General features: G+C 42.2%; 1 protein-coding gene across 4 annotated transcripts; it reads left to right on the top strand.

Moving 5' to 3' along the window:
• The first annotated feature begins 2,594 nt into the window (after positions 1-2,594).
• TET2 (tet methylcytosine dioxygenase 2) lies at positions 2,595-74,284 on the top strand. 4 transcript variants are annotated; one of them, XM_039550537.1, is made up of 10 exons: positions 2,595-2,722; positions 50,130-53,517; positions 55,690-55,780; positions 59,264-59,357; positions 60,481-60,689; positions 61,506-61,656; positions 63,822-63,911; positions 66,457-66,594; positions 67,929-68,105; positions 69,527-69,815. In XM_039550537.1, exons 1-10 carry the CDS (start codon positions 2,693-2,695, stop codon positions 69,716-69,718), a joined length of 4,560 nt encoding a protein of 1,519 aa, XP_039406471.1. In that variant the 5' UTR covers positions 2,595-2,692; the 3' UTR covers positions 69,719-69,815. The 4 variants fall into 4 exon arrangements, with proteins under 4 accessions (XP_039406471.1, XP_039406470.1, XP_039406469.1 ...); XM_039550536.1 differs by having other exon boundaries at positions 69,509-69,815; XM_039550535.1 differs by having other exon boundaries at positions 2,596-2,722; positions 67,929-68,286; positions 69,527-74,284.
• Positions 74,285-103,141: the final 28,857 nt, after the last annotated feature.

The following is a 103,141-nucleotide window of genomic DNA, read 5'->3' as shown; positions in this document are numbered from 1 at the left end:
CTGTGCTCCGGGAGGCAAGACAGTACTGCTGGTTCAGCAGGACTGCTCCTGGGTTTATTGAGCCTGGTGATTACAACAGCCTGTCATTAGGGCAGTAAAGTTTAAAGAGGGAGAGAGTGAGAGAGAGAAAAGAATAGGGAATGTACCACACCTTTGTCAAGAAGCATTTAAAAAATGCACACGTTTCTCACATTCATACGTGCAGGTAACACATGCATGAGTGGTCCCTTATCTTCAGCACAGGAATACAGTCAGAAAACAAAAAGAATCCCAGCTCAGTTTCAAACTCCTGCTTGTGGTTTTTGGGTTGGTGCTTGTTGAGTTTTTTTCTTTCTCTTTTTTTTTTTTTTCTATTTTACCCATCCCATCAGTTACCCACGTTTGCAGCTGCTTGCTCATGCAAAGGGAAGATAGGTCTTTGCTCCGATGCAACAGTCTCCTGCCAAAACCAGCCACCTGCCTTTTGCAGCCACAGAGGGCTCACGGGCACGGGAAGGATCTGAGCCATGCAAAGGATGGTCATCTCTCCCAGCGCAATGCAAATTGCTGGAGAAAAGCACAGAGAGAGAGGCCCTGCCAAACCCTGTCAATGCCGAGTCCTGGTTAGGCAGAACAAGACGGTGCAGAGGATGGAGGTGTCTACAGTGCCGTAAGAGCAGCTCAGGGACCAGACAGCACTTTGAACCCACTGAGAGGCTGAGCATGTTCCTTCCTTGTAATGTCAGCTGGATGTGCCACACCAGGGGAAAAGACAGTCCCAGGCTTTAATAAAACAGGCAAACTTCAAAGAGTTTTAAACACTGATTAAAGGCTGCTGGAAATCAAGCAAGTGTTGTGAAAGCACAAAAAAAAAAAAAAATTAGAAAGGCAAAATTGAGGCAGGCCTTGACCATTTTTTGCTTCATTTACTTTTCCAAAAAGAGAGAGACCTAGGTCTATTTGCATAGCTTTAGGCTGCACGAAATGCTGCAGAAGTCGGCTCTGCAGAAGTAAACACAAACATCTTTGTCAGAAACGCCATGCATTTTCCTACAGAATAGGGCTAGCCAGCCCAGCACCTTTCCAAGGGCTGGGGAGAACGAGCTGCCTTGCAAAGGTACAGATCTGACACTCTGCCACCATCACAGAGCTGTTTTAACAAGTTGTAAGGGCAAACTTATCTCTAGTGTGCTTCTGAAATGTTTCACAGAAATTAAAGTAAAACCAAAACTCAGAGAACAAACTATAATATGAAAAACAAATTATTCAGTGATGACCTGAACTTCCTAGAAATCACTCTGATCTGCATCAAATGCACCGGATTTGTCATCTTGCTGAAGCCCGTTTTCACCAGCTTGCCTTTGCCAGGCAGGGGACAGACGGGGATTCAGCATCTCTTGGGCACCACTGATGAACGCAGCGCTTGTAGACCTTCTCCTGACACCCCCCGGGGTGAAGGACACACCGGAGAGGGGGAGAGGGTCTGGCCGTGAAACTAATGCTCTCCTAAAATCCTCCCTGGCCCCGCACGCGTCCCGGGCAGGCCGGAGGAAAGCAGCCTGAAGGCTGCTCTATTTGGCGCAGCGGGAAGTAGAGGGACCCGCTGGAGGGGAGGCCCTCGGCTTCGTCCGGCGCTCGGGACTCCGCGCGGTGTTTCGGCGGTGTGAAAGCCCACCGCCGGTTCCCAGAGAGGCGATTTTGCATACTTTTACTTCTGCTCCCCGCAGCTGCCCAGCTGGAAGAGCTCCAGCTCCCCGGTGAAAGGTGGCGAGCGGCGCACGGAGGGCATGGCAGCGGGAACCTGTCCGCCGCCGGCGGGGGCTGGCAGGCTCGGGGGGCACCAACCTCCGCTCTCGGGGCTGCGGGGCTGGGAACGGCAGCCGGACCTCCTTCTGCGGCTCCAGCTGTCGCGGGCACAACACGGTTTCTCCTGGGGCAAGCCACGAGCCCATAGTTTGGGAATGGTGCCGCTAGTCCCTCTCGTCACGCACCGAGCCGCGGGGCTGCAGGCGCTCCCGAGCTGGGTGTCCAGCTCATCCCGCGCTGAGCAATCCCTCCCTGGCAGCCCAGTGTCTGCGGGGACAGGGCTTCATTTTGGGGAAGCCTGGAAGCCTGAGGAGATTTTGTCGATCCCCCCCGCCCCCCCCTTTTCTTTCTTGGCTTTTCTTTTACGCTGTCAGCCGGCTACCGAGCACTACCAAGCTGCACCCCCGGGAGAGAACAGCCCGGGGATAGCAGACGGGCTCTCGGGGCCGTGGGAAAGCGCCGCCGGCCCCCGCGGACGGGAGGGATGCGGGACGGGGGGCGTCCCCACGGGGGGTGGCGGGGCTGGCGCTGGAGGGCGATACCCTGCGCCCCGCCGTGTCCCGCGAACCCCCCGGCGAAAGCAGAAGAGGCGGGTGGGGGGACAAGAGGGCGGGGGGGAATCCCCAAAAGGCCGAAAGAGCGTCAGCAGCCGGGAAAAAAGCCCCGCGCGGTCGGGAACAGGGACGGCGCCGGTGACGGTGCTGGGGGCGCCCCCGCGCCGCGCGCTGGGGCGGGCCGGGGGGAGCCGTGCCGCGCGCGCGGGGCGGTGCGCGGGGCGGGCGCCGACGTCAGGGCGCCGCGCGCATATTTGATGCGGGGGCCCGGCCGCGCTCGCCAAGGAGCAGAAGGAAGCAAGATGGCGGCGCTGTAGGAGCGGGGAGCGCGGCGCCCGGGCTGTGCGTGCTGGATGTCGGCGAGGCTGAGGGACACGGCAGAGGTCAGAGCGGGATTCCCGCGCCGGCCGCCTTCTCCGCCCGGCACCACCGGGAGGTGTCGCGGGGCAGCGCAGCGCAGCGCCGCGCCGCCGGGGGTCGGCGAGGAGGGGGCGCCGCCGTGGGTACCCCAACATGGCTGACTGACAGGGCGGCGGGGGCGCCGCAGCCCCCTCCCCGCGGGGCCGGACCCGGGCTTCGCCTCGCCGCCCCTCCCCGCGCCTTTGTCTGCGGACGGGGGACGGCGGCCGGAGGCGCCCCGGCTTTGTGCCGCTCCCCGGCCCGGGCGGACACAAAGGCGGGCGCAGCCCGGGGAGAGGGCAGAGAGGCGGGGGGCTTGCGGGGCTTGGGGAGGGCGAGGGGGGTGGCGAGCGGACCGCGGTGCCGGGGGGCTCGGGAGGGAGAAGTGTGTGCGGGCGAGGCGGGGGCTCGGAGCGAGGCCTCCCTTTTTCTGTGCAATGAGCCACACGCGTGTTTTGCCCGCGTTGCTAAACCTTGCCGTCGGGGCACAATGTGGCCACGGGATGAAAAGGAGAATCACTTTCCCGAGCGTGTTCCCCTAAAATAACGCTTTCGGCGAGGTCAGGCTCGTTCCCCGCCAGATGACAGGCAAGAGCAACAACCTCACCACGCCTGAGTCGGACGCGCGGCAGTGTGCGCTCGCTCGCTCGCATCGCGGCGTGTATCGGCGTTAAATCACCCCCTTAGACACCAGCACTCATTCTCGTGCCCAGAGTTAAAAGGAGGCTTTTCGGCTCGCGGTCTGAGTGTTGGAAATTCAGCAGACTCTTTTCTGCTAAGTAATTTTCCTTTTCGGAGTGAGGTGAAGGGAAAAGTGATGTGGTCTAGCGTGCTTTCATCGAAACGCTGCAACCAAAGATCTCATCACAAGATTTGTTTTCCATGATGAGCGGCATGCGAACGTGCAGGCTTTGAGCAGTGATCGGCAGCTCTGAATATATGTTCAGCATAATTTTATTTTCTTCTCCTTTTCAATGTGAAGTTTAAGAGTTTCAGAGATGATGCGATATACTGTCCCTAGTGAAAGCAGGTCAGTGGGTGTTGTTTGTCGGCTAATGAGGCCGTTCTATTGGCGTGTTAATGGCAGGTTGACTTACTGCAGCAGGGGGTGAGTGCAGTCACACATTCCCTTGTGTATCCGCATGTGTATTCCACTATGGCACTTTCTCTGGAGGCTGTAAAGTGCAAAACAGGACGTGGTTGCCGAAGATACTCAACAGGAAGATGTCAGTGGTCAGTAGTCATGTATAAGGTAGAGTTGCAAGGGGATCTGACTGCTGCTGTAAACTCTCTGAAAAAACGTACCCATCTTGGATTCCACCCCGCAGAAAATGACCATTTGGAACCAATGAAAATAAATCACTGTTGAGCAGTATTTTGTCTCTCTCATGGAAAGTGTAGTATGAACCCTGCCAGTGAAGTCAGAAAACATTTAAATCTAGAAGCCAGGGTGTAGGGAGGAGGGAAAAAAAGGAAGGCAAATATGTGGAAAATAACATTGTTTTGGTCGTGGGACTAAAGTGCTGTTTATGTGAGATGAAGAACTCAAAAGTCATCTTTCAGTGGAAATAGTTGTTTCACTTTGGGAAGTGACATTGAAACAAGACCTTTGTGAATGCATCCAGGGAACCTCAGAAAGTTGTTTTGTGTTGCCCATTCCCAACAAATCTTCAAAAGAAGACAAGGTTGAATGGGAGACACTGAGGCACCTGAATCTACCGAATTATCACTGTTGGTAGTAAGGTTTTTAACGAGAACTTTGGCATTGTGGTGATTCATTGTGGTGATTCATTGTGGTGGCTTTTAGCCAGGAAAACTGGTATTGTTTTGATACAGTGCACATGGTCCTAGACTTTGGCATGTCAGCATTGTTTAAAGAACAAGAAACGTGTGCTTGTTGCAGAGTTATTGAGGAGTTCTTACGATGGACAGATTTCCAAGGTCTCTTGTTGGTACCAGTGCTGCACTGGGTAGCAGAAATAGGAGGTTGTAAATGTTTTGACTTCTGCATGCAGAATTGGGAGAACCTGTAGTTGCTGCTGGAATGGACGTTTCAGCTGCCAAAGTTGGATGGGACTGTTCCTTCTTGCCCCAAGCACTTCAGATGCTGGGCCTGTGTCTTCCACATGATTCCGTTAAATATTAGCAACAGTTAGACAGCCCAAAAGAAAAGGGAAAAAAAAACCCCTCACCATATTTTGGAACAAACCTGCTGCTTGGATGTTAAAAAACATAAAGGTCAGGTTGCATTAATGTTACTGACCCTGGTCAGGGTTACAGGGAGTGCCTCACGCCTAAGTTACTTGCATGGACAGTAGTGTTTTTATCAGAGTGTGCCTAAGCAGTGACTTTAAATCCCTTGTTCCATTTTGTTCCAAGTGGAAGATGTATTTTTTGTTTCTACAGGAGCCAAGTAAGGTCCTTTTTAAAAAGCTGACAATTTGTCAAGGTGGAATTCCTGAAGAGCTGTCAAATTTGGCTTGTCACAGCGAGTGACCCCTCTGCCTCTCTCCCTGGGCTGCCGCACAGTAGCTCTAGGCATGGTAGCAGCATCTGTAAGCCAGCTTCACAACTGGAGCTTGAAAGTGGTAGAACAAAGTTGCCAAGTTTCAAGTAGAGTCAGTGGTTATCTTGGAAACTGCGCTGGAGAACACAACCACAAATTATTTTGGCAAATAATATACAGTATTTATTTAGTCCAGCTCTCTGATTGCTGTTAAGGCAGTCAGCCAGCAGCACTAAGTGTTGTGACATCATTTTGAAAGGCAATGTGCTGGTTCTGAAATGGAGTGGGATGTACTATGATTCATTATTTAAAAAAAAAGCTGTAGTCTGAACAGAGATAAAGCATATGACTGCATCATGGCTGAAAGCCAAAAAGAGAATTGTATGAATCAATCACACTTGCAGCATTATTCCCATCTCTTACTTCATAAGGCAGTGAATACCATCTTACTCATTTAGTGATATTCTGCAGCAGAAATACGCTTTTGAACACTGAACAAATAACTACTAACAAGTTGCCATAGTTCCGGTTGTTACTTTATCATCACTGCTTGCTTACATGTTCAATTTGTATACCTTGTCCCAATAATCCTAGATAATAAAACCTTACAAATGGAAAGTACCGTGAGTAATCATCCTCTCAGTCACCTATTGAAAAGAAATCACTTCTGCCTTACCTTAGGGTAGATAAGTCTGCTTTAAAGAATTATCTATATGTGAGTGTGTGTATATATATGTATATGGAAAATCACCCATTTTGCCAAGGAATTGCTCAGTGGGTGGATGCAGAGATGGTGGGGTTAAGGAATAAAATTCTGAACCTCCAGCATCAGCTGGACTAATCCCAAGGACAGCTGATGACTGACCCAAAAAGGTTGTTTGGATTAAAATACTGGGAATGTGCCCTGCATTACATAGCAGGGAGTAACAGGAGGAAGGTAGAGAAAAACAAGGTTTGAGAAATAGAAAGAACAGCTAACTAATTTCACCCACATATCTCACACTGTTCTTGAAATGAAGAAAAAAAAAAAGTCCTAACTTATAGGTGGATCTACTAGTTTTTCATAGTAAAGGATTTTAAATCTGGGGTCACTTTAAAGACAATTGCCATGCTTTGAAAAACACTTTAACAAATAAAATCATAAAGATTTAGATTCGTGTCTATCTTTTCAAGCAGGCTTGCTCATCTGTGTCAAACACCTTCCAGAACTCTGAATCATCTTAGTAACCTGAACAAAATTCAGGCTGTCTTTAAAAAGCAAAGTTTTCTGTGGAGGTGGGGATTCCAAGTTGGAGTATTATTGCCTTGTAGTATACATATGGCAAGAAATCCCAGAAGGATTATTCTTTCAGATAAATAAAGGCTTGCAGTATCTGACCTAATTTCTTGTGTGTGTGTTTTTCCTCTTACCAAAACAAAAATAATAAATGAAATACAGGAGGCATTTCTGTTGCAGTGTGGAAAGGAATAGGCTTGTTCTATGCTCAAGTTCAGCAAGAAAGGATAACGCAGCATTTTAAGCCTAATCAAGTACAAGTTTTGTTAAACCACAACAGACAGAGTGAGCAAATGAGTGTTTAGATAGCTAAGATAACCAGGAATAGCTCAATAACCAAATACCCCTTGGAAGTGTCTTCCCCAGGTACAGGGCAGTACCATCGGCACTCTGATTAAATACTATGATGCAATTTAGACAATGAAATAATCTTCACATGTTCTACAGCATTACCTCTAACCTCAAATATATTCCACGCATTTTCCCAGCATACGAATATTGGTTTTACCAGGTGTATGCATGGCAGAGGAGAAGTTTCCAGGTTTAAGTTGAATTTTTGCAGCTGTATAAAAGAACATCTTCTGCATTCTTTACTCTACATGAGCTACTCTGTCCCTAAATGTACATTTCAATGACTAACGTTTAAACAACTCTTCTGCCTAATCTCCTTTCCAATAATGCATAAGCAGTCCAAGTTTGTGTTCCAGTGTCCTGGCGTGAGCTACCCTAAGTCACACTGTGTTGGGAAAGGATTTGGCTCCATTGCAGTGAAACCCCAGCTTACCAAGTGGGTAGGTTTAGGTCAGGAGGATGACTCTCCATGTGGTTGCGTGCACGTGGTTTGAGTGTTTACAAACAGTGTCCCAGCATCCTCGGCAGCTGCCTTGACGCAGCCAGTGAGAACAGAGTTCTAGGAATGTCCCTGGTCCTCATGGACAGCGGAGGAGGGGGAAAGGAATAAAAAACTGCACAGTTTTAAGAACACATATCATAGTTTGGGTTTTGGCTGAGCTTTCTGCATCTGTGTTGCATTCTAGACCACTGTGTCCTTTGTCAAATGCCGTTGTTTTTATCCTCTGCGCTTCAGCGCAGTCTGGGCTGTGTTGACGGGTTTGTCTGGAACAGACTGACCCAAAGTATGAGATGGGGGCTAAGGGAATTGTCACAAAGGTTTCAAGTTATTTTTGTGCCCCTCCTCCCCTTTTAAAAATGTATAATTAATTCAAGTCCCAAAAGCTTTTGTGACAAAACAGCTCAGCTCTTTACAATACAAGAATCCTACTGTAAATGGTTATATATTTTTTCCTTAATTAAGCATGATTCACTGCCTGTTAGGATACTAGAACAATTCCCTTTTTAAAGAACAAGAAAGAAATCATGAATCCTACTAACTTTATGAGTAAAATCAAATAGCTGAAAGTCTTTATTACTTAATGAGACATGTTGACACAAAGAGGCGTTGCTGTTACGAAAGCTAATACCACTGCAAGGCAAGTTTTAGACCTGCATTAAATGTAAGAAGCTTGGTGGAAATTTCTGCATTTACCCAACCAAGTGAATAATGGCACCAATCTGTTGCTCAAAAAAAAAAAAAAAGTGTGGGGAGAAGTGGTGGTAATCATTGGGGATGCCTTGCAGCGATGAAAATTTTGTGATTCTGTGAAAATGCACCGTAGCTGGTCAGAAGCACCCAACTGACAACATGTTCCATGTTCTACCCTCTGGACCTAAACCAAACCTGTCAGGCCAGTTCTGGTCTTCAGAAACATTTGAAGCCTATGCCCTGCATGTACTGTAGGACCTTATTATCAGAGGTTCTAATGCTCCTTATCCAGTCCCATGCACATTTTTTCAGACTTTCTTAGCAGTTTTGTAGGAAGCACTCAGAACATTGTGCAAAGCACATCACTTGCTTTACAAAATGAATCCTAAAATCTGTTTTCTCCTCATAGGGAGGAAGCACTTGGTACAAATGCCTCTTCCATATTCTGAATTTGTCTGGATGAGTCATGGTATTCACTGTCATGCAACAGAGTAGGAAGGCTGATCCCAGATCTTGTTATACACATGGCTGCTGCTAGCAGTTGTACGTTCACATTGGTTGCTCCCATTTTATGTTGATGTCTATTACAACACTGTAATTTTGTAATTACACTGGAGTGGTTTCTTGCTCACCTGTCCTGTCATTTTCAGGACAAAATGATTTGTGTCATATCCAGAATCTGGTCCTGTTTCAGTAAGCTCTTTACCACCTTTCATTTTCTTTTCTGGCTTCTTTTTGACCTACAGTTCCCATTACTCTTGCACCAGCTGGGTAGCAGAAGGTAGCAAGCAAGAGTAAGGCATGTGAGAGAATATGTGACAAAGGCATTCCTGAGTTTGCCCTGACTATTTGTTCCTTCTCTTGCCACTTCTACGGTTGTTAGAGAGATCAAAGGGTAAACATTAACCCTGGGCCTGATTCTGGTGGGAGAGTCTTGCCCTCAACTTCAGTGTCCTTTAGTATCTTTCCAGATTTGTCCCTTGGAATAAAAGACAACAACTGTTCATGCAACACTCACCCCCATTTCATGCCCCTGATGCTTTTTTTCATCTTTGTTTAATCTGTTTGTTCTTTCAGTGCTACTTCACTTGTGTTTGAAGTCACATTCTTTGAAGTTATAAAATTTTTATACTTGCCAAAGGACACAAAACTCTTTCAGCTCTTATGTAAGCAAAAAGGAGAAAAGAATGATTGCGTATTTTCTCTTGTGTGCAAGTAGCATTACTCTCCTCACGGTAAAATGAGGAAAAGGAATTGCTGCAGTCAAACAGGAAGGAGTTTCTACCATTTTCCCAAAGTTAAAGACCACAGAAGTAAGGCATTTCCATGAAGCTTCACGTGCATGTACAGCTTAATAAAAGGAATGCCATTTATCCCTTAAAGAGAACATATGAAAGCTGGGAAATACATGGGACTCATCTCTTCCTGGGATATGGAGCAGTGGTGGTATGTGTGTGTACATATTACAGATTTTAACATACTTTCTTTTCAGGTTACCAAATTTTTGTTCCCTCTGCACTCCTTTGCATGCTTTTATATTTCATTTCAAGTTTGTCTGCCCAAAAAGCTCTGAAGTATTACTTAAATGGCAACACTAAAAATCAAAAACATGAAAGCTGAACAACTGGCAAGGGTCAGATTTAGCACTTACTTAATTTTGTATATCTAGTAGACATTTTGGGGGAAGGAAAATGTATGCTAGTGTGTTTCCCATTCCATGCACAGGTAGTTGCAAATGTACACATCACATACCTAGGAGCAAGTGAAAATACAGACCAAATAGGGAAAAACACATTTATAAAGATGAAAAGCGCACAAACCAAAAAAATACAGCCTTTCACTCCTCTGTTGTTTTTATGGTGCTTTCCATACTCTACATGGAACATTTATTTTCCTTAAGTAAGTTTAGAATTGTACTTTTCTGCTTCCCTGTAATCCTTAATGCAGAACAGCTTCTGTAGGTGTGAGAAAGCAGTAAGAAAACCAAGAATTGTGCTGATCTGTTTTCTTTCTTTCTATTATTGTGTGTAGTGCCTGACAAGTGAGAAACCAGACAGGAAAATACAGATTTCTATCTATTTTTCCACTGTGTCTTTGTTGTGAAATTGACAATACATTAAGTATAGGTGGCTTTTTTTTTCCCCCATGTCAGCTGACTTGTGATCCTGCAAACTGCCATTTTCACAAAGCCCTATTCATTTTCCTTGGGCTCAGGAAGCTATACCAGAGACACTTGGAGCAGTGAGGCACCTAGTCAGTCATATACTTTGTAGTACTGGAAAAAAGAAAAAGTTGTTTTGGGGCTATTTTTTTCTTTTTTGAGGGGACAGGAAGAAGAAATGGATGGAAAGACTACAGGTATAGAAGCTAAAATCTAATTTTTACTTAAAAACCTCCAACTTTTCAAAGCAGTTGCAAGTTAACATGTATTTTGCTATAAAACATAAACTCTAGCAGATGAATTAAAAGTTATGCTTCTGGAAGAGTGAGTCTAACTACTCAGAATAGCTGCTTTTTCTTGAAACAACAAGCTGGTTGGAGATACTTCGTTGGACAAGTTGGAGCATGAGTCTAATTCAGGATGGCAACTCTGATGCTTCTAAATATAAGGAGAATGGATAGAGTGAAATTAATTATTGCACATTAGGAGGCACCTCATATCCCAGCCACGAAACAGAATCCCACTGTGCTTTGGGCTATACAAACATAAGCCATTTTTGTTCTGTCTTACCATTTAATTCAGTAAAAGAGGCAGAGAAAAGGGGTCTGGCAGCACACAAGGGGCCAGAATGTTAGTAACTCTTGTTTATAGCAGAGGCAGGCAGCTCCCTTTCAAAAAACTAAATATTTGCAGTAAATAAAGCAAAGCTGCTATTAGTGCCCGCTCTGTGCATGTGTGTGTGTGTGTCAGAGGAGTTCCTAAGCAGCACTGCTGCAGCCTTTTCCCCAGGGTGCTAATGTTAATGAGCAGGCAAAACACGCAAAGAAGGAGAGAAAGGGTATAAAATTAATAAGCAACAACTGAGAACCAAAGCACACAGAGATCATGCAATGTGGTACAAACCCTGCTGGAATCATTCATTTCTGTGCCTTTTTTTTCTTAACCCTAGAAGACCTACAGGAAAGCTGTGGTATAGCTGGGAACTGAACCCATATCTCCTAAACCCCAGTGCTTTACCCATGATACCCTCCTTCCTGCTCATTCAGAAGTTTACTGATCGTTTTCTCTGCTTACTAAGATAACAGAAGTATCAATTTTAAGAAACAGAAACTAGACGCTTTTCACTTTTTTTCAGAATTTGGTTTTCAGTAGCATTTTCTGTTGACTGACAACCTGTTCTGGTTTTGCTGCACAAACTTACGGACCTCTAAATCAGCAGTGCTTACCGAAACAACTCACCAAATTAAAATTAAACAAATCTCAGGGAAAAGGATGGCTTTTTGTTCACTGCTTTGCAGCACTGTTTAAACCCTCCACTCCAAGTGAGAAAGGATGCAGGGAAGAATGTTATCTCGCTTTTACTGGCACTGTAGGTGTCTACATGTACCTCCAAACAAATAATTAAAATAACAATAGTTAAAAGTAGTATGTTTTGTCAGTTAATCACTGTGTGTGAAACAGTTATGACATTTCTATAAGTAGGTACTCTAGTTAACTCCCTTTAATACCCTCAATCCTCCTATTCATTCAGGCAAGATTTCCCACAGTCTGCAAACTGTTCATGTACATCAGCTCCAACCTACCACACAACTCCCATTTGATCTGTTTTATCAATTAAAGGTTTGTCAGGGTCCATGAACCCTCATGTTGACATCATACTTGGTAGCAGAGCTCAACGGAGGGAAAAATACCAAAACAAAACCAATTTTAATTTGTTGTAAGAAATCTCTACTGGAGATGGGATGCACAAACCTGCAGGTAACATTAACTATAGCAGCATTCAAAGCTTTCTGTTCAAGAGTCCCCCTTTATCTCATCACAGGGATTGGAGAGGGTAAGCTTTAATGTCTCTGGCCTTTATGAATTCCTTTGCTGTGGGTCATAGTCACAGCTCAGCCTGCCTGGTTACATAGCGCATTTAACCAAGAGCCTACCCTATTTAACTTCAGAACATTCATGGACTTGTGATACAATCCATGATGAAATGCATTTGGTAATAAAATCCAATAGGTAATTTAGCTTGTGCAGCATCTCTGGATGCTGGCAGACGCAGTTGACTGTGAAGAACAGATGGATTTTTCTCTGCCATGTTTAGAGATACAATAGCACTGCAAACTACTTTGGAAAAAGATGGAGCAGAGCATTTGGACTTGCCTCCCGCAGTTGCTCGTCTCCCCACAGCAGTTTGGAGGTTCAGCCAGCCAAGCCCCACGTGGCTCACATGCACGTGGCCTTGCTGTTTACAAACACCCTCCCAGGTGTCCCCAGGCACCACTGGGTGCCACACTGCAGCTTGTGAGAGCTCCTGTTTTTCACCTACGTTCTTGGCTGCTTGTAGCAGTTGTAGCTAAAGGCAGGTCTGTGATGGCCTGTGGAGCCTGCTAGATTGTTCAGGTTTGCTCATTTTAACATTTAAGCAATATTCAGGCCAGGGGTTTAGAGCAAGGTCGTCCACAGTGAGTCAAAAATAGAAACTTCATTGCTCGATAGCATAGTAGCACTGGAGAGCGCTAGCTAGATATACACACAACAGTGAGGAAGGTACTTTTCTGCTTTCCAGAAACACTACTAGGGAATTGGGTAACATTTACAGTAGGGCAGGATTTCAAAAAGCCTGTGGAAATGAATGGATGCTTTTTTTTTTTTCATTTCCCACTAACAAACCAGGGACCATTTCTTCTCCAGGTTTAAGAGATGGGGCTCAACAAAACACAAGTAGTTCGGAGCAGCTACTCTGTAAAATCAGAGTTGCATTATCACTCAGAGAAGACTGCCTTAGTTCTGCTTTGTTTTAGCAAGCCATTGGTGTACAGTAAGAAAGAGGTTTGAACAGCTGTGTGTTGCAGCATTAAATGGCCTCCCATAGCTAAGGCACAAAAAGACAAAGCCTGTTCCTTTCCAGCTGCTCAGCTAAAATTGTATTGACTTGCTTTTGCTATTGTCCTCACCAGTTCAGAGTTCAAGGACTCATATATCTACCGTACCTTGAGTTCAGATAACAAGATATAACTGCATGGAGGGAAACAAACAGAAAAGTTCCTGTTCTTCAAAGACGAACTCTTTTTCTGTACTTGTTCCCCTGTTTTGTTTCGGGGTGTGCACAGTTTATTTTTCTCCTTTTGTTTTACTCTCCCTCCCTGCACCCCCTCCCGCTCACCCTCTGCTGTGTGCACACCCTCTTCCAGCCCAGCCGCCTCTCTGGCTTGCCTGGCCGAGAAGTGCAGACTCAGCAGGGACTGGTAACACTTTAACTCTTTGTCCTATTCTCAGCTCTCCCAGGAAAGGTCAAAGCAAATGAGACTTACAGCTGCACTTGAAACGGAGGAGAGAGATATTGACCACGGACTGTTCCCCCTCTCGCATGTTTTTTCTTTTTTCTTGAAGCATATAGGGTGTGTGGCAAGGGTGAGATGAAACTTTGCATAGGTTTGGGTGGTTGGATCTGCTTATTTCTCATCAAGAGGAAATGAAAGACTCGTGACTTTTGTTTGTACTGGCCATATCGTGCAATTTCTACTGATAAACAGAAATAATTTAGGAACTACTTCCTCAAATGCCTGAAACGTGGTCTTAATTTCATCAGTGCAAAGCCAGCAAAAAGCTATTACAGACACGAAGTCTCTGTTATGTGTCTTTGAAGTAATTTTGGAAACTTTGGCAATGTGCCCTTATACAGTTTTTTTCCCTAAGAGCCACAGTTTTGCATTGTGTTCTGGGACCATATGGGCTCCAATTTTAGTGACTTAGGGCAGAAAGGAGTTCCATTTTTCTTAAGAACAATTCAGCACTGCCATTTGCTTACACTGATAGACGAACCTGTGGGGCCACCATCAACATTAGCACACGTCCACGTGTGCCATGTACAGGAAAAAGGTTCCCACTTGCCCTTCAAACACCCCGCCGCGGTGTCTCACAGGGCTGCAAGGGGTGTGCGCCAGCCGGGGTGCTGGCGCTGGTTGGCTCAGCGACATCACGCTGGCGCCAAGCTTTACCTCTCGGCTTTGGCACTCCAGGTCATGCTGGTGTCTCGCCACGTGCTTACGCGCACATGGCAGCAGTGTTTACAAACATGACCCCAGAACTCTTACGGGCAGTTATGAAAGAGGCAGCGAGTGCCACATCTCGCGCACCAGACTGACCTAGATCGCCAGCACTGGGAATGAATAGCGAGGCATTCGTACCAATACAGGCTCTGAGAGACGTTCAAAGCTGATGATTTTGCTCCCAAACTGTTTTGAAGTATCATTGCCACCATGAGAGTGTTTTCCACCATAAACTAAAAATAGCTACTATTAACTAGCAGGAGCAGCGGGTAAGTGATTCAGCAACTCAGGGATAGAAGTGACTGTATTCTTCAGCACTCTAAGTCTGTTTCGGCGTTGAACTAACTCAGCACATAAAATTTTCACAACAGGAAGGAAATGCAAAGCTGGCTTACTTCGGCTAAAAGAAAAGAACACTGCATGATCGTGTAGTTCCTGATTGACAGTTCCTTTTTTATTCCTTTATTAACACTTGCACTCAGGCACTAATGAGTGCTTTGTAGTCAGGCTGTGACCATCCATTTAGGAAAAAAATACCTTAGTAGTTTCAAATGAAACACCTCCATCTACAAAATATAAGTATCGCTGTATGACTGATTTGGTTTTTTTGACATGGGCCTTAAGAAAAAAAAGCATAGCCGAAACTCTGTTTCAGCAAACCAAGCACTGAATGCTCAACTGTCAAATGTCCATGTTCTATCTTCACACGTATATTTTTTACAGTATGGGTCTACTGAAAAAAAGAAAGCATCCCTTCCTCACCCTTGAAGCTTTTCAAAGAAGTTTGTATTGTATGCCAAAGTACTCCAAAGCAGTTTGCTTTCTAGAAGTTAGCAGTTTATAGTAAAGAGGAGTACGCAGTCCAAGAATTAGTTTTGGACATATTCTAGCATTCTTGAAGTTGTCTCAGAAATACAAGTATGTGGAGGAAGACAGGTACTATAACTGTGAGTGATTGCTTAAGATAATTAAAGTTTTCTTGAAAAAGCTGCTAAATGAGCAAAAATAACCCATACTTAAAAATTACTTCCAGTTTTCACTTTTGGAATTGAAGAATTTAATCTCAGCTTTGCAAAAGCCTCCTAAATGATGAAAAATTCTTTTTCCCCTCCCAAATAGAAAGTTTGACTGTTCAGAAGTAGATGAGATGGTAGAAAGATGTTAGTTCCATTTTGTATTAGTTATTGTAATACATTTCAGTGTTTGTAAATATCATAATGATAAAGCCTGTAGGAAAGACACACTATGGGCCTCTCTACACCTCTTCTGCAATACAGTTCAATCCCTCTACTGAATAAAATTTTTGTGAGTCATCATCTTTTCCAACCATAGCCATGGCAGCTCTGCATTGGAGTTGTCAAAATTCCTGCAAAGGTTTTTCACTATGTAAACGAAATAAAACAAGAGAGGCTGACACGTGTTCACTCTGGCTTGGTTACTGACTAATTTCATGTGGTCTCAGGTAGCTCTGACCTGAGCTGGGGAAGTGCTCTGGAGGTCAGCTCCTGACCCGTTGCCAGTTTTGTTCAGTCTCCTAACTACTTTTAATCTTGTATTTAGAATGTGAGCAAATGTACTTGGTCAGTTATTGATGTCTTTTCACTGCTCAGTGTTCATTACACTGTGTATAAAAGACCTAGAAATAAGAATGGAAGTACTTAAAATAGGTCACTGCTGTGTTTTAAGAGCTCTTTGTAGCATTTCTCCTGCCTGAGGAAAGCAAATCCACCTTACTGTGAAACTGTACAAGTATGGGCAGAATGAGAGAAAGGAGAATTAGAGCCTTAGTATAAAATCATCCCTTAATGTATATAGCTTTCCTCTTGGGTACATCACCATACATCCTCTGGAGTCTTTCTTCAGAAACCCTGAAGCACTCTTTAAATTGTTCTGAATCAGAAAGTACTGAGGTTTACAAGGACTGGATTATTAGTATTTATAGTGTCTGTGGGCTTTACCAGTACATTTAACTTAACCAGTGTAAGGTCTATACAGATACACAAATTCTGTTTGGTCCGTCTTTGACTCAGAGAATCTTCCTATTGTTAGCATTTATAATATTTTCTTACTTTCTATGAAGAGCTTCTTTTAGTCACCCAGTGAAGGGAATATAAGCAAAGAAGTGCTGCTTATGATGAAGATTATTTTATTCAATGCTTTTAGTTGGGGCAGGAGGGAAGGGAACAGTGTAATATTACCATTGTATGCTACAGAGTGAATACTGCCATTGTGTCAGTTTAGATGAGTATCTGAAAATAAATACAGACTCTGTCATGGGTTTGTCCTCTACGTAAAAAAAAGCAGTGGAAATCTTGTTTAACAAGTTCAGCAAAAGGCACACCTAAAGTTTAATTATGTCTTCAGATGCATGGGTGCAAGTCTTACTAAAGAGTTTTATTCAACTCCTAGAGAACAGACTTAGGACTTTTTATTTTTCTTAGATGGATTGATCTACAGTCATGACAGTGCACAGTTTGGGGAAGAAAATCCCTTGGCATAATAAACAACTATTCTCAGCCATAGTCTCTCTGCCACCTAGATGTGTGGGAGAGAGCAAGAGATTATTCACCAGTTTATATTTTTCAGTCAATACTCCTCTTCCCTCACCCCTCTGAAAAACCTATCTACCAAAAAAGCAGGGGAAGATGGAAAAGAGGTGAAACAGCACTTCTGGTATTTACCTGAGGGTTTTGCATTAATGTCTCTTGGACCCGGGAATCTTGGATACTATCTGAACTGCACATCAATTCTGCTCCAAAAGTTGCAGCACTGAATGAGGCAGTGAGAGGACTTCCTGACCTAGAAGGTAGACAGACAGGGGTCAAATTGTTCTTCTGTCTCTCTTACTCATTGTTGTCTCAGCAGAAGAGGGTTCCTTAACAGACCAACTGCTTATTGTTTTTATGAGAATAAAATGTACAGAACACCTGCTAGAAAATACATTGAGTTACACTAACAACTGCCCACAGCACTCAAAGGCAAGGTGGGAACATGCAACAGGCCTCCAAAATATATGTTCAGTATAAACCACTGGCAGAAAATGTTTCCCATCACCATAATTAAAAACATAACAATTCCTTAAAATTCAAGAGTCACAAGAACTATAATATGTGAAAAAGAGAACAAAAGCAATGAAAGGAACAAGGAGCATTTCAGATTTTTTACAGCACTAGGGAATGTGTGGGGTAAAATGCCTAGAGATGTACTTAGGAAAGCAGGAAAATCCCACCTAAAAGAGTGAGTTTAAAAAAACAAAAGATGGCTGAGCCATACCAGCAATGGCTCTCCTTCATATTCACAGGATTAAACCAGTGAGGTGCTGAGGTTTCTTCCCATATCTCTCAGTCCTACAAGAAACTACTGTGCTTTGCCCTCCAGCCTGACTTTGGCCATGGCCAACCTCCAAAGCTTCAAAATATGATGAAAGCCCTATTTCTAGTAGTCAAGTTATGTATCAACGAAAGTAAGCAGCTGCATATATTTAACAGCCAAGCTGCAGAAACCCTGATGTATGAATTCAACAGAGATACACCAGAAGCAGCAAAATCAGACCTTCTCTTCTACTCATGTTTCACTATCCCAGCAGCCTTTTTTTTCTTTTTCCTAATTTTTTATCCTTGCTGTAGGTCCACAAACGTGGAGTATGGTTGTCTCAAGAAAGACAATTTTCACGAAACTCCATACAAACAATGTCATGCTTCAGTGTAAAGTTTTGATGTGGAGAAATTCGGTTAGTTTAATTTTAAGGGGAAGAGTATCTTTCCTTTGTGAGCCCCTTTTTGGCCTGTTCAAACTTGCTTGCACCCTTATCCAGGAAAAATCTCTGCAGGATATACTAAACAGCCTTCCCCTGTACCAGTGCACAGCAGTGAGAAAGATGCACAAGCTATTCCTAAAAGTTGTATGAAATAGCCATGGAAGAGACCATTTATTCCATCTTCTTCTCCCAAATCAGCCAAATCATAACTGGCACTTTTGATAAATAGGTGGATAATCTGCTTTAGAAGACCTCTGCTAGTAGAGATTTTATACTCTTCCAAGTCTTCTCATTTTGATGAACATTTTTTCCTTTTGGACAGATAAAGTATTCCAGTTGAAGCCCTGCCAAGGCTTAAGAAGAAAAGTAACTTAATATCTGACAAAGTCACACAAAAGAGCCTGTGCAAAAATTGCCTTTTTTTCTTAAAAAGGTTGACATAACTTCTCAGCTTGATGTTCACTCTAACTCCAGGAACTCCTGTTCCTCATTCAGTGTTTTTGCTCATGATTGTTCCTGCCTTGAGACACGGCCCTCAGGTTACCAAGGCAAGAAACCCCAGAAGAACTTCAGAAAAAAAGCTAGTGTGTGAAACAAAGAAGTTGGTGTCATCAAGGAGGAGGAACTGCATAGTGAGGGGATCTTAAGTAATTACACATTTTTGTGAGGGTCTGGTGATCCATTAGAATGTGAATTTCTTGGCCAAAGGACCATGCCCGTGTTACCTGGGCACACACTGCTGCTATTCTGTGCATAATGCAAAGAGTTCTCTGCCAGGGAAGATGATCTGGACAATACAATGAACAGCTGAAGTGTAGGCACTTGCTAAATGTGGCAGTAAAGAGAAGTGGGAAAAACAGATGCAACACAGTACTTAATCTTAATAGTATGTATGGCTTTGTTAAGCTGTAGTGAATGAAGACAGAAACATGTTTCAGAGAATGCAAAACACTAGAAAATATTTCTCCTGATCTGTAGTGACAGAGGTGTATGGTTTGTCCATGGGAAGATCTGAATTCTCTTCCTCTTTGTTGTTCCTGTGGCATTTTCAGATGAAACTTGCAAATTATGAATGTTCCCATGTATTCTGACTCCAAATACAATAGCTTGTGCTGGATCGGCGCCTCAAAACGGGCAGCACAGAGTGAGGGAGCAGGAAGTAAAGCACAGTGAAAATAACTCCGGAGTGTGAGCTAGCTAACATACACTAAAGGCACAGAAGGGCTCTCAGGAGCTACCTTTGGCTCTCTAGCACAATTTGAAGAAAGCTAGTATTTGAAGAAGGCAGCAGCCAACATATTTCAAATTGCTGAAAGGAAACAAAGACAGCAGGTGTGCTTAATCTAAAGACCCTGCCGTCCCAGCCTGTCGCTTAAGCAGGTTCCTTTGTAAGTACCAGACATTTTTGTGAATTAGGACCACGTCTAGGCTCCTGCTCCTTAAGGATACGATCTATAGGGAGTTTAAGGCTCATGGTTTTGGCTATAAGCTGTAGGTTGGCTGAATGTATTACTGAGTGATTATACATTTCTCTGAGGCATTTGCCCTTTAGCAGACTATGGTAACAACAGACAGTTGTTTGCTTCAGTGTGGCACTTCTCAGCTGCTGCTGGCTGTTTCTCTGTGTGTTCCTCCCTCTGAAGACTTCACCACAGTATGCCTGAGAGTACTGCTGCAAAAACAGGGTTCAGAAAATCTCTTATCAGGAACATATACTGACTGACCACCTACCCAAGCAGCTATTTCCTTCATTTGTTTGTTTTTGCAACGTCCCAGAAAGTTGTAGTTTATGCCACCAGCAGCAAGTGTGGCCACTTCCACAGTTCTTTGTAAAGCAGTGGCACAAATGGTTAAATTATCTAAAAAGAGCAAACAAGTGTTGCATTTTTTTCAAAGATTAGATTGAAGGAAAAAGCTCTCTCCTGTAGTTCTCTCCTTTTGTTTCTAGTTTTAATATTTAATGAACATGTGATATTGTTTTAAGTTAGTCCTGATGGTCTTGTGAAGTTAGTATTTAAAGCAGATGGCTGCAGTGCTTTAATAAGATGGTTACTATAGAAACACAGTACTGTGAAAGCAAGAGTTTCTGTAATGCATGGTTCCCTCACTAAACACTTTAAAGACTCCTGTTCTACATGTAGCAGGCCCAAAGAGGAATAACCAAGAAATGGAAAAGAAAAATAATATGCTTGGAGTATTTACTTCAACTGGGGTCCACTTAAACCTAGCTGGATAGCTAGCATTTTTGTGGCTTGCTAAAAAGCTGCTTGAAACAACATGAAACACGAGAAGAGAGATAAGAAAAAATATTGATGGAGGAGATGACTGCGGGCAGAAGACAGATCATTTCAGTTATCTTTTTTTTGGAAGGTGAGTTGGACTCAAACATTAACACAAACCAATTTAAAAACACAAAACACCCCCAAACAGTTAGCTAATACACCCAAATATTTACTTTATAATCCTTGGGCTTTTTGGTTACTTCATCCTTGCATATCTACTGTTGCCTATCAACACACTTGTTGCAGCCTAATGAATGGGGAAGGACACATCATGTACTTTTAAGGATTTGGGCTTTTTATTACTGCTTCTGGTTTGCTTTATTTCACCAAAACTGTTTTAACCTGAAAGTACCTAAATTCCTCTGCATGTGCCAAAGCATTTTATAGGCTATGACACAGACTTTAGAAATCCTTTTTAAATGTTAATTATATTTATGAATATGATTTGAACTAAATTGGGACATTCAGGGGGGTAAATGGCAGTCTTTTTGGACAGGTTATGGGTTCTGTGTGCAGAACTGGGAGTGAAAGTGCTACCTCATCTGATAGTGTCTTTCCCTCCAGAGAATTTAGAAGTAGTTTTCAGCAGTCGCAGAGGGTGAATACATGGAGATATTGGTTGTAGGACTGTAGAAACTATGAATCAAAGAAGGTTATCTGGGCATCCCGCAGAAACTCCTGTCTTGCACTATAGTCAGCAACAGTGCTGACCTGGACTAGGTTCAGAGGGAACTGGAAACAACCTGGGCCTTTTCTTTGTTTTATCCTTTCTTTTGTTTCTTTCTGTTCTCCTAAACTCAGCAGGTGTTTGTCCTTGCATGTTTTTGCTTCCCTTTGCACTTTAGAACACCTAAACTGGGCAGGTTCAGTTGCAGGGTTTGCCTCTGTCAGGAAGCTGAACACATCATCATTTCAAAAGCAAGAAGGGAAAAAAAAAACCTGTGAGAAACACTCAGCAAATAGGGTTTTCCTCTACCCTGAGATTTAAATTTTTTCCTCAGTTCCTTTTTCTTCATGGTCATGTCTGACTCCATTATGGGCTTTTTCCATGACTTAAAACTTTCAGAGAAGGAAAACCACATGTGATCTAAAATGCCTCCCACTTTTCTGCCTTCTCACTGTGACCCTCACCACTGTCACCCTCTACACACCAGTCAAGGTACATCTTACCTACTTTGCTCTGTCTTTTAGTTTCTTTCCTTCCAAACATTCCCATTTTATACCCCATCTCACTTACTTAGTAAGCTTACCCTGCCTCATTGCTCATTGTATTTCTCTCATGCCTGTGAACTATTAGTGTGAGCAGCACTGCCCACAGCTTTGCAAGTTTAGCAAGTCTAGAAGTCAGTGGTATTCCCTGCTCTGTTTCACATACTGTCTGCTTTGGTTTAGATATATTCACAGTGCAGCAATAGATCTATAGACAGATACTCAGAAACAGGTATCAAGCCCTTATTCATGATGTTTACTGTTTTAAATAATTCTTCAGTACAGCATTCACTCTCTGAGGATGAGGAAGCTTACCCCCAGACTATCTCCACATGCACTTACATGTACATTAAACACAGGCACAGCACACAAAAACAGACATCTCTGTCTCTATTTTCATAACAGGAATATTTTTAGTTATGACGGATACTATGAAGGAACTCTGCCTGGCTGCACTCAGGATAGATGGGGCAGGCTATTTTAGGTTATTACATAGCAGTTCTTAAAAAAAGAAAGCTTTGTGACTTGCAGGCAAAAGCTGAGGGTAATCTGTCCCACAGACACCAACAAAAGGAGCCCTAGGGGAATGGGTAGCCCTGTGGTCTGTATGTAGATTTAGCCCCGGACTCTTCTGGTGGCCTCAGGAGGGCTTGCGTGATCCATGAGCACCTGTTTCCAGTCCTGGCCTTTGACTGCTGCTCCATGTAGGACTGTAGTCCCTGTACTGAAAAGCTTTTTTCCCCCCTTTTCCTTTCATGAAAAATAACATGAACATGAGTGCCTTTCCACAGTGGTGATTAATTAATCTCACAAATAATGTCACTGACTGCAGAGAGATCACATGTGAGAACGTACATGCATCCATGGAAGAACTCACTCTATAGCCCTTTGGGAAGAAACAGGTAATGGTGAGGGGAATCAAAAGGACATTATATATCTTTCCAGAGTCTAACAGGAGGCCCCCTAGTTCAGCAGATGCCTGAAGACATTCCTGTGGTACATAAATAGCACATAAATATTTTTTCTGTATAATCTGTTAATTATTTTTAAGTGCAAATACTGGGTAGAAGTGCAAAGCTTGGAAGTGGATCAAGTGATACAGTGTAAAGTTGGGAAAATCCTTGCATCCTAGACCTTAAAATTATTGCTTTTATGGTAGAATGTAAGAGTCAGAAGAGGCAGAAAGCTCTTTTTAGGAAGATAACAATAGAAAAAAAAAAAAAAAACAAACCATGCTTAGCATAGCTTGCAATAGGAACATTTTGTCACTTGTCTGTGGTGGCAGTGGCTTATCCTTCACACAAGCAGAAGTAGAAAAAAAGTCTGGTGATTCACAGCCTCTGGGAGATTATCTCATAGCACTATCTGAGTTAGTCCTAAAGGACTGGAAACCTTTTACATTGATGCAGTCATAATTAAATGTGATCCCATTGCATTTGTGGAATTAACTAATCACCGGTATGAGTAAGGGGCTCACAAGTCAGCCAGAAGTTACTGTGGGAAAACCTCTGTGGGTTAAACTGAAAGCTGTTGAGAAATGTTGATATTTAAATGGCACACACAGTAGCTCAAGAACACGGGGAATAAGCAACTCTGCTTCTAACATTTCCTGGCATATGACAGTTTTGATAAGGGGATTACTCTAAACAAAATTCTCAGTCTCACGTATGTTTATAGCTTTAATTAGACCAAGCGTAGATGGAAATTCACAGTCTGCTTAACCTATTTAAATCTCTCTGATATGTCCCCTTTGCACACCTGTTTGAAATAAAGTGTGAGTGGAAAGAATAACCTCATGGTGCTCTTTCCATCTTTTATTTATTGTACAAGATAGGTGGCTTTGTCTGCCTGAGTTGCCTAGTTGCTTAGCATTTAAAGTATTTTTTAGTAGACAACTGAGTTGCCTAGTTCCTTAGCATTTAAAGTATTTTTTAGTAGACAACTGGGATCTGTGTGTGGAGAATGCTTGTTAGTGGGTGCAGCAGAAAACTGCAAGGAGCAGGCTACAAGAGGATACTGTAACCTAAGTAGCGTAAAGACTCTACTACCTAAATCTCATAAATGGCCATGATCATGTGCAACTAATACATAATCCTGTCCCAGTTCTGTCTGCAAATTGTATTTTCTTCAGTAAAACCATACTGTTCACTCTTTCAAAACCACAAATTTGAATGTTACAGGCTAAGGGAGAGAGTTACTGCTGGTCAGCAGGACCTACCCTCATAGGTGAAAGTGTGAATATCAAGTCTCTATCTGTGATTTTACATTAGCTTTTCAAAATAGTCTGTGTTTGCTAAAGGGAGTCTTAAGTCTGTTTAATTTTGAAAAAACTATATGCAAGGGGGCTGAAGATCCTTACTACAAAATAAGAAATCACTATTGTGTGGTAACATTAATATGGCAGCTGCCAGATTCCAGCATCACAAGGATTACACAGCTGTACCCACCACACCTATCAGGCTGACTGAGACCACAACCCACAAGCTATGTTCTAAATTACAGGGGTTGCATATGTGTTGACACTCTTTTTATACCCAAATCCTAAAAAGATCTTCTCACAAGAAGATGTAACCACATGAGAAGACTCTTGATTTATAAAAAAAAAGAAAGAAGTATGCTCTGTGAACGTCCCTGCCACACCCCCATTAAAACGGTGCTTTTTTGAACTTCATTCTAAACTCACTGAAGTGAGTGAAACAAATCTGATTTCAGTGATCGTGGGATCATATCTTTAAGTCTGATTAAGCAAATGCTGACAAAGTGCCCAGGTGTAAGGATATGAAGAACTACATCGACTTTTTATTAGAAAGCTCTCATTAAATTCCCACCTGAATTGTATTTCTAATAAGCCCACCAACCTTCGGTATCAAAGTTTGATGATTTATATTTTAGCAGCCAGCTTGCCTGAACACTTGAGTATTCTGGGGTTTTTGCCTGCCGACTTCTCTTCTCCCCTTCTCCCTCCCCTTTATTTACTCTGTTCTTTTCCTATCAGTACGTGCCACTGTACTGTACACGGTGCAGTTACATTAGCATTTATCTGATGGAGCTGAAAGCCTAGATCTTTCTCTGTAACTTTTGTGAGCCAAACTTTAAAAGCTTCTCCTTCTCCTCCCCCTCCCTGATCCCTTCAGGGAAGAAGCAATATGAACAAGAACACGCACAGATCTCTCAAGAATACAAATTATGTTCTGAACAGAAAGTTGGCTCATGCATGTCAATTACTTGTTATAAAGAATAAAACATTCACCTATAGTTAACCTTTAGAGGGAATGGAAAACATAAAGTTATTGCTTGCTATATGCTTTTTACTGAAGTGGCAACTGGCAGGATGAACTGTGAAGGGGAAAAAATAGTTGCTCTAGAGGATTCTGGGAGAGTAATTTTGAGCCAGCAGAGTCTTGCAGCAAAAGACAAAATTGATTTGTTGCCAGGGTGTGCAACATGGGAAGAAGAGACTGCTCAGCAATGGTGCTTAATTGTCCTTTTTATACTCGCTGCACTGTCTGTAGTCGGAAAAAAAAAAAAAAAAGCCCAATCCTGAGTCAAATAATGCAAACACAGAGGAGTTTGGCCTGCCTGATCCAATGGCCCTGCTTAAGCTCATTTCTTATGTGTGTTACTAAAACACCTGTGGTTTTGGTCACTAGGAGATGTGCCATGAGTTATTTACCATGCTTGTTTCTGGTATATCTATTAGTGGGTGCCTTTTCAAAATGCTTTTGCTTTTTCATTTTTGCCCTCAACTGCATGCTCTCAAAGCAGTAGTGTCTTCAGGAGAAGACAGCATTGGCCTGTAGTGGCACAGCTGTAAGCCTGTCACTCTCATTTGACAGGATCAGCATATTCCATGACTTACTAATGTAAATACATGGAAAAGTATAATTAGGAGGGCATGAGGAATAGAAATTGCTTGGCCAGAGTGAAAACATCAGAGCTGATGGACAAGGTAGTGAAACAAGCTGCAGAAATCAGATAAACATTTTTTAAGAAGATGCAAAAATACCGTTAGAGTACCTAAGCTTGACTCTTTTTTTGTCCTCCAATATTAATAATAAACTGGACCTCACTCACTTCTACCCTTGCTAGAAGTATTTCCTTGGGATCTCTCTGGTGTCTGTGTATGGGTATAAAGTCCAGTCTAATAACAGAAGCCAAAGGCTTCTCTGTTCACAGTTCAGACCCAAGTGGGAAGTTGACATGTGAGGCACTTTAGTAGTCTAGATCCTGACCTGATGATGTGTACCTCAAAAGCCACGAGGAATAGTTCCTCTCCACACTTGCTCCAGACACTCACATTCCTGACAGAGACAGGCTGGTGCTTAACTGTAATACTATCCATGGTGACAGTCAGGTGACGGGGTTGTGGCTGGGATTGCTCAGGTCTTTATATTACTCTTGACTTATGGTCACCTTCTGGAGGTGAAAGCAGAGCACTTGAGCCAGGCATCCAACTAGATCCAACACTGGCATGTCAAGGGGTATGGGAACTACATTAAGTCATTCCTGGTTTCTTTGGGGTGGAAGGTGTTAAACAAGGGCATTTCCTTCTTTGGGAAATGGGTACTTGCAATAGAAAGTTATTTTTAGTCACTCTGTGCTCCAGGAGTTGATACATAGAGCCGTGACCTGTCTGCTGATAACACATTACCTCATTTGCAGCTCCACTGTTGACGTGTGCTCCACCATGTCCTTGCTTGAACCTGGCAGGCACCGTGTGGTACAGTTGTCACAGCATTGTCTGAAGGATTAAACTGCAGCAACGAGGTTGCTACTTTTTAAACCGATGCAGAAACCCCAAATAAAGTCTCAGTAGCAACATATCTTAACAGGAACGCTCAAGGCACAGGCTGACATCTGTGTTATACCAGGAATATCTGGAACGGTACCATTTTACAGGAGTGCAGAACAGCCTCACTGTGCTAATGCTATTGCTCAGACCTTGAGCCAAAACTCAACCAGTATGACTCTGCTGAAATCAGGGGAGCTACCCTGATCCACAGCAGTGCAACACTTGCCCTTGTCTCCCCTATTTCTTGCAAAATTCCCAGATATTTTTGGCCAAAGCTAACAGGGCATCCTCGGCAAGTGTTCAGTCTCGTTTATAAAGCTTGTCACAAACAGCCAGTGGCTCCCCAACAGACTCCCCTCCTCCTCTCTGCCAGGTTTCACTGCTGCCAGCACAGTGCCACATCCATCTGGACAGGCAGACAAGTCACTCCTTTTGGAGGCAGCCCGGCTGCCTTTCCACAAACTGGCACGGGGAAGGCATGGCGGCGTGCCGATGGACTGGAAGCCTTCCGCCGGGAGTACGCGCCTCACCTCTGTGACACGCTTGACATCCCTTGGCCTGAGGCCCATGGCCTGCAATCCTGAGTCAATGCTCAAACTAGGTTTGTCACCCAGCTAACAGTGTAGTGACCTTACTCCAGCACACAGATTTGGTTCCACGTGCCACAGAAAAGATATCGTATAAACCATTTGATCATTTTGAATGGGGCGTTCACAGCACACATTATGAACTAACTAGATGGGTAAATTCATCCTCCTGTATTTTTGCCTCACCAGAGACCTTTTTCGTGTGCTCATAACTGTTACCATTTGGTCGCAACCCCCCTAGCTCTTAGAAGGAAGGAAGAACAATGACTGTCATTTACAGAAAGCTGAACTTTACAATTTTGTTAGATTAGTTTTAAAAGAAAATAGAAAATCTTATTTATTATCTCATTTCTTGCCTCTATAAACTCTTCTTCACCTCTCACTTGCTCTGTTCACTTTCTGCAACTTGAAAAATATCACTGCTTTTTTTCAAAACATGCTTTTGTAAGCTTTTTGTTCCACTATCCAGAACCTCTTTTTCCATATCTAGCCTTCTCCATTTCACATTCTCACTCATTGCTTCTTGCCCTCCTTTAGAATCCTTCCTTTGATCTCACTGCTTTTTTTCCCAAAGAAGGCCAGACAGCTGAATAAGCTAACCAAGGTCTGCATCTGTATCTGGATATATACAGCGCTCTCCTTACTCAATTCTTGGCAGCTGCTTGCTCCCAAAGCACCTACACATTTTTTGCCTGTGTGACTACCCTGCTTCCTTTCACATCCTTCAAACTTCTCTCTTCAGTTCCTGCGACCAAACCTTGCAACTATCTTTAACTGTTTCCAAAACAGCTCCCTTCCAAAATTAAAAATTAGGAAGGGACTTCTTCTAGCAAATTCCCAGCTTTCTGTCCCTTTTAGTTCTGAGGCTCTCCAGCCTTTCACGTATGTGTCACTTTAGTGTGTGTGAAGTGTTCTCTGGGAAAACTTGTTGACTGGCACAAAATTCCTACCCTGCAGTTGCATGACTTAGCATGCATTAAGACAACACAGAATTTTTCTACACTGCACCACCTGTCTGCCCTTCCTCCTTCTGAAGCATTGCTCTGGGCTTTACTTCTGATTTACTTTCCCCAAAACATTACTTATCAAGCTTCTCTCCATAGAAGTCAACAAAGCTGTCAATCCAAAGTCCTGTCCTCTAGCCGGTCAAATTACAATAAGTCTGTTGCTTCAAAAAGGCTTGCTCAGTTTCACTTCTTACCTTCTCACCTCTCTCTGTGAACCCAAACAGGGTGTGTCTTCCATGAACCTGTTCCACTTGCCTCCAGAGGAGCTCCTCACATAATCCCCGCTGAGGATTGCGAGGTTCAGGACTTGTTTAAAATTACCAGTCTCTGTTGTCTCCTCTCTACTTTCAGTTCTTACAGATAGTGTTGCCTAGTGTCCTCTGACTTGTGGTTAAGGTGCTGTGTCTGACAGCTTTGTGCTGTTTGGTTTGAACATATTTCCCTTATCCATGAATACCAGCGACCGTTCTTCTCACTACCACAAGCTATTGCAGTCATACATCCCTCTTGTGACTAGAAAAATATATATTAAGCTAGTTCCCCAGCACAGGGAATAATATGGGATGATACTGTGCATATGCACATGTCCATCCCCCACAAAGGAAGTCTGATTCAACTGTCTGCTTTCAGCCATATATGACAGATTTAGTGCTTCAACTGTTGTGAAGATCAGAAGCTGAGAAAAGGAAAAAGACTCTGTAAACATCCCAGTGAGGGAGCAACAAATGCATAACTTCACGTGTTATTAAACACCAAAGAACAGCCATGGGAGAGAGCCCTTAAACATGTTCCAGCCACAGGAAAAGCTTCCTGTGAAGCAGGAGAGTTTCACTGCTGAAACTCTCAGTCACCCAAGAAAAGCAAACCCAGGGTAATCTTAGTCTTCCTGAGGCTTGGTGCTCCTGAAACTACCTGCTTGGAAAGCATGCCATGGGTCCCAAATCAGGAATAGTTCCCACTCCAGTCAGAATCATTTAGCATTTGCATTTCAGCTCAGGAGTACCAAATACTAGTTCACAGCATGTGTTCTTCATGCTCAGAATACAAGTAACAGGAACAGTACCGAATGCCCTGGAAAAGACCTTACCTCTCAGGTTCACATTCGGCTCTAAAAAGCTCTGTAAGTAACTCAGGATAATGATAGGTATGTACTGATTCTGGAGGAATCATCAGCCTGTTGGGGTTATTGATGTACTGATCCCCATGTCAGAGCACACCTACTTCTCCAGCAATGAGGTTTCTGTATAACCTGCTCACTGCAGAATAATCTACTTCAATGGGATAGAGATACAGCTTTACAGGACCCTAATAAAAGTTTATTATGGGGAAACTTCAAGACAAACTGGGAGGTTTTGAGGAAGTCTCAGACTACATAGTATTCATACTGAAATAATGACTATAAAAGGCAAGAAAAAAATCTTTTACATAGTGCGAAAGTGATTTAGAATAATCTACTCAAGGCTATACGGAAGAAGGAAAGCATATGGCTTAAAACACTCAGGAGTATTCTGGCTTGCACACAGTGTCATGCTCACTAATAGATTAATTCACATTTCTATATATAGCTCTGTGTATCCCCAAGATTGTCGAGGTGTTCTGGATAGTTTACATAAATAAAAACCCAACATATAGAGATCACTCTTTTCAGTTCCTGCCCTTTCCTTACTCTGAACAAAAATGTAGTTAACTATTTCAGAAGAAGACAGATTTTTGTGCCTGTAAACCAGGCGACTTAATCTTTCTGTGTTGAGGGTTTGGAGCTAACATAAAGGGAAGGTGGATTTACGTGTGGAAATATGAATCTTACTTCCTGTAGCATTTGGCTTTTCCTTATGACTAAGTTTATTTACCTGCTTAGCAAGGGAGGTCCAGTATCAAGATGAAATTGCTACTGCACTTTTTCTTTTTTTTTTTTGCATAACGCTTTGACCTCAGCTTCATAAGGCTGATTCTGGCAACTGTCCACATATTGGCAGGATCTTGTGGAGGTCACCAGCAGTCCCACAAACTACATATGGGACTGCTAACTGAATGGCACAGGCTGGTGTTATGGAGAGTGGGCTACCAAAACACCAGCAGTCCACAGCAGAGCTCAGGTATCCTGCAGGACAGTTGCTTTCACAAGCATCTGAGCTGTGCATTTTATGGTCACCAAACCTGCGTACCTGACTTCTGGTCAAACAGGCCCTAAGGACCATCTCTCCAGAGGCATTCAGATGTTTAGAGAGTCAGACTAGTACTTCTGTAATTCCACAGAGTTTCTATTTATGTTTGTAAATCCCCATGATGTGTCCATCTGCACGTCTATGTGCTTAAACACCACTGCACATTTTGGCCCATCTTTCGCTCATTTCTTCCGTCTCACACTGAAGTTTTGCTGAGTGCCACACTGCTGTCCCTTCATAGCCTCAGCAGGAATAACCACGGCTTCCCCTCCGTGTCCCTGTGCACTGCGGGCACTCACCCAGCAGTCTGGCCGTGCGTGGAGAGCTGCTTCCTCAGCAGCTGGCTCACACCCAGCGAGGAGGCTGCCTCCAAAGCACGTGGATGCGCATGCAGCTTTTTCCAGCACAGCAAAGCTGTTCCTCTCCAAGTCTAGAGATCAAGGTCCTCAGAAGGAGCCAACTTGTTTCTCCCTTCGGAGTTTGTCCATTCTGCCTACAGGAAAACTCTTATGCGCTTGAAAGTTTCACAGCAATTATTCCCAAGTTTAGACAACAATGAACACACATGCAGTGGAGTAGCAGTGAAATCAGTTCCTCAGCATTTCATGTACACACAGAGCTGATGTTAGTCACGCACAGCAGCCAGATAAAAATCCAGCCTGTTGCTTCACAATCTCTGATCACTGTGGAAATCATTCTGTTGCCTGCTTTGCAGCAGTCACCTCACCACTGTGGTTCTTCTTCTGCATTTGCTGGTTTTCCCCATTACACAACCCACTTAGCCATTTTTCCTGAATTAAAGTTACTCCCATTCCTTGCATGTTTCCATGATTACACTATGATTATCTATGATGTAATTAAGAGCTCTGCCCATCTGGCATGGTGTATACTTTCTGGAGTAACGCAGTACTCTGCACTCCTACTTGGTGCCTTCTGGCTTCCAAGCAAGGCCATGGGAGGACAGACATTCAGCTGAGCAGCAGAACGCAAAGGGTTTTCTCACTGAGAGCTAACCTTCCAGGCTTCATGGAAAATCTGTTTATTCTCCTTGCAAATACCCAAAATACTTTTGGAACAACAGAAACAGAATTCTTCTGCTTAAGCATATTTCCTCCTTTTTCACTATAATTAAGAATTGCCTGGAGTGACTCACCTTTCCCCTACACCCCCCTCTTGATGACTTCCTCCTGGACTGCACCCACCCAGCAATGCTGGCAGCCATCAGGGCGTGGAAGAAGAAAGGGACAACCACCCTTGGTATTTTCTTCAGACAAAACTGTTCCTGAAGTGTTCTTTCTTTGGTGTGTTCATTATTGTTGTCCATAAAATAATGAAAGGAAAAACGTGCCTATGTTAGCCTGTCAAGGGAAGGAAGCAGGGCAAGAGGCCTGTTTTTAATTAGTAATTTTGTGAACATTTGTGCAAGGACAGAGTCTGCTGCCAAACAGCATCTCAATTAGCATGTCCCTGTGGGCAGACCTTGCTTGGATTGATCTGTGGCTTACAAAGGTGACAGAGAAAAGACGCAGAAAGGATTCATTTGCTTTTTTGTTACCCCCCTCTTTTTTTTGTTGCTAGGAGAGGAGACTGGTACAGTGGGTGGTGTCTAACTGGGGGCAGTGACCCAGTTCAATAAACCTGGCTTGGCTCCCGTGGGACTGGAGGGAGACTGTGCAGAAGAGCAGGCTGGGACCACATCAGGGACAGAGCAAGAAGCTGTTTCTAGTGCTTTGTTTGGGAAGAGAGGTGAAACATGAAGCACTAAGGCAAGGATGATGAAGGATTTGAGAAAGTAAAAGTACACTGAGCAAAGACGCGCAAACCCAGAAAGAGCAGGTTTTGTCACTGGTTGCTAATTATTTGCAAAGTATTTATCAAGTTCTCCAAACATGGAGAGGATTTTAGGGAGGGCTGTGGGAGAGCTGAAGGAAAGGAATACTTTTTTCTTCAGAAAAAGTTAATGAAGAGTATTTTTTCCTAGTGAAAATAAGGTGTGCATCCAGGCTTTAGAAACCCATGGTATTTTACCAGAGAGATATTTTAAATGTTTTGGTGTTTTTGTCACACAGCAGAACAGTGTTTTGCATCACTGAAACTCCCTGAGGAGTGCAGTAGCATTTCTCAGCATGTTAATTGTCACATAGTGCAGCGGGTAGCTTCTGCTCAGGAGAGGGGAATAGCAGTGAAGAGATTAAAATGATGATTCAATCAGGAGACTCTCAGAAATCTGCCTAGTGACAATTTTTTTTTAAAGACTCAGGCTCTGTGGCATAGTTACAAAGGAGGAGTCTTAATTAAAATTAGCAGGCAGACGAAGCATTTGAATGGGCATCTTTCAATTCTTTTTCCCTTTCAGCTCACAGTAAACGCTCTTCTCCTTTTCTGTCTTTTCTCACAACAGCTTAAGTTTGCTTGAACAGTTTTGCTTGTCCATTTTCTTTCCATCACAAAAAAAAACCCTTTAAATTGTACTCTCTCTAGAATGCCATGCAAATAACTTGCATTTCTATGATTCCTTTCAACCAGGAACAATTTAGCGGCAGTTCTGCTTATCAGCCTGTGAGTTAGTCTGTGTATCACTCACTATCCTGTTTACAGTTTGTGAAACAGGCACAGAAATTAACTTAAGGTCTGCATCACGATTAGCTCTTGCTGGGTGTCCCTAACAGAAGTTATACATGGTTTATTTGCAAGTTTATCAGATCAGAACAGAAATGGTGCTCAACTCTGGCTCCAGCTGCTTCTGTTTCTAACACCTGTTGACAGTTAGGGATAAAATTTTATGCACTAGGACAGACAAGCAGAAACACAAATTGTGAAGATCCTAAAGCTAAAATAAGCGCTTCAGCTTTCATGCGCACACACACACACACACACACACATATATAAACCATGCAAGATTTCACTGCTACTAGCAAAAGTCATGTCATACTACGTGAATTCAGATATAGGTGTTATAAATTACGGTAATCAACAATTTAATTTGCACCTCCTGTTTCACTACCTTTTCATCATGCAGGAAAAGCAGGAAAAGTTCCATTGCCTGCTTTCACCAGAGAAATGAAAACCCAAACCCATTTCATATCCTTAAACCACATTTTCCTGACAGAGCAGATAGCAAAGAAAGCACATACTCTTGAGTAAGTGACAACATTTAAAGGACAGACAAATGAAATCTATTTTTTGATTACCATCATCATATGGTTAGACAGAGCATGAGGCCAGGTAACTTGGCTTTTAAGGTTGTTACATTCCTAGATTTTGGAACAGCTTTCAGCTCAGCAACTTGCTATGTGTGTACTTTGCCAGATGGAACAAGCCAGCTTGCTGTATTTCTTGCAAGGGTTTGGAATTAAAATGTAGATTCAAAGCAGATGGGGATGTTTCTGCAGCAGCTGAATAGAAGTACACAGAAAATGAGAAAACTCGTCCCTCCCCTCCCCCTCCCAAACAAAGTCAGCTATCATCTCCTTCTGACAAAGGCCTATTCTTCTGCAGACCACATAAAATTATCTATCTGGTGAAGATCTGAATTTATGTACTATCAGGGCCCTTTGTGAAGTGCTGGCAAGCCCTTGGGCCAGCAGAGCCACATTGCTCACAAGGCCGCTCTTCGAGAGGAGCAGATCAACCTCTATTCAGGAACTCCTTCAACACTTGTTTTACATACAAAGGGAAGGGAAAACAAAACAACGAGAACCAAAATCAGTGAAACAGAAAATGATTTCCTAGATGGCTGGTACCTCATCTGCATTCAGTCTAACCTGTTCTGTATTGGAGCAGCACAACAAAGCCATCCTCCTGGATTAGAGGTTAGTAAGTACAGACAGCTGGTCTCCCCCTGGATCTCTCCCCTACACTGACCTTGCACAGGGAATCCCTCCCTCCTTTATCCTTAGATAAACTCCCATCATCCCTGAAACTGAAATAACCGTGCCATCTCACACTCACATTGCTTCTGCATCTGTCATGTATCATTGTGAACCACCTTTTCAGCAGGGAGTTTCAAGTCATTACCTGCTTAAAACAGGGTTCAATCAATGTTTTAGTGACTCCGAGAGTTTTCTTTACCGAGACACGGGAAGATTTCTTGTATTTGGATTTTTCTTTTCTTGACTATTAACTAAGCATTTTATCAGATGATGACTTAAAAAGCCCAAACAAAAACAAACCCAAAAACCTCATCCCCCCATTTCTTTCTGTAGAAAGCCAGCAGATCAATTCAGTTTCAAATCAGAATGCTAATCTCTGCCGTTCTACCCTTGGTGGGTGCATTTTACTTCTACAGGTTTTGGATTCCTGTCTTCACTGTTGTTCTTTCTTTTTCTTAGTCCTTTCAGTGTAATTAGTCTCAGCTGTGATACTACATATTTCCTTCTTCCCCTGGGCAAAAATCCCCCCCAGACAGTTTCTGTCTGTTCTTTCTCTCCCTCTTTAAACAGTAATTTACCTTTTGAGAAAACACAACTGCCTCCCTCTGTGATACTGTCCTTATCTTCTCCATGCACAGCAAGAACAAGAATTTCTACTTCTTGAGAAAACACCCATAAGCTCCAGGAGAGAAAAGGTCAACTCCTATCTAGAAAGATTCCTATTTTATGTCTGAACTACAGAACTAGTGTTTACCCTTACAAAACCAAAAATCTTGCTATACCACTTGTATCACATGCTACAAGGTGATGATACTGTTCTTCATTATGACAAAGGCTTGTTTTTCTGAATAGCTAAAATTCCATTTAAAGCTAGGAAATAATCCCTTTCCTTCACCCCTAAAGATAGCCAAGAAAATTCTTAGCTCTGTTTTAAAATTGGGAGGAAAAAAGAAAAAGGGATACAGAACATTTTCTGTGAGACACAAGTGTAAGCATGAGATTGGCCTCGATTTTCTTTCTTCCTCACCAGCTCTCAAACACAACTAAAGTTGAAATGAAAACAATAAAAGCAACCAGCTGTGAGGACTGTAGAACTGAGGAAAGAAAGATTTCTGCCCATCCGACAGTGATTCCGTTTTCCGCTGTAAAGCATTTTCCAATTAGGCTTGTGAGACAGACGCTGAACATGGAGCAAAGTCAGATGGGGTATGAATTTACACACCTTTCTGGGTATGGGGAACCTTTCAGGAATATCCCTCTTATCTAAGACCTTGTGCTGTCATTTGGACTTTCCTGAGCTCTGCCTCAAAAGCTCAGATGCTAAATACGCATTCAGGATCGCCGTCGTACAGGGCAGGAAACTAACAGATCTACCTTGTGCATTTTAAAATCACCAAAGATTTTAAGTGAAGAAGCACAGTTTCTCATTTTTCATCTGGGGTGACTTGACTTTAGCTAAGCTTTGTGTCATGAGTAGAGATAACAAGTGAGAGAATTGTGTAAATCTTCCCAGTAGATGATCTATTTGACAGCCTAACTTTGTCAAATGCACTGTCTAACTATAACATTGAAAGAGAAAGCTGATGATCTTTGCTCTTTTGAGGTATCAGGTACTTAATATTATCTGTCTTCTTCATTCAGATACTATAAATCTATTTTTTTCCCTTTGAGAAAAGAGAAGATTAGAATGAGATGAGAAGATGAGAAATACAGAAACTAGACTTAAAAAATAAAGGGATTTTTTCTGTTATTTTTTAAAAAGGCTTACAGAAGAACTTCCCTTCAAGCAAAAAATACAAAGAATGCAAAAAAACATTGTCAAGCCATGAAAGACTCAGTATTACAACAGAAGAGCACTGTGGAGTTACTGGGGCATGACCAATATACAAAATACCACCACCACTACTTTTCCTGTAGCCGATGGTAACACCTGTAAGTTACTAGAATCTGTAATGGTTCTGTGTAAAAATCTGATTTCTGGCCTAGTCAACGTCAGTTTTTCCATCCATTGCACTGGATGCAAAAGTTTATGGTCCTCTTTTCCATGTACAGTCCATGGAAATGAAAGTATTAATAAAGTAACAAATAATTTTGCACTTAGGTAAATTGTTGTACCTAAAACTAAATCTAAATTATGATAAGGCCACAAACGAGAACAAGTTAATAACAGATGTTACAGCTGCTCCTCTTTTCAGTCAGCTTATTGAAAACCCACTAAGTCTCAAGTCAAGTAAGTTCATTTAAAACTTAAAAGCTTAGCTGTTTGTTTTACAATGCCTATGAATAGTTCATCCCTGAGCTTCCGGTTGGAAAAAAACACCCTATATCCTGTCCTATGTGCTCAACATTTTGCCACGCCACGCTGTACGCAGCTCATGCCTGCGGCCACTGTTTTACAGTGTCTGGCCACCCTGAATCCCTCAGGAAGAGTTACTCAGTTATGCTTAGCATTACATGCACTAGTCACTGTTCATGTCTTCATGTGTGAATTGCAAAGCTACTCCTAAAAGATCATGTCGGCAGTTCTTGCCTTAATTAACCTGGTTCTGTGTATTATAAATGCATATCTATAGCTTTAACAGAAAGAGGCAACAATGACACTCAAAGTGCGTACAAAAAGCATTTCCTGCATTTTGTGCATTGTTATGTATTGGTTACTGCAGTTCCCCGCGAATCTCTATCTGTGCTTGTGACCTATATGAGCAAAATAACTGGCAAAGGCTGCCGCCCTGTTGCACTGGAGCGTGAAGGAAGGCTAAGCGGTGTCACAGGCAACCCCAGTATCATTCAGTAACTCGCTGTGGGGAGCCGGAGGGCAGAGACAGCCTCAAAGCAGTGGCTTCACAAACCCCACAGGTGGGATCTCAGGTCAAATGAGTGTGTGCTGGTGCCAGGCTAGATGGGAGGAGAGTACTCCAGTGCAAGTAAGCAGAACTGGGAAGGCATGCGGAGCTGCTCTGGACTGGGAGGGGTCAAAGGGTCGTATGGGCCAGTTTCTATAAAGACTGATTTGAATCAAAGTTATTGCAGTTACTTGGAGATGAGTGCCATAGCTGCAAAGCATGAGCTTAAACTTTCAAATAAGTCAGTGCAAACTCTGCAGTAGGTTCCTAGTGGGCTAGGTCCCAGGGGAAGCCTCTGTAATTAACACCCGACAAAAGGTCACTGCCTGTCAATTCCAGGGTTCAGAGGCCAATCCCCACAGGTGCTGCAGGAGCATCCCAACAACAGAGACTTGAAGACTCTGTTGGTTGTTAGTCCTTGGTAACTTCATCTCTAAAAACTACTGTCAGTGTTTGTAGCCATCAAAACTTTTAGCCACAGTCTCTAGATGCTGCACTGCCTTCCTCCAACTTCAGCTTCCTGCAGTTCTGTGGAGCACATTCCCTCATCCCCATCCACTTCCTCTTGTTAACCTTGTAATGGAAAATCTCTCTCAAAATCTCTCTCTCTCTTTTCCTTGTTGCTATCTGAACTACACCAATCTTTCCTCCAACACAAATACAATCTGACACAACAAACAGAGGGAGAGTTATTACTGCTGACCACATATTTAATCTTTTATAGCAATTTCCTTTGGAATCCTGATTGAGCTTTTCAGTATTTGGTAGACACAGGCTGTTCCCAATGTGTCTCTTGTAAAAGGGACTGCAAATCCTTGAGCTTTGTATTTCCCTCCTTTAATTTAAAGCAATAGCAGTGCTTACCAGCATCTAGTTATTTCCATGATAGCCTGTTTGACCAAGTCAGGATTTAAAACTGAACATCAAAGAAGCATCTTCTATATCATGGAGGTTTGATTCATTTACAAGGCTGTGCACACTTTTAGAAAGCAGTTCCTCAGTCATTAGCCCACAATACCAGACTGGTTTTAGCATAATCTTAGGATCTTTTCTCTAACTCATTGGCAGCAGCACCACTAGAGTTAAAATGTTTTGGTGTCCTGTTTTAGCTCGAACATCTTTTTGCTGATTTCTGAGTATCTTGTTTTACAATAGCCTCCTTCAGGCAATAGAGTCCAGAGCAAAATTTAATCTTCAGAGAGCATAACAAAAGGAATCAGCCTTCGTTACCAAAAGATCATTAAGTAGTACCAGCTGTTTTCAAGACATTGAATTTTTTCAATGAAGACAGAAAAACTGAAGCACAGACTGAGACTTTTGTGCTGCCTGGTTATATTGCAGTGTATGAGAAAACAACTAACAACTCTGAAGACATCTCTACCTCCACAGCTCCAGGAACAAGGGCTGGGGCAGGGAGCACAGGCAGGGGAAGGTTGGGAGCCGGTGGGATCCCCATCAGTTTCCAGGATGGGACTGGAGGCCTGCTGCACAGTGCTGACACATGCCCTATATCCACTGCATGTTCAGCTGGCCTCTCTGCTTGAAGAGAGGAGCACAGTTTTGTTGGGACCTCTCAGTGAAAGGACTTTAAAAGTACCAGAGGGAAACGGTAGGAAATAGGATGGGCTCGGAGCCATCAGCACCCTGAATCATAGAGTCCAAAAGCTTCATGACGTAATTTCTCTCTGTCATGCTGCACAGTTGATGCACAGCAGTATGAGGACATACTCTGTCTCTAGCACTCACCTGGTTTGCTTTAGTCTTCCACATGTTTTTTTAAAGGTTAACTGCAGGTACGCCAGAATATTTTTTTGCCCATCTTGTTCTCAGTTCTAATTTTAGGTGCAACTAACTTTTCAGAACATTTGCTTAATCACCAATACCTATCATAGACTCTTAAGACAATTTTGGTTGGGAAGCTGAGGCACACATCTGATTTATTAAACACCATTTCCACAGACAACTTTTGTGAGCTAGATGAGGCTGTTAGGAAGGTTTGTTTACTGGGGAGTAAAATAAGCAGATGAACTTTGCCATTCATCCTTGTCCCCCACCCTTCCCACAATAAAATTACCTCATTTTCTCATAATCGACCTGGCTGACCCTCAAAGGTTAACAAACCAAAGATAAAGTGCCCTTATATCATTTGACAGTGGTATGCATGTTAGCTTAACTGACTGCATTAGACATTAAGTATCCTGATAGATGTCTCCTCTCTTCTCCCAACTCCCCCTGGTTTGTTTTTTTATAAGAAAAAGCAGCTGTTCATTGCCCCCAGAGGCTGTATAGAAGTAACACTACCAATCACAGACTGCGCTGTATTTCTTCTGAGCAAAACCAGTTGCATATATCAGAGCTTAATGCCTATCATCCTTGCTTTGCCCCCAAACCTGTTCTCTCCCTGTTGTGTTTTGGGGCAGCAAGGGTCACAGAGGGAGTGTAGGTTTGTGTTGGCAAGAAAAGCAGGAACTGTGCTGTGCAATTCACTTGGTGTTTGAGGACACACACACACTGACAGGAACTCAAGCACACAACACAGGGCATTCTTTCCTACACCTGCATTCCTGAGCTCAAGACCACCGCAGCTATGAGGCTGCTGGCTGAAGGACTAGCCTGGCAAACACTCAGCACAACCTTGCCAGGTAGAAGCAGTTCTGCAGGGCTTGTGGGATCAAGTCCTCATTGCTGGAGGTGTGGATTTAAAGAATGAAAAGTCACCTGACCCTTTAGAGGAGAGCTCCCCTGCTTAGGTCCTCAGGAAGACTAAAGAGAGGCATTTAAAGCTTCCATTAACTTTCGTCTGTAGGAAAGATGTTGACTTAAGCTGAAAAATGTCTCAGCTATGATTTATGAGTTTCATTCAAAGTAGTCTCATATCTTAGATTCGTTTGTTGTTCCCAGCTTTCTAAATCCAGTTGAGTGTGTACTTTACAATGGTGAGCTTTTCATCCACACTGCTGTTTTGTGCACTAAGAGCATGACTGTGTTGTAGACAGACAATAATCAATTAGTGAAACGGTATCTCATGACTCAGAATATGAAGTGGGCTTTGCAGAGGCTGACAACAGCTCTTTTAACTCACCCGTTTCTGTATGTCTCTTAAATATCCCAAAATATCAAAGGTCTTTCATTAGAGCTTCAAACTCTCTCAAATCCATGCAGGCCACTAGATACCTCAGAAGACTATGAACTGATGTGAGCCGGCAGCAAGTGGCGAGTTGCCAGAACGAAGAACAACCGACTGTTTTCAAAGCTTTGAAAATATTTGAAAAGGAAGGACAGAGAGAGAAGTGTTGCAGTTCCCTTCAGGACTGCTCAAATGCTGCTCTTCCAAGTGTCAGCTGTGGGAGTCTAAAAGTCTTAGTGAGAGTTAAATCACAATCTGCCAGTTCCCCTGGCTCCTTTTAGCTTGGCAGCAGTGAACTTTCTGCCTCTTCATGTTGCATCCCGCCACAAAGGGAAAAATTTAAACAGGAGAAACAATGTTCCTTTGAATTACTGGAAATTAAAGGAAAGCAGGAATGCCAGCTTGTTCTGGGGTCCCAACTGTTTCTCAGCACAGCAATTCCAAGCTTTTATCCAGTCTTTTAATTTGGTTAAAGGGAGAAACTTTCATGCTAGAGCTGTGTTTTGAAGCAAACATCCCATTCACAAAATCCAGACTTGTTACTGGTTTCCAGTTTCCCTGGAATACTGAAGGGATAATCCACAGAAAGGAAAAAGCCTGTATCCTTGTAATAATCTTTTTTCTCTAGTAGTTTTCTTACATGTTTCTTGTCACAAAATACATAGAACTCCCCATATACTGCCCATTTATGCTTAAATACTAAGAAGTTTTAAATGGCTATACATAAACCCCACATCCTTTGTAAGTGGGGATAGAACAAGGTAAGAAGGAACTGAGAAATGGCCTCAGTTGTGTGGAAGCATGAACTGGAGTCTATCACTTTATCCTCAGAACAAGATTAACAGTGGCCTTCTAAAGAAAAACCTAAAACCTCTATCAGCAAGCGATATAAAGCTAAAATTAGAAAGGGAAGAAAATTACTGTAGCCAAGATGGTAACTACAGAAAATGTGTTTTTCAAGCCAGGCTTAAGAAGCTAGGCTGTGATTTCTCAGTAAATGCTGCCATGATGTGAAGCTGGTGTCTCTTGACTGACAATTTGTTTGGGTCCTGAGCCCTTTTATCTAAGAAGATCAATGACCAAGTTCTTCCCAAGCTTGTATGTTGAGTATTCAAAATGAAAACGCAGTCCCACATCTTCATCTCCAGCCTAAAGCTGAAGGGGATGGCAACAGTACCCATGCCAAGCTCCCTTGTGTGCTCGGAACTGTGGTAAGGCAGCACCAGCTCCCATGTGTTGTTTCTCTCCCAGTTTTGCTTTTATCAGGATTAGATCTCAACTACTCTTAGGTCGTCAGCTGGCTCTGGTCATCAAAACCACCTTGTCTTTCATCTCTGGTACATCTGGAGAGGTAACTGTAACTGTTTTCTCAGATCTGGATTTCAGCACAATAATCCGTGCCATTGTTGTGTGTAGATTGCAATAACCCACATGAAAACTGCTCCTGAAGACCACACACGAATGCAGAAAAGCTGAATGGCAACCACAGCTCCAGGGAGCATCTTCTCATAGACATCTAAAAATGCATTAGATCCTTATCTTCTGTGGTGCCTCAGCAACAGTGGGAGTCAGAAGAGATGTTTGTGTGAGTAGCTTGAAGACTTAAGCACACAGAAAGATTTTAAGGAAACAACCTGTTCTATAAAGCTCTGCTAGAAGTAACAAGCCTGTTCTGTTGATTCCAGTTTGATTTATACAGTGAGGGAATAAAACTGCTTAGTTACTGAGGGGAAAGTCAAGGTAATTCATACAGGTTTTTCGAAGATTATACAGATACATGTTACAGCTGAATTTGAGAGAAAATTTAGCGGAGTGCAGGATGTGCATAATGTCTCCAGAGAACAGACTGTGGATTTGCTTTGTGACCTCCACGCATTTGGTCAGGGAACAAATGGTAAGGATACAGATCCACCCAGGGAGGAGATCAGATGTCACGAACTGGTTTGTTTTTTCTGTCTAAGGGGGGAGCTTTAATGACAGTCTTCAGTTACATGGGGAGAAAGAAGCCATAGCACAGAAGGGAAAAAAAACCTGCTCCACATGTCTGTGGCAGATGGGATGAGCTGATCTAAGGTTATGTTTTAAATGGTAGAAGCTTTCTAATAAGTAAGATTAATTACTGCATGTAACTGTGTTATTATGCAACCCTCATCATCAGAGACTCTTGAAAACAGGTTGGAGTGGACTGGTCCAGGTCTGGCTAGTGTTGCCCTGAAGCCAAGGAACAGGGCACCAACAAACCTATTTCTCCCATGTGTTTATGAGCAATTGGTCTGGTTTGTAAGTCGCGAAAGGCACAAATTGGGAGGAATAAAACGAAATCACAAGTGGGAATGAAAACACATTTTTAAATTAAATCATGCAACAATTAAAACTGTAAGATATTTCCAAAGCGAGTACCCTTGTTTTGGCTCAACTCCTCCAGCTCCACTGTGTGGAAGTGAACCCCCAGCAGGACATGCAGCGGCAGGCAGCATCTCTCACAGGGACACAGGGCATCTCGTGGCTCACTGCCCCTGCCAGGGATCCCTAGAACCTGCCCCTCAGCTATATTGGCACATGCAGCATACACTGTGTAGTGTGGGAGCTGCCTCTCTGGCTGCCTCTCATTTCTCAAAACATAGCAGCCAAAAGTTAAGTTCACCACAACATCCCAGACTAGGTGTGGCAGAGCCATGAGAAAAACAGAGGAGGAATATGTAGAGAGGTGTAAAGGCTACCATAGTGACACCAGTGAAAGGGCTGAAAGCTCTGCTTTACCACCTGGACATGTAGGAGCACCAGTCAGAGTACACCTTGGAGCCATCAACCTTCTCTTTGCATTCTCCCCACTCTCCTCTCAGTATGATCTTCGACTTTTAAAAAGAAATTGAAGAAAACTGCATTTTGTAAAAAATTCTGTTTTCAACAGAACTGTGAGACCAACAGGATTTCCTATTTGAAGTTCAAAGGATAATGGAAACCAGGGCTGTGTAAATAGGTTTTCTGAGGATGGTGCAGCCCAGAGTGTTTTATTCTCTTCTATCAGTTCTTCCACTCATATGCCTATTTTCTAATGTTACTGTCCCAACACGATGAAATCTTGAAATTTTTAGCTTGCCGGTGGTTTTTCTTTTCCATCCAGGGATTTTTCACTCTGCTAGAAGCTGTGATGAAATCATCACGGATAACTGACCTTTCACTGGTGCTAGGAAGTCATCAACCCAAGAAATCCATGCTATATCCAGGTCTGAAGCCAAATGGACAAAGATCACAGAAACTGGAAGATAAGGATGACAATGACCTCTTGGTAACCGTCCCTAAAAAGCAGGTTGATAACATCAAGTGTGTCTTGAGGAATGGTTCAGCCACCAACGCTTGTTTATCCTGGTGTTCTCACAAGAGGCTGCACTGCAGAGCTTGGCCAGAGCAGCAAGAGCAGTCAGCTGTTGCTCTCAGGGAGCTGATTTTAATCAGCAGCCCGTATCATCATCACCAGCTGAAGTACTGAGAGGAAAATCACCCCTCAAATAACATCCTTTCTCAGAAATCAGAAACAGGTCAAAGCACTAGTTGTGCACCTGATTAACACTGCTCAACACACCTAGCCTAGCATAATGGATTAAGACAAAGAAAAAGAGACTTTGTTCTGTTTTCCAACACCAACATCTTTGCCAGTGTTGAATTCACAGGTGCTGGGGAATTACCAAATGATGTCCTGTGTGGGTCACAATTTGAAAGAATTTTGCTGGTCCAGACTTCACAGAGAAGCTTCTCATTATGCAAAAGTATCTCACTCAACACACACTTATTTGAGCACCCCTGAGATTTAAGGCTTTAACTCCCACTCCCTCAGCCTTCCTATTATAATTATTAGATACAAAGATTCTCAAAAAACCAGCAAAGATGAAAGGGTGCTTTAGTTCAGCTTCCCTGTATTTGTTAAAGACATCTGCTAGTCAAGGTGGTGCTCAAGAAATTGAGTAATACTGGACTTAGAGTATGTTGGCATCCCAGCAGCCAAGGTAGCACCAAACAAGCTGGGGAGCTTGTGGAATGGTCTGTCAGTACAAACTACCTGGATCCACCATATTCCAAACCTAAACTACAGAAAAGAGCTTACAACCAGCAAGAACAGACGTAGATGCCAACCTCATCTTGAATGATCTGGTTATTGCAATGGCAGGGTTCTTTTGTTTCTTAAATTCAACCTGGTTCTGAAGTTTGACCTTTCGGGAAACATTTCTAATCTGGTCATACCATGTTGGCATTAAAAGCAACTACTTGAGGAGCTGTGGTGTTTTGCTAGAAATGCTACATAGTACAATTAGATACAAAGTTTGTATGGAAGATAAATCACAAAAAAATGGGAACTGGAGAGCTGTATGATGCGACATTATAATTTCTGTTTACTTCCATTTTATAATCCTGAATTCATTTCCTTTGCATAATTGCTTTTTTCCACCCATATTGTAGAAGTATTTAATTTTTACTTCCCTTGATTTTTTGTAATTGTTAAAATAGTACAATTTTTTCACATCTGGGTAGAAATTACACAGTATTCAGTCTTGTTGATAGTTATGTAATGTAGCAAGGGGAAATGACTGTTTAGCTTTACTATCATGCCCTCTCTATTAAGGTCAAGAAAAAACCTGATTCAAGTGCCTTTGCAATTAGACCATTGTATCACTGAAAAGCAGGAACTGATGTCAGTAAATTGAGGGGGGGTTAGTACTAGTTGATTTTAAAAATGCATGAATTTTGAAGCGTCTGGCTTGGATAAGATTTAATGAATTATTAATCCTCATATGTCACAAATCCCATGCTCTTCATTCCCTTACGTCTGCTTATATCTATATTCGCTAGTCACCATTTTCCCTGTAAATGAAGGATAAATTAGCTATAAATTAGGTAACGAATTTTATCCATCCCACATTTTCTTTTGTTTGACACAAAGTATTGAAGATCTAAATGCCAGAGAAGACAATTATATTCATGTAATATGACCTTCTGCAGAATACAGTCACAGAGTCATTGAGGAGTTTCTAGATTAACCCCTTAACTGCTCTTTAAAGCTACAATAAGAAAGCAGTATGTATATTTTAGGAAGAAATATACCTTTAACTAAAAAACTTCAAGGGACAGGCAAGGCATGGCATCCTTACTCAAGTTTTTTCCAAAGCATTGCTAATGCCCTAAATAAATAAACTATCCAAATGAAGAGACAGCTGAATGAAGTACAAAAGGACCCTACTGTAAGCCATAGAGCCCAGCTAACAACAGAGTGTCCTTGTCCTTCTGGGGCCTCCTTTACATCTGCCCTGAAGTTTCACTGTGTTTTCCTCAGCCACCACATATGCAGAGTGGGGCAGCAGTGATGCTGCTAAGGAGCAGAGCAAATCCTTAGGGGATGTTGTGGGGTTTCGAGCCTCAATTCACCTTGGGTACGAATGCAATCTTTCTCGAATCTCTCCTGGTCTTGCCTCTCCTCTAAGTTTCCATGTGGAAGCTCATGTTGTTTCTCTGTGTACAAACTACAGTACCTTAGGTGCTAAACATATAGGAAATCCTTAAACTATACCACACGTGTTCAACTTTTCATCCCAGCAATAATGGAAATGTCTCACTAATAAGGAGCTTTGATGTGTTACGCCACCCCTTAGCCATCTGAGTTAACTACACATCTTTTCTCCTCTAGGGACACTGGCAGTTGCTTACAGGTGTTAACCCAGGGCACAGCTGCAGCAACCGGTCTTTAGCTAGGCCAGAGAACCACATCCCATAATAACAAATCCTGGTACTAAGCGTCATTGTAACTGCTTACACGTCTTGTTCCAATATTAAAGAAGAGGAAACTTTGTCACAGGCTAACTCAGAAACAATTGTGCAAGTATGCAAGTCCAGAACATTTAAGGTTTTAGAGCAGAAATTGAGCTTTCTGACAAAGCCATGCATGAGTGCCCTTACCTAAGTAATAATCACTTGTGCCTCTTCTCAAGTTTTCATTCAGCAGTGAAATAGGAAAAAAAACAAACCTTTAACTTCAGGAGCTTTTTCACTTCAGGAGTATTTAGAACTCTTTACCAGATGCATGAGCTTCAGTGGAGGGATGCAAATGCACCACAGCACAGAAGGATACACAGCCACAAGTGAAGCCAGCTCCTCTACACACACAACAGGAGCAGGAGAGTGTAAGCACAAAGTACAGTTTACCAAATGGGAGTTTGACAAAACATATGGGTAAATTCACCTCCTGTCGAGAAAGGGCCAGAGGGGTTTCTTGTCTAGGAGCAATTTAGACCTCTGTGTCATCTGGCAGTGGCAGAAGGGTGCCAGCAGGATGGAGACTGTGGCAACACTCCAGGAACAACCCAGTGAGCCATCAACAAGCTTCTGGGTATCTGACTTCTGCTTTCCTGAGTCTCATCCTGATAATCAGTTGAGCACAAGTCAGGCTGTGATCTGAGGACGTGTATTTCTGCTGGGGAGAAAAACCTCTGAGGACATAAATGTCTGTCTCAAACAACCCATCTGACACTCCACCTTTTGGTCCTTTTAGATCCACAAGTCCTCTACCACAGCTATTCCCCCACCTACTTTTTCTCCTGGGAATCTCACCCAGTTTTGCAGAAGATTGTACTCCCCTGCAGCAGGTGTATTTATCCATTCATTCATCTGAGCTGCTTTGCACTCACAAACTGCTCAGATACAGCTGCTATAGGAAATAAGCTATGACCCTCTAGAACTGGCTAAAACTAAAGAAAAGTTTTCTGTGAAAGAAAATAACACAACTTCTGTTGCTGCAGAAATGTGTGTTGTGCTTGCAACAACACCTTCCATAGTATAGTGATAAGAGGTGGCAGAAACATGCTGAACTTGTCCATAAAACAAACAACACAAAAATCTCAGGCTCTCATTCAGTGCCTAGTTTCCAGTTTGTGCCCTACGTGTGTCAAGAAATAAATGTACATACATCAATTGCATCTGAAAAAGTCAAACAGTGGTAGTCTGAATTCTAACTTGAATGCATATTGGTGGGATGAGATGCTGATCCATTTGCACAGTAATGTACTATATTAAAGTCACGCATCGTGGCATCTTCAAAGAGGCCAGTCATAATTATGATGGATTAGACTGCAGAGTCAGTCCTAGATGCAGTAATTGTTTCACAGATGCTGATGATGTGACTTGAATTTCTAATGGATTATAGCTGAAGAGAAATATGTGGAGCTTCTAAATGGTCTGGATAAAATACAGCTATGGGAAAGACCAAAAAGACTAACTGCTGCACTTGGGGAAAGGTAGATTTACTTTGAGAGGCAAACAGTTCACCCGACAATGATTGTAAGGACAACCACAGAGCCTTTTTAAGGTGCGAGCAGGTAGGAGTACTACTTCATGGTGTCCCAGTTAAAACCAGTAATAGGGATATCGTGGCCATTTATTTTTTGCCAGTTCTACATTACAAATTACATTACTTTACATTTGCTGTGACTTGTGGAAGATTTTTGCTGTGGCTTGAGGAAGATTTTTACTCAGGTCTGACTTGAGGATAGCGAATAACTTGAGTGTAGACAGAGAAAGAAGTATAATGCAAAGTCACAGATGCATTTCAAAGAATGCAAATCTGGCACTTTCAATGCATGAATTAACTTTGTATTTTAAAGAACCAAATGATTCCCATGTTCTTTGCAATGTATAACACCAGTGCCTTTTACACTGAAGGTTGTCAGAATTTGGGGGAACATACCATGAGGTCTTTTGGAATGACATGAACAATAATTCATGTCACAAGATAACCTTGTGGATTTTGAGGACGGCATGAACCTAAGACTCTTTTCTGACCACACATGTACTCCTTTAAGGAGTTTGCAAGCTAAGTTTAGAGAAGTCAGGGAGACCCCACTTCTAAAGGAAATGGTGGGTTTATCTGATAGATAGTAAGGAGTTGAGAAGAAAGATTGCCGGGGAATTCTCAGAAGGAATTTAGTTGCAACCCACAGGGTACACTAGAAAAAAAGCAGCAAGGTAGGCTTTGAGAGCCAGACAAAGTTTCTCACAGCTTAGTTGCACAGACTAAAACTGTTTTTAAAGAAATAAATCTTTTAGAAGCAGCTTGACAGCATGGTGTTAATTACTATGGTACCCTTTATTTAATTTCATACTTGTGAAATGCAGCAGCCTACACACTTGTGTCTGAGTTGTGGTTCACCTGCAGTTTTTAGGAATGAAAGGTGTGAAGGGAAAGAATGGCTTCCAAATTAGGCTGGCATTTTACTTTTGAAACACTCTAGGAGCATCGTTCTGCTGCCTGGCCTAGAATGACACATCAGAGGAATCCTTTCCATACAGCTTTCTGCTAAGCACGGAACATCATCTCCCTGGGAAAACTGCAAATGCTCATGTGTTGTGGTACTCTAAAGCTAGGGTGGATAATACTTCTAGAAGGGAATAAGCCTGCACTACCATGTCAAAAAAACCCAGGCAAGATTGACAAACATTTTTTTCATCTCCCTGTTCGTAGCTTTCCCGCCAAAAATACTTTTTTAAACTACTGTTACTTGCAGAGAGAACTTCTCTACTTCTGTCATAAAAAACATAAATTGAGTAAAGGAATTAAAAAAACAAACTTCAGGAGGTCAAAAGTAAATCTAAAAACAAGTTTGGGATTCGGAGGAAATGAATCCAAGTTATCATATAGGTGCTTGCCAGTCAAAATGTGCATTTGAATTGTCCTGGTACTGAAATTAGAGCTGCAAGCAGAGAGAATTCTGCTGGATGCAATGTATTTAATGAATTAATATTACTTTTAAAAGCATTTTAGAATCATATTACTAAACTGAATAAGGCAATACTGCATTGAAAACTGTAAAAAATACATTTAAATAACATTTAAAATTACATTTTATTAACATAAAAATATTAATGTAGGATAAATACAAAAGCAGAGCAACCATGATGGGAGAATGTCTTCCGTATCATAGTTCTTCCTATGTAGTGGCAATACCATGTATAGAGCCACACGTAGTGCTTCTCTTGACTTTGCAGTCCAAGCAGAGCTGACCTGGTAATGGAGAATCCTTCAGATTCTCCTTTATGCAAACCAGAAATAAAAGTTGCAGACAGACATGCATATGTCCAAATTTTCTCTGTGCAACTTCATGTCTGTAAGACTCACTGTCAGTCTACCTTCTGTCATTTGTGACTGGTTGAGAACCACAAACCAACAAAGAATAAATTACAAGCAGAGTCAAACAAGGGCTTTATCTATGTTAACTGGGTCTGTGAATTCTAGGAAGATGCATGTGAAGAGGATTAGCTTGTCACTGTATGGAATTTGCTCACTGCACATTGTCAGTACTATTATCCAGCTAAAAACTTCACTTTGTAAATAAAATATAAAGAGTATATGAGAAAATGGGATTTCCCATCCAAACAAAGAAGAAAAAAACCCTAGCTCCACAGCTGCAGAGCTCAATTCAAAACCCAAATGCATAGTTTAAGCCATGCTTGATGTCTAGATGTAAATTCGAAAGGATATTAATACCAGGAAAAAAAAATTCCATCAAACCTTTCAAAAATCACTCTTTTTCTATCAACATTACTGATCTGTTGATGAACTGTAAGAGTTCCTGTGAACAGCAGGCAAGCATGGCTTTGTCTTGTGCAGTGCCACTTGCATGGTCTTTAGGAATGCCAGTTTTAAAAGACCCTGTCAGACAGCTGAGGACAGAAAAAAAATGTTTTCCCCTCTAAGTGGAAACTTGGTGACCATACTCATTCAAGTCAGACAAAAGAGGTTTGGCACACTTAATCAAATTACAGGATTAGCACCAAGTCTGGGAACCATGGTTTCAACATGACTTTCTGCCTTACCAAGGGCAAAATGTGATGACAGAGGAGTCTATATAAATCATTCAAAAGCAGAGAATATTTTTTGCACCACTACGAGCAACTTCTTCTGGTAAAATATCTTGTATGTTAAATGGTGTAAGGAAGCCACTCTGCATTTTCACTCTCTTTTCATCTTGAAGAACAAACCTTTAAGAAAAAGGGAGACCTGGGGCTGCAAGATGTGCTAGGATAGTGAAACGCCCCTCAGGTGTGCCTGCAGGCTCACTCTGTGTGGGAACTGGTCAGGGCAATGGGTGCTTGAGTGCTGCAGGCATTGTCAGTAACTGGCTGTCCTTCAATGGAAACTAAAGCTGACTTAGATTCTCTCCTGTTTCTTTTCTCTTTCAGATACGTTCAGAGGGTAGCCTTGTGGATGGCCCCGGAGCAGGCCAGATGGAACAGGACAGAACCAACCATGTTGACGGCAATAGATTGAGTCCATTTCTAATACCACAGTCTTCTCACGTTTGCCAGGCAGAGCCTTCTGCAGTGAAGCTACAGAATGGGAGTCCAGCAACAGAGAGGCCTGACGTGGAAGTAAATGGAGACCGCAAGCCGCTATTCAATAAAAGCAACTTTGGAGTGCCCCACCCGAAGGGAAGTCCAAACAATTGCGTTAGCCCCGACCTTTTACAAGAAAAGAAAGTCTATTCGAAATATATGCAAAATGGTGGGATCAAGCGCACTTATAGCGAGCCCACTCTGTATGGACTTCATGACAGCAAGAAAGTGAAACAAGACAAAGAGGTAAATGGAGAAAAAGCTGAGCCAGAGGACAACAGTGAAAAACCAAGTGTCTCCAATTGTTATAGTGAGAAGAAACCTGAGAATTTTACAAGACAAGAAAAGGATGCTTCAGATTTGATTCCATCTACAAGATACAACAGTGTTGGTTCAGAAAACCCTCATGACCTTCTGATTCAGGATGAGCAGGAGCGGGAAAATATTCATTGCCATAACAGGGACATTGTCTTACTACTTAAGAACAAGGCAGTGCCAATGCCTAATGGTGCTACAGTTTCTGCCTCTTCCATGGAAAGCATGCATGGTGAACTCCTGGAGAAAACACTGTCTCAATATTATCCAGAACATGTTTCCATAGCAATGCAGAAGAACACATCTCATATCAATGCCATTACCAGTCAGGCTACTAATGAGTTGTCCTATGAGACAACACATTCATCCCATACCTCAGGGCAGATCACTTCCTCACAGACCTCAAACTCTGAGCTGCCTCAAGTGCCAGCTGTAGTGGTTACTGAGGTCTACAACACAGAAGACTCCAGTAAACCACCTGTATTGCCAGGTAGCTGTTCACTTCAGAAACCAGAACTACAGCTACAGCAACAGATTGCAGGCTATGATCCTCACCGGTTACCTGTAGGAAACAGTAAAATTCATGGAAGCATAGGGCAGGTTCCCAACCAAGACCTCTCTCTAAGTTCCAGCAGTAACCTGCAAGCTCAGAGCACTGCTCTGGAAAGGTACTCTGAGCAAGCAGAAAATAATGGTGCTTTCTTTACACAGAACTCAACGTTTCACAAAGATTCCTCCACCCCTCCTGCTCCAGAAATGAACAGTGCACTGTCTGCCGTGGTGCAAGAAGGACACCATTCCTATGACAACAGATGTGATGAAACTCTTCCTGGGGAGATAAAAAATGAAGGGCAACAGGAGGGACCAATGTCAGAAAGTCCCAGCCTCAGCCAACAACAACTTCACCCTCAGCAGAGCCTTCTGCGACAGGCACAAACATCACAACAAGATGTCAGTGAAAGCAACCCGCAAGCTGCTGTGGCCGCCTCAATTCTGCAGCGCCCCGAAGAAGTGACACTGGCATCAGAACCTCCCCTCCAAAACCTACACGCACACAGAAGCGAGGGTGAGTTGCAACAACACTATCAGCATTTCCCAGGACAGAGAGAACCTGAGACTCCTCCTGACAAAGAAAAGGACCAAGTGAAAGAGCCTGTACAACAGGCTCAACAATATTCAAAACCAGCCTGGATAGAACTGGTTTCCACCCACTTCCGCCAGGGAGAGCCTCCCCAAAAGCCCAGTGAAGCATTATTGCGGTCAATTCTTCAGTACCAGGCAAGCACAGCCCAAACAGTCTATACAAAACAGTATGCTGGAAGTCCTGATTCATTAAAGGGGCCTTCAGGACAGGCCCAGAGCCAGAAGATAATGCAAAAGGAACAACTTCCTCCACTGTACAAAAGTGAGAGCTCCCAGCTGCAGCCGCATCCCCCAGCTGACCAGCAGCTGCCATTCCACAAACACTCACCGCAGCCACAGCTCACAAAGGTGGATTCCCTTCTCAAGTCGCAAGTGCAGCAACAGCCACCACAGCAGCTCCATTTCCAGCCAAGATCAGAACAACAAGCTGAACAGCATTTAGGGGCCCCCTTGAAACAGCAGCACTTGAATCCCCAGCCAGGGGAAAAGGGGCAATTCTTGCATTCACATATTTTGCAACAGATGCTGCAAAAACAGGCACATCCAGTGCAACTGCCACGCAGTCCACAGCTAACCCCAAACCAGCAGCAGGCTCCACAAATGAGAACTAAAGACCTGCCCCAAGCCATATCCCACCCCCAAAGCAATGCTGAGCAGTCTCTAGACAGGAAGTCCTTCAATCAACTTAAAGCAGATGAATGTTTCCAGACTGGGAATAAGTATGGTAAATCAGCTGCATTCCCACTGCCTAACCATCAGCTAGGCCTAGAGCAGGTACAGACCGTGAACAACAAAGCTCCCCTTTACACTCAGCAGGCAAACGTCAGTGTCCAGCACCCTTGCCCAAACAACAGGCACATGATTTCCGAGAAGAAAGGGAACGCTGCAAATATGGAATGCTTTGGAGCCAACAAAATGCAGGACTTGCAGCACATGCAGTATTTTTCAAATAACTTGACCGCAAAGCAAGATGTGAATCATTGTTTTCAAGAACGAGAGCAACAGACGCAACAAGCCTCAGTTCTGCAGCTGCCACCCCTCCAGCCCTCACAGGGCTATGGTGCTAGTCTGAACCAAGACCTCCCGAGCAAACAAGCTCCCCAGATCCCTCAGCAGTACTTACCACACAGCCAAACTGCCCCCCACGCCCAAGACCAGAGAGGCTGTCATTTGCAGTCCCAGACCTCTAAGGATTTTCAAAAGCACGCTGCTCTGCGGTGGCATCTCTTGCAAAAACAGGAGCAGCAAGCATACCAGCAACCCAAAACTGAGACTGGTCCCAGTGCAGCACGCAAGCCTATAAAAATTGAGGCTGGCACAAAGTCTAATGTCTGCATGCGCCCATCAGCTGGACAGCTGGAAAACAAAATGTGGAAAAAAACAATTAAACAAGAGAATCAGCACTTTGGCTGCGAGAACACACAACAAAAGAGCATCATTGAGACAATGGAGCAGCAGCTAAAACAGATACAGGTCAAATCACTGTTTGATCATAAGACTTTTACTCTCAAATCACCCAAACATGTGAAGGTTGAAACAGCAGGCCCTATTACCATCCTATCACGAAATACCAGTGCTGCAGATTTTGACACTCAAACCCCAATCTTAGATCAGCAAGCAAACTTGTCTGCTGAGAAAACCCCGACCAAAAGAACAGCTGGAACTGTTCTCAATAATTTTTTAGACTCACCTTCCAAGTTATTGGATACTCCTGTAAAAAATTTATTGGACACACCTGCCAAAACCCAGTATGATTTCCCATCTTGCAGCTGTGTTGGTAAGTGCTGAGATGTACTAAAAACGTAATAGTTCACAGGAGGGAAATGAGCCTTCAAGTTGGGATCACAGGGTTAGTTGGATGTTTTTGCTGGAAGATCTTTTGGGGTTTTCTAAGAAACACAATTAGTGAAGACTGATAAAACTGGAATTTTAAACACTTATGCCTACTCCACTTACCAATCCTGCACATGGGCCCTTCCTCAATAGTTCATAAAGCAATTACCTATTTGATTTTTCAGTCAGAATGCTTATGGCCTCACATCCATTCTCCTTGAGCAGCAGACGTAACAACATCATCCTGATAAAAAGTAGGTCATAACTTTATGACCTAATTTACTTGTCAAGGTCAGATACAGCTTTTAAAAACCCAGTCCTAGTCCAAAACTTATGGCCATTTTTTGCTCTAAGAATGAAATTGCTGAAGTTGCCCCTAGTCAAGCCAAAGCAAAAACAGATGTCAGATTATTCCTCACTTGTTGCAAGAGTTTATCCTCCCTTTCAGGCATTTGTCTCCTGTAAGGGTAAAGAGATCCACAGTTTCATAGAGTAGCTACACAAGCAGCACCAAAAAAAGCAGTGGGGGGGACCCTTGTTGTTGCTTGATGGCATACCCTGTCTCCAAAAGCTGGAAAAATAGAGCAGAGGGAAGTAGGATTACAGGCATGGCCCCCTAGCCCAAGCTTCCACACAGTACTGACACTGCACATAGCCAAGTATAACAGGCACTTTCAGACTCTGCTGATAAACTATTCAGGCTGAGACAAAAGGTTCAGCACCAAAAATGGGGGGAAGAAAATAAAAATCCTTGTTACAGTTTCAGTTACTAGGATTTTGTATCAACTATAAAAGAGGAAAGTTGAATCAATGCTCCTCCAAAATGCAAAATGGACCTTTTTGCCTTTTTGAATGTTGGGGCTATGCTTCAGAGATGATCTATGGGAACAAAACCAGGAAGTAGTGTATTTCTGGAGCTCCCAGGAAAAACACTGGAAGTCAATTCCTTGGTTTATAAGAAACAACCTTCAAAATGTAGGTTTTTTTGAAAACACAGTTGTTATTTGTTGGGGGTTTTTTATATCGTTTCTTCCATATAGTTAGCACAAGTTTTTCTAGCAGTCATTTCCTTACCTTCTTTTTTTTTTTTTTGTACTGAAACCACTAAGCAAAGTTAAGAACTTATCCTCCATTTACATTTTAATTCTTCAGTCCTGGCAGACACTAGGAAATACAGGAGTATGAAACTTTCTCTGAAGAACCCAGTGCCACAGCATAATCTACAGGTTTATTGCTTTTTCTTATCAATATTGTCCTTAAGAAGATTAAATTAAGCCATTCCCCACTGACACGTTCAGATTTATGCCATGCCTTCATCATGCTTCCAGAGGCTGTCTGTCAAGGGCAGCACCACCTCATCCAGCCCTTGGAGTTAGCATGGCAGAAAGCATCCAGCACAGCTCCACCATCTCCTGAACCCAAGCAGGGCCTGGCCATTTCTTTCACACCGCTGGAGCCTGCCTCCTGGAACCAAAGCAAACACACAGCATGTATTGTGACTGCTGATATGGTCCTACCTACACACAGAAAACCGAGGCCACATTCTTGGCATACAAGCATTTTGACCAGGCCTTGTGCACGATTTCTTTCAGCAAACTTGGGTTTTTGTTTTTCATTTCACAGTCTTTCTGTGGGTTGCAGGAATTCTCTGTGTAACCTCACTGGCCAGTTTTTCAAGCTGTAAGTTCCTGCACTGTAACATGTCTGCTGAAAAACAAGTACAGTACAGCTCCCTAACATCAATATTTACCACTGTTATCCCATTTATCCTCCTTTCTATATACTGGGAGAGGAGGAAGTGGAAGAAGGAGAAACAATTGTTTGCTGATAACAGGAAAACACCAATTTGAATGTCAGTGTAGAGCCTGCGATGTGGAACAAGTGTTTGCGTTAGGGAAAGGCACACAGTCCCTATCATGGCTGTTTGCAGGATTAGCCATTGCTTTGCATGTTTCGTACAAACTGTGTGGGCAAATACCTTAGACATAAGTGTTTGAAAACTGACCCCAGGCCCATACAGCAGTCTTCCAACAAGCTAGATGTAAGCTTTGCAATGTGACATTTTACATGAAAGAATTAAGCTTCAAAGTAATAACCTTTATTTTGTTTTAAACAGAGCAAATTATTGAAAAAGATGAAGGTCCTTTCTATACCCACCTAGGAGCCGGTCCTAATGTGGCAGCTATTAGAGAAATCATGGAAGAAAGGTAATTAGTCCAAAGGCACAGAGCAGATTAACGTTTATCCTTTTGTGGATGTCAGAATTTTTCCAGCTTTTGCACATAAAGAAATAAACAACTGCAAATCAAGTAATTACTTGTAGGCTTAGCTACTCCAGTGTTGCCAACATTACGCACCCTGCTATTCACCAGAGAGTCACAATATTTGACAGGGCTAATAGTCTGCTGGCTGGCACGGGCTGTGCCCTTGGAGACAGATGCCAGCAAACCCAAGCCGGAACAAGTTCTCACCAGCCTGCCAAGCAAGGCGGCTGGCAGTGGCTGCAAAGGCAGGCATGGGGCTGGTGTTCCCTCTGGCTAGGAGAATGCCAGTGGAGAAGGAGGATGAAGAGCAGAATACTGAATTTCAACATTAGTTTCCTCTTGCCAAATTACCAACTATCTAAATCTAATTAATTCATGTCCAGAGGAATGCCACAAAATTGTTGGATGGGATTTCAGCCCAAGAATCAATAAGTAGTGTTGTGAGAAAACATTCCCCTGCCTTGGAGTACTGCACAAGCCCAGTCTTATCTTGATTGTGGACAATCCCTGTTATCATGTTGCATCCTGTGGCGTATTTATTACATCAACACCAACCAAAGCAGGAATTTTTAAAGGAACAGAACACATATATGATATGTGCTGTTTAAAAATATGTGTTAGCACAAACCCCACCAGCCTAAGACACATAAATTAAAAGCTGTCACAAAAGTGACTTCTGCACTGTGAATTCTGCATTACTTGTAGCCAATAATGACCAGATTTTTAGAGGTATCTGGGAATTCAGTTCCCCTCTGAACAAAGAAGCAAACAAAAAACTCTTCGGTTAAGTCAGAGACAGATGGGAATTTGATTTGTTAGTACCTTAAAAATCTCGACTCCAGAACAACACTGAAGCTCCAGCTAGTTGCAGGAGCAAAAGCAAGTGGGCATTGTTGCAGTGCTGAGTCTGAGCTAAGGAACACCATTTCTTAGCACTGTTAGCTTGTGCTCATCACTGCACAGCCATGGGGCACTTAGAGCCTATTAAACCCTTCAGATTACCTCTAAGTCCTGAGGTCCTTTCTCTTTCTTAGTACCTCCTTCCCTGTGACTCTTGCCCCAATAATTTTCAGCTTTGAGAGCAGCTTGAGTGCACGTAAACTACATAAATCAGCTTCGTTCTGGGAAGGGAAAGTGAATGCTGACTCTCTGAAGAAATTCTTTACAATCTGTTATCTCCAGAGCTCTCATCAACTGGTTAATTGTTGAGTATTTACAAATAATAAATAAAAGAGGACAGTCATTCATGTTGTAATGTCAGTTATAGAGATGACTTTTTTTTTTTTACTTTGGAATGTAATTTTTCATTCTTAATATTGACCTTACCTTTTCTTTTTCTTTAATTTAATTTCATTTCATGTTGGCAGAAGGAAATAATGAGAGATCATAGGTAACATGCAACTACTCAGCCAGGTTCAGCAGAGTATAGGGCAGCTACTTGAACAATACCTAGTGTTAAACTGTATGGTATGAACTGTGAAATTCTCTGACCGAAGAACTCCAGAACTCATTAGCTAATTTTGTATCCCTAAGTAAAAGAAACCCAAACCCTTCACTATAAAGATACTCTCAAGCATACATATGCAGCTGGTGACATTAATCACAACTGAAGTGCTTTTAACCTGGCTTTCCATGAATATGGATTGACTTTTAAGGTATCAGCACTTCAGCACTGCTAAAGAAGCCAGGATTTGGATTTAGACTTACAATTAATATTTTAGCTATACCAGAACTAATTTCTTGCAGAATCCACACCGGATACAGACATTTTCCCTCTTCCTTCTCCCAATTTCTACTTCATGTTCAGTGAGTTTTGCTCCAGTTTTAAAGCCAATCAGCTTTGGCTTGAAAACAAGCATGACAAACATCAGGCACAAATTCCTTTCTGACAGTTGAAAAAATTTGAGACAAAGTCCATTTCATTTCCAGTGTGTAATGTACAACATATTTCTATAGAGGCGTCCGCACAGTTGTCCTGCAATCCAGATTAGAAAACCGATAGAAAATGTTAAGATTTAAAAATGGGGTTTTTTAATGTGGTTAATTAAGGAAACAAATAAATACTAACATCTAAGCCTAAGCAGGAAAAAGTGACCTAACAGTTGCCTGCAGAATATGTGTAGTACAACTTGATTTTGTTTGTATAATTTCTTGTGACACTGAAACTTCACAATGAGATCACATCTAAAAATAAGCATTTTTCACTTCCTTTACAGGACAAAAGTTTAAACACAGATACCAGCCCTAAAATATGTCACCAAAATTTTAGTGCAAAAACAAGAGGGAAAAAGGTCAAAAGTTCTTAAGGCATCACTAAATGGCTGCATAAAAGGAACATACCTTGACTGCTCTGTAGGTAAAGGCAAAGAACAAGGAGAATGATTTAGTCAGTCCCCACACTTGGCTATTAAAAGTTAACACCAATGAGAGTGGCAGAATTCCAGAAATGGTGATGGAAGTGCAGTTTGCCCAGTGCCCAAGGAGCAGGCGAGCGGCCAGGGCAGCTCAGTCTGTAACGCTGCAGCCACTGTCGCTTCTGCCCCTGTCCTCCCCTGAGCCCTGGTGTGCTCCCAGGCTCAGCAGGTGGGCAATCCCAGAGAAATGCCTGGAAATGGCTCAACAGATCCAGCACTTTCTACTGATTCAAGATTTGCTTCATATGGCATTTGCCACATATTTCCACCTGGAAAGTGGATCCTCTTTGCTCTGGCAACAGCACTGCTTGCACATGGGCTAGAGTCTGCCTTGAGAGTGTAATCCCCTTGATTAAATGCTTCAGCACGAGCTGAGCTTGCCCACCTTGGCTGCAAAAAGCCACACAAATGGCATTATTTGAGGGCACCTTGTGATCCTAACTGGAGTATTGAAGTCGAAGTAAATAAGTAACAATTTATGAGTGGATGATAAAGGAAAAAAAAAAAGATAAGATGCAAATTAATCCTGACTTAACTGATTCACACTGCCTAAGCCAGAAACAAGCACAGAAAATTAATAGAGTGACTGTTACATGCCAGTTGTTCCATGACAACTTAATTATGTACATTTCAGAGAAACAATTTCAACCCAGAAATTAAAAAAAAAAAAAAATTCTTCAACAAAATAAAGAGACTTCTTTTTGTTTGAAAAGTCCGCTTTTCAAAATGTCATCTGTAACAAATGCTCTAAAGACATGGTTAAAATGTTTGGTAATATTAATGTGGTATTGATAATTTTTACCCATCTGGGATGTATTAAAGACATTTGCCTCTCTTAATATATCATTCCACCACTGTAATAAAATCATCAAGATAAACCACATTGCACATCTTTCCCTGTAATTCATAGTGTTTATTTTTCTAAGATAAGACTGGCAAATGTGCTCCATCTTTTCAGTGTTCACAAAGAACCAAATGAATCTGCTATTTGTTTATTTTTGTTTTGTTTAAGATTTGGACAGAAGGGTAAAGCTATAAGGATTGAGAGGGTTGTCTACACTGGGAAAGAAGGCAAAAGTTCTCAAGGATGTCCAATTGCTAAATGGGTAAGTGATGTAAACAAATTAATCTAGTTCAGTATGATGGTTCATGTAGCTGACAGCAGTGACATGTCCTGTTAGCTGACACTAGGAAACTTAAACCAGCTCAACAGCAGCAGTAATATGGGGTGCCTGTAGCCTGCTTCCACCCATCTCTCACTCCATTTACTTGTTGCACAGAGAATAGCAAGAATAAAATTTGATTTAAAGGTACAAAAACCTAAGAAGAAAGGCATGTTTGCTTAGATTTAAGTTTCACACCACCTGACATTTTCGTTGCTGTTTAATTTCAGCCTACAAATAAGTCCAGTGCACCACTGGGATATCTTTAAAATACCCTCCCAGTTTGAGAGAAGTGTTAGGACACCCTCTTAGCAAACACTGTCGCACTTTGGAACAAATTGCTGAGTGGTTTGGATTGCTGGGGGAAGACAGGATGAGGAAAAACTAATACATTATTACAGTGTTTATGCATGCCAGACTGCACCCTTTCAAAGAAATGCTTGGCAGAGCTTATGCTACTGGAAGGACACTTTTATTTGAAAAACATCTACTGCTTTCCTCTCAACACTGTAATGTTTGTATGTAATAACAGCAGGTCACAAAACTGTGAAGCTGGTTATGAGTATAGCTGCTTAAGTTTGGAAGGAAAGGGGAAAAAGCTCCCAATGTCCAGTTATTTAGTCCCTTCCTTACTACCTGCCTTTCCCTGCATGCTTCCTGCTCTAAGACAGGTGTCCACTACCCAACTCTGTGCAGGGAGACACCTCATTGCTCACTTCCTCTTGCTCACCAATCAATCTGGACCACAACCGTAACACAGATTCAGGAGAGGATCCCTGCTGAATCTGAGCATGGAGGATACTTTTACAAAGCTGGTTTCCACCACCATGGCTGTCCATGCCATCAGTCAACCTCTTAGAGTCAGCTTCATTAAACACAAAGGGTAGCCCTGCCGTATCACAGTGAGAAAAACAGACTGAATTGCCAGAAACAAAGAGGAGGATACAAGTAGAAGTAACCTCCCCACACGCACAGTAATGCTGAGGTTTCCTATTCTCTTGCTCTTCACATTAAGAAATGCATTGTTTGTGTTGGGGCTCTGGGGTGTGTGTTGCTGTACATGCAGGTAGTCCGCAGAAGCAGTCAGGAGGAGAAGCTGCTCTGCTTGGTGCGCGAACGAGCGGGACACACGTGTGAGACGGCCGTCATCGTGATTCTCATCCTGGTCTGGGAGGGAATCCCAACCAGCCTGGCTGATAAGCTCTACTCTGAACTCACCGACACCCTGAGGAAGTATGGCACGCTCACGAACCGGCGCTGTGCCCTGAACGAAGAGTAAGTGGAGCAAAGGCTGTGCTCACCAAACCTGCAGCCCTGTCTTCAGCCTTAGACCCAGCACCTCTGCTCATGCTGTTATCCTGAAACATCTACAACCTTCCCAGCTATTTCAGGTGGTTTGAAAACCCACAAACCTTGTAGGAAACCCAACGTAAACCCTCTTACAAATAAGGAAAAACACTTTCTCAGAGTTGCGAAGCATCTCAATGTATTTAAAAGAAGAGATCTCAGCAGGCGCCAGGATAGCTGATACCTCAACCTTGAAATAAAAGCTGGGTGCACTAAATCATACTTGTGTAAGCTGACACTGACTAGCCTCAATCTAAAGAAATTGCACTATATCTTTTTCCCATGCCTTTCTGAGAGAAAAGAACATTTAGACCAAAATTACCACAGCTATCACTGTATGTTACTTGGCTTCATGGGTAGAGTCATATTTCAGGAATTATTGCTTAGTCCCTGTCAGAGGGCTCCCACATTCTTGCAGTACTGTCAGCACAAGCCTCTGAGGCACCATGAATATCAGTACCTAACAAGGCACCACGCAATGTGCTCTGAGCTGAGCAAAGCCGGGTTTCTCACACAAGTGTAGAACCCCCAAAGACCCTACTTTGTAACCATGAAATTATTCACTCTGATAAATTCTTCTGTTACGATGTGTATGTCTCCCTCTAGCATTTCTTCATTATTTACTGATGGAAGATGATCCACACCGCTGATTCTCTGGAGCACTGGCAGAACACCGACGCCTACTGCCAGAGCACCACAGGGGGACCTGCCTGCTGCTAACAGCTGTGTTCTCTTATCTTTTAGACGGACTTGTGCATGCCAAGGGCTGGACCCTGAAACTTGTGGTGCTTCATTTTCCTTTGGTTGCTCCTGGAGCATGTACTACAATGGTTGTAAGTTTGCCAGAAGCAAGATTCCAAGAAAGTTTAAGCTGATGGGAGATGACCCAAAAGAGGTTGGTGTCCATTTCCAAAATGAGCTTCATTTGCAAAGAAGTGTTTTCTGTCACTCTGTAAATAGAGATACAGTACAAAAGAGCAGGGCCTGAGGCCTCCCTGAGTGCTGTACATGTAGGGTAATTAAATAACTGCCAGTCAAAACCGATTGATTCCAGTCACTGAGCCAGCTGAATCGACTGTCCAAATTCTGACAGCTGGTAAAAGTCCTGAGACTTGAAACCATGTTTGCAGGCTTTCACAATTAGAGGAGAGGGCACGGCCTGAATAATTCTGGCTGTTATTAGGCCTGCAATTGAGCATTCCCCAGTGGCACAATGGAAGGTTTACCAGCTAATGGCACCTAACACTGCAACTGAGTACCAGAGCAGACTGGTTCAATGGAGATAAACATGATGAAACTCTGGGATGACAATAGGAAGAAGAGGTTAGGAAGACTCATTCTACATACCGTCCTACCCCACTGAATGTTTCCAGACTGGGCTCTGTGTTACAGCAAACTGGCAAATGTTTAAAATAAGCCAGAGTAATAAACATTGACCTTAGCCTGGACACAAGATAGCCTGAAGTTATGACTGCAATGATTCCTGGACACCTCCAGCAAGTCATGTGAAGCTCCAGTGGCCCAGTCTGCTTTCTGGCACGGACACGCAAATTTAGTCCCTTGCTTGTGTACTGGCACGTAAGACCACAGTTTCACTGTCTTCTGGTGTCTTACTCAAATCCAAGCATTCCTCTCACATGATCAGAGAGACAAGTACTTCTCCATCCTGCAGTCTGTGCTGAAAAGAGTGCATCATCACTAACATACAGATTTTCCTGCCCACTGCTCTTCTACAGCACCAAGAACTGCAGAATAGCTCTCCTCCAAACATGCTGTGGCACAATGCCTTCTTTATCACAGCCTGCAATCCTAAACTACCTACATTTCTAAGATGGATACCTGGCCAGAGCACACCAGGGCACTCTTCTAACTTGCATTCTTGCATTTACTTCCTATGGAGGCCAGACTTGGGCAGGAAAGAGGGTTTTACCCTCCAGTCTTGGTCCCAAAGTTGGGGTGAGCCAAAGCATGCATCCAGACCAGGGGCTGGGTTCCATAGCATAGATACAGTTTATAGACTGCACAAACAGAATTCTCACCGAAAGAACCAGAAGTTGCACTAACAAATGCTAACCTACTGGCCATACCAAAGCTCCACATTCTGGCAGCAGCCACAAGGTCACAGCAAGATATTTTTGACAATTTCATGTCAAACCAAACTAGGATATTGCCCTGTAGTATGGGATACAAACTTTAAACACACCAAATACATACCTCTCTGAAACCTGTTTTTTCACAGCTCTTCACATCTTCCTAAAATACAAAAACTCCTAAAAATGAGTACACCACTCCAGTATGCCACTGTCCTTTATGCACTTAAAATTAAAGATAAGGGCCTTATATAAGCGAGGTTTTGAATTTAGGATTCTCATCCTTAGAGGATGGGGAACAACTCTGGAGTATGTTATTGCATTATTTTTAAAGAGTGCTTTATTTTGAGAGCATACAATTCAAAGAAAAAAGGAGCTATGGTAATTCCCACCTCCATATCTCCAGTTACTAGACACATCCATGATTATTCTGCATTGCTTAAGGATTGGGAACTTTTTGAAGGCTGCAATATTTAAATATTTTTAAATTGCTGCATGTAAAAATGTCTCAGTATGTCAAAGTGTTGTCATTGCAATGTGCAAACCCCTTAAAATTAGCCAGATTTACTTGATGGACCATTCTGATGTTATTTCTCTCAAGCTATCTGAAGATAATTATTTTCCCAAAACTCCAAAAAGGAAAATAATGAGGATTATCACACTTAGATCTAAAACATATCCATGTTGAAGAATGTGATTTATCTTAATATAAAACAAATTACAAGAATAATACATGACATCCTATTGAAGGTATCCCACTACACTGCTGTAACTGCTCCATTCCTTTAAAGGCCTTGGAACAATAAAATTAAAAGGAGATTCACAACAGTTACTGTCTAAACACCAATGATACTGGTTTATGCCTTTCCACAACTATCAGTGTAAACATAATTGTGTAAAGACCCTAACTTGTTGGATCCCAGACGTACAGTATGGAAATATCATTGAACCCTGTTTCATCTTCTAACAGGAAGAAAAACTAGAATCCAATCTGCAGAACCTGTCAACCCTGATGGCACCTACCTACAAGAAGCTTGCACCTGATGCATATAACAACCAGGTATGATGGGGGAAAAAAAGGAACATGAGCAGTCATGGAAATAACCTGATTTTTAACACACTTCCCAATGCTTCAGCCTTGCACCAAACCATTATATACATTTTGTGCCAACATTTCTTGGACATCAGCATGAAGATAAATAGAAATGAATGATTACACTTAAAATTCTCTCACAAGTAAAACTAGCAGGATTTGGTCCACTAAATAGAACTAATCTTTTCACCTACATCAACACAATGAAATTATTTCACTCTTCAGCTCTAAAATACAAATTTCTTGATTTAGCCTGACTTACCAGCCAAACCAGCAAAGCTACCATGAATCTGGTGTGAGATTGGCAACAGTTTGCACTCAAGCCCTGAAGCCACAGTTTCAGTTCTGCTCTCTCAAGCAGCAGATGAATTTAGTTTTCACCAAAATAGCCTTTATAAACATGCTTTCAAAGTGAAGTTTTATATTTGAACACACTCATCCCTGCATAGGCACACAAGTGCCTGCATCAGCCTTCTTGCATGAGGGGACCGTGTGCACCTGTTTTCCGTGGATCTGGATTGGTGTTCTCAGACACCAGCACGTTCAGAGCTCTGATGAGGTTCCCAGTGTGACTGCAGCTCATCGACATTTCATTACAAAATGTCTTTCAGACAGTTACACCAAAATTTAACACCACACCACCTGCAAACATGTAACTGTTAGCCTTCATTCTCATTGCTCAGGTTTACTACTGTTAGGAACGTTCACAGAATTTACAGGCCCCAAACTTTGAGCATCTACTGCAAACTGGGACATCATCCTGCTTTCCTGTTGACAGCCTTGTACAACCAGCACAAGACAGATTTTCAGCTTTAGCAGAAACAGTAAACAAACACAAAACTGTCCATTATTATCTGCTGTAAAATTTACTCCTTTACTGCATTTTTAGTAGCAGCTAGACAGGGTAAGCAGACTCAGTGCAGACTTACCCAGTTTCACTTACCTGATCAGATAATGTCTGGAGATTCATTATGGAGAAAACTGTGGCTGTGTGCCCACTAGCTGTGGTTATCTGTCCAAATATCTGAGAGACATTCTGCAAGAGAAAAAAGGAAGAGGAAGAAAAAAAAATAAGGTGGGGAACAATAAAATGTTTCTTTGCTTGGGCTTCTTTTCTTTTCCCACAAAAATTCACTAAAGAACTTTTCTCCAAGTAAGGTGTGGTTCTTCTACCCAACGTTTGTTGAAAATACATGCTTTTACAAGCTTCAATTTTTACCTTATGGAATAAGGCATGTGTACAGCTTGGCCTATTTCAGGAGGTTCATGTAGACCTTGTATTTGTGGGGAAACTGTACTCGAGCTACTGTCAGTGGCTTTAAAGAGAGATGATTGAGTCCTAATTTGTATGATATTATAAAAGGTTCTAAAACCAAAAAAGCCCTAAAACCAAATTTCAAATTCCCAGATTTATTCTAATCCAAATCTGGACCACTTCTGGATTACAATCAAGAATTGGAAAGGATCTGTTTTCCCAACTGGACCAAACGGAACATCTTAGAGAGCAGCTGCACCAGTATAGTTTGATCAGATAATTATAGTCTGGCTAACATTTCAGACCACTCACATTTAATTCCAATGAAGTTTAGACAGTTTTCAAGTTCTGTTCTGCTTTTATTTTCAGATTCCAGGGAAATAAATAGTCCAGATTTGAAAAATAAATATCTGTGAGCAAACTAGACATATTTTTAGTGGTTTTGAATGAAGACTTGGCAAAGCTTCTAATTTGACCTTAACTTAAAAAGGGATCCATTAAGTTCCATTAAGTGTAGATAGTCTGTGCATTCATTTGAAAGGTTCAGGAATTTCAGCAAAGCATTTTATAAATGTGGTTTCATTTTAAATTTTCTAAATATAACATGAAACCATCGTTTTTCTAAGGATTTATCTTCCATTACAAAATCCTTACTTTTTGTGTAAGGTCTATTGTTGCATTATGAATTCTTTGTAAAGCTCCTTAATAATGACTGCATGGGTACAAAGCACTGTCTTGACTGAATTCTCTCTCTTTTCAGTCAGGGGTAAGATTTGACTTAAACTAATGAAATACATGTTTAAGATGCCAAAATATTACAAATCTAAAAGCAAATTATTGTTTTTCATTAAGTCATTCTGAAGTCAGTTTTCTAAAGCCATTTTCCCTTAATAGCTTGGTACGCTTCCAGTCTACACAAACATATCACTCTCACAGTGCCAGTCACGGAAACCATGCACCGCATTTGTCATGTAAAAACACAAACCCCCGGCAGAAAATCAGGAGTAATACACAAGGAAAAGTATTATTGGCTAATTTCACAATCACACCAGAGAAAGAAGGTACCAGGGAACAAAGAAGCGAGGAATGAAGCATGGATACAAAATGGCCATTGAACTGCTGTAGTTTTATTTGCCTTCAAGATGTGTTTGTTGTCACCTCCAAGATGTGAGGGAGACCTGCCCGTTGTCACAGCAGAGCATTCCTTGTGCACTCGATGTCCTGGAGCACCCAGTGAAACCTGTCCTGTCTCTCCAGATCGAGTACGAACACAGAGCCCCCGAGTGTCGCCTGGGGTTGAAGGAAGGTCGCCCATTCTCAGGGGTCACTGCCTGCCTTGACTTCTGTGCTCATGCTCACAGAGACTTGCACAATATGCAGAACGGGAGTACTCTGGTAAGTCTGGGATGTGTAACAGCCTCCTCACTCCAGCACTCAGCTCGTGGCTTTGATTCATTATCTCCTCTCTGTTTAAAGTTATACTGCATAATGCAGATTAGTAAAAAAAAAATTAGGCAGTAACTGAGCTAACTTATTACCCCCTACACATTTTTCTTTCAAATGAATGAGCTTACAGTGTATTAAAGAACATTTTAATGCAGAACTGGTAAAAGAAGGAGTGTGGAGACAATGGAAAGAAGGTCCCAGCAGAGCTGAAATGCCTATTTCAGTGTTCCTGGCACAAACCAGTTTATATTTATCCTCTTGAAACACTTTTTATTTTTTCCTAACAACTTTGGAGACTATCTTCTAATAAAATAACTTCTTTCTGAGAGAGTTTTGGAAATTTTGGATTTTGTTCCTGCTTGGGATGAGCAGAAAGTCTGCAAGTACATGCACCCTTTACTCTCCTCAGTTCTGATTTCTGGCATGTACTGCAGAAGCTTGGTAGAAGATACTAGAAAAGGAAGCTGGTTTTCAATGTGTATTGGATTATTTCCGTGACAAAACAGTTGGGGCAAACATGAGAAAGAATACTCTCCAGTTATGAAAAATCATCATGGCTGTAGTTTGAAGTAGCTCCCTAGATTCACAGCTCTTATTACAACCAAAGAGAGTATCTGCCCTTTTAATTCCAACTAAATGTTTCCAGGGTCTGACTTAATTCACAAGTTAATCACCACCAGTACAACGTATATTTCCAGCTGAGGTTTTTTCCCCAAAGTTGGGACAACAATATATCTCTATCGGCATCTTTTTCCACAAAGATCCTCCTAATACCTGTTCTAGCTGGAACTAACACAAGCCTGCTGCGTAACAACAGTAACTTCTCTAAATCTTGGTATTAACATTACTGTGACACTGTAATGTTATTACACTGTAAGGGAGTGTGAAATACAACACCAGTGTGTTGTATTGCACACTGTCTCTAATAGGTAGCTACCTCATGTATTGTAGTGAAAGACTTTTCAGGTGAGTACAAAGCCCCAGATTTTACTGCTTTATCTCTCTGGCCGCTATACAGTGGATTGGAGTTTATTTCCCATGAGGGTAATCCCTAACTATACTGTTCATTTCAGCACAGGTAAAAGAAATAGGTATCTATACACCTTCTGTTTCTTTTAACAAAGTAATGGAAGAAATTACATTTGCAGGCTTGTTGTGGTACGCAAAAATTGCACAGAAACTCACCACTTACAAAGAGCTTGCCAGATGCCAGTGCTGACAGTGGCAGGACAAGGCACAATGCAGAGGTAGAGTTTCACATCTCTAATACACCTTTCTGACAGGTTTGCACACTGACTAGAGAAGACAATCGTGAAATTGGCCAAACACCAGAAGATGAGCAGCTCCATGTGCTCCCGTTATACAAAGTCTCTGATGTGGATGAGTTCGGAAGCACTGAGGGCCAGGAGGAGAAGAAGAGGAATGGCAGCATCCAGGTCCTTACCTCCTTTCGACGAAAAGTAAGGATGTTAGCAGAGCCTGTTAAGACCTGTCGGCAAAGGAAGCTAGAAGCAAAGAAAGCAGCTGCAGAAAAGCTTGCCTCCTTGGAGAATGGGTCTAGCAAAGAGAGAGAGAAGTCTGCTGCAGCACGCAACAAGCAAGGCACCTCTGAAGCAGCAGGTCATGCAAAGCAGCTGGCAGGTAAACACAGGAATCTGAGCAGGGTCAGCAGTGGTAAGCATCCTACAAATCAGGGCCAGTTATAAACAGCCTCAAGAAAACAATTTTTTTCAGCCCAAGAATGTATTGAAGTAAAAAGGCAAGAGAATTCTTGAAAGTGAATATCAATATTATATAAATACTAGAGTGCCAAATTTGGTACAACTCCTGAGAAGAAAAAAAAAGCTGCACTGAGAAATCCTTTACTGTTGGATAGTTAACACTTGTAGAAATCTAGAAGCAAACTCTGCTTGCCATTCAGTGTATTGTAAAGTATCTTTAAAAGACTAGTAATGCTAGAAGCCATGAAGAGAAGTGTGTGGTGCTGCTGCCAAAGAAAGAATGACTTACACATCACTCAATCTGTTAAAGAGAACCTCCTGATTTGAGGAGATACAAGTGTAACCTCTTTACCACTATTTATACTCTCTGCCTCAAGACCAAAAGCAAAGCAGGTTTTCCATAGTGGAGTAAGAGTTTATGGCAGTTCTCAGCAGCAGATTTGAGAGTCCTGAGCAAAGGAGTAATCAGAACTATTTTATTATTACAGCAGTTTTCAGAGAGGAAAAAAGGGATACCTCCAGGGCCACCCAGAAGGTCACTGAAATACCTATGAATAGAAGTCAGCTGTCCCATAACCCAGGCAAGGGTTGTGACCATTAAATGATGCCATTGCACTTTAATGAATGGTATTTTTGCTCTTATGTCGTCAGTTGATCTCACTTATTACTGCGCTGTTCTGTCTATCAGTGAATGTTGGTTTTAACATACATTTCTTGGAGACAGTTCTGTTCATGTAGATGAAAAGAATTATTTATCCTTGGGGAAAAGAAAGTCACTTTGTGCACGGCTATTTGGGAGCACTTTGATGCTCCAGTTCATGGGCTACTTAAAAGATGATTCAACTCTTTGGATTTTGTGCATGTGACTCTGAACAGACTGCACTGTCCTCTTTTCCTCACTGCCACTAGCATCTGATCTCGTTGGATACATGCCAAAAAGGAAGAGTAGCCTTAGTATTTATTCAGCTTCTTAAAGGATGGTGTTTGAGATATGAGAAAGGGAGTGTCTGCTAATGAATCTACTTTTCTTATAAATTTCATATAAAGTATGTAATTTCTTGGGTGGTTGTTTGGTTTGGGGCCTTTTTTTTAAAGCCTGTTTGTTGTGTGGTTGTTTGTTTTTTTCCTTTTTACATCTACAGATCTTTTACGTCTTTCAGGACCAGCCACACAACAACAGCAGCAGCAGCAACATCCACAGCGCACTCTCCCTAACAACCCTCAGTCAAATCCCATTAACTCTTACTCGGGTTCAGGTTCTGCAAATCTCTATGGAAGGTTGCCTAATCCAGCCAATGCTTATCCAAACTCTTCGTACACTTCAGATCCATATGGAGGGTCCAATCCCATGAACCTCTATACAACCTCATCACAGTCTGTGGGGTCTTATTTGAATTCTTCCAGTCCCATGAACCCTTATTCAGGGTCTTTAAGTCAAAATAACCAATATCCCCCCTACCAATGCAATGGAAACATAGCTATGGACAACTGCCCCTCTTACTTGGGCTCCTACCCTTCCCAGCATCAGCACACGGACTTGTACAGTTGCCAGAGCCAAGACCATATGTCTAAACTCGGTCTACCACCCATTCAAACATTATACCAGCATAGGTTTGGGAATAATCAGAGTTTTGGTCCCAAGTACTTGAATTATGGAAACCAAAATATGCCAATAGACTCCTTCAGTAACTGCACCATTAGACCAAATTTACACCACCTAGGGCCATTTTCCTCTTACTCCACCCATGATGCCAATGGCCATTTTATGGAGGTTGCCTCAAGGTTAAAATCTAATCTGAGTAATCCAAGCATGGATTATGCCTCCATGAGTAAAACAAGTGAACATCATCACATGCAACCCCCTCCACATTTACCACATGACTACCATTCTGCTCCAAATATGTTTAGTGGTCTTCCTAATTCACTGCATCTCCAGAATAAGGATAACGAAATGATTTCACATGCAGTTAATGGTTTGTCTAACATGCTTCCAGGTCAAAACCATGACAGGACTACTCCCCAGGGTGGTTTAGATAAAACTGATGTGCTGAATCCAGAAAAAGCAGAGGATCCCGATGAAGTCTGGTCAGATAGTGAGCAGAACTTTCTGGATCCAGAAATTGGAGGAGTGGCAGTTGCTCCATCTCATGGGTCAATTCTCATAGAGTGTGCAAAACGTGAGCTCCATGCAACGACTCCCTTAAAAAATCCCAACAGGAACCATCCCACCAGAATATCCCTTGTATTTTACCAGCACAAGAGCATGAATGAGCCAAAACATGGTCTGGCTCTGTGGGAGGCAAAGATGGCTGAGAAGGCAAGAGAGAAAGAAGAGGAATGCGAGAAGTACGGCCCAGACTATGTGCCTCAGAAATCCTACGGCAAAAAAGCCAAGCGGGAGCCTGCGGAGCCCCACGAGCCCTCTGAGCCAACGTACGTGCGCTTCATCAAGTCCCTGGCACAAAGGACACTGTCGGTCACCACGGACTCCACAGTAACCACATCTCCATATGCCTTTACACGGGTTACAGGGCCTTACAACCGATATATCTGACTTCACACCTTGGTTGTTTACCTCATTTGAAACAACACCTTGTCACTAGGGTAGTAGTGCTTTAGATTTCGGGGAAGGCAAGGGTGGAGAAGGAAACAGAACTCATCAGTGGAAAAAGCCTCGGCACACCAGCAAAAAGAGGTAACTCTCACTAGAGCACTTGTTTTCCATGGATTTTGAAGTGGTCACAGATAGCATGTAGGAAACAAGACCAAAGCATCCTATGCAAAAAAACAAAAAAACAAAAAAAAGAAGAAAAGGAAAGGGAAAAAAAAAAGAGAGAACACAACAAAAAAGTGTTTCACAATTTACATTGGAAAACACTGGCTCTATTACTGAAAGAGATAATCTGCAAACAGATTTTTTTTTCTTACAGTTTTGCACATCTGTGGCCACTTTTAATGTCATCAAGTTTGCATAGTCATGGAACAGGAGCAAAAGAAAACCCTAAAAAATAATACTGTAGTATTACAACTGCAGGAATCTTAAAATAACATCTGGTGCTGAATCTATGATGTACTGAAATACTGGAATTATGGCTTTTTAACATGCAGTTTTTACTGTAATCTTAACAGTCTTTTGATTTTATTTAACGAAGTAGATAAGTATAAAACAAATAGACAGCAAAACACTGAATTTGTTTGAATATCCTAAAACCATGGTGCTATCTAAGAGAATGGTGTCTTTATTTTATCAGTTAAACAGTTAATGCCTTTATAACAAAATGTCAATGATGTAGTCAAATGTTCTTCGGCAACGGGGAGGACGTTTTCATTCATGTATGTATTGAAGTTACCTGGTGTTAAAATAAGCTTACTTTTTAACATATGGGAAGTACAAAGACCTCTGGATTTTGCTCATCCAGTCAAGTCCTAGAAAAGGACAATAAAATAGAGAGAAAGATATTTTTTTTTAAATAGTGTTTCAAAAGCACTTTGTCTACCTAAGCTTGGCAACTTGAACAATGCTAAGGTACTAAGACATTAAAAAAAAAAAAAAAAAAAAAAAAAAGAAGAGTTTACTTTGATTTTAAAATGCAAAGATAATTTTTTTAAACTAAAAAAGCTTTTAAATACTTTTGGTTTAGCCATGCATTAGCTAGTGGGCTACATATCCATTTTTAATACAGTCAGTTATGGTAAAAATGGGGCTTACTGGATATAAGGGAATACTTTAGTACACAAAACACATTTTTTCTGGTGCTCATCTCACACAGCTATACTGAAAACTGTTTTCTACAATTATTATGACAAGTTCATTGCTCAAATATGTACAGTTTTAAGGAGAGAATTTTATATTAACCACAGGTAATAATTAGCAGCATGCAGCAAACTACACCTAGTTAGCTTAGGCTTCTGCTGTTTCTTGAGATCTGTGCGCTCCCACTGGAATGGCAGAACTGCTTTAGTGTTGATAATTATGTACATTGTGGTGCAAGTCCTTTCTCGGTGCAAGTGGCCTCTTTTCCAGGAAGACTGAGCAGACCGATGCCTACACAAGGTGAATGAAACAGGGTTAGTTCTGTGCGATTCCGTTGATTAAATAGAAAAAAAAAAAATAGGCAGCTGGCTTGCTGTGGTGGTTTTAAATCATTAATTTCTATTAAAAAAAAAAAAAAGCAGGAGAGTTGTATAGTAAATTAAATTGTAAACAAAACTTTTTTTAACGCAATGCTTTAGTATTTTAGTACTGTAAAAATATTAAATCTATATATATTTGGGTTTTGAGCTGAATTCACATCATGGTGCTACTCAGCCTGCTACAAATATATCATAATGTGAGCTAAAATACATTAAAAGGTTTGAGTGATGTTCCTACTTGTCATATACCTCAACACTAGTTTGGCAATAGGATATTGAACTGAGTGTGAAAGTTTATATATTGTATACCATCTTTTTCCCCCAATAGCCTTTGAAAAAAAAACAAACAAAAAAAAACCTAAACAAAAAAACTCTCAATACTTGACATTTTAGCAAGTATAACTTGAACTTCAACTTGTTTTTTTTCTTCTTTTTTTTTTGGTTCTAAAAATTCAGGGATATTTCAGCTCATGTTCTCCTATGCCAACGTGTCACCTGTGTGTATGTAAAGCTGTTGTAGGTTAAATATATTATTCTTGGGGTTTTTTTGTTTTGTTTTGTTTTTTTCAGGGATTTAATGTTTTTCTTTTGAATCCCTTCTCTTACTTTTCTTGTACATGTATTGTGTAACTAAAACTAATTTTGTAAATTCGTTAGCTCTTTTTATTGTAACAGAAGTGTTTAAGAGATTTAGAATGTTTTGACTGTTTCAAATGAATAAACAAAAAGAAAGTAGAATGCACTGAGCTGATTAAAGGGAAAAATGTAAGGCAGGGGTTTGGCAAGTGACTGTTTGCTAGAGTTGTTCAAGTCACTCTCTAAATAAGGCTTCTTAGATACTGTAATGAATAAAATAAAATATAAAAAGGTACAGTCTGTACAAGGGCTTCCCTAAACATGCAAACCTCATGTCCCAGCTATATTTTGTGCAATATACTGTAAGATTAAGTTTGGTCGAAAAAAATTCTATCCAACAGAATCACAACCTAACTCAAATCAAAGGAGGCCTTTGGGTTTAATGGTCAAATATTTATTATGGCAATTATGTTTTTTCTCAGTCTGTGACTTTACCCACTCATTGAAACAAAAGTTTCATCTTTAAAAAAAAAAAAAAAAAAAGATGGTTATATGTCAGATTAAGTAAATCATTATATATCTTCATATTTTGGTGATTTTTTTTTTTAATCCTATATAATTCATGTAATCCATAGTAGATTTTTGGTTACTATGCCGTGCACCATCATTTGCCAAACTGCTGGCAGCAGGAGCAGGAAGCTTAGCTGGTGAATCAGTTTTGTATTGTAAATACCTGAGCTGTAATTTTTGGTGTACAGAACCCTGCCTCAGTTGGAACGAATGACAAAGCAGACAGAGTTGCTTGTATAGGATTATCAGGTTGACTATAGCCATACTTGAAGATGCTTCTGAGAGTTGTCAACTTTACTTGAATGAATTTTTCATCTTGATTGACGCACAGCAGTATAAAGTTCACTTCTAAAGCTAGTGGTTAACTTGTGTAGGAAACTTTAGCAGTTTGACACTAAGGTAATGAACTTCTGTGTGCATTTTCTATGCTTATGTTCTACTTTTTTTTTACTTTAGTTTCATTCATTTTCATGAGATGTTTGGTATGTCTATAAAAAGAATCTGAGGATGGTTATAAATACTGTAAGTATTGTAATGTAATGCAGGTTATTTGAAAGCTGTTTATTATTATATCATTCCTGATAACGCTGAGATGTGGGTGTTTTTAATAAAATTTATATTTATTTAATGCACTCTAAGTCTGTCTTGCAGAAACGTGTCTTTCCTTGTCATTTTTGTCAGCTGACAACAAAGCAGGCATCATGCTCAAACAAAGTGCATCACTGGGGACTTCAAAACAGGATGCCTAAGCATCACATTTACTCCTAGCTCTGCTTTGACTCTTACCTCTAACAGGCTGGGACACAGGCTGCTGAGCCCAGGCTACTGCTCCATAAAATCTGTGTTTACAGGGAAGGAGGGAGGCATTTCTATCGGGAGGAAGAGACAGTAGAGCTTCACTGCTGGTTTTCCACTGGTACATTGTGTACACAAATGAATCTGGCATATTCACTGTTGCAGTGGCCTCACTGCTCAAGTAGCAGCCACAAATGCACACCTGGCAGAGGCAGAACAAGGGGGAGACTCTAAGCATTCATTGGTTTGTTTAGGGTATTTACCTGTACCTGGTTAAGCATTTTTCTACCTGATTTCAAATCACTCCCAAATGGTGGAATGCTGCAACAAATAGTATTGTGCCACAGGAGGGTTAGACTGGATGTCAGGAAAAATTTCATCACCAAGAGGGTTGTAAGCACTGGAAAAGGCTGTCCAGGGAAGTGGTTGAGCCACCATCCCCAGAGGTACTCAAAAGACCTGCACATGGGGCACCTGGGGACATGGTTTAGTGGTGGACTTGGCAGTGTAGGTTTACAGTTGGACTTAATGACCTTAAGTGTCTTTTCCAACCTAAACTATTCTGTGACCAAGAAAAAATCCAAAATTATAAAAGCTTAAAACCTCAGGTATAATCTAAATCACAAGCTCACAAGCTAGAGAAAAGCAGAAGCCGTAAGAAAGTGTCTGAATCAATACCAGGACATATGGTCTTGGCGGCATCAGACAAAAGCTTGTTCTGGTCCCTTTGTTTAATTTCAGGGGAAATCAGGACTGAATTCTGAAATAGCCTATTTGTGGGAAGAGACAGAAATTGCTCTCTCCACAGTTACAAAATGTTTCTGTGACAATTACAAGAATTCTCAAGTTTCCTTTATAAAGAGCCCGAGTTTGTTGTCAGTGCTGGTTACCCCATCCATCAACGCCACACACCTTGGAAAGCCCCCTGCTATGCACATTCAGATCACTCAGTGTCTTGGGAATGCAGTGATTTAATGCTCAGCAATCCGTAACATTCCCCCCAGCTCTGCATGTATTCCCAGATGGGAATGTCTTGAGGCAGGGCAGCACCCTGCAGCAGCCAAGTGTTGCTCTTTGCTGTGCACAGGTGCACTTTCCTGCATTAGATGGCTGAACAGACTGATGCACAGGCTTAAACACAGCTCCCGCACCCTTTCAGCCTTCCTCAGAAAAGAATCCTCAGAAAAGCCATTAATGAACTTTCCCATCGGCTGCCTTTCAGCATAATTTCTTCAGTGCACTTCCAGAGATCTCATTCCAGAGGCGCTGCTAACATGGGCATAATGCGCTTATAGCCAAGACCACAGAGAGGTCAAACCAGATCTGCCCACAGTGCTTCCCCCAGGAGCACAGGCTCTTCCCGAGACGTTGCTCCTGTGCCTTGGGGGGGCCGTGACAAGGCACCGCTCACCATCACTACCCAAATCACTGGCTGTAGCCCCCATACAGTAGTTACAACCGGGAATGCCCAGCTGAGCATCCATCTGCCTCACCTTTCTTCTTCACTTCCCTATCTATTCTGTCATTTCCCCCCTTTTGACGTCTCAGAGACAACAATACAGCTTTTTTATGGGAATGACTGAAAAGCCTGTGGTGACAAGCCAAACTAGGGTGAACAAACCCCAAGCAAGCAAAAATTAAGAGCAACAGGTGATGATGCTCAGAGATATGGAAAAGTATCCAACACAAAAAGGAGGAAAGGAAAAACACAACAGATTTCTCTTAAAGAGGCAAAGCACCTTACAGAAGGCAGAGATTAAGTGGTGGGTAATGGTGGTTTCTCCATATGCACATTTTCAACACACTTCAAATAGGAAATATTTAAGAAAAGCTCAAATCTTTTCACAAGTAAAACTCCAAGCAGGGGGACAAGACCTTGTATTTAAACATGAACCCCGTGGTTTACCCTGTCTGCAAAACATAGAAAACATACAAAAATGCACATTCTCTTGCCTGTAGGCTGTTCCCAAGAGCATAGCCCTGCCGGCAGAGTTCTCCCTTACTTTTACATGTGCCACGAGCATCACCCCAGACCTGCAAAAGCTTGCTGGTAATCCAGCAGCACCGTTACTAAAACTGGCACATATCATCATCTCAGCAGCAAATTAATACTCTGCTATTTAACTGACACAGTAACATTTATTTTTCCTGAAAAAGATGCATCTGTCAAGTTCCCGTTACACTCTATTTACCTAATGCAGATACAACTAATAATTTTGAGGCACTCAGAAATCACATGTTTTGTCTCAGAGGACTGACAGTTCCACCCCCACCAACCCATGAGCCACAATGACAGCTCTCCGTCTATCACTCTGTGAGACACTCTGCCTTCCAACTATGCTTATGCACTAAGTGAGTCCATTTACTTTGACCTGGAAACGATTCCCTAAGTTAAATTAGCAAAAATATTGTGCCAGGAGAGATTCTTGCAGAACTTGGGAGATAAGTCAGCTCTATGTTTTACTTGCCTCACCTCTAACCAGCAAATGGAGCATCTGTCATTAGCACAGAAAGTGCTGGTGATATAAAGAAACAAAAAATGCTCATTTTTAGGGGGAAGAAAAATCTTGCACTGAGGGTGAGAACATGAGAAAGACAGAAGAGGTCTGTTAAAGATCTACTGCTGTCCTTTCTGATCAGAGAACACTGAAGCTGGAAGCTGCATACTTCACTTGGATGTTGCAGCAAGAGGCACTTAAGGCCCAGACAAACACGACTGCCACTCCAGCAGAGTAGGGGCTAGGGCCCCCTGTTCATGCAGGGGAACACAAAGGATGAATCCCCAGATGCCAGGCCATGGAGAAGGGAATGACATACTTCCTACACGGTGTAAAAACATCTCCAAAGCTTTTCTGTTTAGAAATCTCTTTACTCTTGACTTCAAAAAGTCTCCTTCCTTGCAAGTTTGTGAGAACAAGGCACCCTTCTTTCTCCCCCGGACCATTTTGCCGTTAGTTCAGGTGTTTGGAGTACTCACAACCTTGGCATTCAGGTCCTCCATGTCTGAACAGATTCAGATCATCTTCCAGGATGTAAAAGGCTTGAGGTACTCTGGGGTACACGCAGGTACATCCCATCAACCCCCTCCATCCCACATCACAAAGAAACACTTCCCACCATTATATGAAGGAGTGAGGGAAGCCTTTCTGTTCTACTGCCTTTTAAGATGGGGTTTAATCCTCAGTGTTAAAACCAGTGCCACCCTCTTGTTTCAAGGTCCCAGCAGAAGCAGAGCATCACTGCTGGAGGCAGCCATGGGAGGGTTTGCAGGGATTTTTCTTTTACAACCCAGCCAAGCCAAACTAGGTTAACCCATTTCTCCCATTCAAGATTTGCTTCAACTACCACATTAAATACTTTGTCTTCATAGTATTTTACACGAGGAAAACCATCCCAGGGTAGGTACATTTCTTCCTAATGTCATGGCAACACAGCTGTACGCTCCTAAATCACAGCAGAAAAGCCAGCCTGGCAGGAACAGCTTGGGATTGTGTTCAGCTTCTTTTAAGTTTCCACTGCATTAGCAACTGGAACTTCATTGGATTTTCAGGCGTAATCATCTTCCTCTTATTTTTCTGTCCCGTTGTGATTATTTGTAAAAATGACAGCACCATTATGTTCTTGTATGTAAGGCTTCATACAGACCACTTTGGTAAAGAGATTTAACTGGAGGGGATGGCTTAAAGTGCAGTCTGCTCTGAAAAGGGCTGGGTAAAGTGGCATCCTGGGGCTCCCAGTCTGCATTTCAATTATTGTTGTAGGCCAATGTGCCTGATTTGGGAAGGGGGGGGGCATTTTCCCCCATCTATCCCTCCCTAAACAGATGCAACAGATCTCCTCTGACTGGCCCTTCTGCCCACCTGTGTAGTCCTGGCTCTGTTGACATTTGTACAGGCACAAAGCTGGTCAGATGGCAGCAATCCAGTTCTAATTAATGGGAGCAAATGGTTTGCTATAAACAGAGGAAGGGTTGGCATGGGGGAAGGTGACAGATGTCATGCAAAGGGAAAACATCTATTAGCTGTTCCCTCCTCCACTGCCACCCCAGTACATTTGTTTTGCACGACAGCCCTTCAGTTCAGGCCCTGGTTTAAAACATCCAGACTCCAAATATTGGGTCTGTATTTGAACCTTTGCAGCATCCACACAACCTTCCTAAGACAGGATTCTGGAAGGGACTGTATAAGGCAGAATTTTAAAACCTCAGGCTTGCCTGCTCTTCAAGAATTTATACAGTCTTATAATCAGAAACCCTGGCAAATCTCCCCTCTGTTTGTCTCTGCTATTAACACTCTCCATACCACAAGCAAGCAAGCATTTTGTCAGAGGGCTGCAGTTTGCAGGCATTTTTTCTCCCAGCTCTTAAGATGAAAAGGATTGCTCATTTGCACCAAAGAATTCCTAGATCTCTGGCACAGTATGCAGCCAAGAGTAGCCTGTTTCCACCTCAACCCAGCTCCTGCAGGAGCCTTCAGCGAGCCGCAGAAACTCCTCAGCCAAACTGCTTCAGGGAAGACAGGGACCAAGTCCATGGCACAGTGAACATGCCTTGCAGAGGACACTCTGGGCTCCTCTTGTCCACAATGCCAGGTAAGAAATACTAGCTCAGAGGAAAGTCACCTGTACTAAGACAACGCCACTGTGAGGGAATACCAGATGATACCAGCCAAACCAAAACAGTACAAGGAGGAGAAGGGGGTCTGACAGGTCCTGGAGCACCCAAATTGCCAGGCACAAATCCCAGCCACATAAGGTGACAAGACAAAGGTGAGCCTCTCTCACAGGACTACCAAGACGACATTTAGATCTGCTCTCTTGGTAGTTTTCCCAGCAGCGACACACTGGAATTTTAACTGAAGGATTTGCATCTCAGGACTCCTAGCCCCAGCACAGGCAGAGCAGAGTTTCCAAGTTAAATCAAATTGAAAACCAGATGTGCTTTTGACAAGAAAACCAGGTCAAGTGTAGCCACAAGGTTTCAGATCTCCTGCAGCTGTTACATGAAGAAAGCAGTGTAGCCTCCTCCTCCACCACATTCTCTGCTGCTGCACAGCAGCAGCTGCTTCCTTGGGAAAGCCAGGCAAGCAGCTTAGTTACATATTCTCAGACTCCCCCCAGAAAAACACATTTTAAGTGTGAGGGAAAGAAGAAAGCTTTATAAAGTCTGAAGAGAACAAGTTTCTGTGAATCCAGCAGGTATTCTTATGTGCTCTCTTCATGCATTTGCAGTTAGGCACTATGGAACTACCCAAATACACAGCTAAGTATACATAGCGCAGAGCCACAGGATGGGTCAGGCTGGAAGGGACCACAGTGGCTCATCTGGTCCAACCTCCCTCCTCAAGCACATGGTACAGGATTGTATCCAGACAGTTCTTGAGTATCTCCAGTGAGAGAGACTCCACAGCCTCTCTGGGCAACCTGTTCCAGTGCTGCTACTACTGTTCCAGTAGTAAAGAAGTTCTTCCTCATGTTTAGGTGGAACTTCCTGTGCATCAGTTTCTGCCCGTTGCCTCTTGTCCTATTGCCTGGAACCACTGAGCAGAGCGTGGTTCTGTCCTCCTGACACCCTCCCTTCAGACACTTAAGAGACATTGATGAGTTCCCCTCTCTGTTGTCTCCTCTCGAGGCTGAACAGGCCCAGCTCCCTCAGCCTTTCCTCGTAAGAGATGCTCCAGTCCCCTCATCGCCTCTTTTGGCCTCTGCTGGACCTGCCCCAGGAGCTCCATGTCCCTCTTGCGCTGAGGAGCCCAGAACTGGACACAGCATTCCAGATGTGCCCCACCAGGGCTGAGTAGAGGGGCAGGATCACCTCCCTCAACCTGCTGGCAATGCTCTTCCTATCGCACCTCAGGATACCATTGGCCTTCTTGGCCACAAGGGCACTGCTGGCTCATGGACAGCTTGTTGTCCACCAAGACCCCCAGGTCCTTCTCCACAGAGCTGCTTCCAGCAGTTCAGCCCCCCAGCCTGTGCTGGTGCCTGGGGTTATTCTTCCCTATGCATATGGTCAGGTGCAGCTGATATTTGACTAGCTGGGAATATTAGCAGCTACTTTCTTCCTCTTCCTAAAAAGTACTTTGCAGCCAGTTGATAGTCACAAGTTACACATGGCTGTTAAGTTACACTGTGAAGACCTACCTACAGAGAAAGCCATGGATTGTCACCCTAGGAAAGCCAGCACCCTCTTTTAGGAGGGTCATGTGTTATACTTGTGCTGATAAACAACCCAAAGGTTTGTTGCATATGTGATGCCCGCCTGCTTGCCTCTAAATCACAGACTAAGCAGTGAGCAGACACTGTTTGACCCATGGAAGGCCCTGCTGCTAGCAAGTATTCCCAAACAACTCCTTCAAAAGAGCAAAGTAAGTGCTTGCCTGTTCAGTTAATACTGATCAATCAATTACAGTTAAGAAGAGAGATTATACATTACACAACCTCTTGCCACAGAGGCTGGAAAGAGATCTCTTGCCTACCACACACACAAACATCTTCCAAAATGCACCTGGGTTTCTGTTACAAAGCAGGGTCACTGTTTTTAAATGACTGCCAGAAGAGATTCAAACCTTCAGTGTAGGGGAGAGAGCTTTAGTCCAAGACATGCCTCTCCTCGAGGAAGGGGATTCCTCCTGCCACTCAACCCAAATGATAATAATGCATGTGCTGGGCCAGAGAGAGAACTATGCCTAAGGGGAAGCATGACTCTGTAGTGTGGGAATGAAGAGCTTTGCTGCCTGTTCTCATTTCTGCTTATGAATGTGATGTTAATATTAAACAGCACATTAAAAGACAGTGCTCAGAAATAGCACTTGACCCCTGCTTTCCTGTTCACAGGCAACCTTCCCCTGTAGGCTCTCTTCTTTCCCAGCTACAATTTAAAAGCTGCCAAAACAGAGGTGTGATGCTTGTCAGGAACTTGGTTCCCCTGAGCAATGAGTCTGATTTGATCACAACTTAGGCAAAGAAACTCTTCATTTTGGGGTCAGATCACATTTCCCTATGAGCTGTGCTGTGGGACTCCCATTCTGAGCAGTCCTGGGTGGGTATGAAAGGAAAATCCACCTGGTCTTGGATGTCAGGGAAGTTCATCACCTCCAAGGCTAAGTAGTGACTGAACAGGGAACAGACAGACTGTAGTCATTGATTTCAGCATCTAAACCCTGCTTAGAGTCTACTTTAGGTATCCAAGCCCCTAAACTCAGTTTCTAGCTCACAGCTCCCTTCCAAAAGGTTCTGCTCCAAACTACATGGGAATGTTATAGCAATAAACACATTATCAATTTAAGTGTTCAGATACTTACAGGTCCTGTTACTGTGGTAACAGCACCTGCTTGAACTGGGAGAGCTCAACTGCTTTTTTTCTGTTTATGTTAACTTTCTTTAACCCTATTAAAACACTTGGCTTTTCCTCATCTTTGCTTTAAAAATACCTCCTTTATAGAACTGTTCCATTGTCAAGCAGTTTATTAAAAAAAAAAACCAACAAAACAAAAAACCAGAAAAAGGGTGGGTGAGGGAGAACAAATGAAAGAGATGGCTTTCTATAAAACCTTCCAGTTCATCTAGTCCACCTCAAAGCACATATAGATAAGAATAGCTGCTCAGTGTGCATGTAAAATTGTTTTACTAAATGTGGAAGGAAAAGCATTGATTGAGTCTCACAGACACAAGAAGTCAGGATGGCACAGAGCTGCCATTAGTGCTTTTGCTGCTGTGAAACCTGAAAGGAGTGGAATGGCCACTCTCTCAGAGGCCAACATAAAGGCAATGAAGGAAGCCAAAATTACTCTTCTGAATTTCCTCTCACTGCTGCTATAATTGGGCACCCCAAGGTATCTTCTTCTTGTTCACAATGGTGAGCACTCAAACCCATCACTGCATACATAGCAGGCAGCACAAAACTGACAGCCTTTTCATTGATTTTTCATAATATGATCAATCAAATATTTCACTCTGATCCATAAAATCAGAGTGCGTCATCAAAAGATGGGAAAGATGCTGAACAGAAAAAAAAACCCAACCCAAAACACTAAAAAACCCAGAAACAGAAATGTAGCTCTACTTACTGCTTTTCCCCAGTAGAAGTCCATACAAAATGGTTTCCTTTCCAATTCTAATCCCATCAAGTACTGGCAAGGGCAAAAAACCAAACCCCATGGGCTGGAATCAACTTTCAGCTGGAAAAGTGCCACACAATTCAACAACCATGCTTGTAGTTGCCTCAACAGCAAGAGCAGTGTAATGGGACTGGCCCTCAGCATTACAGGCACACTGTATTCCTTTTTATTCCCTTGTTTGGAAATAACAGCACAGAACACTAAACAAAGCATCCCCCCCCCACCCCAAACTTTACCAGCTTGCAGTGAACTCCCCCAAATGTCAAACTGAGAAGTGCACCTTGCCACTGGCTGACAGTGCAAGCAGAAAGGCCCTATCCCAACTCATCAGCAGTGACCTTGAAGAGCTGATGGGGATTGTAAATGGCACTGGCAAAAAAGGTGTTTTCTACTCAAATGCATTCTTTGGCCCATTGGGGTAAGATAATTGGAGGTGAAGACAGTGAAATTCTCTTCCTTGAGTATAAATCTGTATGTGTAGAAAGCAAAACCCTCACATCACTGTGACTGAAGGGCCATTCACTTTAGAATTGGACTTGATCACTGTGGGTCCCTTCCAACTCAGAATATTCTGTGAGAAACAAATCTTGAAGTCTATAGAAAGTATGTGCCCAAAAACACTACAAACTCTTGGAACCTTAAAAGGTTTCAAGCTGTGCCTGCTGAAAACCTTAGAAAGCCACCTGATTATTTTAATGTAAACAGGTACTTCACCTTCTTTTTAACATCTCACATTAACTAGCCAACACTCAGCTGGCCACTTTGAGAAGTATTTGAGTGCAGACTAACTGTGGATCAGACTACAGTAACATCCATTTCCTTACTTATTGAAACATCTTTTTTTTTTCTTCCCCCAATTACAAATTTACAAAGGTAAACCTTTTTTTTTTACACAATTTTTGATTGCTCACAAAACAGTCTAAATACACTGCAAAACCTGGGATATAAGTAGTGCAGATTCTGGGAAGTGGTTTTATGAAATCCAGGGCTTTCTCAGAGCCTTGCTTTACAAGGCTGAGCTCAGCTTGCGAGAACTGTTTCACACGATACTGCTCTGACCCTCTTGCCCTTTTAAGATCCAAGAAACTCTTGCAACAACCTAGTTCTCCAAAGGTCCTTCCCAAAAGGCAATTCCTAAAGTTTAAAAGCACTAAGATGACAGTGGATATAGGACTTGTGGGAAAGTTCAAGGCAAGACAATGTAGCCATTCTGCAGAGTGCTACAGAACAACCACGAAGGTGTAAGAACTGACACAGAAGCCAGGGAACTGCGCTCACCCTTGCCTATTTATTAGTCAGCAGTACAAATGGGCAGAACTCCAGCCAGGCTCACCACGGTTTTTACTCCAAGATGCACACAAACTACACTGAACCAGAAGCACCATCTGGTAACTGCTACCAATCACAACAAGACATGGACCAGGGATTTCTGAGTGGATGGTGTGTGACAGAGGAAAGGCTGGCTTGAAAGAAAGAAAAAGGAAAATGCTCCATCTCATTCAATAATCTCTTTATAGAAAAAGAAAAAAAAAAGTAACAGAAATAGTGAAAAACAGCACAACCCTGGCACAACAGAAAGGGGAAGGAGAGGGAGGACAGTCTTAGGGGAGAGAAACTGTAAGTTTTTTGCTGTGGATGTGATTTCACCGTTGCCTGTTACAAGCTGGAGGAGTCAGGCCAAGACAAAGAGGATCACTTACACTGCAAAGGCAACCTACTGAGTGTCCAGTTTCTCCATAGGCCTCATAAGCAGGGACCTGAACATGAACCATGACCAGACAGCACTACCTACAGAGCAGCCCCTGGGAACTGAGCACCGTGTAAAGTGCATCCATGGGAATGGCAGAGAAATCGATCCCGGCATCCAGAATTCAGTTTTCAGAGCTGCAGCATGGGAGTACCAAGACATCAATAAAAACCACAAAAAACTCTCAATTCTATGCAGGGCCCTGGGAGTTTCTGCAGCTTGCAAATTCCTCCAGGGATTTGAAGACTTCCTTCTTTGCATCCATTTTCAGGTGCTGAAGAGATCTATTTGCCCAAGAGGTTAGAAACAGATTTCTCCTAATAGAGAAGGAGGGTCTTTAGTCAACACCATTTCCCAGGCTGTTACCTCTGCTTGGGACAGCCAGACTTTTATGCATCATTTACAAGATCTCTTACATCTACTAAGAAATCCTTCTTCCCTCATCCCTCAATAGTCTCAGACCTTTACACCTCACTGCATGGTGACTGAAGCTTTGCAGGAGTCTTTCAGAGCTGTCACCTCTTCTACCAGGCTCACCACTCTGACTCAACAGCATCAGCTGGCAAAGAAATTTTGAGAGCAAAAATAAAAAGCCATTCTGAGGACTATTAGGTGAATTATACTTGTCATTATGTGATTTCTGTTCACAGTGGAGTATTTTAATAAATTGTACAATTGTGCACTACCTTCCATCAGTCAAAAAAGTCCAAACCTGCTTATGCCTTCATAACATTTTCCTGCCACAGATCTTTATTACTATGGCCATCAGTACTAATCCCAGGAAATGAACAAAAGACTTCAACCATCAACAGGCACTCACATAGGACTCTAGAAGGGAACATCATACCAGGTTTTGCAGCCACTGAAATGCCCATCTCTTGGTGCTTGTCAGAGTTTCCAGAAGAATCATACCTATCAGCTCTCTTTATTCCCCTCCTCTTTTTTTTAATCCCCCCTACCCCCCTTCACAGCAACTCAATAACCAGTTTACCCTGACTACAGAAACAACTATTATAAAAAGAATACTCATGACCTGTAAGAAAATTAATAAAAAAGCTTTTCTCACAAAGTGGCAAGGAATGGGATCTAAACCAAGATACTATGTAGGACTCAAAATTCATTGACATGCATTGTGACCCTTCTACATCTTCCCTTTTAAGAGAAACAAAAAGATGAGCAATAAAACCCTCACTTTGGATACTTTGAAAGGAAAGTCAGTGAACAACACTTTTCAAGTACTCTCACATGGGAGCCACACCCAAACTTAAAATTTTTGATTTTAAGACATCTTGAAAATGAGAAAGTTAAAATGGACCTGGGGATGACTAATTCCCTTAGGCTGGAAGACGGCATGCTGACTGGATAGCTAATAAAAATAAATTATATTCAGAAAGTCTAGGAAATACGTAATACACACTAATGCAACTAGCAAACAGGAGGCAAGGAAACCCAATGAGCAAATGCCAGAACTTGCACACACATCAGAAGCAAGTCTGTCTCACCCTTTTTCAATGTCTCCCACAAAAAGAAAACTCCTACACTTCTGTAGCCAAAACAGGCCTCTTGTAAAATGGCCTGACTCATTCTGGATACAGTCAGCAGGCAAGTTCATTTATTTGGTCAACTGGCAGTAAGTTGTGTAAACAGCGTAAGATCACCAGGTTCCTTCACCTGCTCCGTGCCAGCCTTGCTCACCCTGGGCTTGTCCCCATTGGAACAGGGACATACCACTGCTAACGAGCACTCCAAGCCTCCACCCTGCCCAGCCGGGAGCTGTCTCCGTTTGAATAGTTACACTTCTAACACGGTTTGCTCCTTATCAGCTGAAGGGAGAGGTTTCACTCTGCAAAGTAAATGCTTGCAAGCTCCACAGGAAGAGAACCTAAGCTGTGATTCCTTCTGTAAGGCACAGAAAGCATTAGCAGTGTGAATAAACAGAAAGGTCAGTAGCAGCCAGTTAATAAACTAATTTGTGCTTTTTAACGGGAACTCAGTCTCAAAGTTAGTAAAGATCTAGCTGAAGCCTGAAACGGTGCCACATGCAGGCAGCACCTCAAATTTCTCTTTGGTAACCCAGGATTTAATGGCAACATTCCTCTTGACAGGAGGTTTTACCTATTTTCTTGGGCCCAAAGTAACTAATCTAAACACACAAGCTCTTGTGCTCAATCACATATTTACTTCCAAAATCTGTTCATTATTACACTAACAAAACAGTATTACCAATGCTGTATTTAAAAAAAAAAAATCAGACAGTCATTAGCTGTAAGAGCATTTAACCACAGCCTGGAAATGGTTAAATGTGGGAGCAGACTCGTCCCTACATCACAAAAGTCCTTTTCAATTTCCAGTGACAACACAGACAAGCCTTTCACTTTCTCACGGGTCCCTCACAGGAGCCTTAATGACAGCCTCACACTCATTCCCTCACCCATCAAACACGACACACCCCCTCATCACAGCCCATCCTTGGGTTTGCTCATGGAACACCTCCAGGCAAGGAGCCTGGCACGGTATTACAGACACTCGACCCTCTCCCAGGCTATTTTATCACTTGTGGAGCACAGAAAGAACATGGATAGTTACACCACAGCACAACCCAGAGAGCTTTTATCGTTTTCCAACTGGGTTATATTTTTATTTAATGCGGGTTTTTTTAATTTCTTTTTTTAGAAATTAATTTCTAAATTTCATATAGTAGAAACAGTCAACCAAAAAAGTAAAATCCAACTATCCTTTGTCAGTTACCAGGTGCTTTATTACACAAAGTATTTTCACGCGTTTCAGTGATTTCTTTTCTGACAGTGCTGAGGGCTAACAGCAAGGAATTCAGCCACAGTGGGACTCGAGCTCCACAGATAGCACTGCAGGATCTAACCAAACACTAGGCCTTGAGTGGAACTTGGGACGGTGCCAACAGAAGCACTAAGCTTACCCAAAGTCCAAGAGACAATGAGGTTCCTCAGGAAATGCAGTGGCAGACAAGTGGCAGAGCCCAGGCTCTCTGGCAGAAGCTCCTACAGCCTCCCTATGACCTACAGGTCTTTATAAAGAAGCAGCACCACTGATCCATAATGCACATCCTCTGATTAAAAGAAAACACCTCTAGTCCTACTTTAAAGGTAGGAGTCCTTGATTTTAGACCACAACTAATTTGGCATTTAGCTGAGGTGTAGCAGATTAGGCCTTACACCCTCTCCATTCTGGAGGGGATCCAAATTTATAATTCTTAGTTCCCAAGACAGCATCTTAACACTTAAGCTAACAGTATCCCAGAGCCTGAAGCTTTCTCCTCTCTTCCAGTGGCTGCTCATGCATTTGTCATTACATGGAAAAGAGCACAAAACACTCGACCCTCCCTCTTCACTTCAGGTATAGGCACTCAGACTACAGATCTCTCAGGTTGTAAGATTAATTCAAAAAGTTGGATGAAGGCTGCTCCCACTGAACAACCAGTTGTTTCCACCTCACTGGAAAACTCCACTGTAAGACACAAGGCAGTGACTCCAAGCCCTGAGCCCAAGGAAGGAGTTAAATTGCTGCCTCCTCACAATTACCTACTACCATAATCTCCTTTCTCCTTCTACTGAGCTTTGCATTTCAGCCACAGCTGCCATTTCATGTAGGGAATTACACTACCAGAGCAACGATACCCAAGATGGCCACAAAGAACAAGTCCTGCTAAATCCTGTCAGAGCAGATACACTACAAGGAAGAGTAACACATACTCTGAGGTGCAAACACAGTGGGAAGGGTAAGAGGCAACAGAAAAGACAGTTGTTACTGCTTTCCAACATACTCTTAAAATCCTTCCGATCTTAAGCGTCAAGATTTCTTGCCAGTTACACTGCTCAGTGCCTTCCAGACACACCAGTAGTAGGTATTAAACTGAACTCACCTTCTTGCTTTCTCCTAAAAGCTGCCATGATCTACCTTGAAAAGAACTCTTCCCTCCTTTGCACTTATTTTGTAACCTCACTTAAGTGGCAGCAGGTGCACCCTGGGAAGGGAAAACCCTCCCCTCACTGCTGAAGAGTAGCCCCCAGCCCAGTGCTGGACTAGTCCCAGTCACACCCACTCTGCCCAGCTGCACACACTCTCAATCAGCTAATGGAGAGCAGGTGAACATATTACTAAAAAGCTGTAGTATTGTGTCAAAACCAGAGCAGTTTCAGCTGAGTGCTCTCCTCCTCAACAATGTCTCTCATTTTCACCTATAAACTGAAATACTGTGCCCTTGACTGATTCTGTCTCATAGGTGTGCCAGTTTATCTTTAAAGAAGTGGAAATGACAAAACCTGCTATTTGCATTCCTCACACTTAATTGGATTTAACGGGGTGGGGAGGAAGGGAAATTTCTCTCCACTGGTTTGGTTACTTTCAGTGTAATGCTGTAATTCAGCTTTTCCCTGACACTACAGAACCCAGCTATCCCTTGCTTAACAGCAAACTCCCATTCTGGGAGTCCAGACGGTTTCTGTGGCTCCACAGCAGACTGTCTGAGACTGCTGTCTGGGGCACAGAAACATAATTATACTAATTATGAGAGAGAAAAGATAATAGATACAGAAGTTCTTTTCCCTAATCAGCTCTAGGTCAAAGCTTTACCTACAGCTAACAAGGAAATAATCTATTAATGAGCCCACATCAGGAACATAGTCACAGGAGCATAGTCACAGCAGTGCAAACACAGAAAGTCATAATTTGCAACAAATGAGTTAGAGCTACGTTTAAAAAAAATGGCAGTCTTGGGCTTATTTAGCTAAAGACATTATTATGTTTACACTGCAACTGCCTCTGTGCTTGGTCTTAGCTTAGAAACAAGGGATCCACCTAAAGCAAGGAATACAATATACTGCAATTTCAGCGTTAGGGCTACCAGAATAAATGCTGAAAGTCCAGATCAACCTTTGAAAATGCCAATGCATCGTACCAGGTATTTGGAATACACTTTTTCTTATTTCTCCTACTAAGCATGTTGATTAATCAGGAGAAAGATGCCATCTATTTTTGTATGATGCTAATGCATGTACCACCAGGACTCTGGATGTTAGACCTTCCCAGGCAGCTTAGAGCATTCTAGAGAAAGTGGACTGGTTTTTTTCTTGTATGGCTATTTTATTGTGTATGCTATATACAAGCAGAAGACTAAGAAATTGATTGACAAAAATACTGGTGCAGACTTTGGATATGCTACCAGCTGGATTTTTTTTTTTTTTTTTTTAAACAGCTGGTAGATGTCTCACCAGCAGCAGAAGTGCAACAAGATGCAAGGAACTGATTGTCAGTGCTGTGTCACCTGTGCTTCTAAGAGCGTGGTGATGCACTCTTTAGAAGCTATGCTGGCTATGCTGCATAGCTGTTACTGTGACTGATAAGCTTTTCGGGGTAGATGGCTGAGAGCAAGCCTGCTTTTTTTTGGGTTTTTTGTTCAGGGAAGAAACAATCGCACCGATGCAAATCACAACTGACAGGTGCTCGCCAGCAGCCTCCAGTGAAGGTGGGACACGGGGTCTGGGCTTTATGGTAGCTCCTCTAATTCTATTTCAGCTGTCATAATTGTGTAGTTATTGGGGGAGTTAATGTATATTTAATATGCAACCTGCTGGGAGGAAGGCTTGGGAAGAAAGCAGTGCCAAACGCTACTTTTCCTCTGTACAAGCACATACTTCCAGAGTATTGTGGTGTTAATGGCCCCTAAGGAACAAGCTGTTAATCTATTTGTGGACCTAGGTTTTTGGCACAGCAGGGCTACACAAAAGGACATAAAACTATTGTAGTCTCCAGATTTTGCAGCAGAAGCAACAGTTGTGATTTCAGCAAGTAAGTTCCCCATGCAATGTGCAGGAAAGAGCACAATCCATGCAGACTGCTGTCTGCACCATGAACTGGTTCAACCAGCACCAGGGAGCACCAAGGAGGGAGAAGCTCCTTAAATCCCCCTCTTCAGGGGGCTCAGGCTGTTCATGCAGGGCAACAGGAGGCCCTGCTTTTCATCTGCAGTTCAGCATGCTGAGCTCTGCCCTGCCTACCCCTTTGCTTTTGTGAGGAAGGACAACATCGCTACTACACAGCACGACCAGAGGAAGCAGCAGTTTCCTTGCCCTTCCTTAGCAGTTACAGCACTCATTCAGGATGTGGGAATAAAACATAGTTCCGTGTCTACATACTGGAACTCAGATCCATCTGTTCAGTTTTGCAAGGGCTGAATTTCCTCAGAAATTTGAGAACTGAACACTCTGAGCCATTGCATAAAATGACCTGTCTGGAAGCTGCTTGGATTGAGCACTGCAGGGAGAGCAGCCTGTCTATGGCTCAGGTGACACAGATGTGCCATGGCACTTAGCCATGAAGAAAAGAACAGAGGTGTTTCTGAGAACAGCAACAGCAGGACAGTCGAAGTCCAAGGATTTATGTATGAAAACCAAGGATCATGGATAGTTTCCAAGGTTAGATGGCCACAAGTGGGCTGCAATAGGAGCTGTACTAGTTCTTCCTGCAGACCAGTGCTTGTACTTCTATGCTCCAGATCAGAGGCAGGACAGTCGGCACCTCTTGTCTATGATAACCAGGCCCAACAGAACAGAGCCCAAGCACAGTGCTTCCCAACAGCCCAGATATAAATAAATCACAGGACTATCTGCTCATTCAGAAAATGAAACAAAATCCAAGGCCATGCTTGCTTCCCTGTTACTTATTAAAATTTCCCAAAAAGAAACGATGCTAAAACTGTGTATCTGCTAATAATTTGCCCACAATTTCCCATGTTTTATGGCTAACCAGCAATCCAGGATTGCAGCCTGAGAAACACTGGTACAATGATGGTTCTTCAAATACTACCATCCTTTTCTAAAAATATTTCATTTCTGATGATAATGGGGAACAACTATCCAAAGCCAGGCAAAGCAGTATCTTGTCTTGTGTTAAGAAAAGTCTGACAACCTCATGTCAAAGACAGAGGTCATAGCTGCTTTGTTTGTGATCACAGTTAAGAGTTCAGAGACAAATAAGGAAAGCACTCACTGCAATGGAATTGTTAGGTTCAGCTGGGAGAATGGGAGAACTAGCTTGCACTCTAAACAGGAAAAACCAGCTCCTACTGGTTTACATAAAACACCCTAAATAACAATGCAAACACCGTGTGTCAAATCACTGAACCAACAGAGCACAAGATCAGATTGCTGTTGGATAATCAGCAAGGCCTCTGAGACAGACTGCGCTTATCTTCAAAGAACTGGTATTCTTTTAGGCATCTCAAGCTCTTACACCCTAATTTTCTTTATAAAAACTTGGAATGCCAAAAAGATGGTAAAGGGAAAGTACAAGCATAGTATGGAAAACATCCAATCTTCTCTGCTCAAATGCACCTTTTGTGGCTATGGCTATCACAAGACCCTCAACATACACAGGATGGTGCTAAGCAGTGCACTCCTCCCAAGTCCCCCTCCTCATGGCCTGCATTTCTAATATTATCTTCTAGACTCTCATCCAGATGAAGTGACCTTGGCTGGTGTACAGAAATTACAGAAATTACTCTATATTGATACATACTGAATTTAAACATATATGCAGTGCACTGTATTTCTGGTCTGTCTGGCTCAGGCAACTGCCTCAGTATGTCCCTATGCTTTTATTTCTGTACTGCAGCAACAATGCAACCACTGTACCATTCTTAAATACAATTCTAGAAATGACACAGCAAAACTCCTTTTTTATTTCTACCAGCAATTACTGATCACAGCTGCCTGCTTCTCAGCTTTTGGGGTGGTTTGCTTGTTCCTGAGGTTTTCGTGCTTTTTAGGGATAGGATTCTGTTTTGATTTGAAAACAGGAGAAGGAGAAGGGAAAGTAACTGTTAACCTTAAAAATCTGTGTACATGAAAGCTGTGTGTTCTTTTCCAAGTAATGCAAGTTATTTCCTGCCTTTTTATTTGTGATTGCAATTATTCTTGTTTTGATAATGTAGGAATTAGAAAACAATCTGCTTGCTTTTAACTATGTTGACCATGCAAAGCAGATTTTAATCTAAACAATGAGCAGATTGAAGCCAGAAATAAATATTGGTCTCCAAGTAAAGGAAGCCTACAGGATATTCCCAAAGTAATACGTTTCGGGATTGGTTCCACTGATATTTGTTAAGTGAAATAAATTGGCAACAGTTCCCTTATTGACAATAACAACAGAAACCACAGTAATTCCAACCATGATTTCCATTTCTTAACATTTATAGAGACCACCATTTTTTGGGCTTTCTGGCTTTTGAGTTTTTTTCCTAAGTGATTACACAGCATAGACGTAGTTAAACAGAGGATCCAAAATGCATCTGCCCACCTTTGTTAGTGCTGCATTTCCCCTGACTTATTTAGTAAAAAACAAATTACACTCCAGATTTATGGGGTCTGAAAAAAAGCCATTAGTGAGAATTTGATTTGCATAATTAAAGTATCACCATGGAAAGTAAATATTATTTATTATCACAAAAAAGCAACAAAATTGAAGTGGTGTTATTAGGTGGTCACTTGCATTGCAATGGGGAGAAAGGTCAAAACCATTTAGCATTTTTAAAACTGGAAAAAAATATCTTCAAAGTCACTTGCTTCCAAACACCTAAATCATTCCTAACAACTCACTATAGCTCCCATAATTTATGAATCCCAAGGATGCATTTAAACATCTGCAATTTCATTATTTCATATTTTATACCATTAGCTTAAAATTTTGACGAGTCATTGTGCAGGTAAAAAGTCAGGAAGTCGAATATTACTATTGCAGGAGAAGCAATGAACCCAGCTGTTCAGCATGATCAAGAAAGGATTATTTCCTGTGACAGGTCATAGCAGAGGATTTTCTTGCTGTTGTTTAATACCTGCAACAGCTGAAAAAACAGCTGCTTGGTTTGAACATTTCAAAATTCCCCAATGAGAAAATTACCTTTGTTTTTAATGTCTTTTGTGTTTTGAGGAGGTTTGTTTGGTGTGTGTTTTTCAAAAAAGAAGAAAAAAAATGCAGAGCTCACAACCAATTTGTTTGAGATCTTTCAAATTCATAAAATCCCACTCCTTTTTTACCAAACCATAGCAGTCTTTCAGGAAAAATAGTAGAGTAGACATATCATAATAGCCTCATGAAAAAAACAAGGCTGTTTTATATATACATTCAGCAAAAGGTACTGAAAATTTGGAGCATTTCCAGAATGGCAGGGAAATATTATGCAGCCAGTAGGGAAGAGCCTGTCACTCCTGCCCTTCCACAGAAGTGGCCACAGCCACCAGTAGGGCAGCATCCCTTGAGGATATCCCTTGCCTCACAGGACTTGCCTTTAGCCAGGGTCTAACCCCTTACTCCAGTTTCCTCTCTCCTTGTAATTACAGGAAGTGAAGCTGATGTCTCAACTATTCCGTGGCTTTCAAATTCACACACTTTCTCCAGGAGTTGCTCCATCACAACGAGCCATACACGCCTCTCACATCCTTTTCTGATGTGTTCCATGAAGCCAAAGAATTACAGCAACAGAACTAAATTAGCCACTACCCTGTCTGCTTCTCACTCCTCTACCCAATTTCTACATTTAGTGTTGGACTAAGTTTAGAGAATGCAAACACTCTGTCTGATTCAGCAGTTCTGCTAATGATCGCACAAGGAACACCACTACTGGCTTGCTGCACCTAACTGGTAACAACTCCTTTTAGAAGCAGCATTCACTTGTGGCACTGTAGTTTCAAACAGGCTGAGAGCAGTAATTCACTGGCTTCCCTTCATCTAGGTCAGGACTTCCCAACCCATGGTTTCCACACCATGCATGATGTGCAAAGCCAGTTTGAAGAGATACGCACTAAAACCAGACCCGCCCACAGTTGTTTCTGTGGAGGAAATAGGGCCAGTAAACAGTGCCCATGCAGCTCAATACTTCCTCCTGTGCCTGCTAGCAGCCCCAGACCTGCCACCACATCTCTCTGTGTGAAAAAAGTCAGTGCTGAAGATGGAGGTTAACAATCTTTGAGTGTTTACTCATTTGGACAAGACTTTCTTTTGCTGCCCTCTAGGTTTTCACAGAATCAGGCTTTGTGCACAAAGCTATTTATTTCACTGTTTACTGTTTTCACCACCCAGCATGAAGTACAGCACCAGAGATTCTCCCGTGCCACACGACAGTGGGTCCCAGCATTCCCTCCACTTTCCCCTTCCCTGACTTGTCCTTCTGAAGTAACCAACGAATTACTACTTACTGAGGATGTGAATAATGCGACCATGCAGCCATGCAGCTGTGCTCAGTCATCTGACTGCCATGTGGCATTAACTTGGAAGCTAATCTGGATGAAGCTGTCATTTTCTTTCCCTCACCTCACCTTCCTCCTTTCCATACCTCATGAAAGTCTCCTATAGGTTCAAATGGCATTTTTCCACTCAGGGTATTGCAGCATTTGCCACAAATTCATTTCAACATCAAGAAAGCAAATTTCATCAACCAAGTCTTGCATGGGGGTGGGAGAAAGAAAAAGCAAAACCAGTAACTCCCATCTCCATGCACACCTCCATAGGCAGCAGCATGTTCCCAGAAAAGCAGTCCTGTGAGCTGACACCCTGCACCACTTCCCCTTTCCTGTCGCCGTCCCGGCGCAGGCAGCGAGGGGGAGAAGCTCTGTGGTTACTGCCTTGGCTCCTTCTGCCAGGCAAGCAAGAGCGAGGAAGGGAGGGGAGAGGGCTGCCCGGGCAGCAGCGGCTTAGCTACCCCTGCTGCCGGCGGGCAGAAGTGCGGGGCCCTGGGCCAAGCGCTGCGGGAGCACAGGGAAGTGGCTGCCATTCCTCACTGCTCAGGGCCAAGCTCCGTATGTAGGTGTTTAACCGAGAGTCACCCAAAGGTCACTAAATGACTCAGTCTGCAATAAAACTTGAAAGTCCTGATGCTGTAAATCTGCCACTTGCTGAAACCACTAAATCACATATAGAAATCAACATCTGTAGTAAGTCTTCAGTTTCAGAAAGCATGACCACACTTTAAGTTTGGGATCTGGAATGCAAGAGACAAATTTCCAACGACTTCAGGAGGGAAAATTACCTCGGACTTGAGCTCACTGTTTGGTTTTGGTAGTTTTAATTTTGACTTAATCTTTATGCAGCTCCCTCCCCCAAACATATTTTTTTCATTTGCCTGCACCACTGAACTGTGCTCTCCAACCAACTTCCACAAATGAACACCTTAATGAAATAAACCATTGTCTGCTCTAACTTGGTACAAGGAATTGGATACAGGGCAGAAAAAAAAAAGCCATTAACAAAAATTTGAAAAAACATGGTGAAGACATGATCAACGGTTTCTGCAAACATGAAGTACTACTTCTGTTCCTCCTGACATTTCCAACAACTGTTTTTCTTCCTGGGTGAGTGCCTGCATTCTACAGGACTTTTTCATGAGAAGACACTGTAACTAGGAAAATAATAGAAGATGGATTGAGAGCTTGATGGCTTTTAAGAAGTGAATGAATCAACTGTTCCCCCTAACATCATCCTCCTTTCAGAAGTGGTTGGGGCCTAAAATAACCGGGGAAGTTGAGGCTACCACCTCTCTAACCCCTCACCACAGTCTGACCATGTTCTCGGAATGAGAAACAAGCTGCTGTGGTCAGTGTGTGTCACAGGGTTTTGCAAATGATACAGAAAAGATGGGCTCTGAGACACAAACCAGAGCAAAAGGGGCCTCTTTCATTCACTCCCGCTCACAAGTATAAAATCAGAGCAGTAATGCACAAGGTGGGAAAAAAGATCCCTCACAAAAATCTACTTCTTTCAACTCCACAATCTCGTTTTCATATATATCACCTTCTCTCACCTTCAGCACCCAAAAAACTCCACTTACAACACGTCCCACAAACCTGTGTTCTCCAAAAAGGCGCACACAAGCCCTCAGCCTGCCTGCACACTCATTATCCCCAGTCTCAAAAGCATCAGCTCAGCAAGGAGAAAACTCTCTAGAGCTCTCCTGCTGCCTAATCCACGTGGCAGATGGATTTTTCCTCTGTGTAAATTCCTCAGCTTTTCATTCTCCACTGTGCACCTCTTCTGCTGCCTTCTTTTCTCAAAAACAGTCAGAATGCCTCTGAAGGCAAACATACATACAAAAATTCATACAATGCACATGGGATGCCAAAGGTCCATCTTCTGCAAAAATCACTTGTGGCTGGATCATACTATGCTGCTAAGTCCCTGTCAGCCCTCTCCAAGAACATCTGAAATGGGCCTAACTAGAATTAACAACTTCGGAAGAGGAAAAGGGAGAGGGGAAAAAAAGAAAGAAAAAAAAAATGGCCTAGTGTTTGCCAAAAAACAAACCATAAAAGTTCCGTTGAACTTCTCCTTTCTGCCTTCCTCAGATGGTTCTCTTTTTCAGATGGAAAGGGGAACTGTAAAAAGAAAGACTTTTCTGATCCTCTTTCCAAACTGGCTTAATGATCGTCCAGGGTTTGAGGCTGTTGTTAGGAGTTGGTTTTTGGTGTTTTTTTGAAGGCTGAATGCTTATTCAAATTCTGCACTTAATGGTCACATCATCCTACCACTAGCTGTGACCCCACTAAGTAACACCCTGTTCCTTACTGTTTAAAACAAAGTGCAGAGATTTTTTTCCTGCATTGCAGTTCCAGTTCTGACACAATCTATGAACAGACCATTTCCTCTGGCTGCAACAGAGCAGAAGAGATGTCCATCACTAACTGTTCACGCCATGCTTTGCTCAGTTACCACTTCCTCAAATCTGCTGACTTGTTTAGTCTGGTTATCCCTCTGTTAGACATTTCTATCAATATGCCCTTGCTTCAGTTACACAATCAAAGCTGTAAAACTTTGAAAGCCTGATCTGAGAGGCGGAAAGCTCATGAGGCATTTGCTACAGTCAGATATTGTGCATCAACAGCCTTTTGGGCACAGTCTACTCAACTGCCTCAATCTTACCCATAAAATCTCTCTTCCAGAACTACTGCTTAATTTAACATAGCTAAATGGTGCATTGTCAAAAGAAAGACACATAACATTTTCTAGTCCCTTGACAAGAGGGAGGGAGGATGGAATAAAATTCTGAATATACTCATCTTCCTATCCCTCCCTCTCAGGAACTTCATGTTCAAGCAGAACACCTCTTGGCATTCCCCCTCTACACTGCTGCACAAGGGCTTGAAGTAGGGATTAGAGCACAACTTCTAGCAAGGGCAGATCTGCCTCAGCCCATTTGACAATTTAGAGAGGAAAAAAATCAAGATACCACTCAATTGATTATCACAGCTGGTTTTTGCTAGTAATACTGCAATTCAGTTAATAAAGTTGCAACTGAGTTTAACTTGGCTCCATGTCCTTTAATGTAAATAATCTGCTGCTGGCATTAAACATGTTAACATTTGAGCATATGGTTGAAGCACTACACTTCTACTGAAACAATCATCATCAGCTTGAATAAAAAGCCAAATACACAGACTCCTACACCAGAACATCTTATTAACGGAAAACTACAAACAAATGTAGTTACTTATTGGGACTGTATGAATAGTTCAACTTGGATGGCTACAGTCTCATACAATATTTTTAGGCACCCTGCCAAAGGAATTGCCTCTAGTTTGTAATTTCATTAACATACAAGATTGAAGTAAGAAATAAAGGACTATAGTAGGTCTGCATTATGTGCAGAAGTTTCTTCATGTAATAAAAGATTTTAACTTCCCACCCTTGCCACCATGTGTGAGGTGAGAATTCTCTGTCAGTGCTGTAGAAGTATTTTACAGTAACACAGGGTAGGTAGGTCAGTAATCTCCAAGGCAGCTCAAATGTTGGTTTGTGTCATTCATGAAAGCTCCAGGATTCAGCTGACAAAAGGACACAATAGGTAGTGTTTAGTTCCAGGGAAAAGTATTTCATCAAGGTGAGTCCCACTTTTACCTCCTCTGTGAACACAAGACTTCCTTTTCTGGACCTCTGCAACATGAGGTACATGGATCAGCAAGACGTTAAGATACAATAGCATGCATTTAAAGTCCCAATATCCTACATCTTTACTATTTAAGGTATGCTAAATTTATCCTGCTTACATGGCTGTTTTGTGTTACAAGCAGCCACTCTCCTCCACATAACTGTCTAACACTAGCACCAGGACACTGCAGTATGGAAGTGGAGGGGTCAGGGTCTCTACAGAGCTCACCTCTTTCACATACCAGCCACTGCCCCTGACCAACCAACTGGTGGTCAGTGCTCCTCAAGCTCTCTCCATGGCACAACAGGAATAGTATTAATTCTACCATATCTTACCTTTTTCTTATGCTTAGGAGTGTTAGCTCTTTGAGGTGCTACATGTATTTTGATGTACCTACTACAATACCCTCTGATCATGATTACAAGTTCTAATAGATGCAGAAAATGGTTATGGCTGCGAAATTAGGTTCTTTCATTATTCATATTCTGGAAAATAGCATCTTTAAAATCAGAAAAAACAGCTTCCTAGATGTTATACAGAATGAGCATTTCATTTTTATGGATACTCTTTATCATTTGATGGGTCAGAATACTTCAGTGCAACATGGCTTTGAAATGAATAATTTAAAAATAGGCATTTTTAAATAGGAAAAATTATAACTTAAAAATTCAGAAAGCAAAACCCAAAGAGAACTGGGAATGAGTCAGCTACATCTATTCACTATGGAACTAATCATCATGAAGAAACCATTTCTGCTAAACTTATTTTAATAAACTTATATTTAGAAATGGATTAGGCTTTTAAGTGAAAAGGAAAAAAATGTTAAAGTTTTAGGAGCTGCTGTGCATATGTTCACTAACTGCTACAGTTTGCTTGGTCTCTTCTTGGGAAAGGATATAGCCCCCCATCCCACCCCTCATCCCTATTTCTTCCCCTTCTCTGAAAAAATTTCTTTTACATGAGATCACCAGATCATACATTCAGTGAAAAAGATCACGTGCTGTGCTACTTGCATACATTACACTTTCGGGCAGACCATAAGGATATTGGTATGATTCAGATCAGCTATACCATGTATGCAACAAAGAGCCTGTACGTCACAGAAATATCATTATGATATTTTCAAGAACTGTGTCACTTCTTCCAAGAAGTGTGAATTGAAGAGAGAGATCTAAAGCTAATTTGCATTTCAGTTGGAAGTATCTCAAACCATTCCAGCTCGAGATAAAGTGCTAAGTGAATCCGAGAGCAGATTTCACAAAGCAGTTTAGTAATCGGGGAGGAACACCTTTACAGGGCTTGTAAATAAGGGACAAAGAGGTTCCAATGACGCTTAGGTCCACAGAAACACATCTCCAATCTCTTCTTGTATTGGGACAGGAGGTGCCATTTCCTTTCCCACATTTGAGTCCCCCCTTAGTCTCCCTTCTTGTTCTCCCAGTTGCATGACTAGCTACAACTTTCTTTTCATATGCACTTCACAATAGCACTTACCCTGACTATTGTCTCTTGCAGGATTTCCCTTCTACGTACACACAGCAATAGAAACTTTATTTGACAGGATCCCAAACCTCCTCATGACTGAACACTTAGAAGCTTTGTGCTGCCAACCTACAGGGTCAGAGAGACATCTGTGAGTAATAAGACTTCTTTGATCTTTAAAGTTTTTAAGCAACTAATGCCCACATTAGTGTAATGTAAACAATACCATTGCAAAAAGTGAGAGAGAGGTTCGTGTGGTTTGTCAGTCAGAAAGCTCTTGATTCCCAAATCATCACATACAAGGAATCTAGTTAAGGCAAGGCAGTATGAAGCAAATAGTGAATTTCAGTGAACAGCTGTCAGGGGAATTTTGTCCTCACCTGACTGTGCCTTCCCTCTCACCCCAGCTCTCCAAGGAGAGCAGGTTCCCACTCAGTTAGATGTGATCTTGTACTACACAGTGTATTTTTAAGTAGCAGGATATTTTTACTTTGACTCTTAAACCAGCTTTGTTCCCAGGTGTCCTATGATTTAAAGTTAAAATGCTCAAAACTCCCAGGTGGTCAGGAGTTATACTTTGAATTTGACATTTCTGCACTCCAAAAAACCCCCACGAATAGGCCCATTTAGGGGACTTACAGACCTGCTTAAAAATTGAGTCTAGTCTCCTGAAGGACTCAGAAGGACAAGATGCTAATTTACATCTTGAACTTTCATCACCACCAATGCTCTTTTCACTCCTAAAATACTTATGCCATCAGACAACCCTTGGGCAGATCAATCTGAGTTACAAAGCCTGCATCTTCAGTCAAATCCTGCAGAAAGCCTGTCAGTATAGCCTGCTCCTCACTGTAAACAAAGCCAAATGCATCCTATGTTTTCCTAGACACTGGAAGGAGATCCCCTCTCAATGCTGGGGCAAGTCTCTATTAGAAATCAGACCACTCATAAAAGAAAGTTTTCTACCCATTTTACAGGTAGAATAAAGATGACTTGGCCTGCCCAAGCCCACAATGGAGAAGCAGAATTTAAAGTTAATTCTTTGTACTCCAACCTAAAGCTTCTGACACCAGGTACATGTTTATACTCTTCAGCATATTTAAAATGTGAAATACAAAATGCTTAAGAAAATCCCCAAACCTGCAGTTGGTATAACAGCAGCAGGCAGATTACATAGCAGACCAACCAGTTTTATAACGTTCCAATATCCCTATCCTCATACACACACCAGTTAATGAGTGCAAGACTAATAAGAGCTACAAAGTGCAACCATTTCAGTGACTACACTTGCTCTCTTCATCCCAAAAGAGAAGCTTACAGGACTGTCCAGTGATCTATTAGAACTGGACACTACACACAAAACCAGATTTTCAGGTCTGAAAAAACCCCCTTAGTTTCCAGGCAAGTATTACTACATACACAGAAGCAAACTACTAGGTGTGCAACTGAACACATAAATTTACATATGTGCTATAACTGAGTAATGCAAGTATTTTTCTTCCAAAGATAATGAACAAAAAAAGTTAGCATTAAATTTGGTGACATCTGTAAATAATCTACAAACTTTACGAGGATGTTCTCAGGGAAAAAGGGCAGCAGTGCTCTGGCACATAAGAAATATTCTTCATGCATAGAATAGTGAAATTACTTTTGGCTTCTGCATCTTCCCTTATGAAGAGAAACCGTTTTTTAACCCTTGCAAGTAGACCAAATCACCAACAAAAATCTTACATACTGACTTAGCATACTGAATCACTGACAAGACTGACTCAGTTGTAACTCAGCAGATCTAGAATGAAAATCTAAAAAAACCCATGCAGTACTACTTGAATTCTGCCTATAGCAGCAGAACATTTTAAAACTTCTGCTACAAGAATTAGTGAAGAATTAAGTAGCCAAAATTGACAAATAATTGCAAAGTGACAATCTACTGCAGTGAGCTTGGCTTTTTTGGTCTACTCTCTGGACACCATCTGTAGCTTCCAGAAGAGAGCAGCAGTAACAGTGAGCTATGAGAAATCAAAGACTCTGTGTGGCTGCCTCAGTCAGTCAACACTGCTGAGCACCCAGGTCATATCTGCATAACCCAAGAGACTCCCAGGAAGTCAACTCAACAATATACAACAGCAACAACAGTTGCTGTTTTCAATTTTCTTCCCCCACACAGGTGGCCAAAGATTAAAGAACTATTTCTGACCACTTAGGGGATGCAATTTCAACTTTTGTGTGGTAGGTAAATGTTCTTCTTCCTTGGCAAGTGCATCCTATTGACCTCTCCAGTCACATGAAGTCAGCATTGTTACGTATTGCCCTTATTTTTAGGTGTGTTTTAAAGCATTTCAGTCACTCCTATTTAGAGTTCTATTCATTATTTTTATTTGCCTGAACCTCTTAGATTCTGTTATCTTCCAGCAAGCTTTTTTCCTATTGTTCTCTAAATCCCAGAAGTCCTGTCCATAGGGAGTGGAACCCACATTGTCAAATCAGACAGGAAATCACCTTACACTTTACAGCAAGGGCAGAAAAAAAACCCCATTGCACCCTACTGATGTGACACTGGGTCTGCCTTTTCACCGAAAAAACCTGAACTACATGCCATTAAAAAGATTCAGTCCCAGTAAAAGCAAAGGGAAGGATGAAATACTTCAATCAGTTTAAGACTGCTTCATGCTGTAGATCACAAGTGTTAAACACAGAAAAGTTACGGTAAGACGTAACATCTCCTTGCATAACATCTATGAACAGTTCTTCCAAACATATACCTCAGAACGACTTTCTGTTCTTCTGGGGGTTTTCAGAGGATATCCATTATTCGTAACAGCATGAAAATAACATCCTAACAGGGATAATATCATCCTATTTTCACAGTCCTTTTATTTTCACACTTTAAGGAATAATGAACATTATTTCCATTTAAGTAAACCTCAAACCCCTCTTTTGACTGGGGGGATTGATGTGTGAACTCCATGCCAGTAAAAAGTACTATTTTGAGCAGCAGCAAATGATTTACTGAAGTAAAAAGAACCCTTACTGTCAAAACAGCAAGGGGCAAAAAAAAGTAACCTCTCCTGTCTCTCCAAAAAGAGGAAATCAAGATGACAATTTATCTTGAAAGAAGCATGTACATGTGAGTATTACATATTCAACACAGAAAAAAATAGTTAATATGGATTTATTTCCTGGAGAAAAAAATTATGTTTCTCTTCATGTCCTCATTTCCAGGAGACATTAGTATCAGATATAAAAACGTTCTTTTCATAAAACTATTGAGAAGTGGACGCTGCTACGCTTACCTTCCTGCTACAATGAAACCAATTTTGAATAGAACAATATTGGCAAATAAATACAAACAAAAGACCTAGTCTGTGAAAAAAGCCTAAATAAACAAAAATGCTTATTTCAGACT

This window comes from Corvus cornix, chromosome 4, assembly GCF_000738735.6.
Source record: "Corvus cornix cornix isolate S_Up_H32 chromosome 4, ASM73873v5, whole genome shotgun sequence".
Lineage (NCBI taxonomy): Eukaryota > Metazoa > Chordata > Aves > Passeriformes > Corvidae > Corvus > Corvus cornix.
Note: the sequence above shows the minus strand (reverse complement) of the source record. Positions and strands in the feature narration are given on the sequence as shown.

Excerpts from the sequence above, each read along its gene's own strand:
- TET2 (XM_039550534.1), top strand. The coding sequence starts at position 2,693 with ATGTCGGCGAGGCTGAGGGACACGGCAGAG. Across the intron at positions 2,723-50,129 it reads GGCTGAGGGACACGGCAGAG|ATACGTTCAGAGGGTAGCCT; the intron begins GTCAGAGCGGGA and ends TTTCTCTTTCAG. Across the intron at positions 59,358-60,480 it reads GATGTCCAATTGCTAAATGG|GTAGTCCGCAGAAGCAGTCA; the intron begins GTAAGTGATGTA and ends CTGTACATGCAG.